The following is a 144179-nucleotide window of genomic DNA, read 5'->3' as shown; positions in this document are numbered from 1 at the left end:
TCCAACCTTTGACCAAATAGCACCATGACCACTAAACCAATAGCACTAAGTCTACCTGTTTTTTAATTATTTCTAGAGATAGTGACTCTACCACTTCCCTGGGGAGCCTGTTCCAATGCTTAAACCCTTTCAGTGAAGAAATTTTTTCTAATACCCAACCAAACATCTCGTGGCAAAACTTGAGGCTATTTCCTCTTTTCCTGTCACTGGTTGCCTGAGAGAAAAGATCAACCCCCACCTCTCTACAGCCTCCTTTCAAGCAGTTGTAGAGACTGATATTTCCCCTTAAGTCTCCTTTTCTCCAGGCTAAACACCCTCACCTCCCCCAGCTGCTCCTCACAGGACCTGCGCTCCAGACCCTTTATCAACCTCATTTCCCTTCTCTGGACACGCTCCAGCCCCTCAATGTCCTCCCTGCAGTGAGGGGCCCAGAACTGAACACAGGATTTGAGGTGCGGCCTCACCAGCGATGAGCACAGAGGGACAATCCCTGCCCTGGTCCTGCTGGCCACACTATTGCTGACACAGACCAGGATGTCACTGAACTTCTTAGCCACCTGGGAACACATCCAACCAGGGACCAACATCTCCAGGTCATTCACCATCAGGCAGCTTTCCAGCCACTCTGCCCATAACCTGTAGCACTGCCTCAGCTTGCTGTGACTGAAGAGCAGACTCAGCAGTTTGCACAACTGAAACTCATACAGATGGCCTTGACCCATTGAAATGAAAAGTAATAACCTCATCTGTGCCTCACTACTTTATCCAGGAAGGCAGGAAATTCAGATACATAATCACCAGCATTATAATCTAAAAGTTGAAACAATTCTGCAAGCTCCCGTAGAACAGACGGTTTCTAATTCCAGCAGAAAATTATATGAATTTCCATGTTTCTCTGCTAAGACCTGAATTGTATCTACTGACATAATTTTGGAAGAGTGAAAAATGTGTCTCATGGCCAGAGAGCACTGCAACTGAGAGGCACAGCATGGCTTCTAAGCTGTCTCATGGAAGACCTGTTTTTCAGCGCTGCAGGTTCTGCCTTTAACATCCATTAGTGACTTCAACCACATCTGGAAAAGCCATTATATCTAGCAAGAGCCTCTTCAACACAGTACATGCAATGTCCTGTTTGAAGTGGTCTATCCTGCCTTTATTATTAAATAAAATGGTTTTGTTTGCTACAGTTACAGCAGGACATAGTAAGACACAGCAGGTGAAACTGAGCTGCTGCTATACACAGGGAAATGTGGACCTGTACAAGGGAAGTCAGAGTTGTCCACTGTCCCCATCCTCCCTGCATTTACTTTATCACCATAACCAGCATTCACAACTTCTCCACTTAACCCTTTCAGACCAGGGAGCCCAAAAAAGAACAAGAAATAGTTACCTTTAGGTCTCCTGCTTCATCAACTCAGCATGGAGACAGCTTGTCACTTGCTCTGACACCATTTGTGCCCTAGAAGTTCTGAACTGAAATGGATGTCACCAGACTCCAGGGACACCCAGAGGGAACTCCTACAGCACTGCTTATTTGCAATATCTTTATAATTGTTAAATACAAGGAAACAAAACACACAACACAAAACTATCTACCAAGACAATTATATTCCAATGCAAATGACACATCCAGCTAGTTACACTTTTTTTATGGCTTTACTTCCAATTTAGAATGAGTTGAGCAACTTTCTGGGCACGTAGGGGTTCCAAGGGTAATGGAATTTATAAAAGCACTCATTCAAAACACTCATCAGCAATCTTTTCCAGTAGTCCAGTCCAAATCAGTTATTTCAGTGGATTACTTATAATTTAGGAACCACACACTATGTCATGCCTAAAAAATAAATTCCTAGAGATAACTAGAATGCTTCAGAAACCACTGAATTAAGACAAAAATTGCTGCAAGAGGGAGGAAAGAGCTGCAAGATGTATGTTAGCAGTATCTTTTATCTCTTTCAGGCTTTGCAGAAGTCATCCTCCATGCACCTTGATTTCTAGGGGCAAATGGGCTCTAGCTTGGTGGGAATGAACCAAAAATGTCAGTCTGCTTCTACAATAATTTCCTAGAGATAATACAGAGAATTGAGATAATTATTTAGACACATCTCAGATAACCCCAGTGCCTGAAACTAAAATTTCAATTCTTAAAAGTCACAAACTTCCTCCTGTTCCCAGGTTGAGCCTGAAATCAGGGAACAGAAAGTAAATCCTTGGTTTTGCAGCATAATGCTCTCATATCCACTCCAGAGATAGGATTCTGCCTCATCTGCAAGCTTTTTTTTTTTTTTTTTTTGCAATAGGTCTCATTGTATTCTTCAATCTGAAGCCAGAGAATTGAAAAGTACCAGTACTTGTTTTGCCTTCTCCAAATACAGTCCTACTGCAGTGGATGACATCCATAAGGGAGTCCTTGGTAGAAAAATGTGCTAATGTGTGGCTTTCAACTGTACCTTGGTTCCTAAAAGCAAGAAAATTTTGACAAGCTCCTGTACTCACTGTTTTCTTTTGGCTTCTTCTATGTTGAGCCTGAAGGCACTTCACTGACCCCATACAGTGCCTGATACTGGTGCCTGAACTTAACTTGTTAGGACCAAGCACAATTTTTACAGGCTTTGGCAGAACTGGAATTCCTGAAACAGATATTACACAACTAAAAGCAGAGCACTTGTATTGATACTTGAGCACTTGTCTCAAATTATTAGTCTTACCTCTAAGCAGATTCACAGCAGCATTTCAGTGTATACAGAAACGCTGTATATTTATATCCTTACTCAAGGATATAAATTTTCCATGTACAATCTTTGCACATGCCACATGCAGACATGTTTCTGCTTTCTCAGCTCAGATGTAGCACCATATGCATCTAAATATCTGTATCCTAGGAATATTAGATCCTTACTGATCCTACTTTGCTGAAGAACATCGTGTATCCTCTGTGTAAAATTAGTTTCCCTGATTCTACTACAATCAGCAGTCTGCCCAAGCAAACAACTGCTCTAACAGGATTCATTACAGACAAAATGAGATTGAAATTCCATTGTTGATTAGTGGAAAAAAACAAACTCCATTTTATTCAGCATGAGCATCTTATTTGCTTTGTATTCCTAGAAAATTAAATGTGCTGGGAAGAATACACATTTGTCAGGTAACAGCCCATCTTAAATCTCTGTTTTGAGCAGTTAGCGGCAACTTCTCTCCTTTTTAAATTAAGGAAACTCTAGTTCTATTTTCCAGAGAAGCATCATTTTCTTGCTATGAACTATCTGCACCTCAGCATAAAATACTTTGAGATTTACACTGAACTAATCAATAGTTAGGTCTAATTAAACTTTCTGCTTTAATTACATAAATTGTTGCTTTTAGAGACTATGAAAACATCAGAGATGATAAGGACACTTTCATTTCATGCTCTCTCAACCCTCTAAGCCTTTCAATAATCCCTTCCGTACAGATGTCCATTCTGGCACCAGGAGGGGCTTGATGGCTGTACTAGAGTCAATTAAACCTGGCCATCTTGGCCACATTCAGGATTACTGACTGCCAGAGAAAGTCATGGTCGTAACCAATGCCTGACAAACAACTGGCTGCTAGGATCTCATCTACAGAGCCCCACCTTTCTTTTCTTGCCCTATCTCTTCTTATAAGTGCAAACAATGCATACATAGCTATTACTCTGTATTGCTGGGCTGCTTGGAACAGAAATTGTACCACCATCTTTTGACTGTAAGGAGAACTACACCTTTAGGAAACCTCTCTTCTGTATTAAGTCCCTGCAGGAAGTAATCTTTAATCCAGTGAATGAAACATCAAGATCCATTTAAACGTGAAGACAAAAAATGAACAGTGTAGTGTGTGAGCAAAGTCCTTCACAAAAAGCAATCTGGTTTGAATACATTCTTAAGAAGGCCCCTAATTTTGGGCAATCTATGTATACCCAAGAAAAAATACGTTAACAGTCTTAAATGTGTCGGCTCTGGTCCATCTATGTCTATGTCACATGTCCTAGCAAACTGCTTGGAAGCAGCCCATTATGACAACTCCATGTTTCCTTTGGCACTTCCAGCCTGTGACTACAATGTGCTCACTTCTTGGGCAGATGAGTACAGACTGAAGTTGGTATTAAATACAGACTCGATGATCATTGAGCGGTTTATATCTACAGCCATTCAGAAGTGACAGACAGTACCACTTATGGAAATGTACAGTGATCTATGCAAGATTATTACAGTTCCTAGGGAGGTTTCGTACCAAAACAGTTAACTGTCCTTACTGAAAGTCTTAGAACCAAGGATTCTTACATTTCTATGCCTAGACAAAGTTCTTCTGGAACAAATCAAAAACACTTTGGAGATGCTCATAAGAGGTATTCAGAGGTTGGTTATCCTACTCAGTGCTCGTACACAAAATTGGGATATTTTGAAGCAAAGTTAAAAGACAATACTGATATTTATGTGCAATTGCAGATGCATTTCATGTATTTATAAAAGGTAAATTCCAAAGCACTGCAAATAAGCAAACATATTTAAAATCCAAAGCAATAAGTTAAAAGGTACACCTTCCTTTTGACATTAAGAACAGTTTGGGGAGTGGAGTGTTTAATAACATTCCTCTGCATAGCAACAACGGTTCTGCTGGATATCTGACAACAGAAACACTGGTTTAATACCCTGTGATCTAACAACAGCATTTTTGCCAGTCTCTGAAAAGAAACCACTGGCATTTTGGGTGTGCATTATGGCATGTGTGGCTTAGTAGTGCTTAACCACTTTATAAATTCAGGAAAAATTTTGGTTTCAGAGAAGCCAATGGGATATTTGCTAAAGGGCTCCACGGATTTGGGCTTTCATACCTAATATTTAAGAAGAGGGGCTGTGGTCTGAGGAAGAGGAAAGGAGAAAGTAGAAAAGTTTGGGGTTTTTTTCCATTGCAAACAAAAAGGTCACAATTAACACTAATGGGTAAAATCCAAGGTTTTGGTAAGATTTTTTCCCCCCTATCAATTATGCCATACTATACACAGTTTTTAAGCAACTCTCAATCAATTTATCTATGTACATATGCAAAGAAATTGGAAAACAGTACATACATGTACATAGGCTAAAAAAGCCAAGAGAGGTGCTGTTTTTCATTCCCTTCTCTCACTAGCATAGATCCACTAATACTCATTCCCATGTGGGTTGCTAGAATTACATAGGGTAATAAAGAACAGAGTAGAGGTACTAATTCAAAGACCTCTTTTTGTTCTCACATGTAATATTATTGAACTTAGAAAATAGTGGTGAGGGGTCTCACAGTGACTTTTCATTCTGATCTTTGATCTGGACCCTCTGTAGGAGATCATATACCACAGTCCTGAAGTACCCAGCTCCCTCACACTGGAAAACCAGGGCACAGACTCAGCATTTATTCCTGCTGGATGGAGGGAATGCATCACTGCTAAATAATTCAACAACATCACCTTTTATCCAAAAGCATCTTGTATATTCCACACTCCTCAGTAGCAATGAAAGCATTCCTTCCCTCCCCCATGATTCCCTTAAATTACACAGAATCTACTTTTATCCTGTGTATTTATAAATAGAGCATGAAAAATAGTTTTTCTGTAAGTAGAAACAATGTTTCTTTAGTTGTACACAGCACCTAAAAAGTTGATCAATGTAGTAAATCCTTTCCATCTGCTGGTCCAGAAAATAACTTGTCACTGGATCTCTCAAGGTCTGGGAACCCTTGATCTTAAATCTACTGTTTTACCAAAGATGCTGGTTATTGACATGATGAGCCTCAAGAATAGGAAATGCACCTAACTTTTGATCTCTCTTACATTCCTGTACCTGGCAGTACTGCTGGTGTAAGGATATGGCTTTGTGAAAAGCCACGTACTGACGTTTGTGCATCATCAGTCAGATGAAAGAATGCTTATCTTGTAATGGGATAATGATTTGTTAGAGCCCAGTGAAGGAACCAGCCTGAATGTCATCTGGAAAGGAGAACACTGTCTAGCTAACATCTGAAATACATCAACATTTCTACAATAAGGTGAATGGTTACATGTCCTGTATGAGAATATTTAAACTGACCCCAAAGAAAGTGATGAATTACCGGAAAACATTAAGGAAAAGAGACAGAATGCTTGAATCTGAACAGAATTCCAAGAAAAGTTTGGCCACTTACCACATGCCTGTAACCCATAAATATAGGGGCTTTTCAGTGACATTGAAATGCAAAGTAGTGGGCTTTATCCAAGAATTAGATCCCAGCCATAAAGCACCAAAGTATTCTGACTGCTTGCTAGCTGAAGATGAGCTTAAGTAAAGGTGGATATTAAGAATTGCTTTTATTTCTTCTGGTTTGCTGATGCACCTACTAAGTTTGCTGTCCATATTTGGCTTATGTAAATATATTATCCTTTGATTTATCTTATGAGGGATTTAGGTTAACTGGCAATAAATACAACATTCTGCTCTGATGGATGTGGATGATCTTTAAGACATGGGTATTGGAGCCATTTTCAAAGTGCCCAGTCCCCACCACTATTAATCATACTGAGTCAAGAAAAAGTTAGGAGGATTTCCTTTTTCTAAGCTGTCTGCCTGCTGGGAAGCTGGCAATCCAGTGTTAGTGTGGAGAAAATGTCATCCCCAAAGATTAGCACTGGCTGGAGATATCCCAGCATGCAAGAGACCTGTAGGGAGAATGCCAGGACCATGAATCAAACCTCATCAATGATTCATGACAAATTACTCTATCTGGGCCAGGCAGCACTAAGCAAGAACCTGATATGTACATGTACACTTCTAAACTGCATCAGAAATGTTTGGCACATCCCCTGAGACTGAATGTTCCTGTTCCTTGCTCACCAATGACAAGAGATACTTCTCTCTCTGAAAGAGTAGTTAGCAATCCTAACTCCAAAGTAGGACAAGACTGCAAAGCAGGCAACAATTTCCCATGCATCACTTCTTTAGGGGCATTATTAGCTTGCTTATCATCACTGTTCTTTCCTAAGATTTTTTTCAATACAATACAAGCATTCAGACAAAAATAAAGTTTTGTAAAGTTATATGTTGTAGGCTTCATGAGTTGCAGCTGTATACTCTGTCTGATGTTTGATTAGAGAAGTCTTTTCTAACAGTTTTGGACTTTCCATTTACATTGCTCAGCAGAAATATTTGTGGTGACATTTGAAAGTGCTCAAAATGAGTATTCCTTCCTATTTCAATAAGAACTCTACATTAGACCCCTGTTGAAAAGACCAATACAAGCAAAATAAAAATCATTTGCATAGAAAAGTGATCCACAAAATACCAGTGTTCACTGCATGGACAGCAATATTTCATGATTTTTCATTTTCACAGAAACACTTTTTGCATGCCCAATTACCAGCTACAAGTGAATTCTGAGATTTCTCTACATGCCACAGCATGAAAGATGATCTACATTTGATCCTAGATGCCCGGCAGGTCTGCGCTCTGATATGCCTTTGTCTCTCATCCCATTTTTCTTCAAAAACTCAAACTTCTTTTTGAAATGTGCCCACCTTATGCATATGTTTTCAAGCTCTTATTCTATACCAAAAATACCTGGAAAACAAGATGACAGCATAAGGGAAGAAAGCTACAGTTATTTTAAAACATCAGGGTTGGCACCATATTCTGGAAAATGCCAAAGGGTTTGTGGAATAAATTCCATTTGGCAAGTTTAGAGAGAAAATAATCCAGCTGCTTTCAAACACCAAATGCACCACTAAAAAGTGGTCTCTGAAATTCCCGAAACATCTTAAATAAACAAAACATACCATCCTCCTACACAAAACAAAAACAACAGCAACAAAGAACCTCAAAACACTCCTATTTACATAGACTTCAATACTAGCTGAAGTATGTCTGTTCCAGGCAGTCTGTCAAAGAATACACTTATATGTAACAAAGGGCATAGAGCTGAGGGATTTTCTGATGCTTCAGGCTATTGCAAAGCTAGGCAAAAAGATGAAAGCAGCCATACTGATGAGGGACCCAGGATAAGAAGTCAGGCTGAGCCATGAGATGATCGGTATCCACTTGATTACAGTCCTGCAGTGGCCGTATCGGTGAACAGGAGTTACTGGCTCAGTGTTCACTGAAGTTGGCCATGACCTTCTACTACATTTAAAAGGTCTTTGAATCAGATGCTAGAAGAACAAGCACCATCGATTTATGCATCCTCTTCCAAATTTAAGTACAACCTGTTCAACTCCTTCAGGACACACAGGGCACATGGAACACACTCTTAGTAAAACTGGAACTTAGTCCCTTTTTTATGTAATTTTATCTCCTTTAATATAATCAGAGAAAAAACACACAGAGGACCCTCTGCAGAAATGGCAAGAATACTATCCTTTTAATTCTAAAGAGAATCTGTATTTCCAGGCAGTTGCCCCTTGTCATTGCTCCTTTAACAGAATATCCACTGGCACAGGTTCCTAGCTCTGCCTCTCACAGCCACATCCACATGGCAGAGGTTTATACCCTGCACAATCCAGCAACTCATGAAACTGCACTCCAAAATGGATTTGCAAAAAGGGTTGGCCCTAGTGGAGCGTGAACATATTTTATTTCATTTTTAAATTCAATGTTTCCCAGAAGGTTTCAAGTCAGCCACACAAGTGAAGGTAAGGTAGCTTCCAGTAAATATAAGACAAGTAAGCCACTGGAAATTACTGACAGAATACTACTCAGGGACAACAGTCTGGATGTCCAAAATGCTAGCATAGTGTCCTATAGAAAGAGTCCTCCTTGTAGGTAACTAATAATCAAAGGTAAGAAGCAAAATGAATAAACACTTGATTGAAAGTTCCTTTCATCTCTCCTTATCTCCTGATAACTCTCCAGTTTGTGAGTACCTTTGAAACTCACATTTCAAGGTGGTAATTTCCAGCTAGTCTCTAAAAAGATAAGTATCAAATCTAAGCAAAAGCAGTTCAGTAACTCTGCAGTATGAAAAATAAACACAATCTTTTCCATTACTAAACATACACACAAAGAACATTAAAGAGATTTGTGCTGAAGTGGCTGGAGATAGAAGGCACATATTTGGCCAGCAATGACTAAATAAGAATAAATGGCTCTACATTTTCCAATTAAAATGGGATTTACTTTGACTGATCTGCTGCAAACTAGTCTTTTTGTCCTTTATCAAGTGTTTTCTCTCAGCTCGAAAGGAAGCAGCTAGGGAAGATCATGCTGTGCTTGTGTACAATTAACTTAGCCAAGCAATGAAACATTCAAAGAAGAAACAGAACAGCCCTGTCTGGGATATGCAAATTTTTGTTCCATGCTTACACTGTTGTGAACATCTCGTATGGTGAAAGCACTCTAGCTTCCAATATCTGTGTATTTGTTATATCCTATTAACATGTCACTTCCACAGTCTCTATTAAAAAAACCTGAGTGAATTACAAAAACCATAACATCATGGAAAGTTCTATTTGGTCGTGAATATTGGCACTGGGGTTTCAATACCCAAAGTGATACCTATGAGTGCCTATGGATAAAGTTGTTTATAATTTAAGAAACATCCCACTATAAAGGGTCTGTGTAATTTCTTACACATTATCTCAGCCCTATTATTTCACATGTCTGGAGTGCTCCAGCATGCTCTATTGGATATTTCACCTTACACCTTCTCCCTTAACATGTCTTTTTCCCATACTCTACTCGGCTTTTAATTTGCCAGCAGCTGCATTGTTAGGAATTGAGCAAACAAGCAGAAATCATCTTACTTTTATCACTTTTCATGTCCAGAGAAGGGCAATGGAGATGGAGAAGGGTCTAGAGAATAAGTCCTATGAGCAGCTGAGGAAGCTGGGGTTGCTTAGTCTGGAGAAAAGGAGGCTCAAAGATGACCTTACTTCCCACTACAACTGCCTGAAAGGAGGTCACTACCAGTTTGAATTGACAGGGTTTATTTTCTTGCATGAGGGTAAGATACTCTAAGAAAGTTACTTTAAAAATTTGACACACCACTTAACATCCTCATGAAGGACTAAACTGGAGTTTTGCCTTTTTTACTTAAAACAATATTGTTATATTGCAAGTCTTGTTCTGAAAAGGTCTTTTTATAACCATTTATGCTAAGACGTATGAGTAAAAGAAATCTTTTGGTCTCAATGAAAACTTAGCTGAAAAAGCAACTCGTCTTCTAAAGAAATTTCATTTTTCAGCTAGAAACAGAGGAAGCCATTTCCAAAACCATTCTTTCTATGGCCTTCACTGTGCTGAAGAATAGGATTATCATCTAACTGTAACCTTGTTCCTGCCAGCAAAAATTAGAGCACCCATTTAAACTGAGTGAAGGCTTTCAGTAGCCAGCCCTGCTAAAATGACGTGTTTGCCTCTGGCATGTAATTTCTTAGCAGTAATCAGGACTAGTGAGACAGAAAGCTGTGTCAGTGGGCAGAAAAGTAGAAGCCAGTACATAGAACATTGAATGTTTTTCATTACTAATTAATGCATTTCTGTAAGCGTTGACATTGTTCTGACATCTCTGAGGTCCAATCCTGACATATCTGCACCACAGTTGTGCACCTGACTGCCGTGATGTATGCATGAAAGAAGAGCAATGACAACAGCAGAGGTTTCAGCTCTGACATTACTCAGGCACATGCAGAACAGAGTCTTGTGTTGCTTCAACCACTATACAACACCTACATTCAGCCTGCCTCAGGTTGTCTGGGGCATCTTTCCTTTATGATGCAGGCATATCCATATTGAGGAAAATACAAATCCTTGGGTGTCAGGCTCTCTGGATCATTCACCATACCATCCAGTAGTGATAATGAAAACATCAGACCTTTGTAAAAAAAGCTATTAAAAAATTACAGCAAGCTTCTCCATGATTTTGCTTCCCAGGAGAATTAAATATAAGTATTTTAGTATAATATCTGATCAACCAACTTTCAATAGAATAACACTCGAAATTAACTCCAAATCTATGTCAGTTCTATTCTATTTGAAAATCTACTTTTTTCTTCTTCTAAAGAATTTCATTTCCCCCATTGCCAAAACTTGTGCTTTGCCTTAAGCTAGTGAAAATACCTAATTCTTTATAGTTTTGCATTCTTGTCCTCCAGGGACATTCTTCTGTCAGCTCAGCAAGGCCTTTTTCATTATATATTCTCTTTTTTTGCTTTCTTTTCCTCCCAAGCCCTCTTGCTTCTGTGCTTATATTTACTAGAGCAGTACAGATGTAAAATACAAGCGTATTTTACATCTCCTCACTATTACTTTCCTTGGGTTTCTTTAATCCCTTCTATCCCATTTCATAAGGAATATACTCATATTGCTTACTTCTCATCTCCATGCTGTCATCAACTTCCATCTCTTTCCATCACTCCATCTCTGTTTTTTTCCAGTCCTTTTCCTCCTCAGCCTTATATCACCTGCCTCTGTTCCTAACACTATCAAACTGAAAAATTGTTTGTTGTGTCCACAGGTTGTAGACAGTTGGGCAGTACTCACTTCTTCAAAGTTAGCATCCATTCAGGAAATGGGGTATTTGTAACTCAAAGCCAAGAATTGCTGTCTCACAGCTGTTTGATGCCATTGTGCCAACAAGATGCCATTATGGATACAACCTGCTCTTAGAAGACTTAAAAAATTAAGGATTACAACATTTCATCAATATTAGCGCTGTACTGATCTTTAGAACAACTGCAGTTAAAATTTTGCATTCTGATTGACATAACTTAAGTGACTATGAATTACATTTGTTTCAAAAGCCTAACCTCAGTCCTGTGAGGAGTCATTGGCTATAGCAGTATGATAGTAGTCGTATCCATACTCATTTCTAGACAGGTAAGGGAGCAGCAGGTGTAAAATCCAATGGGATTCACTTGGCACAACAAAATTGAGTGGTCAGTAATCATAGGGAGAAAAACTGTGAAATCATCATCTTCACCTAGAGCTTGCTTAAGTATTCATGGAACATAAGATATCCATTAGTCCCACAACATTTCAAGAATTAGAAGGAACCATAAATAAATTGTAACAAGTAACCCTAATGAGAAGCATACATATGTTTTCCTCTACCTATGTTTATCCAACCAAACCAGCACAAAAGCACACATTAGATGGGAAATTATCTCAAGAGCATGAAAGAAGGTTTACAAATTCTGACCTCCCAGACCAGGACAGGTGCAGAGGGCAGAGTCACCATTAGGTGAAAGCTACTGGTCTCAGCTTGGCTGGGCAGGAGAGAGAAAAAAGATGCTATCAAGAACAGGCAGAGCAGTTTCAGACAACAGTAACCTGTAGAAGAGGTGGTTTTGAAAAGACAGTTTAGAATCTGGCTGTGGTCTTAACGAGCTGGACTGAACTTGCTCCAGCAGAGTTGTGCTTAAAGCTGCTTTTCTGGACAGAGGGCTGCTATGCTGGTCTAATTGAAATAATTCCCTGGCCTCCTGTAATTAACTTGGGTTTGGGGTTTTGCTGTGAAGACCGCTATTAAAAAGCAAACTGCTTAGTGGTAGCAGTACTGTTTGTATTACACCAGCACCTCTAAAACCTAGTCATGGCTCATGATTCCAGTGTCCTGAGGCTGTACTGACAATGAAGAAAAATCAAGCACACCACAAGATGGAAGCACTGTGTCTTTCTCCAGCTTGGCAATATGGCTCAGCATTTCAAGTTTGTCTCTTTGTGGACACATGATTTCCTGTTGCCTACTGAATACTGGCCTGGGAACCAACCCACAATGTTGAAATATTATTCATCATCTATCCAAATATGAAGCCACTTTCCTCAAGGTAGGGTCTGCTGCAGGGAGAGCAGGTGACTACTGTAGGTACTTACATGGTTCCCATGAGAGCAGCACTGAGGCAGCTCACTGTCCCTCATGTATTCATCATTACAATGCCTCCTCTGTAAAGAGGTTGTCTAGACAGACCTTATTGACAAAGCACATTGCCCAAGATGATTTTAAAAACCCAAAAAAGTAGGAACTAAATAAATTTTCCTGGTGGCCAATGAGCTCAGAGTCTACTATTCTCTGAATGACCTTTCCTTGCATCATGCTAGGTTTGCATACCATATCAAGTTTAGACACAAATGTTTTTACACAGCACATCTAATTTCTTTCTTTTAAACAAAAAAAGTGTAAGGTAGTGGTATGCTACCAAAAGACCCTGAACACTACAGGGTTTCATAGCTTTAAAGGACTAAAAATTATCTTAAGACCTACTTTGTTAATCATGTTTCATTTATAACAGTCACATCATTTCACAAACAGCTGCTGTATAGTCGTATTTGCACTTGCACTGCATTTCCTCCACATATTTTATACAGCAAGCAAAAATTTATTACCCTATTTGAGGAGATGCTGAAACACAAAGAGAATAAAACAAACAAAACAAAAAATAAAACAAATAATAAAATTTCACATAGTAAGTTAGTAAGTCTCCTGAGTCTGCAAGAAAGCAACCCAGCATTAGCGAAATGTCATGTGAGTCCTCTGGCTCCTTCATGTTTTGTGTGTGGCATGACAACAGTGAGGACCACATGCATGGTCTGCTGGGCTGGAGCTCCAACAGTCATAGACAGGCAGCAAGTCTGTCACTGAACACACCATGAAGCAGAGCTTTAAGCAGCCAGAAAAACATTTCTTAAATAGCAGAAAGGTAAGAGGGGGTTTGAAAGCCAGCAAAATACTCCAAGCACAATGATGAGCCCATAACCTGAATTTTCAATGCAATCTTGTGAGCTGAGACTGTCCACAGAGGAATAAGTAGTAGGTGAGGGTGGAGGACTAAATGGTAGCAAGTTGGTCCATTTAGGTCTTAATTTAAGGAAGTTCTTGGTAAGAACCAAAATTTGTTTTTAGTCTGGGTGCCTCCCAGCTTTTGTTTTCCACATGACTGCTCTCCCTACACATAGAAAAAATATTTGAGCTGACTTGAAAAGCTTTCTCTTACTTTTCAATTCAATGCTCAAACACTTAACTGCTCTTTCTTGTCCAGTTGCATTGGTCTTTGCTTTCTCACATTAATCCTCACCCACACTTCCTTGTCCACCAGTTTTTGTTTGTAGTTTCTAGAAAAGGAACACTATGAGCTAAAATTGAGGTGAATTGAGGAAATAACAGTTCTGAATTAAACAGTCTAACACGTTAAGTGTGAGACACAGTGAGCCCTGATCTGAATGCTAGCCCATTCCTTTATCTAACAATTCACCCCAGAAGATAACTATGCTGATTACATCAGAAAGCAGTGCTGCAAACATACTGTGGCTAGGTATTTACTGGGAGGCACTTTTAGTTACTTGCACAATCATGCATCATTGGGTTCAAGGTAGACTTTAAGCGCTGCTTATACCTTTCTGTTCATATCCTGTTATCTTTGTCTGCATACTAAGAAGATTTTAAATCTCCAGACCTTCCTTCATGTCTAGTAACAGGTTAGCAAAAAAACCTACAAGGCTATGAGAAAAATATTTTACAGATACATTAACATCAATCTTCCATGCAGCAAAACATAACAAAACTGCAAGAATATTCATTACTATTCAAAATATTTTAGTACCTATATATTTCAGGTTTCAAACCCAAACATTTTAAAAATAACTGCACCTTAAAAATGAAGCACATGGTAACCTAAGTGTAATTTTACTTTTTGAAACTTTTTTGCATATAAAATACTCCAATGCTTCTGTAAATGAATCCCAGCAATAATGAAACAAATGCCACGAAAACAAACACAAAGTAACTTATGAGGCAAAATAAGGAGTCACTGTTGAGTTAAGCCATTTCATTGGTGAGCATCTCAAAACATGCAAAAAAAGTCTTGTACTATTTGATATGTCCAACATGCAATTTTAAGTAACTCTCCTATGAAACTGTAGACAAGGAGAACTCAAAGACCATGAATTAATTCTCTCATCAATTTATGACCTGTCTCCAGTGCTGTTTCTCTGCTTTCATACCAAGAGGAAGAGGCAGGTTTACAGACCACACTCAGCTGCAGACAAGAGGTAAATAAGCTTAATTAATCAGAAAGAATTTGTTAAGTACCTACCTCCTCATAATTTTCTTCAGCTCCTCTGCAGTCTTCAGCCTTGCAAAACTCTCCCATTCTGTATGACCCCACAACAGACTCTTGAGTGATTCATTGTGGCAAACTTCCTTCTGCTCTGCTTCAGATTAGCTGAGGTGGAAAAAAAAATTTAACAAAGGAAAAAAAATAAAAAATGAAGGCACTGACAAGAGAATCTAAATTCTTAAGAATCAGTGGATCTGGTTAAGGCAGTCTGTTCTTCCACCATGACAAAGAGCTAGCTTAGTGATTATTGACTTTGGCTGTAGGTCACTAGGGTGCTAATGCCAGGAAGGCAAAAGGAATCTTGTCCCTTGATAGGATTTAAAGGTAATCTTCAGGAGAAAGAGTGAGAGCAGCTAGTACCGTTTGGGAGTGTGATTGCTAATCCAGTAATAATGCATGACTGATTTATTAACTATTTCACTTGCAGAAACAAATGGAAAAAGATTCTGCCAACAATCTGCCATTCTTTGGTGGAGACCACATGGTCTGAATCCCTTTCTTAGAGCAAAGCTGTGGCAAATGCTGAGCCTGTGCACTTCAAAATGAGGGATTAATTTCATCTTAATGCATAATCCTATATGCTTACAGAGTGAGAGCTGCAGAGAATTTTTTAAAAGCATGCAGAAATATATCTAGTGTGTTATATATGTTTATAGACAAAGAGGAAGAAATATTTCTTCATGCATTTTTTTCTCTTGTTTATCACACCAGCAGTAGCTAAAGCAGGTCACACATACAAAGTTAGCCATTGTTTCCCCTACTTCCTCTCCACCACCAAATCCTAGTTCCATGTGTGACATTGCCACAAAAGCAGCCAAACTGCATGTTGTAGGTGACACATTGTAGGCTACTCTTCAACTGGACTATGGGGCCTTCAAGAACACTGGAGCCTCTTATACAAGAAAACATTATTTGTTTCAAAAGGCTTACAGTCCAACCAGATACCCCAGTGAAAGAGCTGCATTAGCTCTTTCATTCATTCATTCATTCACAGCATTCTGTAAATTCCCATCCTATAGGCACCTATTTGTATGTTGCAATGATACATGCGGGGAAGAGACTTGCTGAGTTCCACAGTGGCCCAAGTACAAGTGTTAGAGGCAGAAATGTTCACCCTGAAGGGCCAGGTGTGCAACGCTCAGCTGTCACATACCCATTGAGACTTTTAAATTGAATTCACGTCTCACTTTCAGGATTCTTCCCTAGTCAGGTATCCCAATCACATTTATTTCCTGTTATGGCTTTTTAAGAAAGCACTGCTTTCGAAAGAAAAGCTATTAACATTTGCATTATGTCTTCATGCCAGGAGAACTTCTCCGAGTTGTCAGTTTAATTGTCAATTACTTTATGTACCAGATACCTCATAAAATGAGTCAATATGCGGGTCTTGGTTCAAACAATCTGCATTCAGTATTACAAAGTAAGTGAGATTTGTAAATAAAAGAGACTAAAACAGAAAGAATGAGGTAGAACAGCCTATAAAAAAGCCAAAATTTCTCTAGGCCCTTACTCATACAGATCCATACAGCCAGAGCTCTTCGCCTGTATGAATTCTGCAGCAGCTCAAAAACATTGCTGGGCCTTCTGCCACATTTTTAGCTCTTCAACTTCTGCCTTCGTCACTCAATAAAACATGTTATTAACACTCAAATACAACCCACTGCTCTTCATAGAGCAAAACCCCCTCCATTCAGCAGTCCATTTCCTGGCTAATATGAACAAAGTTGGCTTGAAATTAGGTAGAGCAGCTGGCCTCAGGCCATCGGCTGCACAAGGTGTGCAGCCAGTGTGACACTATACGAGATGGTGCTTTCTCAGCAACTGCTCTCACTTGCACTGTGGGCAGTTTCACTGCTGATGTAAGAGCCCTGCCTAACTCTGCACCTTGCTGTGCTTTGGCTTGTATGGTGCAATATCATATTGTGCTTCATCTTCACAATCTCAATTACTTTTTCAGACATATTTGGACCCATCCTCTGGTAGTTTATGAATCCTGGAAGCTGATCTGGGTGTCAGAACATCTACTCAATTAATATAATTGCTTACCTTGGTTAAGTAGTGACCTTAAAAAGCAGTACAGAAATAACAAATTGTCTCAGGATGGCTGTGTGTCATTAAAAACTGGGACAATGGCATAACATCAGGAAGCTTTCCCTCCACTTCACAAGCCTGATTTTGTCTAAGGAAGGGAAAGGACTGCAAATAAATAGCCATGGGTTATCTTAGCAAAGGGAGGTACAAGAGCAGGGCACATTTCAGGTGGAACAAAGATTTCAAGTCAGTGAGACAGTCTGGTCTGTCACAGTCTAAAGACAGGAACCTCACATGGTAACAGGTTAAGTCAAGTTGAAAAATTATCCTAATAATCTGGTTTCCCACAAAGTATAGTGCCCCCAAACCCAATTACAATCCCACTATATTTTCTTTAATACAACATTATCTGTCAAGAATTGAAGTGATTTAGTAGGTATGTAACTATTTTGTAGAAATTGACTGAAGTCTAAATTTGATTAAATTTTAAATAAGGACTTGCTTACTTTTCTTCTCCAGTACAGATAATATCTTTTTCCTTACTTAGCTGGTACATATTCAGCATCAGATTAATTTAAAACACTGAGACTGTATCAACTGTGTCTCTGTCCAATATACTAAAAATACCACACTCTTCTTCCCTTTCACCCCCATGCTGATAGAAAGTAAAATAGCCTTTTATTGTACTACCTTTTACTTGCAGCCTCCACACAAATTGTTCCCTCAAGGCCTTTAATGTCTTCAGAGGAGCAAAGTCATAAATATCCCTTGGCTGTAGTGCCTGATATTTGACAGCTCATGCTGGCTATTCTAGGTCAGTACCAGAGTCCCTGGCAGTGCCACCAATCTCAAACACATAGACACAAAACATTAAATTAACCAACATAAACACTGTAATATCTCAACACCAAAATATTTAAATGTTCTATTCCAGGACTCTGTATATTATATTATATATATTCTATGTTTATAAAATATAGAATATATATTGTATTCTATTCCAGGACACTGTATATGTGTACATGGTAACTTGATCTTTCTGTATCAGTCCAGTCACAGACTTGGACATGTTATTTCTAACCAAAAAATCACACAGAAGAAAAAGCCTAGTCCATTGCAGTGAGTACTGTACCACCCAAGAACTGCAGGTGGGTAATTTGCAGTTCACTCTCACGTCTGAAGGATTACACTGGCAGGAAGAGAAACTGAAAAGGTTGTCTCTCATAGGCCTGTCAGTTTCTTCTTTACAGAAAACACTGCATCTTCAGGGTTGAACAGTCTTCACACATAAATCTTAACAGTTCTGTAAACATCTGCATGATGGCTCATCAATTACCCTGCCTTGCCTTCTGTCACCAGCAAAGTTTGGGAAGACCTTCTTTCTCTCACTGGAGAGTGACTTTTTCTGGAATAAAAGTCATGTAATCTCTTTGTTCCCCATCTAGAAAGAGAATGAAAGAAACATGGCTAATTGTTATTCTTATTAATTGCCTTACCAGAGACTTTTTAACCTCCTTTTTTGATGCACTTTGCTGAATTTCACTAGCTCCCTGAAGTCTTTCACATTTGTCATTGCTCAGTGCTTTGAAGCTGTAGCACAATGCAAGACAGGGCAGAGACACTGATGCCACCTCAGTTTGAACTGATTCCACAACCAGCCATCCCAGGATGGCTTTTTGAAGCAGCTGTGTATACATCATGCCCTAGGGACAAACCTTACTTTTTTTTCCAAAGGGCAGCTTTGAGTCTGATTGTCACCTTAAGACTGTCCATGTAAATGAGAAATTATTAGCACTGAAGAACAACTGGAGGCTGGGTTTAGTGAGATTCACACAAATCACTCATCACCCTTTTAGGCAGGACCTTTTTTATCCTTATTCTGTACAGCAGGTAAGCAGCTAGCTCACATCACCCTGACCTGCAGCAGGGGTTTCCAGGCATAAGAAAAGAGGTGGGGGAAGGAGGGAGAGAAACAGAATTATGCACAGAGAACCCTATCTGCTAGTCAGGAAGAAAAGACAAATCAAACTAAAAAGATCCATGACCCAGAGGAGGTTCTCACATTACCAATTACAAAATGCTACAGCTTTGATCTCTAATCCACATTCTCTTATTCCTCCTCCTCTTTTTACATCTCTGAGCAATTATTATGCCTTATCTTACTTGGAGCTAGAACTGTGAGTCTGGGGAGACCAGATCTTTTAAAAGTGCTTTATCCTTTTGTGGCAACATTAAAAAGACAGATTTCCATAGCTGCATTTTTCTCTGGGAGCAGGATTCCTTTCCTGATGCAGCAGGTAGTGCTAGCTCTCTAGCATAATGGAGCACTTGGAGATTCTGGACTGGAAACAAGTGCAGAGTATCAATACATATATTTTAAAACCCAAGAGAGCCTCTTCCCTTATTTTAATGTAACTGATAGAGTTTCCCAGGATCTTCAAGGATAATTCAAGAACCCAATCAGTCCTTTCTGCTTTAAACTCCCCAAAACTAAAAAAAAAAAAAAAAAAACCAAAACCTTAACCAATCAACCAACTAAACACAGTCCTCTCACATCTGCAACTGAAATGTCAACCAAAACTTAACCTCTTTTTCTTTAGGACTTACAGGGCCAAATTCTGCTCAACAAGGCAACCCAGGCAAACCCAAAGAATCAGTGAGTTTGACCCCTGGCATTTTATTCTCTGCAACAAACCAGCTAAAGGTCACACTTACAAAGATGTGCCTATTTAATCTGTGGTTGCACAAACAAGCATGGGAGAGAGAACAGGAAAATGTCAAGAGAAGAAAATTCTCTGAGAGTTGACAAAATTCAGGAAAAAAAATATAGTGAGGATAGAGGATAGATTTTATCTGAAGAGGAGCTAAACAGCCCTCATTTCAAATAAGAAGTTGTAAGATATTTGATTTTCCTGCTGATTCCTTAATGTTGTGACTTTGAAAGCAAGAGGAAGGGTGTACAATGGAAGGGGACAATGTTTCCTCTCCTATTACACAAGGAAGGAGAGAAAGTGAGCTCAAATCTATGCTTCACTGCTCACAGCATTTGCTGACTGGCAGAGCTGAAAAGGTTTAGGGGTATGACATCCATGGGCAAGGAGGCAGCTCATCATCTGCCTCCCTTGCAGCAGCTGATACTCAGCCAACACACTCCTGCTCTGATGTCAGTGGCCTAAATGAGGGCCATACTCTGATAGTTTAATCTCAGGAAATCTCTGCTGAATTATTAGCGAGGCTCTGGCTCCCACAGCAACTGCACACAGCTTCTCAAGCACAGAGGAGATTCACCAGCTTCTGATTCAGGCAGGGAAGAGTCTGCAGCTATTGAACACTGCTGCAAACTTATTTTCAAGACAGATCTGCTTACATCTGTTCTGCTTACCATGAACCCTCACTGAACAGAAGAATATTTTCCAGTCCCTCAAGAAATTTCAGCTGGGCTATGTCAGTAATAATTACTAAGTGAACAAAATGCCACACTGAATAAAAATACTCAGAATAAATGAAAATACTGTAACAGCATTTCATCTTCCCTTTTTCTGTCTGAAAAGCTTAAATCTCTTCAGCTTTCAGAGTCTCTTGTGCATATAATAATTTTATATATAACTGGAAGACTTGTTCATGACTCATTTGCCTGTATTACCAAGTGGATTTTTTAGTCCAAAAGCCAGACATCCATTATGTGGGCTGCTAAATGATTTACACTGATTGAGCATGCATGGTATGCAGCTCTTGCAAATTTTATATGCTGGCTGTATGGAGAATTAATGCTTGCTGATTATGCTCCAAATAGCAATGAACCCAATTACCTAAGCCACTAACTCCCAGCAAGGAAGCCAGAAATGCAGCTATTGCTTCAGTACCTTAAAGTGATATTTATTGTTTGGATCTTAACTACTGTAATTTGAAGTAAATGGGAGATTCACATTAGTGAAGAACATATCCGTTAGTTCAAAATCACCTCTTTTAATGACCATCGTTAATTCCTTATGCTCTAGAGTTTGTATTCCAGCCTAAGGCTTTAACCCACACCTGGGAAAGTAGACAAGAATCCAGCTACTCTGGGAATCTGTGCAACTTCCCAGGTGTAGCCACCAAGATAAGAAGCCTGAATAAAAGAGCAATTTTCAGAGAGAAATGTAAGGACACTTAATCATCTTGTGGTGAAAAAATTACTTCTATCATCCAGAGAGCCAGAATGAACTTTGGCATGAGGAACAGGTACTAATGACTGCAGAAGAATCACCCAAAAAGATAAAATCGTGGCTGAAAATAGCATGCAGAGGTTACCTAGACAAAATGTTTTTCACATAGAGCCAAGTCCATGGTAGATATTGAGATTCTGGGCCTTGTCCACTTGAGGGTCAATGGGGATTGAGCGATCACATCTCTGGCTCTGCCTCCCCCATGGGAATTACTTTTTTTCCCATGTCATAATGGAACTTTCGTCGTGGCAACATTTCAGTGTTGTCCATTATCCCCTCATTGTGCACAGCTGGGCGCAGCAGCTGTGTTACCCTGTGACAGAGCAGAGCCATCACCACAGGCACCCCATGCAGAGCAGTGACAGCAGTGGGCCTGGGGTATGGGTGCAGGACCAAAGGGACATCACCACCAGAGGAAGCAGCTGCAGTTCCACAGATCAGGAGCAGCTGCAGATTTAGCCAGGAGCTTCACTTAATAGCTCATATTGCATTTCAGAGCTCTGACGCACACGCAATTGACTGACGTCACCACACAGCCCTGCATCCAGCATGCTGCTGAGCTTCAGGGAAGGACTTACAGCTAGGACTGGAATAACAGGAAAATCAGGGGAGGATGCAGAACAAGCTTATCCTTTTAAGTTCATAAAGCACCTGTCACACAAAACACTTCTCTTTTTCATGAGCACAGAGGTCACACATTGTATCACAGAATTACATGAAAAAGCCAAAAATTACCAATGTGACTGAAATCACACCCTCCTCCTCTTGTTCAACAACCACATTATGAAGACCAATGGCTAAGTGACCTTCCATTTCAATCAATAATGAAATGCTGTCTACAGTCAGTAAGGTTTTGGCTCCTGTTCCAAACTTCTAGGTACACCCACAACTACAGTCACTACTGCAAACCATCCTGGTGCACACCTCAGGGGACTAAGCACCAATGTAACCTCCTAAATTTACCACTATAATTCCAAAATTTAAAAAAATAAAATTTAAAAAAAAGATTTTTTATAATTTAGATTAAAAAAAAAACTAATTAGAAACCAAACAACCCCAAACCCCCCTCTCTAATTAACACTCTATTCTGCATGTGTGAATCTTTGACCTTCCAAAACTCTCCAAATATTTTTATAGATATTAATGGATAGGGCTAAGCCATACTGTGAAATCTAAGATGGCTGCCTGCATCTATCTGTAGGGTTTGGTAATGGCAAACAGTGTTCACCACTGAAACAGAAATTTCCCAGTTAGCAAAAGGTACAGCTCCAATTGCAGAGATTCAGGCAAAGCAGAAAGAAATTAATTATCAAACTCCTCTTTACAAATGTGATTTGAGGATTCATTTCATATCCCTTTCTCCTGGAAAGAAAGATAAGATTCTTTGGAGGATCATTCTGGAGACCAGTTTATCTGCCCATTCTCTTTCCTGCCCTACATCTTTCAGAGTACTTTGTGCAGTGGCTAAAAGGGAGGATATGAACAGATGGCTGTTTGCTCTGATAACTGTGTCTGTTCCTAGTCAGATTAATTGGTTGCAACCCAGTTAAAGATTAGAGTCTGGTAAAATGATACAGACAGTCCCTCAGTTACTCTTTATGTCCATATGAAGAAGATAAAATACACCCATAAGAATGAAAATGGAGTTTCAATACCTGCTAGGGATTATGCAAAACACATTGCCATAGAAAAAGTACACTATTTACCCTTCCAGACTACAGTTTCAAAGAGTATAAAATTTACAGGAACGTGAAGGTCAAATAGAGGTTTGAAGGCACAAGATGTTCTTGTAGATCAACAAATCAGAGCAGTATCAGTGTCATGATTACTTTTCATTTATCCAGGCCTTTGGCATCAAGCTGCTCATGAGACTTAGGGGCTGCAGCAGTATCTAATTTCATACCTCTTCTGATTACATTGAGAAGAGATTTCCCTTCAAACAACTGGGAACACGCCAGGAGACAGAAGCATTGCACTGATACTCACTGAAGAGGAGATTGGGTTGACATCGGTAATTATAACCCTCAGTGCATGGCAAGATAATGGCAAAACCCATGCAAGGCAATCAATAAAGAATGAAAGGATGAGAACATAAGTAGGGCTGGCCTGTCCGATTATAGAGGAAATAGAGACCAGCTCACAAACTTGATTGCACGCTCTGAGACTGTGGGATTGATTACCAATGGTTATCAGGGAAGTGCAACCACTTCCACAGAACACTCGACACAGAGCTGCAGGGCACTGCACTGTAAAAGGCAGCACTCACCCTGCAACAATGCAAGCACAACACATGCACTCAGAAATGGTTAACTTGGCAAGCTCACAAAGATGCTGGGGAAACATTTTCAGCTGAGCCGGTTTCTAGTGGGGGTTCTGCATGGTTTCATTCTGGGTACACAGCCCGTAAAACAATGTATTTTCTTCCCTGTTCTATGAAATAAAACCATACCTAGCATACACATGTATGTTTAACATCCTGAGACTGATAAAGAGTAAAATAACTTGATAATAAGTAAGTTCAGTTCAGTAATACATAGCACACAAGCAAATGCAATACAATAAATGTTAGAATAGCATGCATAAGCCTTGCAGGACAATGGTGTACTCTAGAAAGCACAGAACTTGAAAAGAATTTTAAAGACAAAATTAGGACACTACAGACATAGCTGAAGAAGCAAGATGAGTGTGCAGCACAGTCTTTCTTTTTGCACTGTGCTGCAGGGGAAGGCAGCTGTGGAAGAAGAGCTTGTTTCTCAGATCTTTGATTAAGAATTTGGGAGGAGTTATAAAGCACCACAAAGAAAAAATGAGAGCTCAAGAAAATACTTTGCAGGAGAGGCCTATTCGGCTCCAGCTGTTTGGGCTATCAAAAGGAAGACTAAAGAGATTAATCAGTTACAGTATATAAATCCTTCAAAAGGAGAAAACTAAATTAGAGAGATCTTTAACACAGTAAAGAAAGACACACACACACCAGAAAAATTCTGTAGTTCAAGCCAAGAAAACTAATTTGTGAAATCAGACAAAGGTGTAATCTACAAGGTGATTAACCAAAGAAGCAATGTACCCAGGGAGTTTTTTCATCTTTGCTTGGTGCTGCCAAATCAAGACTGGATCTCTTCGTGGAGAATAGAAGCTTGAGTCTGACTCTTCAGAATAAGGGGGGAAAAAAATCAAAATTCTGCCAAAAGCACCAGTTCTCAGCCTGTGGTGCTCACCTCTAGTTTACTTCAGAAGTTGCAGTCTTGGTCTCGCTCCCAGTGCTGAGATCCAGCTCTGGTATCACTCACCAAGAGGCCGCTAAGATTTATCCTCTCCCACCAGCAAGTCTCAGGTTTCTTTACTTTCCTCACTCCACGTACCTTTAAGCAAATTGGTGAGCAGGCATGACCATTTTTTAATGCACGTCACGAAAGCCAAAATTTCCTTTCCAAGCCGATACCCAAACCCAGAGGGAAAGGCTCATCACCCACGCGATGAATAGCCCTAACACAGACTTTAAACGTCTCTCAACCCCAGCCTCATCTCTTACTCTGCTACACTGCCTGTGCCATGCCCTACGTGTGCCTCGCACTCCCTTCCTGCCATGTAAAATTCGGGGATTTGCGGGAATTCACAGAGCACGGCCGCCGGCCAGCAGGGAACGGCCCTGGGCCGCGCTCCCGCCGCGAGGCCTCTGGCGCCACCCAGCGGCGGCCGGGGCGGGGCGGCCGGGCCGTGAGGGGCGGGCTCGGGGCCGCCAGCCTGCTGCCCCCATAAAACAACATTTCCCTAGGAGCACCTCCTCATAGATCCGGCAACATCCCTTTGGGGGCGTTTATACCCCAGGAGCAAATCCCCAGAGCCGCGCAGGGCCAGCTGGAACGGAGCTCGACTGCCACACCCCCTCCGCTAATTAACTCTTGGCCAGGCTCTCCTCTCTCCTTAATGAGCAGGAGGGAAAAAACTCCCAAGTGTTCCCTAAAGAGCTCCGTCACCGCCATCTGCTAGCGGGGCGGCCGCCTCTGCTGCCTTTTCGTCACCTTTCTCGTCGCCGAGGCTGCAGGCGCCCATCGGGGCTGGCCAGGGCAGGGCGCAAGCTGCAGAGTTTACATGTTGCTGAGCTTAAAGCAGCCAAAACGAGATTTCTCAGCTTTCCCCTCTGTCAGAAATCCATTGGGGGAAATTTCATCTGTTCATTCTGAACAAAAATTCATTGGGGAAAAATGTTTTCTTTTAGTCAACCCAAATCTGACCAGAAAAGTCTAAGGCAGCCCCTCCTCTGCCTCCAACTGTGAGAGCTAGGCCTGCAAATTTGATCTATAATTTTTAAAAATTAGATTTTTTTTTTTCCCTAAGAATGGCTGCCAAAGCTTAGTGGTAGGACCACACTGAAGAGAGTGCAACAAAAAGATGTAATAATATCTTCAGATGTCCTTGGATGCATTGCCTCTTTAAACCACTTAAGTGATATAATGAGTTAAATAAAAGCATGTATGGGTTTTTTTGTATTACAGAGCTGCAGTAGGTGAACTACCTCAGTGTTTAATGTAATGTGTCAACCCCTTGACTCTCAACATCTGAAAGAACTAAGCTATAAGTTCTAATAATGACTAACCTGCAGACTTCAAACTTGGTCTGAATTGGCTCCTCTTCTCTGTCATCTCCACCCAAAAAGCACAGCCCTTGCTCCATCTCTTCCTGGAGTATACTAAGTCCCTGTGTCGCTTCCCCACCCGCAGCACCTGTAAGCCAAACCATTCCTTCCTCCCCTTATCTCCCTCTACCTCTATATACTTCCATCATCTTATGCTACAATATCACTTTGGCATAGTTTTGTTTATGTCTTGTTTTGATAGCAATGAACTGATCATTATTCTCAGGAAAGACAGCATCTCAGCGTTTCACAGTTGCTGTGTTTTCTACATCCTGTAATTTTTATCACAGGGATTTTTTGGTTACTTGCAAAGTGATCTGATAATCTGATTGCATCGTTTTCCTCAGGCCTTCACAAAGCCTTTGGATTTTTAGAATCCTCTCTCTAAATCCTGAAAATAACACTTTTTTCTTGGCATTTCTGTTCAATACTTGCCTTTTGAACTCTACAAGTATCTTCCTTCTGAAGAGGGAAACGCAATTACCTGCTCCGGAGCAGCCTGCCCTCATCCATCTGAAGGGACGACACCTGCCGTGGTATCTAAGGAACATTTTTTGAAAAGCTATTTTTCTATTGGCTTACGGTGTCAATGACCCAACAACAACTGGCAAAGGAGCTGTTTATCAGGTCTCTCCCTTGCAAATTGCTGTTAATGGGCACACATACCTTGTACCCACATGAAACCTAGCTTGGTGGGCTGTGTGGGTGGACCTGAACCTGCATTCCTGCAAATACTTGAGGGCACAACCTGGTCACATCCTAACAGTTAAATGTTGTCTTGAGATACATTTGAGAAAAGTGTAGATTTCAGCTAATTTTTTGTCTCAGTTTTACACCCCTTAAATGTATTGCCCACCTTGTCATCTCGTTTATTCGGTTGCCACTTCAGTGTTGCAGTCTGATGGAAGATCTGCTGGATACTCTTTCAATACGCATTAAGCAAGAGTAAGTCATGAATTGAGTCATGGAAACCTCATTGGTAGGATGTCTCTGGAGGTAGGACAAAATATCCTATGTCCTACATCCATAAGAGAAGGGCTCAAAAAGGTGTTTTTTAATTATGATTACTTTAGGGAAAACAAAGATGGGTTTGGGTTTATACATGTCTGACTGTCAGAGTTGCTAAGCATGTAATAATACCCCCACCATGCAGAGGAAGCTGAGATACCCTACATATCTGCAAACCCATGTGCAAGAGTAGTAGCACTGCATTCCAGCACTGAACTTGTTATTCCTGGTGCTGGTTTAGAGATGGAGATTGGGACCTTGATTTCACTTAATACATGACTGACAATGCCATTCTAACATCAAAATCCTCCATCCACATGCTTTTAAGGAATGAGGAGCCAGAGCCTGTCAGGTGGATTAGCCGTATGTCAACTCCCCAGTGCACTAACACAGAGCCATCGTTGATCTGAAAACTTGATCTCAAGCCAAAGAGAACAATTATATAACCTAGATATCTGAAAGGCGAATAGTACAAAAACAAACAAGAAGGAACAATTATCCTTACTTACACATGTGTACATTTTACTACAACTATTAGGCAATCAAGACTGTCATATAATTGGGGTTTTTTAAATTACAAAAATGATGGAAGGGTTGCAGTAATTAAAAAGTGCAGGCAATATGTTGAAAGGTGATAAATTACATAAAGGCAAAGTGAAGATGAAGCAAAACCTTTACAAGTATTTATTTATTTGCTGTTCCACAATTTAGATAATTTGTGTGTTTGCTGTTTGTCCGTTCCTGACTGCCATTATCAAACCAGTGTGAAATTGGTCAGAAGGGCAGAGAGCTGTCACAAGGCAGAGAGCTATCACAAGAACTTGAGTTACCAGTGTGGAATATTACTTTAAAAATTGGTGTCAAGTCCCAGAAAAGCCACAGGAATGAAGCTCCTCACCAAGATAGATTGCATGGGCAAGTTCTATGGCACATGCCTGAATTGTCATGAACATCCAAAGCAAACTTTGGAAAACTGACAACAGAAGATAAAGGTCCACTAACATTATTCCTCCCACATGGTTAAAGGAGACAAACGTGCAATTAATTCAGCTTATTTATTAGGACAGTGCCTAGGGCCCCTCAAGGTGGGGCCTTATTATGTTAGGCACATTAAAGCAGAACCAGCCTCTGCCCCAGAAAGGCATATACAAGTATATCTCCTTGTGCAGGGCAGGAGAGAGGAGGATGAAACATAAGCTGAATGAAATAGCTGTCAAAGGGATGTTAAGATGATACTCTAAAGCACACTGGAAATTATTCTAGAAGGAAAGTGTCTACCTAGGTAGTTTGAAAGGCCAGCCTTTCCACACTGCCCTCAAACCATCTTCCAGAGATCTGCTACAGAGCTTGTAGCCACTGTCAAATCCCACAGGAAGGTCTTCAGTCCATAGTAAATTCTTAGGACCCACCTGATCCTCAGGGCTGATTTCCCACATAATTATTCTTGGGAAGCTGAGTTTCAAGGGTCCTGGCATCAAGTCTGCAAACCTACATGCAGTTAAATACTCAACATCTGGACACACACTCTTGTACCTATTGACTCCTGAGGCATTATTTGCAACATATTGCTTGCAACCATTTATTTGTATTTGCAGCTTCCTTGGATTTTCTTTTCTTTTTTTTCCTTTTTTCTTTCCCCCAGAGATGCCCCAGGTTGCACAGCCTTCTAGCACTTTACGTGCACATTTCTGAATTTACTTTGGATTCGTGGGACAGCTCCTCACTGGCATGGGCAAATTCTTTATGATAAGTACTGTTATTAATGATATTTACTATTTTTCTCTTCTTTCATAGTTTCAAAGTATTGAACAAATTAACGATCTGAGCTGCTAGAAAAGCTCTTCTAGCAGCATTTCAGATTTCACAAACCTATACATTTGTTCTGTGGCCAAACTATCAATACACTGCAGTGCAGGCACAATAGTAACCTCTAGCTGAGAAATGTCAGACTTGACATTGTCTCCACTTCAGCACGCATGTATGCATACACAACCCTGTAAGTTAGACGTGTTAGTTATCCAGCTGAGGTCACAAACAGTGGACACTCTCACTGGGGCAGGGGGCAGTTATATATGGTGTGTAAAGAGTGATTTCAGAAAGAATAAGGCTTGTTTTGGGTTAAGGGATAAGGAGGAAAGGACCCAAGCAAAAGACTAGTTGAGAGGGTGTCGTACACAATTTTGGCTGTAAAAGCCTGTTCAGATCTGGAGGTAAAATGGCTGTCAGGCCTTCTTGCCAACTTTGGCATTAACAGGAAGCATGGAAGCCAACGGATTGCGTGCTGGTCTCAAACTCGTAAAGTTCGTGGCCTGCGAGCTGCTGGCTGAGCGACACAAGGAGTACTTCACTTCCCAGTGCTTCTCTCTCCTTTCCCATCCATTGCTACTCTTTTAGATCGTGAGCTCATACACAGAGAAGCTGTTTTCTTATTCTGTCTATAAAGAGCAGAGCCCTGAGCTCAGTTGGGCCTCTAGGCACCAGGTTAATATATATAATAATAGCGTGGTACAAAAAAACAAAGGCATAACAGTTTCATGACAGAACGCATCTCAGATGAGTTAATGTGCGCAAAGCACTTTGAAGTCGAAAGGTTCTGCAGCGTGTAAAAGCTGAGCATTGCTTTCATATGGATTTGTTGATCTTGAGGACTCAGGAAGCCACTCCAAACGCACCTCTAGTCAGCAGAGTGTGAATCCCTGCTATTCACTCCAATGATCTCCAAATGGAGTAGTATGTCCAAGAAATTCCTATTTAAGGATGTCATTAAGAAAACCCATGTCATTATAAGCAAATACCTTAAGTTTTAGCACCTCTCTATATTAAAAACAAGCATCCCTGGGGGAAAATGCAAATAGTCTTTTCACAATCCTGCTGATTTTGGCATTACCCCTTCTCCACTGCATTGAGTCACTCTCACTTTCTTGTTCTCTTACATTAAGTTGCCATGGGAAATACAAAAAGAAAAAGTGTTACAACCTGCCAACAGATTGACATGAATCCTGTTCATTCTGGCTCCTGAAGCTGGATTGACTTTCCAAGGTTCCCTGAAGCCTAGTTGATCCCTTGCCAGTAATAAATGGCATTTTGTGACTCCATCCAGTCTTGCTTGGCCAAGCTTTTTCTGGGGCTGAAGCTGAGACCCAGCCCAAACATTCCCCAACAGATTTGAGATCCACACTGCTACTTTGGATCATGCTTGCCGTAGTTGCTGTCATACCTCACCACTCCTTTTAGAATATTATATACTGCATTTTAAGGGAGCAGTTTAGCTCAGGACTCAGGACCTGTCTCATGAAGTGACACGCAGGCACACCCAGCAGTGGTCCCAGAGCTCATCTTCTGACTGGATGCAGTAACTGAGCAAAATATCCCCTAAAGAAAGCAGAAGAGTGACAGGAAAACAAGGGACTACACAGAGCAGCTTTGACCCTAATTTTGGTGGTTCTGCATAATTTCAACTCTTCCACCCCTTTGGTGTACGTATTATGGTAGAGATTCACGGTGATATGCACGCTTATGCATGCATCGACCCAAAGGGAGAAGAGCTCTGATTAAACACACCTGACGGACACCCGCCGTCCCCACGGCCGTGTCCCCTCCCGGCCACCGCCGTCCTTCCGAAGCCGGTGCCACTAGATGGAGCTGAGAAACAAAATTCCTCCCAGGCCATGTGCGCGGCTGCATTGCCTAAGTCTCAAGTTGCGACTTGTTTCTTGCTTACTGGGCGCTAATGTTGTTTCCCTGGACAGTTGATACAGGGACAAGCTGTGGCGAATTGTCATTAAGAGATTGCAAAACCATACTCCCCAACCACGCTGATTCACCCTTAGTGGAGGATGATGTCAGTCTGGGTAGATTTAGCAGCCAAAAATGAGTTTGAGAAGTGAAAGGAGGGGCTTCTGCATGGCCCACAGTTTATGGGGTGGAAAAGCAGTCTCTGTCATAACTTATTCTGGTTAACTAGGGAGCAGGGAGGTTGGCAGCCTCTACCCATTTAGTGAAAACCCTTCTGCTCATCAACAGTCTACTGAGAGCCTGGGAGACTGGAGGAAAGCATCTTTGCTTTCCCTATGCTTGCCTTTCCAGACTTCCATATGATCTGGCGGCAACAAACAGGGCACAAAACTGCCTGTTGTCCTTGGAGGGATTCCCTAGGAAAAGCAATTGTAAAATAAAACCCTATCCTCATGGTCTGGATGGAGCAAAAATTTCGGGGGAGCAATCAAAATGCAAGCACACCAGATAGCAAAGCACCTGTCACACCCATCCTGCATGGGGAGTGGTGCTGAGAGGCTGAAAACTGGCTCAGTGGAAATACGCCGCCCTGGGACAGCCTACTTGAAAGATGTGGCACTGCCAGCTCTTGTTTACACAGGGCATTGGCTGCTGTACTCTGTCTCCATCTCTTTGGAGGCAGGCAGGCTGAAGTCTGCCCTGCTCTCCACAGTGGAAGGGTTATCCCACTGTAAAGACGTTAAAACCATCCCATTTATTTTGCAAACTACTTTACTCATCAATGCTACCATAACTAAACAATTGTGGTGGTGGAAAATCTGCTTTGTAATTTTTTTAGGATGTTATAAACAGAGGAGATAAAGGAATGTGGAAACAAAAGGAGGAAAAGGTGAAAAAAAATATAAAAAAATATTAGCAAATTGGGTAATTGCAACATCTAAAAAAATTTAGGATGCAGATTGCCAGGCTAAATTTTAATTTTATCTGTTGACAAATATAATGGACTGTAGTGAGCTAGGAGCAGAATGCAAACACAACTACAGCTTGTAACATTAAACTTCATTTAGGTTGTGTGTTAAAATGGGAATAGGGATAAGCTAAATCTGCATTGTAGTGAGCCCAATATAAACCAGAGAAACCAATATGAAAACAGAACTAAATCTTAGAACTTTGAAATACACTTATGAAAATTACATGGCCACGTGAGAAAAAAAAAATTATAGTAAACCACGGGATGAATCAGCAAGTGTAGTGTTTCTGTCCAAGCCTAACTGTATTATCCAAAATAAGCCTATTTTTGCCTTTACTTAATCAACTGCATCTAACTGCAAAGATAGAGTGTGTCATCTCTTATTTTCATTATTCCACATGTGTGCCATAAGTTCAGTTTAAGATTACTCTAAAATGAATGCTCTCTGCATCCCAGCTCTTTAGATGGCAAATGTCTGCAGGCAGACACCACTGAGATGTTTTAACCTTACATTATGCAGAGTGGGTCGTACAGCAGTAGATTTCTACAATGGTAGCCAAGCAGCTAAGCGTTGGAAGACCACATGCTAAGGTGCTTTGCAGTCAAGGTGTGTTAAAACCTGCAGGAAAGGGTGTGGTACGCTCACAAAAGTGTGTCCCTGGCCAAGGTGTTCCCAGGAACGTGGGGTGAGTCACCAATGTCACATTGCTTAGCTGCCTGTGACAGGTGACATTTGGTAGCTGCGTTATTACTAAACAGAGGTATGAGTGAGCCTTGCTACATGCAGGCACTGAAGTGTGATGTGAGCACCTGATGCTTTACAGAAAAACTCAAAGAGCGCACAGGACTAAAGCTGTAGTGTCATAGCCTGACAGAAAAAAATGGGCCCTCTGTGCCTGGTGAGCAGCTGTGATGAGATTAATAAATTTGAAGAGTGTAGCTATATATTACCCCACTGTAAGGAACAGAAATAGCTTTTAAATAATTTTGAAGCTAATTTGATATTTAATTTCAGAAAGCAAATCAGTGTCTGCTATAATTGCAATTTGATGTTGGGAAGCTGTAAAAATAAAACTTTTTTTTTCTTACCTTATTGGGCTTTAGACAAACTTAGATGTTATCCTTAGTGAAGGGTAATTCATCCTTTGACTTCAGCTGTGCTTTGCTGACACACCAATGGGAGCTGTGGTGTTTCACTGTCACATTAAAGCCTCTTTGGCTGTACAGAGGTGCTCCCTTTCCCAGGTCCCTGGGACATTGCACCATTCCCTGTGCCACCAAGGAGGCTTCCCTCCAGACCTGCCAAGGCTCGTCAGCCACCCAGCACGCCCGCACACCGGCCTCCGATCAGGACTTCCAGTTCTGCTGCAGCACCTTTTGGAGAGGGAAAACTCAGGGACCTGTGCAAGCCCAGCCCATCACACCTGTGGTGCTGGGGGAGCTGGACACAGCTCAGGAGCTGGTTCTGAGCCCCTGCACCCTGGCTGGACAGTGATTCTGCAAGAGCAGGTGGGTGACAGGGCTAAGCATGCCAACGCCCGCCCCAAGCACTGCTGTGGCCTGAGAGAGTTTGCAAGATTTGCCTCTGCCCTGTAAGAAACATGTGGTCACCTTGCACTTTTGGGGGTCCTCTCTGGCTCCTGAACTCCCCAGTTTTATGGGGCCTTGGAGCAGCTAACACATGGAAGCTCACTGCCCAAAAGCCCAGTCCAACCGTGGCTTATGGTGCATATGGAGAAGACACCCCTTCATCCTCACAGGCACAAGGGGATGGTGGCAGCATGGCACTCACCCAGAGGTAGAGGCATGTGAGTGTCTCATCTGAGCATCCCCAGCTCCTATCCCTCCTATCCTGCACATCCTGGCTGCAGAGGTGACAACAAGCACTTTCAGCCACTGCTGGCCTGCTTGCTTTCCAGTACCATGGACCCCGTGTGACTGACATAAATCCAAGCTGAACACAGCCTCAGGCTTCAAGTCACATTAATCCTACTACAAGTTCATACAGTGTGGTGCAGCCAAGGAGCTCCATGCAAGAAATGGAAGAAAGTGGAGAGAGAAATAAAAAGGAAGTGTGGGAGGTTGGCATCTGTGCTAGCAACATGGCAGAGACCAGTTGGAGGGTTCCTGACTGCAAGTTTCAAATCACCTTTAGTTTCTAATGCAATCCTCTCCATGAGCTGCAGCACCTTACCCTGAGATGTTGCATAAAAAAAATCATTAATTAGTTTTGCTGTTCAGGGATCTTGCATCCCTGATGGAGAATGAAAGAGGAGACATGGTGAGCCACAGCATGCAGGGAGAGGTGCAAGAGAACCTAGTGTGTGTTTCCACCCAGAGCCCCTCACAGCACAGCACAGCTGAGTACAAACCTTACTGATAGAGTAAGCTGAATGGAAGGTGCTTTTTTCTCTGAAAGGCAGTGGTTTTTGCTAGGAGCAGAAGGAAGAGGGCCTCTTTCAGCTGGGGAAAAACTTAACACCACCAAATCCCTGTCATATGGCCATAGTTCACAGCACCTTCCAGTTAGTTATGGAATTGGGAAATGAACAGGCTGAACTTGCCCACTAGCTGATGTGAGGAGAAAAAAAACTAACAAAATCCCTTGTCCTCTGACAGGTTTGCACTGGTCCAAACTGATGCCTGGGCTCAGGTAGCACCTCTTGAGTCCACCCACTGATGGGGATAACTGGGGCACAGTGACCCTATAAGCACTGCCTATGCACAGGCAGCTGGGACAGGGAGATGGAAAAGCAGTCTCTGCCCCATGGTAGACACTGGCCGAAACTGTGAGCCCAGCCAGGCACAGGGCTAGCTGTGTGCCAGTGTGCTGCCATGCCAGTCCTCTTGGATACCAGAGTTCAGCTGGGAAAAGCACTGCTCCCTGGCTGGGAGACAGGAAAATTTGGCAGAAAACTGCTGGCACATGAGAAGGCTCAGCAGGATGAAATGGCAAAGCTTTGCTTTGACTCTGCTGCTGAGCTTACAGGTGACACTGAGGAGAGTTGAACAATCTGGAGACAGAATGACTTTTTAGGTCTGTCAGAAACAACAGTTTTTGTCTCAGTTTTCCTCTTTTTCTGCCAAACTCCAAAATCAATTCTTTGGCCAGGAAACATCCAGCCAGGAAAGATGTGAGGTGAGGTGTTTTTTCTCTGCCTGTATATCGCCATTGATACTGTTCACCACAGGTTTAGCACTAAACATGGTGGGTTGTTTCATCCCTGTCTCTTCTACTCTGCTTTATAATCCCCACAACCAGTTCCTGCACTTACCAAGGAGGTGTGTGTCCTCCTAGGACAGACAAGAGATTGGTTTTAAGTACAGCATCTGTTAGTTATTGTTTACAGTGAAAGCTTCAGCTTTGACCTCAGACCAATGCAATGGCTCTGAGTGCTGGAGAACGATGAATTAACATAAATCTCTCAGTCATTTCCTTGTGTTCATCTGCTGTACATGCAGGCTCCAGGCCACAAGCTCCAGTAAAGCCTTCAGAGACAGACAGCAAAGGGAGACACGAATGACACACACACCCAGTTATGCCAAGCTGCTAAAATTAAAGCTGGTAAGAGCAGTGTGAGATGCCCTGCAGGTAGCAGGATGGTGTCTTTTTCCAAGGACCCTTTCACTGGGTAACAATGAAAGGACAACAACTGTCAGGGAGGCCTCTTGCTGCCCTGCTTTTACATGTGAAAGCCTCATTTGCTTTGCCAAAACAAAGCTGGTGCCTCTCAACAGCAGAAATCCTCATGTCTACAAGAGGCCTGCCTGTCCCAGCACAAGGTATCTGTTGTGTTCAAATCCAAAGACCCCACATCAAGATTGGAGTGGGGCTGTGGTATATGCTGCAAAGCAAAACACTGGTGCAGGAAGCCCCACGCCCTGCCACAATTTCCAGGCTGGTGTGGAACAGGACAGGGATACCAATAACTGGCTGCATGTATGGTCACCACTAATGGCAACTCAATTAACCTGGAAAGCACGTTCTAGGAACAATTCAAAATCACTCATAAAGGAAACCAAACAAACCCTTGTACAACAAATGAAGCCAGTAAGCTTTAAAGCTATCCCAGTCAGCTCTCACTGTCCCTCATGGGCTGACACAGACTGTCACAGCCTTTGTGGCCCCACTCTGTGTAGTCAGAGTGGCACAGACTGCTCTGAGCAGCCAGGAGGGCTGTGAGAGCAGGGCAGGTGACACTGCAGAGCTGCCCCATCCTCTGCCACAGAGCACATGCCTGCTGGTACCTCACACAGGGCTCCTTATGCCTTCAGTAACTCTGCCCCCGCCAAAAATCGGGTGGAGGGAGCCTAACCCCTCACAGCTGCAAGGCACTTACAATGGGAATGCAAATTAAAGCCACCCATTTATGTAAACTACCTCAAAGTACTGAATACAAAAGCAGATGCATGGAAACAGAATTGCAATACCAGTTTCAGGCAGGATCCACTGGAGCACAAGATGAATTATATACATATAGGATTTCAAAGGAGAGCATTAGGACAGACTGAGTTCTGCCCACGTCTTAATGACCTGAATAGATTAGCCTCTCCCTCCTCACTACCTTATGCTATCCAGCTGAGGATTGACACTGCAGAGGTTTTCGCCTTCACTTCAGGCCTTAAAGCAGAGCTTTGGGGAGAGGGCAGGGGACAATGATGTCTTGCTGCATCCCAACGAGCTCCCACCGTCTTGATGTGTGGCTTGTTTGCAGAGACAAACCCTGGGGACAGTCTCAAAGTAGGAAACAGGCAAAGTGAAAGGAGGGAGAGCCTAGCTGAGTGCACTTGGGGTGGGCAAGCAAGGACAAGGGTGAATAGTGTCTAAAATAAACCTTTCTCTGGTATTTCTCAGGCATCAGTAGAGAAAAGTGAGAGAAAAGAGAACGAACAAAGGAAAGAAACAATAAAGGAAGAAGTTAAATGTTAAATGGATGGAGAGTTCAAACCAAAAGAACACCAAACCATCCAAGGGATTAATGAAGAGCATAGAAGCTGCCTCTGCACCTTGCAGTTTCTTCCTTACAAGCTTCTCCCAGTCCTGTGAAAGAAGTGCCTGCTGTCAGGTGGGGGAAAGGCTGAGCAGGGCTCCCCACAGCCTGTGCAGGGTTTCCCTGCAGGCACACTGCCCATCCCTGTGCCGAGCAACTCTGCCCTTCCGGAGCGCAGGTAAATAATCCCACGCGCGCACGCCTTGGGGCCAGTACATTTCTCCTGGGTGAATACAGTTTTTCCAAGTGATTAAGATAGGATAACCAGGAGTAAGGGACCAGATTATACAGTAGAGCTCACAAATTTTCATGGAAGGCCAGGAATGTTGTGCCACAGGTAGCCACTGCTGTCACCTCTGTTGTTTTTCAAGACCGGTTTCCAAAGGCAACTTTTGGTTTGCGATAAACAGCCTTGGAGTCACTCCAGATTTGTTCTTGGCAGATCACATCCATTGACTGTCCCCTTGTCAGGGTGGTAGGTGTCCTTATTGCCCCAAGCCTGTAGCCCCTGAGGGAGCCCTCCTGCAGCTACAGCAAACACCCCATCAGGTCTCCTATGTCCTGCAAGCAGCACAGAGGGTCTGGATGGCTGCATACAAGGGCCCACACCAAACCTCCTTGCAAAGCAGCAGAGACTTTTGGGTAGGGCAGACCTAGGGCAATGTTAGCATCACTTAACACAAGCAGGCAGGTTCAGATGAGGCAACCTGACACAATCTGTGTTTTACTTCTCTCTATGCCAAGAAAAAAGTGCAGCTGTTTGGGTTCCCATGGCATTTATTTTATACCCTTTTATCCTAAGCTCTGTGTTCTTTCATGTAATAAAAAAATCACAAGTCTTGTTTTACATATCTTCGCACATGAAATCTCTTTCTAATTCTTCATATGCTTGTCTGAAAAGTGCCTGGCAAACAGCTGCATTAAACAAAAATTAAGTCAAGGTTGGAGCTCCTGTACCTAGAGCCCTGAGGTTTTATAGAGCTTTCTTTGTGCAGCTTCTATTTCTGTCTGATTAAGCTAATTCTCAGAGGTTAAGCTATCTAAACTGACTGGGTACTGAAGCATTTAAAGTGCAAATGCACTGATCTTTAATCACAGTCTGCAGACTACACCTCTTTCTCCATCTGTATGTATTTGGGAGCTGTTTCCCTGCAATATCTTCATGTTACACCTGCATCTAGTAGCATCTCACATGCCACAATTAACCAGAGTGTGCTGGAGTGAAGGACAATGTGTCCAGGTGTATGGAAGTGAAGCTCAATGTGCAGCTACAGCAGCTAAGTTGACCCCGTCTTCTCTCTGTGTCCTGCTCCCCTCACAGCATCTTCTGTGTTGGTACCTACACTGCTGGCTTGGTAAGGAAACACTGCTGCCAGCATGAGAGTCAGGGAGGGGGACAAAGGCAAAGACACAGCTCCCACAGTAATGCATTTCAGACAAGTGAGAGCTGCCAAGCTCTCCTCCCTCCCTCCCAGTATCCCACTGTGATATTCAGAAGTCCTTTGATTTTTACATTTGAGAAAAATCCTTACAGAGGGAGTATTTCCAGTCTGGCATGGTGTGCCTGGGAAAAGAAGACACACTAGAGCTGTTCTGCAGCTCTGGCCCATAGGGGTTGTCAGGGAAGAGTGCAGTGAGCCTGATGCAACTCTCCAAATCCCAGCACTAGGCAGTCCCGGGACTTCCCAGGCCACAGGCAGCATCTGCAGCAGCAGCAGCAGCCGCTCTAACAGGCCTCCATAGCCTGCTTTCCCATTAATTTGCCTAATTGCTTTTTGAACCAATGTATAGTTTCAGCACCTGAAGCATCCTATGGCAACGAGTTCCACCAATTAATTATGGTTGAGTGAAAAAAGACTTCCTTCACCATGCCTTAAAAAAATATTTTATGCTTGATGATTTCATTTAGCATCCCTTGGTTCTTGCCTTACAAGCGACTGCAGCCATTCCTCCTGCTGTTCGTCACATTGCAGACCTGTCACAGCCCTGAGTCCTCCCTTTTCTAGGCTAAATCTGACATTCAGTCTCTTTTCATACAGATAGCATTGTGCATCTCTGATCATCCCTGTCAGACATCTCTCTGCCTTTTCCCATTCAAGTACAGCCTGATTTTCAAGAGTGCCACACGCCCACAATCCCAAGGTTGCTCAATAGGAACTAAAGGCACTGCGCCCTGCATCCTTTAAAAAAATCATATTTGCTGCTGTGGGTTGTGCTTCAAATCTGACTGCAGCCCTCTCAGCAGATGTCCTGGAGGCATTAATCACTGACCCTGTGTTTGGTGAAAAGGTGGTAGCACCATGCCTGGCTTCCAGGGCTTCTGCAGAGATCAGCTCCAAAGTACCAGCCACGGCCAGCTCTGGCATTTGCTTCTTGGTGCCTCTGTCACTAAGTCTGCAAACAAGAGGTGACTGCCACAACATTTGTATTTGTGATCACAGGGACAATAGAGGTAATATGTCCATTGAGCAATTGTGTCACCTCAATGAAATGTTTATGGGCGCTTACAATAGAAATATTGCAGATAGGATGAAGAAATTACCTCAGACAGGATCAAATATGCAAAGCTAACTGTAGCTGTGGACTTCTCCCACAAGATAAACAAGTGGCTAAGGCCTCAAGGAAAATAGCAGGAAGGGGAATCCCAGCAAGCTATTCTTGTGCCAGGTATTTTTTTGCAGGGCTTTAGTAGGAACTGTGTCTGGGAGTCTCAGGATGGCCTTGCCCCTGCCTGCCTGCAGGAGCTCTTCCTGAGGACGATGCTGCTGGATCCCCACTTCCCCAGAGCCCCTCTCCCCAAGCCCTGCACGCCACAGGCAGAACAGGCTTGCACTTTGTGTCAGCAGTTGTTGGAAACTGGACAGGACACAAATATAGGCACGGGTTTTGAAAGGAGAGGGGGAATGTTTGCAAGAGCCTGACACTTAAGATGACTTCCTCTTGCTCCTGAGATGCAGAGGTGATTCCAGTGTTCCATCCCCTCCAAGACATCCATGAGGAAGAAAGACAAAATGTGGGGCAGAGAAAAAGCTATGATTCAAAGCACTCTGCACACTTCTTTGCATCTCTTGGGATAACAACCCACCAACCACTTCTCCAGGCACTACAACTCCCAGGGGGCTGCAGTGGGCCAGCTCAGAGATTATCTTTGCCATCTCTTGGCATTTTACTAGGTCAGTGTATAATCCATTTTTCTTTTCTTTAAGTACTCTGTTTTTCTTAAACAGCGTTGCTATTCCCTTCAAAACATAACTCTGTTTATCCAAAACAAACAAGGGCTGGTATCACACCCTGCCAATGGCAACCGTGTTGCTGCTGGGTGGCACTTGACAGCGCTGAGCTACAGGTGACAACTCCTTTTTCCACTCACTGAAACAGGCAAGGATATGCCCATAATAAACCACCACTTATCTGTTGAGGCAGAGATTTTTTCCCTCTGGTTGCCAACATTGATTACAGTCCGAATCTTCCTTTCCTTTATCAAAAAGCATTTACAGACATTTCCACCATTCCTTCTCTGAAGTTATTCTGCAAAAGATGAGTGAAACAATTAAATCGTTGGCTTAACAGGAGTAAGACAGCTCTTTTAAACAGGGGATTTTGATTGCACCCTGTTACTTCATCTCTTTAGAATATTCACTAGACAGAGTAATTTTCCTGTCTCTGAACAGTGCTAAGCTGTCAGACTCCTTTTCTCTGAGCAAAAGATAGTGCAGCATCTTCTCCCCACATGAGTGCTTTTTTTGGAGAATAGAAAAGAAAAAGAGAAAGAAAAGCACCCCTACTTCCCCAGTGGTCACTTTGAGGCAAGAAAAAAACTCTGTCTGATCATGCAAAGCCCCAGCATCCAGGAATCCCTCCTAGTGGGATCACCAGCCCCACCTGTGAGAATAGTATCAGGAGGTTCATTTAGCAACTAAAATAACTCACCCTGCAAATGTTCTTCCATTTAGTCTTAGACAGCAGTGGAGGCTGAAATTCAGCCTCAAACAGGATGGGGGCATGTGGAGGGTGAGGGATTGGGGCAGGGCAAAAAGAGATTACCCAGAGCCCTCCCTTGCAACCAGCACAGACACTGGCCATGTTGTTTGGTCAATTGGGGAAACAATGTCCTCTTTCAGGGGCTGCAGGTGGCTCGGGGCATTGCAGAAAAGGGACATTATAGCTTTCTATGATAGCGTGGTTGAAAGGTTTGGAGCCTATGCACAAAAAAGCCTTTGCTGAGGGTATTGCTGCTGCATCAACTATCAATGAAAGCTGCATCTCTGCTGCTATGAATCCAATCACCACAGCAAATGAATGGGAAGCATTACAAGTAGCAAAATAGTATTTCAAGCTGCAGTGAACAGCACCCAATTCATCAGTGAATAGCAGGCTTGGGTCAGTGAAAGAATAGCTCTGATTGAAAGAAATATGGAAGAGCCTTGAGCAGTCTGCAGGAGCAGATGTGTGAAAGAAGTACTAAACTACAGGCACTTGTGAGGTTTCATGTACAGCCAGCTCCGAGCCAGGCTGGGCTGCAACTCCCCACATGAACCAGTTTACAGGGCCTTTAGCATCACCACTCCCTTGTCTTTGGAAATAAGCTTCTCTAGAGAAGAAAAACAACCTGTATGGGCAACAGCATTTTATCCCTGCAGTTTACATCCAAATGTCATGGTCAATCTTTCAGAAGCCAAACTGGCAAGAAAAACATGAAGGCATTATGAACATTTTCACAGTTAGGCAAAAGTAAGGGCATGTAGTAAAGCCAGAAGCAGAACTTGGATGTCTCGATTTCCCATCCCTAATCCTGACCATGCTGCTCCACCAGCCCTTGCTCATTTCTAGGATGTTGCAGTGATGAGGGCTGCAAAACCCAAAAGCAAGCCCTGCTTTTTCCCCACCACTGCAGCAAGACAGCCTGGCCTCAGGCTGTTATTGGTGGGTGCCAGGGACACCCTGTAGGACTGAACACCTGCTCGCCAGCAGCCTCAGCCCGACTTTCCCCCTTGCCAGGGCTCAGTAGGCCCTGTGCAGTCTTTTCCTAGGTGAGTGGCATGAACCTGATGCTGGTGAGACCCTGCTGATGGCATCCTGCCCACACCTACTGCAAACTAAAAGGATGCCTGAAAGGCCATGTTCTTGGCAGGGTTTTAACAGGAACTTGGGCTCCTGGCCCAATGGCTGCTAGTCCCTGACCTGCTGCCATGCCGTGGGGCTGAACTAATGCCAGGACATGTGCCTCCAGTTTTGTACTGCTTTGGTGTGCACACTGGACTTTTACACAGAGATTGCTCTGGCTGACCTCTCTGTGGCAGATGCTGTCTTCAAAGAGCAGTGACACAGGCAGAGCAAGACAGCTGATAAGGTTTGATGGCTCTTTATTTAGGGGAAATCCTCCTAATGATTGCCCAGGGCAAGTAAGGCTCAGAGGCTTGAATTCCCAGAGGAGGCATTGATGCACCAGATCAAAGCCTGCTTCCCAGCTGTCACCACAGAGGCATCACCTCCAGCCATAACAGGAGGTTATAAAAACAAGGTCTCTCCCTGACACATCCCAGGCTGCTCAAAGAAACCACCTCCAAAGAGAGGAAGGTGAGAGACACCCATCTGCAAGTGCTCTGTGGACTTTGAGAGCAAGGGGCAGGCTCCCAGAAACGCTGTGATGGGGGTTCCAGCCCCAGGGAAGCACCAGGGCCATGCAGGAGCTGGGGCAGGGCAGTGTGTGTTGCTGGGCTCTGCCTGTTTCTTGCCTTACCTCCTGTAGGCAGGGATGGATCTGTTTGCTTTCATTGGTGCACTCTTACATAAGGGAACTTAAATCCAAAGCACTGGGAGGGTTTTTTTGAGTTTTTAGACGTGCCGGGAGATAGTTTTTAAACCCATGGGGGCATGGATTATTTCTCTCAGGTGGAGGCTTTCCAAAAAGCCTTGTCACTGCTGATACCTCATAAGGAGCCTGACTCCAAGTGGGCACAGGCTACATCAGCCCACTTGTTGTAACAGACTTCAGGGCACTGCGTGTTTTCAGGATGGTGGCTTCCTCTTGGGGATGGGCTGCCGGTGCTGCTGGCACAAATCATGCCAGCCTGGTGTCAGGAACAGCTGGCAGCCCTGTGGAAAAGTTGCCTAGTGCAGAAAAGGCCAAAGAGTTGTGTTAGTTGACATTGCTTTAACAATTTATATCACATTTTATAGCTGTTGAAGTTACAGCTCCTTCAAGGTACTTCAACATGAAAGACAGCAAGGTCCCTGCCTGGGAGACCTTACAGTCTAGTACAGACAGGTAAACATAACAAGTAGAAACATTAAACTTTAGGTAGGGAGTGGGGACAGGTTGAGGGAGTATGTACAGAAATTATCTTTGGCACATCAAAGAGCTGGAAGAAGTCCATCAGAGGAACCTTTAGGCTATTTATGTATTTCAGGTAGCAAGATAAAATCATGAATAATTAGTTCCTGCAACCTCTTTGCAGAACCAGGACTGAAGCAAGGCTTACAGAGACACTTCCCTGCAAATGTATGGCTTATGGAAGGGGAACACTGAATCCTCCCCAGATTTGTTTTACATTGCTCTCTTTTAACCAGTAACAAGAAAAGAAGTAACAGGCAGCACAAGCACACCAGCAACCTTCCAGGTGTTAGTCTGTCTGTGGCTATATGATCACAATGGTTATTAGCCCAGCAACATTCTTACCATCTTTCTTTTTTCCTTTCTTGTCACCACCAGCTGCATTTTCTGTACTTCCAAGCTACCTACCTCCCCAAAACACCGTTTTTCAATGCCAAAGTTTCCACTCTTTAATCCTGCCCTCCCTCACCATACCCAACCCAAGTTGTCTTCACTGAATCATTGCTGAAAGAAGGAAGTTACACATCAAAGAGTGCAACAACAGACCCAGCTTCAGCAGAGCTCACTGTCACTTCAGCTCCTGACAGTCAACACAGGGGCTGTGCCACCAGTGCCTCCCTGCTCAGCTTCTCTGGACAGGGCAAAGGACTCAGATCCTTCCCTTACAGGCTTTCAAAATTCAAAAATATTGCAGAAACCAGGTTTTTCTGTCTGGAACACAAAGGCAAATAACCCACTCATGCTACACTGTTGGACAATGGGAGACTCAGGCTTCCAAACACCAGAGACAGCTTGGGCACAGATCAGGAGCTGTTTCTAGATTTATTCTCACTTGTGTGGGCTCCCTTGAGCAGATACAGGACATGAACTCTTTCCATTTCAATGCAAAAACCCAAAACCCTACAAACACATGTAGCAGCACTGTAACTGTTCCACTGCCAAACAGTTATAGCCAAGACATTTGATCAAATCTGTGGGTCCAGAGCTCACCAGGCTGATGCAGGTCTGCCAGCCAAAGCCCCATAGCCGTGGTGTGGAGTGCAGCAACAGAAAAAAAGCAGCTCTTGCCCACCCTGCAGCTCCCAACTCCTGTGCTGTCTCTGTCTCCCTGCCAGCCCCAGCACTAGAGCAAAGAGCTGAGTGAAAAAAGTGTTCACTATTTTTTTTAGAAGTGTTTTTTTAAAAAGTGTTTAAAAAAGTGTTAATGAACTGAAAAGCACTGTTTCTCAGACAGATAAATCCAGTTCATCTCACAGCAACTCCCTTGAGCAACTTGTTGGGTTCCATTCTTAATCAGCCCCTGGGCAGCTAAGTTATGACTCTTCTATTTGGTGAAAATAGAAGAGTCCTAACTTTTGCGAATTTTCAATTTGCAAAAAATTGCAAGTGATTACCACTGTTTGGGGTTTTTTCTCTTCTTGTTGGTTTTCTCTTGCCCACTTTATTGGTAGCCATCTCAGTTGTGGTCGCCATGAGGCAAGGAGCTTGGTGGCATTATGGTGTTTTTGGCTGGAGAAGGCTCTTCCCAGATAACTCTGCTTCCCTGACCTCAGGGCCCACAGCAGGCAGAGTCACACAACCCAACAGAATCCAGCCACGACAGGGCTGGGCTGGTGAAGGGCCAGACAGGGCATTTGCCTTTGCATGGCTGGGGGCACACTGGGCTATTGGAAGCTGCCTCTGCCTTAGCTGCCTGATAAGCTCTGAGATAACTGTCAAATGTCTTTTCCCCTCCTTTCTCCACTTGTGCTCCCTCCAGTCAGGACTGCCAGAGACCTGCTCTCCTGAACCAGCTGGGCAGCACCTCCCTGTCCCTGCAGCTGTCCTGACACCTCTCCCCACCATGGTACCCCCCCTGGTTACACAAGCCAGGACACCTCTCCCCACCATTCCTTCCCCTCACCTACAGCAAACACCCCCTGTTTCCCTTCTGTTTTGACGACTTATCAGCTGCTGTGGCAAAGCAGAGGCAGATCTCCAACACCTCCTCCTCAAGCATGTGGATAACAGCAACAGCAGCAGGGATAGGGCACAGCCTCCTCAGCCCCTGGAGCAGATGCTGCTGTCTACAGGGTTATACAGATTGCCAGACACAAAGTACTCCACAGTATATCTCACAAGGAGTTACAAAAGGCTTTTAAGTTACCAAATGTTCTCTTTCCCACTTATTTGGCAGTGGACACTATAAATCCATGGTATACTGTAGACTGCAGCTCTCTGAAGATGGGGTCATCTGCTTGCCCTGCTGGGCACAGAGCCCAGTGGTTTATGCACAGCCATCCCCATCCCTTCCAGGCTCCTCTGATAATTAAAAAAAGAATTAAAAATCACCATATAAGTGAGGGGAATCACCAGCCTCTTAAAGGCAAAGTAAACAATCAGAGAGAGAAAAAAGTTTGTAAGCGGGTTGGCCAAGAGAAAAGGATGTTTGTTGCTCAAATAAAGTGAGTGGGAGCAAGACTTTCCAGCCTGACTGGTGAAAAGATCTGTAAATCAAGACTGGAGCTCCTAGCCATGTGTATGAATCAATTAAAGCACTCAATGAATCATTTCTTTTTGACATAGGCAATCAGAAACAATGGTTTGATGTTCAATTGATTTCTCATTTGTCTCGCTCCCCTGAGTAATGATGAACGACTCACCACTTAGATGGTGCATGCCTCAACCCGACTGCTCCTGGAGCAGCTTCTTCTTCAAGGAATCACACTGGGCACCTGCTCCTACCTGCTGACATTTCACACCTCTTGGTCACTACCTGTTGATGCCTTTGGCTTCACCTCATCCGCTATGCTCTTCCCACCATGTTCCTCCTTCTTTCTCTCTTTAAAATATCGTTAAATAGCAAAACTTTGTTTCCAACATGTGGCAGTAGAGCCAGATTCTTCACTATGAAGCATCAGGATTCTACTCCTCAAAAACTGCCAGAAAAGCAGCATAGGTCTGTGATGTAAAACAGTCTAAAGAAAGGAGGGAGTCTTGATTGTATTTTCTATAACATACCATATCCACACACATTTCCTCCGTCCAAAGTGCCTTTAGATAAAGTAGTTTGTGTATTCCTCTGCCTCGTACTGTGGACACCTCATGGTGCATTTCACTAATTAGATCCAGGTGCATCCCAAAAGGAAACCCTCAGTTCCCAACCTGGGCTATGCTGCAATCTCAAGCAATTAAGACATCATCTGGCAGCGAGGAGTCCTGCAGTGACACAGCTAACTGCAGGGTGTGCCATTCACACAGCCCCAGCTGGCCATCCTGAAACAAGACAGCTTGGCTGGGGCTGCTGACTGTTCCTAGCGGAACAAGGCACCTCTGGGACCCAGCCAAGAGGAACACAAGCATAATCCTATTATGATGAATAAACTGATAAAAGACAGGGGAGAAAAGAAATATTTGGGGCACACTGAGCTTTCTCATCCATGAAAACAAGGTGCCTGCATCCAGCTTGCAGAGCTCAGCACGAGGATTGATTTGGGGGCAGTTTCCTGGAGGTCCAAGGCCCCCACTGTGCTCAGCCATGTGCTCCTCTGTGGGGAGGCTGGAAGGCAGACGTGGGAGCTACACTGCCTCCTACACCTGGCAGGACTGTGGCCTTGGCTTGGTCACTGCTGAATATCAGGGCACTGTGCTTCACCTCTGTCTGCCTACACTCACCCTGGAGCATCCTCTTCCCAAGGGATTTGCTCCCTGGCATGAGGCTCTGGGGCTCCTTTTCCCCTCCAGCAATCCAGGCAACCAACCAAGAGATCTTGGTTCTTGGTCTTTCCCCAGCCCTGTGTAGCTCTTCAAAAATCATTTTTGGCCATATTTGTGCATACAGCAGGTCTGAGAGAGCTGCGGAATCATAAACAATTTGTTTCCTCTGTGCTCAGAACATTTCCAAACACTTTGGCTTTTCAGCCACTTCAGTGGAGAACATCTCAAACCATCCCCCCTTCTATTTATAGCCACAGTTCAAAAATTTTAGCTCCTTTGCCAACCTTCTCACCTCTAAATCTTCCAGAGAGCAGGGACCACCTCGGGGAACCAGCTGCCAGTGTCACCCTTCCCGTCCCCATAGGAGTGAGATGTGGAAAGCAGCAACTACCCCCCACCCCTTCTCATGCACACACACTCTGACATTTTAAAGAAAAATATCAGCATTTTCAAGATTACCCAAGATGCTGCAGGGAAAGCTGTTGAGACACCTCTTCCAAAGTGTGAGCCTCGTGTCATTTGCTGCACTTGGGCAGCACCACACACACTGCGGTTATGACTCAAAAGAGAGAGCACAGCAGCTAAGGAAATTCCTTTCAAAAGGCTCCACATGCACCTCCATGGAGCAGGCACGTTCAGAGCTCACCAAGCCTGAATTTGATGTTAGCTGCCTGATGTCATCACAATTGCAGCTCACTTCCTTAAACCCTGCAAGCCAGAACAGAGAGCTGGTATTCACAGGTGCCGTGCAAATCGTGCCCTTGGTGCTCCAGCTTTGGCTTGGGCCATGCTCAGTTGCACCCTTCCCCAGCAAAGTAGTTCTCCTGGGAAAGGTAAAGACCCTTTTACCTGACAGCTTTCATCTTGCCTACAAAATCATTAGAGAGCTTCCCAGGTCATGCAGTGCATCCCCCAGGCTTCTTTGTTCTTGTGTAGCAGCTCATCCCTTTCACCAGCTAAGCAATCAGGCTGCTCTGAGGTAAACAAATGTTGATACCAGAAGCTGATCAGAAGAGGAAAACACAGCAGGCCAATTTTCACAAGTATTTCAGCTGTGGTGCTTGATACCATTGCACCCACCTGCTGCTGAGAACCACCACATTTACCCTCAGCTGAGATTTTCACAAGGCTTTTCTGTGACACAAGACAACATCAGGCCTGGGGAAGGGAAAATTATTGGAAGTGAGCTGGGTGGTACTGTTTGATGGTCTACACTGAGGAAGTCCCTTCTGGGAGCATTTTCTTCAGTGCTATCTGTGCTTACCCCAATGATTTCATTATCTAACCCGTGCTGTTACCTGTGGTTAGCCACCAACATACACCTAACAGAGTCAAGAAATGGAAAGCAGCTGCCAAAATATTACTTTGGGGATTGTCAGCACTATCCAATTAGCACCAACACGTGGGCATGCCTTGCCCAGGAAGAGGGATGAGGGCCAACACTCACAGTTCAAGGAGCAAATATGTGCAGGAGTTGCGCCCTGCTGACTGCTCCTTGCTGCAGCCCACTGGCTGCCCACGCATGCTTTGGAGCCAGCAGATGTGGCACCTTGAAACCCCTGGGATCTCTGGGAATAAATTTCCTCTGCTTTCTCCTGAAATCTGAATTCCAGCTGACAGGAATAGAGGCAAGAAGCAGCTTTGAGCTGCCTCATTGTCATAGATGCAAATTCCATCTTCATCAAATCTACCCCCCAGCCTTTCTTAAAGAGTTGATTTTAAATGTTTGTAAAATTATCAGCCTTTTTACAATTTCAAGATGATTTTTAAAAGCTTACCAATTTTCTGCATTGGTTTTGATTTTAGAAGTCCATGCATTTAAAATAGCTAGCACTTTTCATAGCATTTAAAGACTTGCAAATCCCCTCCCTTTGCAAGGAGGAGCAAAGGGTTATTATCTTTTATATTTGAAATCAGAAAAGACCACTTGATTCCTTCTCAGAAATCAGAAATTTCTAAGAAATAACAATAAATCCAACTGGAATGGAAAGCTGCCACAAATTAATTTTTTTAGAAGAGGCAAAAGCACTTTATTTCAGCTAGAGAAAAGCTTGACTAAATCCTTCAGCTGGGTTTGGCAAGCGAGTTTGAACCAGTATCACAGTAACTCAGCTCCATGGGCTGGACACAGTGTGCAAAGATTACATCATCAGACTTCACGTTGTGATCACTTGGAATAGGCAATACACTTGGAGAATCAAAAAAGGAGACAAAACCAGTCAATGCAAAGAGAACTGCTTAAAGCCAAGTCCTTTGTAGACCCTGTGCCATATCATTCCTTCCTGCCTTACAAGTTTCGTTATGAAAGTCACCTTAAATGAATTCTTTGTATATTGCAGTACCTTCCTTCCTTCCTTCCTTCCTTCCCTGTGAGAAGGATCTTTGCCCTGTTTGGTCCTGTAACGCTGAATCACATGCCCGATTAGGTCACCTGAATGCTCTTTGCTGGGATGCCATGTTCCTGGCTCCGAGAGCAGAGTTCCACGTGACTTTGTCCTTATTCCACTCAGCAGGCGATGAGATCATCCTTCTGGTGGCCCAGGAATTGCTGCAAGTCCTCTCAGGCTGCCGTGATTCATGGGGAGGCTGCTGGAGGTGGCTTTGGTGGAGCATGGCCCCCGTGAGTCACGGCCGTGCTGGATAAACACCCGCGCTGGCAGGGCGGCGGTGCAGCAGGGCTGGTCCCTCCATCCCTCCGCCCCATCCAGCTCCAGAGGGTGCAGCTCCTGTGGTTGCCATAGCACGGGACTCTGCAATAACATCAATAAAGGAGAGCGACCCGAGAGGAGGCCACCTGTTTTATAGACACCTCGAGGCACTGCAGCAAACGGGTTGTGCTCAACTGAGAGACGTTTCATTTCCCTAGCACAGGGAACAGGAGCGAGCGATCAGGGAGCAGCACAGCTCAGGTCTGCTCAAAAGAAAAGTAAGAAGACTGGGGAGAAAAGGAAAAGAAAGGGGAAAAAGAGACCTCTCTTCTTAAATGCACCCTTAAAATAAAGAAAATATTCAACAGTCAAAAAATGGTGGGCTGAGAAGGAAGTGGCAATGCTGCCGTTTAATCTGTAGGATAGCTCAGGGTTTCTCATCGGATTTAGCGGAAGGGAAGGAGGGAAAGAAACCCAGGAGAAGAGGGGACAGAGTTCCCTTTTTAAAGGATGTCAGTAAATGAGTCATTAGACGTTATCACTGTCACCTTAATTATGGAATGCTCAACACAGTCCCAAGGGGAAGGGAGAGAGGTTTACTGAAAAATACATATTCCTCACGTAGGGACAGGAGGATCAGGCCAAAGAGCTGAAGGCCAGCTGCAGAAGACAACAGAGGGGAAAGTCATAGGGTTTAGCAGCATCCACATTGTCCCCATCAGGGAGAAAGGAACAGCAAGTACAACAAGGATAGCCAAAGACAGCCCTGGTGATTTCCAGAAGTGTGAGGACTCTAACTGGCCACATAGTGGATGCCTGGTTAAAAAACCTTTTAAACACAACTATCATGTATTTCTCAAACAAGTCCCTTTTGTTAGGCACATTTGTAGTGTAACAGAGACTGAGCTTGGGTTACCTAGAGTGGTTTTGGGAAACCACTTCAGGAAACACAGATCCAACCTCCCAGAGCTTCCACTTAACTTTGCTGTCAAACTTAACTCTGCTAAACAGGTTCCTGAATTGCTCCTGTGGGTGTCCCTGAGGCCAGCAGGCAGGCAGCACCCGGCCAGCCAGAGCCACTATCCCATGGCAGCCTCTGACTCCACGGAGCTCAGGGGGACCAGCCCAAGGCCAAGAGCCAGCACCAATGCCCCCAGTGCCAAAAGCCACCACAGCCTGCTGAGAACAAGCTTCCCCCACCCCAGCTTGGCAGCAGAAGCACATTGGGACTCCATCTCCCAAGTGTTTCCACACCCACACTGTCCCTGGAGCACGGGCTTGCCCCAGAGCCGCTGTGGACCCTCAGCGGGGAAAATCACAACTCCTTTCCTGCAAAGGCTTAATCAAGCAGAAATATGATAATAAAAGCTTGCCAGTTTGGCACACAACATTGTAACAGATCCAGTTACCAGCAATTAGACACTCCACCCCGATTAATTTGTGCTAGAAATCCTATGACAGTTTTAAACAGAGAGCGTGATTATGTGTTCAAACTATTTACCAAAGGTTGGGGTGATTTCTCTGTCATTTAAAATGTTGTATATTAAGGCTGGACATTTTATTCAGAGATATTTACTGTACTTTCAATGAGACTTATTCAGAGAAGTACTTTCATTAAACAAGAGTTTAAACTCCATCATACAATGGACCTCTGTGATTAGTCATGGACCCCACTGCCAATTCATGCTGAATTTTTAAGCTACACATTCTTGCAAATCTCTGCTTTATGGTCTTTTTAAATATTGTTGGTTGCCTCTATGATTAGAAAATGTCTCCTGCTGTATTTCCATATGCCCTTCTCCCATGGGCTGCTTATGCCACATTTCCCATTATTTCAGACATTGTGCAGGGCTGGGGACACCACAACCTCTGGGACCCCACGGCCACAGGGCTGTGCCCAGGGGCCTTGCTCCTGTGCTTGTTGCACAGACGAGGAACAGACCAAGATTTCCTGGATATTCCTCACAACTGTTTAAAGAGCTCCCCTTGCTAACCCCCCACTCACAACCTTTGTGCCATACCCTCAGCTGGCAACTCATCTGTAAATTGTCTTGCAGGGTCTGTTTTGGTGGTTATGTTGTTTAGTAGATTCAAGTAGTCAGTGAAAATTTGTTACATTCCTACTGCAAGGTACACAGAGAGAGAGCAGGGGTTAAGATTTGGCTTGTGCAATTCATATTCTCCCTACTGCCATCTCATTTGCTGCCTTACCCAATATGAAGTCCTTCAGAGTGTGAATTCGGACCTGGGACCATCTCCACTGGGGTATGAACCTGTCTCATGTTTTGCAGAGGCCACTAAAAGCAGGAGCTGCTAGATGATCCAGCCCATGCTCCATCCAGTTGAGTTTCAAGTCTCTGGCAACAGATTGCATCAAATCCCTCACAGTAACTCAGGCAGTATTTTGCAGCAATGCAAAAATACTTCCTAGATTTCTAGGCTTTCTGGTTAGCTGCTATTTTGCACACTCCAAATGAGTATTTGTACTGCTTGGGATGACCACAGCAGCTCTACTATAAGTGTGAGGGTGCTGGTTTCCTTCATAAAGCCACACTGCAAGAAAAAAACAAGCATCAGAAGCATCACGTTTGTCAGGAGACTTGCTGTTAACAGTGCAGGAATAAAGAGGCATCCTGTCCTGCAGGACACAAGGTAGTCATTGGGAACACTTGCTGTAACTTACTATTTTGTTTGGTCCTTAATTCCTTTAAGAAGAGGGTAAGCAAACCTCTGCCAGGAAAGGTTGAGCTGTTGAGCTCACAAGGATCATTCCTCAGTTTCCCACAGACTGATTTTGGAGCTGCCAGCACCTGTCCACATTCATCTGTGCTCAGGTTAACATGGCTGGACCAATCCTCAGCCTGACTCGTGAGCATCTCTCACCTCTCCTGTTGTAAATGTCCGCTGTTCCCACAGGCCTTTGCAATTTCCGGTGTTCTTTTTTTACCTCTGGTGTCCCTTAAGCCACAAACTTCTTTCTTTCTTGCATTTAGATTGTCTGCTGCTTTTGAGTTTTCTCTCGCATCTCTTGCCAAGCTCCTGTCTTTTGCTTGTTTCACTGACTTCACATCACCATCAGCCACCTCAGACTGGCTAACATTAATAATTGCAACATATTCCCAGCTTTCAAGCCATAGCCTACAGAAGACCAGCATTTTCCTTAGGGTTTTCCCATCTTCAGAACCCTTATTTCAGTAGCAAAATCCTATTCCTTCCTCTTATAACCACTTTGTGCTAAGAACAATGCCCTGTGGCCCTCAGCAAAGTGACCTATGTGTGAAGTTAGCTCTTCTTGGAGCAGGAGGCTGGGCTGGGTGACCTCTGCAGATGCCTTCTCAGCTCAATTATTCAATTGCTTAAGCTATAACCTCCTGGGAGGAAAGACTGTCTTAAACAGGATTCTGTTCTTTTTAGAAAGAACACATGTGAGCACCAAGTACTTGCAGCAATAAGCAGTGCTTACGGTATGAATATACTGTGTATGAGTTCCAAGTGCTCTCCCTTTCCTGGAGTGATTACTTACTTTCAGCAGAAGTAAAATTGAGTGATGCTCTTCAAGAGCTATCTTTGGGCTTTCATGTGATCTTAAGAAAAGGTTGTTGTCCTTACCCCAGCAGAGAAACCCAAAATATCCTGAAGCCTCAGTCCATACCATGAAAAGCTACGTGCAAACTTAAGAAACAGTAATACAATTATTTTGCTCTGGTGCACAGGGAAGCAGCACCAAACTGACAGCACAACTGTATTTGCTTTTGGTACCAAGACTATGGGTGGGGTTGGAAATCACTTCACCAAATGGCTTTTGAAGCTGTCGTCGACAGTCTTTCATTAGGGCTTTTCAGACACCGCAGAGCTAAATTAGTCACACCTTTATTTGAACAGCCTTTCCTCACCCACCTCTGCAAAATCAGCCCATGTGCTCAGATTCTCAGCTCCCTCACAAGCTGCTCGGCGTAGGGGGTGAGCGACGTTCACACGGAACAGAGGCAAAGATGCTCCTCTCAGTAATGGCCTCCCCCAGCCACTCGCTTGCAGTGACAAGGCACAGCTGCAAAATACAGACATGCAAGCCCTAAAAGCCTGAGTTCATTTTGCTCCTCTATTCCCACACCTTACTGGAAGCTGGCAGCAAAAGGTCTCAGTTTGCAGATTTTGCAGACAGACGTTTGAGAAGGACTCACATTGGCAGAAAGAAGAAAGGGATGGAGCAAAACAGCCACTGGAATCAAGAAACAGAGAAAGCAGGATGAAGCAAATGGAAGAGTACAGAAAGCCTGCCACGTGAAAATAAGATTAAGAGAGATGAGTTATTAACGATGATGGAAAATTTAAGAGGAAGATGGAAGATTATAACAGAGGAAACAGAAGTGGGAGGAAGCAGTCATGGGACATATAGGGGTAAATACAGCTGTAAAAGGGTGGGGAAAAAATCAAAACCACATTTACACCCATTTTTCTCCCTAACAACAGGGATTAAAGATTTGCATAGGGAATACGTCTGAATCAGTTTAAAATGCTGCGTGAGAAACACCAGAAACCAAAACATGAAGTGAGCAACGTGTCCTATTTTCAGCCCCAGAACTCAAGTGACTCCAGCAGCTTCTCAGGCAATTGCTTTCTGCAGCAATTCAGTGGAGTCAGGCACAGGGAAGTCCTGGTTTCTCCTGGAGACTGTGGCTTAAACCTAGAGTTGCCAGAAACAGCAGACAGAAAGGGATCTGTAAGGGTTCTGAACATGGTCTCCACTTGTGCCTATTTATTGCTGTCACTTTCTTCCTTGTGCACTTTTTCCTACAAAGCACACCAGTTACTGGGCTTCAGAAATTCCTAACACCAACTGAGTACATATCCACCTCAGATATATATTTAGTTCCTTCCCACAACTTGTGCTAGCCCGCCTGAAAGATGTAAAATCTTACTCTTTTGAAGAAACTACCAAAAGTGCACATAGAGAGTCAAGGCATCTGTTTCCCCAAACTTACTGAAAAGGACCATGAGGAGCAAGCACCAGAGGAGTGAAGGTGATAGTAGCTTTGTATCCCTCAGCCCTGCTTTACTGCTCTCTCTTGAAGGTCACCTTTTTACTTCTAATGACAAAGAAATTGAAAAATAAAGGGAAATAAAATGAATTGTAAACAATTATTTAGAAGTGGAATCAAGTATTTCCTAGCCAGCTCCTCTTGGGTACCCAAATGAACATTGTCTGGGTTCAGTTGCTAGTGTTTGTTTTCAGGGAAGAGGAAACAATCACTGGGATGTACTCTGGAGATAAACAGAGTTCTTGCTTTTATGCTCATTTTGCCACTGGATCACTGCAGCTACTGAAAGTATCTGCCCCTGTGCAGCAGAGTTATTTGAAGCCAACAGCTCTCTTTATGACTCAAAGTCCTATTGTCTAAAAAAGGACAAAAACCAAAGTAGGTAGAGTTTGTATTTTTGCTCCAGTTGACCCAGGAGGAGGCATCAGAGTTTCTGGCTTTTTTTCCACTCCTCTTCGCAACAAGTAAGGATAGAATAGGACAAACAAGGAGCTATTGTTCAGACCTGATCAAAAGCAGAAGAGGCACATCTCTGTTCAAAGGGAGTCTGTCTGCTTCAGATGGTGTGAACGGTCTCAGAAACTCGTGTAACTCTCTCCCCTCCATGCACACAAGGCCACCCCTGCTGAGCATTTGCTCAGCCACTGCCAACCTCACCCTGAACAACTGCACTAAAGTCAACCTGCTCGTATCTCCAGTGCTTCCATGCTGAAAGTCAGGACATCAGCAGCTGCAGATTGAGAATTTTTGTTTTCTTTTTTTTAAATCAGAGCAAGTTGCCAGCTGAGGCAACCAATGCCTATCCTGCAACCTCAGCCTTCAGGCTGAAAAGGCATGGAAACCAATTATATGGCAAGGAACAACCACTGGCTTGAAACAATTTTCTCTGAGTGGAAGTATTTGATGCTGATAGTGCCAATCACACACCTTGCAGCAAGTCCCTTCACATGTCCTTTGCCTCGGTGTCACTTTCTTTTAGGCTTGCACAGATACTTCTTCAGCTGCCAGCTGTAACAGCACACAAGATTTCCAGGATGCATCTTTCAACCAGGGGAACACAACAGAGTTTTTAATATCAGCTTGCAAGTAATAAAAAAGTAACGTATTTTTGGCTATTTAGATAGTGACGTGGCTAGAACAAACTCCTTTGTTTCCAGCAGCTGTTAACAATACCTGTAGGGAGCTGTTCCCAAGGCAGTTATCTCTGGCACTAGCAGCAGGAGGATGTAAACAGCATGTATCAAGTTAATGGAAAACATTGTGCAGCCAAATCTGAAAGGAGCAGTGTTTAGCTGGGCCTCTCTCACAGGGATTACGTTCTCACAGGCAGCAGCAGGCAGGCCTTGCCGGGGCTGGGCAGCCGGGGCTCTGGGCAGGGCTGGCCGAGCCGGAGGCACCGAGCTGGGAGGCACCGAGCTGGGAGGATGTGCAGGGACAGTTCAGAGCTGGGAGGATGTGCAGTGACAGCCCCGGGCTGGGGGATGTGCAGTGACAGCCCCGGGCTGGGGGATATGCACTGACAGCTCAGAGCTGGATGTGCAGTGACATCCCAGAGATGGGGGATGTGCAGTGACAGTTCAGAGCTGGGAGGATATGCAGTGACAGCTCAGAGATGAGGGATGTGCAGTGACAGCCCTGGGCCGGGAGGATGTGCAGTGACAGCCCCGGGCTGGGAGCTCGGGGTCAGTGCCCAGGGAACACTCCCAGCACAGAGCTGCCTCGGGAAGGGTTAGGCAGGAGGCAGCGTGTGGCTGTCTGCATCCATCCACACAGACGGACCCTAAGATTAGAAAGATACTGACAGGTTATTTTGAATGACATAGTCCAGGCTTGTGCACTGTGGGAGGTGTGATGGGAACCCTTTCTGTCTTTCTTGATAATTTAATGAGCTGTTGTAATGAGGGATTCACCGAGCCCCTCATCTGTATGCAGTTCCCACATGAGATGTGAATATTAAATTCCTCCAAGTATGAATCAGCACCTCTTACTCCCACAGCTTCCCTCTATCTCTCAATCTTCACCAGCTCCACAGCTCCAGATTACCCTCATGGTCCCTTGGGCTCACCCACTTCACTGCCACCTCAATAGTGACCAGAGGAGATTGATGGACCCAGGTCACAGCCAGAAGCATCAGCCACTCAGCAGAACCAAGCAGGACACAAGGTCTGAGTTCTTTTGTGAAAGCCAACTGCAACCAGGCGAGTCCGTGCCCTGCTAGCCTTTGGGAAAATTGTATGGCATGGGAAATTTAACCTATAGGGGCATCGCTGTCTCTCACACCTGGTAGTTTAAATAATGAATTGGTAATTATAAACCCTTTTGACATAAAAATGAAGTTTAAAAAACAAACTTTTGAGACACACCTTTTGATGGTGAAGGGCTTTCCCACGTAGATTCCACCAGCAGCCGTCACTCAGCACTGGCAGACAGCAGGTGCTTGCCACTCCAAAAGGGGAGAGACACTCACCAAACTAGAAAAGTCAGAGGCTAAACAAGTTTGCAAAAAGCAGCAATTCCAGTCCAGAAATTATTTCCATAGCAGAGAAGAGGAAATGTTCCCTGAGGACAAGGAGGCTGGCTGGATTTCACTTTTTTTCTGCTGAATAGATGTTCTTTAGTATGCAATAAAGAAGGAAAAACAATGGGAGAGTGGGACAAAACTGAAAAATTCACAATTGCAGTGCAAAAGTCACCACATGCTCCTGAAAAACAGGCTGTTCTGTATTTCCACAGTCCTGGGAGTTGTAGACCAGAATTTCTCAATAAAGTGTGCTAAGCTCAAAGGCATGAAGATAGCGACAGATCCAGACTTGTCAGTGCCATGAACATTTGTCTTGGCCACAACATACAGTGTGCACATGAAGTGCTGCATCTACCTCTAATGCCTTCTATGTTATACCCAAACCTGTGCAGAAAGTCCCAGCCCAAAAATGTTCAGAAACTGCAGTTCAACTGCATGTCCCAATATAAAAAAAAACCCAGGATTTCAAGCACCATGATTTCTGCTGTAGAGTCCTTCCCACAGTCACCCACCCAGACTCAGCTGCTTGAGATCTCCAGGACCAAAGCCAAGACTGTAATAGGAAGGAGAAAGTAAAAACATCATACCCAGTAAATGGGAACTTTATTAAACTACCGAGTTACTCAGAAATGTATAAATGTTCCATTAAATACAGTTGGTTTTCTTTTACACAGATTTATAGAAATTTATTTACATGTTCCAAACACATTTAAATTATTTTTCAAGATTGCTACCAATAAAATTTGTTGCTTTCTTTAAAAAAAATGAAAAAGGTCAATCATCTGCTCTTGCAGATGTGCATACATCCATACAGATACAAATATAAAGGGAGATGCTTTTGTATCTAACCCACAATGGAGGCAGTAACCAAAAAGCTTATCCAAAAAGCAAAATATTTGCCCTTGCAGAAAAGTGGGCTCTATAAATTCTCCCTGTGGGACAGACACAAACAAGAGGCCCTGTGCAATACTTTATGGTGTTTGGGTATGATGTCTGCATCAAGATTGGCTGGTACGTGGGAGGAGCCAAAGGCCCCTTGCCAGATTCAAACCTCAAAGCCAGCTGTCCCTGATACCAGCCCGTGAGAAGCATGTGAGCTCATTCTCACTGAATTACACTCTCCCAGCACAGAGGGACAGAGCAGACAAACAGATCTAGCACTAGCATGTCAGTGCCACTTGTCCAAAGAGATTTCCCTTTTGTTTTTTATTTTATTCTTAAATGAGGCTTCATTCATAAGTGAATAAAAGGCAATTCTTTAAATAAAATGCTTAGGAGAACAGCACTTTCCCCACCTAAATACATTTCTATTGGGAAGATGCACAGCATGCTGAATGAGTTTCCCCGCATTCTCTGTATCTTAAGTCTTACAGAAGTTAAAATTTGTATCTGCAAGTAAAAAGGGGTGTTTTTACTTTGCAAGAAGCTTATCAAATGCTAGTTTAATTCCTTTAGACTCTTTAAACATAAAAAAACCACATTTGAAGCAACCAAAGAACTCTACAAAAACATTGTCATGCGTAAGCTCTGTGTTTCATGCTAAATATTCTTGTTGACAAGGAGCAGGAGTGGAGGAGGAGGAGGAGGCAGGGAAACGAATGGCTCAACCAGAGCCATTGCAACATTCAAGTAGTTTGGTAGTATACAAACCAGTGGAAACATGGAATGGTAAGAAAGTGCTCAGTACTACATTGCAGCCTTCAAGAGCTGAGCTGCAAACATCCTGATATGTATCATAAATATATGGCACTTCTGTATGACCAAAAGCTGGCAAGTTTGCTTGTGATCAAAACAACTCAGGAGTAGTCGTCATGCCAATGGCCCTTCCACCAGGCACAGCCTCCAGCTGTGCTATCCAATGCAGCATCAGCCATATCCACTTGTGCATGCAAGACAATGCTGCCACATCCTTGGAGAACAAGCCTCCTGCCCAGCAGAAAGCCTTCCCCAGACACACATACGAATTCATAAAACATGCTATAAATTCTTCAGGGAGGTTAAAGACAGCCATAAACAGCAAAGGTCTTGTTTTACAATTTTTTGGCCAGCAGTTCCCAGTCTGTCCAATTGCCAGCAATGGACTTTGCAACAGGCAAAAAGAGCTCCCGAATCCAAGGAATTGATAGCAATGGAAAGTACAATCACCTAAGTTCATTTCAGTACTGTTCCACAGGATTCATTTTGACATCAAATAAGAAACCAACAAGCACAAAGGCTTGAATCCTAGGAAGAATCTTATATACACACAAAAAAACTGGCCTTAATCCACGTTTTCTGTCACAAAGTGTTTCATCTCGTAGCTAAAACTTCTTAAAACTTTTTGGCTTTTGGTAACTTTTTTTATCACAAATGCGAAGATTTGCTGTTCTGCTCACATTCCATCACAGTAGCTTTAAATACATTCAAATTCATAAAAAAGGATTTAGACCAGAACACAGCTACTTGCCCTTTTCCAACAGTGTGCCGTACTTCAATAAGCACATGATGCCATGTATTGGCAAGGTTAGTGTTTTAAGGAATTTCACTACACAGACATCCAGTGCTTGGACAAGTGTTCACATTCCAAGATTAAAAAAACCCCTCTCCCTTATTTCAATAATGGCTTCAGGATTTTACCAATTGTGGTTCGGTTTGCATCCTTCAGTTTAAGTGATGCCTTTTCCACTGTTCCCTGTTCCTTTGGTGCAGGCTCTGCTTTGGTGCTGACAGCTTCTCCCTGCAGGACGCTTCTTCCAACCACTCTGGCACTGTTTGCTCTCTTTAAAGTACTCACGCTGTTCTCCTTTGGATTTGGATCATCAGAAGTTGCTGCTGGCTTCACTTTAGGCAGCCTCTGGGACACAGACCTTGTGATGGGGGGAGGTCTGGATGAGGTGGATAGATCCACTTTTGCACGCTTTGAAGAAGAGGCCACTGTATTCCTTGCAAAGTTTGGGACAGCAGGTGGTGCTTTGGGAATACTGACTGTGGCAACCTTGGTGTCATCTGCAGGGGTCTGAGGTTTTACACTGGAGCGACACATCTTTGTTTCATCTGTCTTTGATTTGACACTACTCCTAATGGGTTTAGAGATTGGCTTCTTGAGAGCGACTCTGTCCCTCTCGAAATGAGCACTGCTTGAGGTGACAGTGCCCCTTCGTAACTTTGGCTCTTCTACTGACATGCTGTGCCTGTAGGGACTTCTTGGCAGCGTGTCTGTCGTGCCTCGGACAGAGCTGCGGTGAGACAGCCGACTCTCCACAGCGCTGCTTTCACGAAGGGCTGGCTTGGCTTCTGGCTTTTTCACGGTGCTGGGTGCCCTGTTCGACCGAGAAATAGGCACCACTTTCCTCATACTTTCATTCTCGGAGGCATTCAAAGTTCTGACAGGTCTGGAAGGAGCTGTGTGGCTAGGGCGAGTGCCACTGGGTTTTGTGGAGCTTGGAGATCGATCTTTTAGAGAGTTTGTCTTTGGTCCTACTAGATCTTTATTTTTTATGGGTTTTTCTTTAGGAAGGGTGTGTTTGCTATCAGCATCATCCTTATCCTTGGCAGAAGTGTGAAGAGACAAGTCCTTGTCAGAGGTGGAATTCAGGTTTGAGAAGAAAGATCTAGCCTTGTGTGGAGCATCATTGCCAGAAGAGCAGGCTTTGCCAGCCTCACTTCTTATTTCGTTGTCTGCCAATTTAAAATCGTTTCCCTCTTCAGAGTCCAATGTCAAAGAACAATCAGTTGTGGTATCTGACATGTAGCATGCTGGCCCATCTTCCCTACTTCCTGAAACACTTGTATCCATAGACATAGGGCTGCTGCTGCTGGGCTCTAAAGCTTCAGTCTTGCAACCCACTGCCCTGGTTTGATGGTCACGGGCCTCTCTGGAACTCCTGCTAGCTGGAGGCAGCTCATCATCGGCAGTGCTCACGGAACGGAAGCTCAGATCATCCAGAGTCTCCAGGTCTGTCCCACCAGCATCCTCTAAATATATTAAAGGTGCATCTTCTGCAGGCTTTGCTCCTTGGATATCAAACTTTCGTAGCCCTTTAACAAGTTCACGCTCCTCAATTGCAAGGGCCAGAGCACTGATGTCTGTGGACTCCTCACAGGACGCGTTGCAAGTGTGCAAGTTGTAGTCGGTGCTCCTCTGTGAGTAATGGGCACCAGGGCTGGCTGAGCCGCTGAGGTGGCTGGGCTGAGCTGGAGGCACCTGCACGGGGCCACCACTTTTCACTTCCATTTCAGACTGCTGGTGCAAGTGCAAGGTATTTAAGTTGAGATCTCTTGTCTCCTTGGATTCCGTCCAGGCTACGTTAGGTTTTGCTTGCCGGGTGTTTGCACGGGGAAGGCTGTTAAACTTGTTTGGATCCTCATCTTTGGAGATTTCCAGGAAACTCTGCAACTCCCTGTCTGCAGTCATCCCCAAAGAAAGTCGAGAGCGTCTGGAATTTGTGTTTCTGTACAAAGGGCTTTGAGGCCTCTGCTGCAAGAAGGGAAGAAATTCTCCAAGTCCATTTTTAGCCAACATCTCTACATCATTTTCACTGCTGCTCCGCCCAAAGCTCCCAAGCTCTCCAGCTGCCCAGGATCGACGCTTCTCCTCCAGCTCCTTTTGCCTTTGCAGACTATGGAGCTCCTGGATCTCTCGTTCCCTATTCTCCTGAAGGAGGAAAATCACAAATATGTGTCTCAGAGGACAGTGTCCTATGCATAAGAACAAGGCACACTCCTTCCTCTCTCCCTTTATTTCTTCCCATCGAAGTTAGCTCGTACTGCTGTCACCCACTCCCAACCTCCAATACATACACACACATGAAATCACCGTGGCAACCACAGCCTGCAACCATTAACCCTATGGAGAGCAGCTCCCTGCATAATTAATGGGATGACACATCCATCTGGTCAGCATACGCAAAAAAAACCACCAGACCTTGCAAAGACCAACAAATTGACCCATTAAACCTAAGCAGATTTCACATCTTAGAATTGCAGAACATGCTGAGTTGGAAGGGACCCACAGGGATCACTGAATTCAACCCCTGGCCCTGGACAGGACCACTCTAAGGAGTCACACCATGTGCCTGAGAGCATTGTCCGAACACTTGAATTCTGTCAGGCTTGGTGCTGTGACCTCTTCCCTGGGCAGCCTGTTCCAGTGCCCAACCACTCTTTGGTCGAGCCAAAGCGTTCCAGATGTAAGATGGAGAGCACCAAGTCCTCACTAAGGTTAAAGGTGGCAGTCTTACCAGGTGAGTAAACCTCTATCTAATCTTTACATCCATATTTTAGACAAACTTGTCTGACCAGCATACAGCCAACGTGGTTTTTCCAGCCCACCTTACTACCACTGCAATTGTTCCTCAGCAAGTCCAATTTCTGCACAGTGATATTTTCCTCTACCATTACAGACTGAAAATTTTGTGAAAAGGCATTGCTTAATTGCATATGAAAGCGAATAGATAAGTTAACACAATGCCTCACGATAGTTAGACATAACTGACACCACTCAAGGACCATCAGTCAATGTCTCGCTTCAATTTTGGATCTCATAATCACTGTTGGTTTCAAAAACTGCCAACTGCAGTACAGAGATTGCCCACGGTAGGAAGGAGATTTTTGGCAGCTAAACTGAGGGATTTTGGTTCAGGAAGCTATAGAACAGGTAGTTTGAATTTGAAAGACAACACAGTAAACACTTTTTTACTAAAATAATTAGCAGTGATTTACTGTGAATATCAGCATTTTAACTGTTACCTCTAGGCTTCAGATTTAATCTAACTGCACCTTTGGTTGAGCTTTCTGGGTTACTTCTGAAATGAAGAACTTGGCTTGCTGCAGCCAGTACAGCTGTAGCAAAAGAAAGAAGGAACAGGCTAGTCTTGACAAAGGATTCAAAAATTACATGATTTTCCAGCATGTTGTTAAATCTGGTCTAATCAATGACACGCTGTTTAAAAAAATCACACCTTTATTTGTCTAACGCTTTGTGTAGTTTAATCTTCCCATTGTTGTGACAACAGAAGAACTGCACCACTAGGAAAAGTCACCTGAAAGCTTTCAGTAAACAAAAGCCTAATGCTTTGGGATGAATGGATTAATCTACACCTCTTAAAGTGGATTTGAGACTATGCTGGGCTCTGAAAGATAGGATGCATTAGAGACCTAAGAAACCTGAACATCTAAGAAAGGAAAAGAAAAAACTTGCATTTCAGGAAAAATGTTTGGCAGGAAGCTTTCGTTTACAGGTATGGAATTACAGAATGAATTCTTGCCAAATGCTAAAGTTCAACTTTAAAAACATCATTGTCAAGAGAAAGGGTTCAAAATAGTTGCAGATACTAATACTAATATTCCATATTAGAAAAAGAATATTTTAACCTCACCCAGAACATGTTTTAGGAGATTTTATTCAGATGAAAAAATCTATTTTAAGCACATAGTTAGACATGCCAAAAAACTGCAAAAAATGTTTAAGCTTTTGAAATATGTGCACATGGCCATGGTGGTACAAGCCATCTTTTTAGACTGTTGGATGTGCTGTCAACACATCACATTTTTTTGTCGCAACTGCCATTTTAATTCAAATTGTTCTGGTAATGTTGTAGGAACAATGGTCAATCCACAGTTAGCAGGCAAATCTTCTCAAATTTGCAAGCAAGAGTCTAATTTGTCATTTTTTAGAGTGTACGTGCGTATTACAAAGAGGGGACCTCAAAAGTCATAGCTATCCATCCACCACTTGTAATATGTGACTATGAATGAAATCCTCAATCTCCAATATTTGAACATATCTGGATTAAGTCCTCTCTTGGCAAACTGGCTGCAACAGCTATCACCATTTGGTTTTAGACATTTGTGCAATGTGCACCCTCCTGTAACTATGCGCTGTCTTGGGTGGTAAAGGTTAGGCAAACTAATGGTACCACAGGCACACTAGCTGAACATCCTGTCAGCTTGCTCCGAATCAACACTGTTCTCTTCTTTCTGAACCAAAGCTTTTATCCAAAGTGCTGCCAAAGGCAGATTGTAAAAGGGCACCGATCCAGCTCATTAATTATATTTATAAAGACCTAAGAAATATCTGTAACAATACACAGCCTTTGCTGAACCAAAACTAACCAACACTAATACAAATACTGCTCCTCGCTCCTCCATCTTGGTACATTTCCTGAATTTTTTAGGACCAATTCAGGGTATCAGCAAATGAATGCTCACACTGGGGATAAGGTATCTTGCTGCCATAGGCCTGTTTCAAGTTTTCACCCACAAAAATCCTTTGAAAGGACAAAGTAAAATACACAGCCCTTACTTTACTTGGTGAAGTGCCTCTAGCCATGTAGAGGAAGGCAGTGGAGAGCCTGAGCTAGCATGGATTCAGGCAGGTACATTCAAGGAATGGCAGGGCACACCTCAAGGCCCTTCCAACTATCCAATACTACCAGGCCAACACCTGAACAGCGACCCATGGTCAGGAAATCTGTGCAATCTGTCTCACAGCTCAGCTTAGCAGTCACCAGCCTCCTCACCAAAACAGAAGGGAGGTGCCCACTTACAAACAGGCCAATGAACAACCCTGATCTATCATCCCAGTGGTCTCTCCCACCAGAAATAGAAGATGCAGAGCAGCAGGGCTGCTCACAATGGCCATTCCTGCCTGGCTTCTGGCAAGGAATGCTTCCAGGAGTGCAGTTTTCTGTAGCCATTTGAGCAAATAAATCAAATACTACAAGATACAAAATGCCCCTTAAGCAGAAAAACCAACTTAATTCATGTGAGCCAATATCCATTTCAGAAGTGTGAGAATCCCATTCAGCACTCTTACCTTAACAGATGTGTTGAATCTTATGCAGAAGTCCCTAAATATCTGGAAACACTCATCCAACTTCATAGTTTCTTTGTCTTCACAGAAAAAGTCAATGAGAGCATTTCCCTCCTTTTGCAGTTCTCGTTTCTGGTGTTCAAGCTCCTTCAGATGCCTTACAGCAAACTGCAGCAAAAACCATACACACATGAACCAGATAGAAAAATTAAAGTCACAACAGGTCATGCATATATCAGGAACTTATGAAATTCATGTTCCAAGCTAGAAGCTACAGAGCCTAGGAAATTAAAATTTTGATGGAGATCTCGTACTAACAAAAGGACACATGCCATTTCAGCAAACTGAGTAAAGGTCAGGAAAAATGGATCAATCAAAATGTACATTCTTGTGACTAGGATGGAAACCAGGAAAAAGCTCAAAAGCCCTTGAACAAACTTACTGCTTTAAGTTTTAGATGAGTAAAATCAAAGACTGTACTAGGGCACTGACAGACCTCCTGGGAGCTCCTTAAAAGCTCCTCATTCCTTATTTTCCCATTTCCCTTCCAACCTTCAGCTAAGCATGAAGGATTAATTCCTCCTCCCCACTTTTCCAAAAACACACATGAACTGATTCATGGATATACACCACAAAATCAATTCCTTCCTAAGGTGACCATAGACTACAACAAAAAAGGTTTTCATACTTGAAAGGTAAGGAACCACTGAAAATACATATATTTTAACACATCCAGAAAATGTTCCCCTAAAGTAGCACTTTGAACCATAAGTACAGAGCAATACAGACAGGATGAGACTAGTTTAGTGGAAGAAGATTCAGGAGGAAGAGAATAAGGCTGTGATTAGACTTTGAGCAGCAGAACTCCTGAAAACACTTTGATTAGGTGCCCTGTCTCCTCTGTCTGCATCACCAGCTATCCACTTCTATTCTTGCACAATCACCCATCTGACACCACCTGTAGCTCAAAGTAACCTGAGAAGAAAAGTTATTTTTTCAGACAAATCTCTAACTCATAGTCACCTAAATATTTTTCATTTTTCATAATGTAGCACTGGGGTGGGAAAATGCAGCTGGAGGCACTGGTGACCACTTAATCCAAACCTCCTTTCAGGAATTACTTAGAAAATTTTACCACTAGGATAGGAACAAATATGACTTGGTAGTCTTAAGAAAAAAAAGAAAAAAGAGGGGACAAAAATGTCCACAATAAAACCTGAAGATAAACTGGACAACTGATAAAAGCATACATCAAAAAATAGTTCCTCCCACATATTTCAGGAGTTTATTCACAAGGGTGAAATAATCAAAGCTGACTTTTAGATCAGCTTGGTTATCACCTGTAATTTAGAAACAAAATCCGGAAGTGTTTATGCAAGGTATGCATTTGTAAAATTATTTTTTCTCCAACATTTCTTTTGGAATGTGGCCTAAACAAGGTTGTAGCATTACATAAAACCACCTATTAAATTTTTTAAAATCCCAAACATGTTAAAACATAACATTAAAGAGTCTGGGTGCAATGGATAAAAGCCAACAATTCAGAGTGAATGAGGACAGGTATTTCAATCTTAACCTGCCCCTTTCTTCATCAGCTTTTCATCTCCTGAAAAACTACAGGGACTATTAACTACATTTGCAAGTTGAAAATCAGGGTGGGTTAAGTTCCAGATCAACACCTGCCTTCTTACTTTTAATAATTACCTGTAGTGTGAAACAGAAAAAAAATCATTTAATTGAAGTATAATATGTATTTCTTAAGGCATCACCACATACTCAGAAAATACCAAGAACTCTGCTTCCAAGGTAAGTGCTATACACATCCAGGCCTGTAAAGCCATTGCAGAACTCAATGAAATAAAAAAAAGGAGAACCCACACGGCCTAATGGTATGGCTCTGAGTAAGAGAGACTCTGTGTTAAGGGTAAATTAGTAGAGAAAAGAGTCCCTTAACCTTCCAGCTTCCAGCAATATCTCTTCAGCCACCCAGCCATCAAGATTCATCCCTCAGCACACCCTCAGCTAAAACTGATGTGCTCCAGAATAACCTAACATGCAGACATTATATTTTGGGCAGCTGCAAAGTACAAAAGCAGAGACCACTCCAAATTGTCTTATATTTTAACTACTGATCTTCATCAGTGCCTTCGCACGCACTAAACATGCTTGCCTAACAAGCCTTGGGCAATGTACACTCAGTATCCCTCCCTGTAAAAACACAGCCCTTCCAACAATCTTACTTGACAAACAGCAGGAGGCTGGAACACCTTTGTACAAACTGACAGGCTAGGCATATTAAAACAGTGCTTCTGTTTATTGACAGGTCCACACAAATTGCATTCAGCTGAGGAATGCTGCTGTACTCAGGCAACAGTAACACATTAACACAGATATCCTACAAACCTGGAGAAAGTTTTCCATCTGGTGAAAGAGTTTTGGGTCTCGTCGGATGCTGTCTTTAACAGATCTGGTCTTGACAGACAGCGAGTGCAGCTCTGCTTCTACACTATCAATGGATAACCTAAAAATAGCATGTACAGAGAACGTTTATCAAGAGAGAAGGAGTGGCCCACAGGTTAGCCACAACTGCAAAAGTGGATGCTTTACATGAGGTGCAAACAGGCTATCAAACAAGACCTGCCTGTTCAGGAAATCTTTCCAGAGTAGACACTGAAAATTAGGAGAGAGATAAGCACATTTCTTCTTATTTGCAACCTGAAAAGATTCCCATGGGGTGTGGTTTCATGATTAACTCCAGCCAGTCCTACCCACCTAACCTTAAAAAGGTTACTGCTGCCCTGCCTCTGTCCAGGTGTTCCTTTTCTCTCCTGGTGCCTAGCACTCATTTTCAAGATGGCCAGCCACCTCTGTGAACTGAAAATTAACCTAGGAAAAGGAAAAAGCCAGTTTGTTCCAGATGGATCCTTTGCTTGGTCCAACTGACTACATGACTGTTTGAGTGCAGGAGCTACCACAAAAAGGGGGCCACAAGAGACCATCAGCAGGACTACTGATTTTGGCAGTAGCATCTGGCATCATGAAATTGCACATCACACTCTTCTAAGCAGCCACAGCAATGCAACCCACACAGTCTCAACCCTGCAGTTACAATATTTCATCCTTCTGCTAAACACCAGCAGAGAAGCTGCTGCTGTGAAAAGGCAACTCAGAAACTGAAGCTCACAGGAATCTGATCGGGTCTAATCTAAGTGTTGTCCTGGGAGACCCACATTCCATACAACAGGAGCTCCCACCTAAGCCTTCCAGTCACTTGGAGGGTAAATGCTTCTAAACTTATGGCATTTCCTTCACCAGAGAACTAAACTTTGCCTAGGAATTGAAGCAGTACAGGCAGCCAAGTGCTAAGAACTAACAACTGTACACATGCTCCTCCTCAGGTTGTCTCACCAGCTGCATGACTTCCAAACACTAAAGCTGAAGAACTTGTGGCAGCCTGACTGAAATGCACATGGCAGCAGAAGGTGACACATCTGTAAGTTTGTCAGTACACACACAAATTAATATCATATTATAGTTATATATGTAATAGTTATATATATATAATAGCAATACATATAATAGTTCCCTGTTTTGGGAAAACATGGTGGTTTTGCAACTAAGAAAAGCAGTAGAAAATACAGGATACATTTTTCTGCCTGTGAAGGAGGAAGAGGATGGCCTACAAGTAAAGAAGGAAAGACAACAAAAAATAAAGAACGTAATGGTAGTTGTTTTAACATGCTCTAACTGGGTGGATTTATGAGCAACTTGTACATGACAATTCTCTCTAAAGACCTTCCTCGTGCCCAGTGGTGAGGAACATATTTAATTTTGTTTCATTTTCATGTACAAAGTGCACTCCCTGAATAGACTTCAGCATGAGTTACAACAGAAGATCTTCAGTGTTAACAAATGTGATCAAAGAACAAAGTGGTTAGAAAATAAATATCACCAAATCTGGGACTCTGCCTGTTTCTCTCCTGTTTGCCAGGGGGCTTGGATGCTGAGGAAAGCTGCATTCCCCAGCAGGCCACATGGCCAACTGCCAGAAAGGTGTGTGGGTTGGATGGCAGAGAGCCACACAGGTGGTCCCTCAAAAATTTTCTGATTAACTCTATGGCCACTCCTTTCCTCAGAAGATTTCAGTCTTTTGCAGACATTACTTAACCCTCCATCAGATCTAAGAAACTGGATTTTGCAGCTGGGAAAAGAATGTAAATAGATTGCCCTAAGCTCAAGAGTAAGGAAGTAGCAAAACTGGGAACAGAACTTCAGCATTGCTAGCTTCCAGGCTTCAGATTTAGATCACACTGTCTCACTGAAGTAAGCACAGTTACTGAGGTACAAATCAGCTTCAGTTTACAATTATGCAGCCTCAGACTTTAAACTGAAAAAATGCAGAGCCACAAATCCTTCAGATTTTCCAACCAAGACAGTAAATGAAACCTCAAAAAGCATCTAACTGAAGCCAGGGCCAGCACCTGCCCCTGGTACCAGATTTGGAAAAGAATTGTAGCCTGCTCAGAAACTGATGGAAATTGGTTTAAGGAAAAAGAGTATCGTGCTTTACTTCATTCCCTTGAAAATAATGAACAGGCACATGTATTTGACAGAGACAGAATTACCAAAAACCTATGGAGATCATGTAATAAAAAAAACCTCATACCTGAAGGCACATTGCAGGCATACTTCTGCTAGTAAATGGAAATGAAGACCTCAAAGCTACAGTAAACATTTGTAAAGATCTGTTTTTGTGCCAAGACTTTCCTGAATAAGCCTCATTGCTTCACAAATGAGAAAATTCCAATTTCACTCTAACCATAAGTTTTCAGTTTTCTTTTAACTCACCTGGCGGCATCATGAACACTCCTAATTTTTTCGGAAAAGTTGAGAAGAGCAGCATCTTTCTTTTGGGCTTCCTGAAACAAACAGAACAAAACCAAAACACACACAATCCATTAACATTCCAGCACCATGCCAAAATCCCTAAGTCTGGCAGTTCTAAAGCTTCTGGGAGGGCACTTAAAGGTTTCCCTCCTGCACTGTTTTTCTTCCCATTCAATCCTAACACAACTGAGTGGAGGACATCCCTTAAAGAAAGGCAGGGATCAGAACTGGAGATTTTAAACAACAGCTTCCATTTTGCAGCATAAAATAAGAGCTGCTTCTGCCAGTGAACACAAGCCAGATGTATTAATAAGGAATGTCAGGGAAAGAACAATTTACTGATGCCATTGTTTGAGCAGATATGATGCTTCCTGCACAAACATCAATTGATACCCTATTAAATCTCTTAAGCCAGTTTGTACACAGATAACCAAAGTCAAATAGATGCATTTAAATTCTCTCCCTTTTAAAATCAGAAAGTTTGAAAGGAAGGAAAAATAGCTTGAAAATGTCTGCAGCAGCTTTAAAAAACACACATCAGTCATTAAGGGAGGAAGAAAAAACTATCCAGAAGGCTGTTCAAAAGATTCAACGGGAAGATTGAGAGAATTTTTATCAAAATAAACCACTTCCACAGTGTAAGAGAAAATCTACAATGAAGAAGTTTGATGAAAGCAAGTTCCTACATTATATAAAAATTTAACCTTTCCATGGGGTTCTCAATAGGATGACCAAGTAGAGGTAATTTTTGGTGAATTTCATGGCAGGAGAAGAAAGGTGAAGATTAAATCAAAGCTGTGAGACAGTTGCTTTTTGGAGTCACATAGCCCCTTATATTGTGTATCAATCAATGAACCTATATTTGTAGAAGTTGCTTATACCAGCAAAATAGATTTTCTATACCAGAGCCACAAAATGCAGCAGACTCATCCCAGGTTTGTTTGCTTTCGTGTCTGCCAGCTTGAGCAGTGACGACAGTTTGAATCCAACAGCATTGCCAGCATAACCTCCCTGAAAAGAAACAATTTGCAGAAGAGCAGATGAGAAGCTGAGGCGTGACATCAGAGCACTGCAGCACTAACAAGGAGGTACAGCCCACCAGCCATCTCCCTTTGGGATGTCACTTACCGCATTCATAATATTCCCAGCCTGAAGGACCAAGTGCAATATGGAATGCAGCTCCTCACAAGTCATTAACTCTGCAAGGAACAAGGAAGTTGCTGTCTAACAATTGTTTGTTTAGAAATATAGTCAGTTAGCAAGCTCCTCTTCATCTCCAGCTTTTTTTTTTTTAAATTTGACAAGAAACTCCAATAAACTGAAGAGGTCATGGGAAAGATAATGGCACTATTTAATTCCAATTCACAAGCACAACTGACAAACCTCAAGTGTATTTTCAGACTTTAAATTAGCAAGTGTAGTATTTCCAAGGCAACCTCCAGCAGCTAAGGAAACATTTGGGGCCTAATCCTGCAATGTGCAAAGTGTCTTATGCAAGTGGTTAAGTATCCTCACCACCTACTAATTATTCCAGTGTGAGGTAAGTGTTCTGCACCCTGCAGGATCCATTTGCCATCTGCCAGGATTGGGCTTTTGAACAACTACTCTTTTTTTAGGAGACTTGGCCATAAGGCCTGAAAAGATAACAGACAATGTTTAAATTTTCCTTGCTTATCCCACTCCCATTATGAATCATCATTTTATTTCTGTATGATCACCAACTCAGAGCAGCATTTGTTTTACTTGTCATATCAAAGATGATTTAGCACAAAGTTATACTCAGTGTGACGTGGAGTCACATGGAATAAAACGGCCTTTTAAAGTTTTCCCATCACACAAGCTTGGTTTATATGTATGCATGTATATTTCTTTGCAAAATGCACAGTAGTGTTCTGTCTGAATTCATACACCCTTTCACCCAGCCACATACCAGCAAAAAACAGTGTATGTGCAAAAAACAATATATGTGCACCAGAGGGACTGCCTTAGAAATAAGATGTGGAAATTCAAAACTGTAAAGAGTTAATAAATGTGGCACAGCAAACCAAGCAACTCCAAATTTGCAATTATCCATATGGCAAGAAAATCAATATGAGCTGGTTGTAATGTGAGGTACTATATGTTATACTAATGAAGAAAATAAAAGGTGGAATCCTTTTGATTGTAGTGTAAATACTTTGAAAAACTAGTTTGGTTCCAAGTCCACATTCTGTAATTTATCCTGCATTCAGCTGCACAACACAATACAGCAATGAATCATTTTGGAAGCCCATAGCCCTTACACATTTGTATTTCAATACTGGCAACCTATAACCATAGAAATAGTTAAATAACATTTGATCTAACAAGATAGACCCAAGGTGAGGACACAAGGATGAAGAGAGAGGAGAGAATAAATAAGAAAAGAGCAAATTTCACAAGGCCAAGAGGAGAAGGCAACTCCTAAAGCCCTCACACAGTAGGAGCCCGCCCCGCGTCCCTGTGACACCCATCCATCTGCAGGCCAGGTGAGAATCCACCAGGCTGTTCAGACCATCCTGACCCTTAGTGATTATCAGCATTAAAATTGAAGTAAATATTCTCCCCATTTAATTACAGGACAGAAACCTAGGAGACAGCAATGGAAAAGGAGACATAGTTCCTAAACAACTTCAGGCTATCAGCAAACCCTGGAGTGAAAAGACCAAAAGGAGAAGAGCACATGACCAAGTGGACTGAACACAGGGAAGGCCCAGTCAGTGATTTGTTTGACTGGCCTGATGCAGGAGCTGGAGACCAAAGTGGCTCCTCTCTGGAGGGCATTAATTCACCAGTTTACATGTCTTGGGTGAAGGACACGAAGGACACTAAGGTGTGGCTACTTTTATACATAACATATTCCCTCACATACATCTGTTGCTCAAAACACAAAGAACAATGATTTAAAAGAGATTCTAATAAAAGGCCAAACTCAGACCTAATCCTAAGTACTGCACACTTTCCTGAGTCAATAAGAAGTTCAATCCCCACTGGTGGGAAAATGCTTTTTTTCCCTTTGCTTTCACTTGAAAGGACTATTCTAATCACCAGTGCTCATAACTGAATATTTTAATTAGTGCACTACTTTATACCCACTACAAGCAGTCTAAGCAGTGATCTAGTAGCCTGTCAAAAAATTTCCAACATGAAATATGAATTTCATATTGAGGAACAGGACAAAGAGGAACTCAAGATACTGTAAAGGATTGGCATAAATGTTTAACTGGAACCAGGAAATCAACTATTTTCCTGCAGAGTAGAAGACACTACATTACCCAACAAACAGCCATCTGCAGCAGTTCAAAACTTGAGAAATGTAAAGAGTAGAACGGGTATGTAGAGAAACAGAGAATAAAAACAGAAAATCAAGGAATAGCAAAGGTATTCTTTACAATAAAGATTTTAACCTATCAATATTGCCATCTCAAAATGAAGTACCCTACAGAGAAATTTAGAAAACGGTAATTTTTTTTTCTATGGATCTCTGAAAGAATAAGCAGAGAGGTGTAACAACCACATTCCATCACAGGGAGAGCAGTGCAGGAATGAGCAAACTACTCAAAAGATGACATCCTAATTTGGTCATAGACACTTTTGCTTCTATTACTCTTAGGCTTTGAACATGAATTTCTGCTAGTGTACCCAAAGTCCCTAGATTTTTGGTTTTGGAAGCAAAGATCCACCAGGCACACCCCGATGGCATTTGTCAGAGGGGAGTTAGCCTCCTTTTAATAGCTAAGGTACCTGAAATTCAAGCTCTGGTCTTCGTAATGCAGACTAATTAACATGCTAACAAAAACAAGAGTATTAGGCATGTCCCAACATATTTAATTACCTTTTGTTGCCCGTCTTATAATTTTCATGTCATCCTGTAGAGAAGCACAGGAGGGTGAGAACTCCCTCTCCAACACCATGGCTTCAATCCTAAGAGCATAGCTGGAGTACACGAACAGGTTTAGAACTGACAGCCAAAAAAGAACACTTATCACAAACAGAACAAACCAACCATCTCCTTACTTTGGCACCTGGATTAGTAAGTACATGAAGGAATCAGCTTGAGACAGTTTTGATACATCTCCATCAAAGGCTTTTAATTTCTTTACCTAGAAAAGAGAAAAAAAAACACTAGCAAAGAATTTCATGAAAGATTAAGATTAACCTGACTTTGGAAGGCAACACCTTGAAAAGCAGTAACTTTAAATGAAGGCATTGGAAAGTCCACCCAGTGAGTGAATGGCTTCACTGTCCCAAGATCCTGTAATTTGCACACACCCCAACTACAAAAAAAAAAATTAAAAAATAGCCTCACTCTTCTCCCAGAAAACTAGCTCAACAGTCCAGCAGCAGAAACCATACTGATGGTTCTGATTGCTGATTTTGATTTCTGATCAATGATTGCTTTCATCACTATGTTTAGGACACTGATGATGATCTGAAAAATGACCCTCAACTCTTCAACAACTGTGATGTACACTTGGGCATAGCATAACTGTGTTCAGAATATTCAGCACAGGACTGCCTAGATCTTTTTGGCACAACACAACTCAACTTTCAGTTACAGGGATTTTTCAAGATACTAGCTTTAACCATTTCCCCTAAAATGCTCTTAAAGGCGTAAACTTCATGATCTTGAGTTTGTATTTTTTTCATTAATATGAAATATTTTAAAGATAAATGCAATCTTGCATTTTAAGTAATTTGTTGTCAGTACTCTCAGTACTCTGAGGACACCATTTACATGCAAAGGAAATATCACTGCATTAATTTTGTCAATCTTCCTTCCCAGCTCCACCAAAATCCACATATTTGCATGATCTGGAAGCCACTGATCCACCCACATACTCACTATTTGTTTATATAGAAGAACTGAAAAATACATGCACATATGTTTAAGCGTAACTGGAATTTCTTCCACATCTTCCAACACAGCAACCACGTTCAAAAGCAGAGCTCACTCTCAGTTACACTATTTCTTTATTCAAGCAACAAGTTCTCACCCAGCAGCAGCAGCTGCATGTTTCCACTGATTTATACACCAGCCCATCATCCTTCCTTTGTGTAACACCACACTTAAAGCCCATTCACAACCACACTTACACAGATGGTCTTTAGTTTTAGAGAGCATATTAAGCTATTGGAGAGAAGAACACTACATCAGGGCATCAACAGTTACCCCACTGCTGTGATGTAGCAAGATATCCACAGGTTTTGTTAAAGAATCAGCCTACAAATTATTCACTTCAGTTACTTTTCTGCTTTTACAGTAAAAAAGTAGCTGATCTGTAGTGGAAGACAAATATGCTATGCTAAATCAGGGTTCTGAACTAACTGAAGGAAATGATTCTTTGAGCAGCTGTCTTCTGCTTTGTTTCCATTTTTTTCCACACCAGAAAAAATAAGAAATGTTGAGAACACATTAAGAAAGATAAAAATACAAGTTAAACACAGAATGGAAAATAATTTCTTTTCAAATTGAAAACCACATCAACAAACAAATGAACAAGGAAAAAACCTAACAAAAACTTATGACCAAGGACAAGACCTCTAATCAGAGAGCAGTTTTTATTCAGGATATCTAGCTTCATTTCCTAACACCACCCCCCACCCCCCATTTAACTCAAGACACTCAGACAACAGCTCCCCTTCTAAAGATAAACAGCATACTCATTTTTTTAGGCCTGAGAAAACTCCTAATTTACTGAGTAATTCAAGAAGTCTGCCAACAAAAAAACAGGAAAGACCAGACTTGACATTCCTGATAATTCTAAGGTGTTAAATGATCAAGAAACAAACCCAAAATAAACACTTTTTCTCCATCATTAAGTGGCGAGTGAGAGATAGTGTACTATCTCTGTCTTTAAAGGTGTTCTTTAACCTAGCTTCCCAAAACTAGTGGCCTGCAACCTTAAAAATCTGCAAATTCTCCAACCTCATTTTAGTATCTTGCAGATATCAGTGTTTCCTGAAAAGGATACAGACATTCAGATATGGGAGAGAGGGAGGAAAGACAGAAAAGCAGCCCTCCAAAAAAACCCACGCCACCTCACCAAAATCAGATCATATAAGCCACAGGTTAATTCTAGGAAGATGCAATTTGAAGACTTAAATGCACAAAAAGTGAGCAACAAGAGATCCTGAGACAGGAATATTAATTTATTCATGCTTCCAGTACTATATTTAAATATACTTTAAACAGTAAGTCAATGTTTTCTATGTGGAATTTTAGTTTTACATGCACCAGATGAAATCCTCTTCTATCCTACCAGGAAAAACGCCTGGAGTCATATGAGTGAGTACTAAATCCCAGAATTAATTCAGAGGAGGAACATTCCTAAACATGCACAACAGAAGACATTGACAAGGCTGCCTTCTGATGGGTAGGATGGGGTGTGAATGTCACCATGCAAAAAGCTTCGGGCAATGCTCAGCCCAGAAGAAAGTCTGTGAAATCAGACTTGAAACAAAGGTGTGCTCATCACCCCACTTCTCCCAGCCCACATCAACCACCTCGACCCCCACTGTCTTCTCCTTAGATATCCCAAGCTACCTTTGTAAGAAGCATCAAGGCAGCTCACCCAAGAAGCCCAAAACCCAAGGATGGTGGAGAACAGTGACCCATTCCACAAGCAGTCAAAACAGGAACACAACAGAGTTGTAAGGTCCTTTTCACCCTGGATCTCAGCAAACACAGCCTGGTTCTCCATACACGTCTGAAGTTTTTCACATAGAAGACTAAATCATCTGTTAACTTGGCCTTAAAATAGTAAATAGTCTGGGAAATAGCTAAGGTAAAGATAGGACAGCAATTATTCTGTCTTCCCTTTTTTATTAATAATTTCGTAATTTAAAAATAATTCTCACCATGAAGGAAAATAAAAAGTTATTTGACTTTATCAACACTACTAATGAACTAAAAAAACAACTTCTGAACACCAAAGCTAAAAAATTAATGGAACACATTTTGGATGTCTGTCATTACACATTCCATGGGTGACTATTCAAAATCCCATGAAACTGCCTCTACTCTCTGCTGCCATGTTGTCCAAGTATTCTGGAAGAAAACTGAGATTCTGTGATGGTTCCCAGAAGTGGGGGTCAAATTCAAATACCAACTGCAGCCAGGAGCTGCAAAGAAACCATGGGGATTGACAACCATGTTCACTGTTAATCATGTTAGCAGATATAGTAGATGGCTTCAGAACACAAGAGAGATAAAAATGTAGCTTACTATAAAATCATAATCAATAACCCTATCAGTTCTGGCCTTGACCTCCTTTCTTGAAGCACAAAAAAACTTTTCCACAAGAGTAGACAGACATGTACTGAGATATGTCAGTGTAATGTGTATATGCAAGAGAGCATAATTACACTGTATGCTCAGTTCTGTATTACTCAAATTGGGTGCTGAGCTACTAATTTAATTTTTCATTATATTTGTATATGGAATATGCATTTGCACTGTCCATGCATGCCCATGCACACTCAATCTGATTTTAGATACACAAGGTTCTCACATATATAATTTACTTAATTTTAAGAACAGTTATGAAACATAGAAAGCCTGATCTTTGATTTGATTTGTGAACAATTGCAGCAGAGATGCCCATTGCAAGTATGCCATTGCACCTGGCAGACATGAAAGCTACTGTATTCAAGTTCTTGGTAATTTTTAAGCTACCAGCAGCACTTCTAGTGATATTTTATTTTATGGCATAAAACCTTGCAGGATCTTGTAGTTATGCAGGACCTTTGAAGAAGAGGAATAAACATTTTCTTGTGCAATGAGGCACGATGTGGCACTAGCCGGGGCAGTGGCAAACCACTACCAGCAAATGATAAAAAGAAAGGGAGAAAAACCTGCAGGTAACCATAAAGGGCAAAAAAAGAAAAGGAGATGTATGCTCTGAAGGATTGTCAACCCTATAAAGGACTGGCTGAGGAAAGGAGGGGGCATTTAACTACAGGCATGGTTTGAAAAGGGTAGAGCTGACAGAAACAGTCCCAATAAAGCAGGTGATGGATGGCCAGGGTTTGAAATCAGAGTGCATGAGCAAAGGACAGGCTTGAGACATTGTGAAGGAAGTTGAGCCACTGTGTTGATAACCTGGGAGTGCATGTGTGTGGGTGAGCTGATTACCTGTGTGATATGCTCTCTTCAGTATGTATTTAAAGTACAAATTCTGGCTATTCTAGCTCGTTAAACACTGGACTCTCAATGTTTGCCAGTCTGGGCCTGTTGATGAGTGCAATAACATGCACATAAAAGCAGCTAAAAGCTTCTTCTCAGCTCCAGCCAGGATGCCAGTAAATAAAACCTGTCAGCCATTTCAACAGGGTATCATTCAGAAACAACTAGGAAACTTTTCAGAAGAGATACAGCAGAGAAGACCACTGCTTCAAGGCTCCCTGGAAAAACAACAAACTGAAAAAAGGGATGAAGCAAAGGAGATTCCAAATAGGTGTTTCTTTCTCCTTACAAAACTGCTTAGCACAGTATGGTACAAACAGCAGGACTTCTAAGAAGGCTTAAACAAAATCAGTGATCTCATCAAAGTTGTTAATGTACTGAGAATTTTTATAAATTTGCTTGGCCTTTTCTCTCACCACTATATAGTGGCCAGGCCACACACCCAGACAGCCCTGGACAAAACATTGAGTGGAGCCTTGCAGCAAGCTCCATCATGGCCAGCTTCGAGTATTTGTCAAATTTTTCAAATTAAACATTTGAAAATACCCAAACATTTTAAGTTGTAGGAAAGACTTCACAGCAGTGCCAATATTTCAATAATAGTCTTATTAGTTAATAGTCTTGATAGTTTGAGAAAAATATTCAGTAAGGAGCCTGTATTTGCCATTTACATGTGAAAATCTCCACAACTTTGATAGCTGTTGGGATTTTTCATAGAAAACAGCTAGAAAGTTAGTAGTACTGACACCTATTTCTGCATGCAAATAGAGCTGCCACATTACAACAGTGCAAATAGTATAATTTTAAAGACAACTGACGTTAAATGTATTTGCTAGCCCAAGGACCTAGCCTCCATTGCCAAAGAGCTGGAATATCATCAAGTGCTTGAGATACAATGAACTGAAACGATCTGAAATCTCTCACAAAAGTCAAACAAGAGACATGGAGCCTATTTAGGTAATGTGACTGGATATCACAACACTTCTAGATAAGATACAAATGGAGTATAAAGCTGGTGCTTATTCACACCAGGTAAACTGTAAACTTAAACTTCTTGGTAAAAAAGAAGAAATAAAATAGTCCAGAGTTTCCCTTTCTACAGCTATGAGGAGGAAAGGCACTCCCCCCCGCTCCTTTCACTTTTACAGACTAAGGATTTATGGTAAAATAGAACAGAAAAAGCAGAAGGCATCTCAAAGCACAGTTACTGATGCAGAGCCTACAGAAGGCACTTGGTGCTCACTGCAGCTTGCAAGAAACCTGTGCACAGAGGGAAATGTGTCTGCAAATACCTGAGCTGCTGGAACAGCACACACAGAGGAACTGCAGACGCCCACCCATGGCTGCAGCAAGACAGTCTGCCCTGGTAACTGAATAGCTGCTAACCTTGCAGGACCTGAGGGCTCAAGGACCTGCTCAGAGCAATCCTCAACTCTTACAACAACAAAGCAGGTCCTCAGGAGAACAGGAAGTATGGAAAGGGCAATCCCAGGGAATCCTTGCTGAGGATGGCTGCAACATTGTGCAAGGACAGGCCAATGTGATGACAGCTTGCTAAAGCTATCTCATGTGATATAACAAATAAGGAATTAGGGAGTATTAAACAGAAGAGGGAACACAGAACAAATAACACCACTACACCTGGTATCTATAGTGGTTCTGGATTATTTGTATGTGGAACTGTAAGCTTCTGATGCCTTTCCCTTAGCAAATGGTGAATCACTATTCTAGGAGACAGGTATTCAGTCTAGGAGGCAGACAATAAACTAAGAAAAAGTAAGAGGATATAGCAGAAGAACAATGAACATACATTTAGAGAAAAAATGGTGAAAAACCCCCCAAAAGCTCTGAGGCTCCTAAAAAGAACAAAATTTTAAACTGTCTACACTAAAATTTTAGTGTAGGAAATGAGTTACTGGACCCATTTATTCTTAGACCACACATGCATGATGACATGAAAGCATGGAAACATTTTTCCATACCAGCAGAAGCATCAGGCCCTTACATCCCTGTCTTGCCTGCTACCACCCATCCAGCTCTCAAAGGGAAAAATCCAAAACAGTTCAACGATTGTGAGAAGAGTAATAAAGAGAGTCTTTCCCATTTCTGATTCATGCAATTAATTAAATATATACAAACACCTACACACTGGAAAGAAGCCCCTTTCTAGCCTTCCCTTGGGAATAGCAACAAATCTCATGTCTAACGCCCCTTTATTTCTAATACCCTCCTGTATCATAGAATATCTTCTATTAATTTCTCAGGTGATTCCTTAAAAGCACTTCTTAAATCCTCTGGCCCCACTATCTTGAGTGACAGGCCTGTGTCAAATCTGTTGTCAAATAAATAAATATATTTTTTCACTCTTAGCAGTACTTATTGGATAGCTAATGCATCTAGTTGAGCATTGCAGACAAAACTGATAAACAACTTACAATTCTAGCTGAATGACAACATTTACATCACATACACTACACTAGCTGAAAGATTTTCTACTTGTCATAAAATAACAACCAATATCTAAGCCAGAAAGAGGAAAAGAAGAAAAAGTACTCTTTTTTCAGTCTAATTTTCTGACTGTACACAAAGTTAACTAGGAGTCACTCTCTTTCAAGTTAGTACTCCGCTGTTCTCCTCTGTCTGACTTTCAGAGGAAGGAGATAAATTCTGTTTATATAATGGAATATGTACTAAAATGCAAACAAAGAGGGAAGAGGGAATGGTTTTGAGGTCCCAGAACTACTGTCACCTTTTTTTTTTTGATTGATTACATTTCAACTTGTTCATATCCTCCCAAATCTAAGAGATATATTAATCAAGTATACTAACATAACACAACTTTTACAAGATTGTGTGCAAAAGCAGCTCAATTTAGGGTCATAAATTTGAGAGCAAAAGACTGTAACACATTCTTCTCAAGACTGGATCCGAGATTTGCTGCTGCACAGAGGAAACAAAGTGCTTTGGCAGAATGACCTTGAAGTGGTAAAGCATGTGAGCTGAGGTTGATCTGTACATGGACCTTAACTTAGCAATTTCCCAAGTTTCAGCCACTCACTTTGATGTGAAGCACCCAAGCAATTCTAATGCTAATTTTGTCAGGTTTGTGGTTTACATTTCCCTCAAGTACACACAAATGGGTCAGTGCCAACAGTGAGCAGGCAAGGAACTGTACATCATTAAGCAGGGCTCCCAGGTCAGTTGATGAAGCTTCACCTCTTTAATCATGTGAACAGACCTGAAGTTTGGGATAGGAGGGGAGAAGGCTGTGCTTGGATGTTGGCCATATGGTGATCACAGGAACACTGAGAAGGTACTGCTGGCAACTCTGTGACTTCTAACACGGCTCCTTTGAGCACTAAGCCACGGTAGCAAATCCCATGGGTGCTGAATGTTGGAGCTGCCTTTCTGCCCTACTGAAACCCAGTGACCAGGCCAGGGACCAGGCCCAGATGAACCAAGCAGGCAGTGAACCAGAAGGCAAAAAGGCACTAAGTAACACAGGGCTACCAATATTCAACTCACAGGCACTGCAATTGGAAGGCATGAGGCAGGTGCCAAAGGAGTGAAATTTGTTTGCTTAGAATACACTTCAATTCTGAATTTTCTAACTCCCTAGAGCAGTTATCCGCACACAGGAAGGCTCCAGGTCTTGCTGTTTATGGGACAAAAGGGACATCATAAAAACAAAATATGTCTTATCAACTCCTTAAAAGCAGGTGAAATTACTTGAAGGGAATGACTATACTGTGACCTCAATACCACAAGTCAAACCAATATTAAACATTTGCACTCAGTGGTTCCCTGTTCCCTCTTCCCCAGCCTCAGGAAGGTGTTGAGATTCCTCTTTTACAGAACTTCATGTTGGAATCCCAGTCAGCAGAACTCTACAAAAAGTAAGCTCCACATAAAACCGTGATTTACCTCCTCTGCTTCTGGTAATAATTTAAGAAATTCATGTAGCAGTTCAGAACCATAGGGCTGACTTCTTCCATGATAAATATCTTCAATGATGGATTCGGCAGACCTTGAAAAAACAATTGAGCACACATATTTCTAACACTTGCAGGGTGAACAATTACACAGATTGAAAAAACCATGCCTGGGCTACCCAACAGAGTTATAAAGAGGCTGTGGATGCATCAGTGTCCACAGCAGCACTGCTCTGACACCATTTTCAGTGATGCCTTTACAGAAGGGCAACATTATCAGTGAATACAGGCAGCAATAAAACAGCTTGAAAACGTTGCTCCCATTGCCCCTTTCTAATTGTTTACAAAGAGAGGAAGCCAGCAAAAGGCAGCTCACAGGCACTGCTACATGAGGTAAAAGGGCTTCCCTTAACCATATCTGAAAACTCACCTCAACTGCTTAACATCAGCAAACTCTGTCTGATGCTAAGTCATAAACTCACAACTGAACATATCAGAAAACAAATTATGCCAAACTATTTTTGAGAAAACTGAATAAAACTGCAAACTCCACAGAGCACAATGTATATATTTTATGAGAACTACAAAGAATTCTTACTTTTTGAATTGTTTGAGAAATATGCCAATGTTCATACTTCGTTTTGCATCCAAAATGGAAACCTGAGAGAGAAAGCAAGAGATTAATCTAACAATACCTAAGAAAATAGCATATAATGCAGATATAATTTCTTAAATTGCTACAGATAACTGTTTGCACCAAATCCCAGACCAAATAAATACAGAGTCACTTCTTATCAACAAAGCTCATATACTACAAAACTAGTTTTTACCAGGGAAATATATAGCACACTCGCATCACCTTTCTCCAAGTGAAGCAAAAAATTCCATAGCAACATATAATGAAAGAAAGAATCAATATTTTTATTTCATTACAAAGTAAAAACGTTCTTCTTGATTATTTCATAACCCTGCATCTGCAAAATGTTGCTTATCAGGTAATACACTGTATTGCATTTGAAGGCCCCAAGGGTAGTGAACACCACACTTCAAAACCCATGTAAACTCAGAGGTTTTGTGACAAATGTGAGGATGGGATTTCTAAGCAGAAAAGTAGAAATGGGATTTCTAAGCAGAGGTCAGGTGCATTACTGATTTAATTCATGCCAACTAACAGCCACACTGACTCAGGGGAAAATAAGTAAGTCAATCTTGAATCAAACCCTGAAACACAAAATGCTCAAACCTGTTTGCTTACTTACAAGCAAACAGAAATCCATAATAAAATAAGCTCTCTCAGCTTTGTACCTCAAAGTTGCTTTGCTGTATCATCTTACATATATAATTCTGAAGATTAGGCAGACAGGAAAAAACCCAAACCCACCCCACAATATTTCCCCTTAATTTTGTAAAAAATTTTAAAATCAAAGTGCCTCTTTTATTTTTCTTCCTGTAACAGCACACAAGTTTAAACCTGAGAGGTTTGGCCTGTTTTAGCAAATTGTGTCCTTAAGGTTAAAATTTTACCACAGCTATTTCGGTGATAGCAGCTACAGAAGTCATGAGATTTACAAGGACAAGAGAATTGTTTCACCTGAACAGTTCTACCTGATGGCTACAATAAAAGAGCTCAGTACACATAGATGTTCAAGACTACTGTTGGACTCGCAAGTGTTTGTGGTTTTGACAACTGGAAAGGCATTTTGACCTTTGTGACAGTGCTCAGATTAGAAGTAGATATATAAATGCAACATTGGCATTATCACGGAATTGAATTAGCCTGCAGTCAGCTGGTGACAGTGAAAATATAGGGATGATTAATGGGCTATCCTCAACATACACCCAGGAGACAGCCTCTTCGTCTGCTGAAAATAGTGAGTCATATTGAAAAGTTTTCTGAAATTCTGGAATTTCCTCCCTTCTGAAAACAGTGAAGACTAGAAAACACAGGAAATATCAGCATATTAGTTTTAATTAGATGACTGGTAGCCTGAAGCCCTTCAGTTTTAGCATACGCAGAGATAAGGGGACAGATCGTGGTTTATTCTCCTGTTATCTTAAGAGTTGAGAGGCCCCCAACAGATCATTAAGGAAAAGCCCCTTAACACAGGACAGGTTCAAATATCTCTCCCCCTGCAGTATCTAATCTTTTTCAAATGTTTTACTGCAGGGACCCCTCACTGACCTCTCTAACTGCAGCTCCAGTCTCCAATTGCTCCGGTCACCCCCAGTTCTCTGGTTTCTCTGTACTAGTTTAAGCCTATAAGCTTTACCATCATTTGGCTTTTGGTTTGTTTGGGGTTTTTAAGCATATTCAGAGTTAATCTTGTGTACATTTTTTAAATCACAGTCAGTAACTGTTACAAGGAGACTGATCATCAGATGAGTAAACCTTTGTTTTCCATGGCACAACTCAGATTTACAGTACAACCTCAAACAAATTACATAATTTTTTTTAATATCTTCCCTCGAAGAAAAACAACAAAGGGGAACATATACAGCTGCATTTGTCTTATCAGTACAACAAAAAAGGTCACAGCTGTTGTTAAGTACCAGGATTTTACATACACTTCTTGCTCTGTGGCTATACTCTATGGCTATACTCTATTTTTTCTCTGATTTCTTGTTTAACCACACAATCAGAACAAGTCTCACTTTTTGGCCACTCTTTGCTTGGTGTCTACTCCAAGCTTATCAGAAGCGTTTGAAACTGCTGTCATTACATAACTACCTTCAAGGAGTTTCCAGATGAGAGCACAAGGAGGAGAAAAGGGAACCTGGCAGATACTCCATAAATACAAGTTCCTACTCCTTGCACACAAATACACTACCTTCCATCCCACATTCAGTTGCATATTAGATTAATAACCTCAGCCTGAACATCTGTTCACAATGTCTACTCTTCTCCACTGAGATTTCATTTAAATTTGTTCATGCAGAGCACTGTCTGCTGTTGCTTTTTACCCTTTGAACATTACTACAGCTTTTTCTGAATTCTGCTCAGTCTGCTCCTGTCTTCTGCTCATACACACCATCAACGCTGCTGCTGGCACAGCACATTTCAGGTCTTGCCACCCAAAGAGGTTCTGAAGCGCTGTCCATCAGCAATACCCCTGGGCTTCTTGACTCAAAAAGTTATACTGGACTATAATTGAGAATTGGGAACAGGCATTCCTAGTCTCACTGGGATTCTCCATAGCAAAAAAATAACTCTCATATGGTTTCTTATTATTTACTTTAGATAAATTCAGGAGAGCTTTCTCCATTCTCATCCTCTACTCTCTGAAACTGGAAATACTACAATTCTCTCAGATACTTTCAGAGTACTCAACCCAGCACATTTCCAAAATCTGCAGCAGGTACAGATCACACAGGCCTCAATTTGACAAATGTTAATCCACCACAGTTATCAAGGTGCTATGAGAAGGGGAAAATTAGCCTGAGTACCATGGTGAAGTTGTGTTAATGGTAAGAGGAATCCCAATACAAATTTGCAATCAATACGAAAGATTCAGAGGAGTGTACGAAAGATTCTGGGAGACACAAAAAGACCCACATCAAAACTGACTTTGTAGTGACTGGAGAGATGCAACAGGAGTTTCTTGCCATGAAATCATCAATGAGGAAGAGAAACACAACAAAGTGGATTTATAACAGATCAGTAAAACAAAACATTGTAGGTTTTCTTTGCCCAAGAATAATGGGATTTCCCATGGTGGGACAGAGTTTACAAATTACAGCAAGCATGGAACAGCCTGGTGGCTCAGGCTGGGTGCTGAAGGTTAGGAAGGATATAAATAACTTCCTGCTTCAGCCTCCACTTCACATTACAACACAGCAACCATCACTCCATGCCTGCAGTCACAGTGCAGCAGAATGAACCTAGCAGCTTCCTAAAGGGCTGTCCTCACTCTGTGTCATCCTCCCATGTCACGCTCCTAGCCTGCTTTTTCCCTCAGGCAGGCACTGGTACTCATCTCATTTGGTTCTTGCTGATAGCTCTTCTCTGGATTAACAGGTTGAATCAGCTCTCAAGAAGATGGAACAGGTATCAGAGCTAGCACAGGGAAAACACAGAAGGCGCGTCTAGGAGAGGGAGCAAGAGACATCCTGTTCACTCCTCCATATTCCTTCTCTCTCCTCCTCCCACTGTCCCTTTGCACAGGTTCTGGAATGCACTGCATCCTTCCTCAAAGTCATCAAACCTCTCTCAAAGAGCAGAAACTGCTCCAGTAGAAAACAAACTAAGAGCCCCACCGCACTCTGTCAAGCTGTTTACTTAAACATGTTTACAGAGGGTGCAATATGTGTATTACATGATACAAAATATGTCCAGAGGCAGTGGACAGGTGGGGTGAGGTGAGAGACAGGAGCAGAGGCACGGTTTGAAGGAGAAAGCAAGAGCAGTTCCTCTGGCTGACAAGAAGCTGCTCTGCCCACTCTGCTGCCAGGCTAACTAGAGCCTGGCTGAGTGCCTGCTGTGCCACACTGGGACACCACTGAAGGATGGGGAAAGTAAATTGGTGTGTAAACTTAACCTTGCACCCCCTATTTTTCAGAGCCTCAAATTACATGGAACCATAGGGCAAATTAAGCCCTTGGTCAAGGAAACATTTTAATTAATCTCCTAAGGGTTTGGTGAGGGCTTGTTTACAAAAAGGAAAGCATTTGCTGTAGGAGTTTGACTCAAGCCTCAGAAGGGACTTCTGTTATAATGATGATGTTACATATGAATTCCCTGTGGAGTGAGGAATTCAAAGGACATGCAGTGCTGTAAGCTCCTACATGCGTAGAACTTTTACCAAAATTGCTCATCATTTCATAATCAACAGTGATCTCTGGCAAAGGTATGAAATTCCAAATCTCCTCCATAGTCTGTAGGGCAGTGCCCTCAACACTGGCTGAAGAGTAACTCTTCACCCCTTCCACCAACAGGGAGGCTGTAGGGACAACAGAGCACTCCCTGGCCCTGCCCTTCTGTACAGCACTTCGGACACATGCTGCTTTTTTCAGATTTGGATCTAAGCAAAAGTTGAGTTTATGCACTTGAAGTTGTCTTGAAAATTCATTGCTGATATATGATGCCAACTAGGCTAATTCCACTATGAAAACTTCTAAGAACATTTTTCTTCGCTGGACCATAAAGCACTACAATCAACTGTGTCATACACAAAAGGAACAGAGGTACTGAAACTCAAAATGTCTGATCCACCTGGCCCTGCTGGTTTATGAAAGAGCCACAAGCAGAACTAGAGCTCCCTCAGCCCCACACCAGCACACAGGTCACACAGATTCCTCACACCCCAGCTCCTGTGAGCCTCTGTAGGTTTTACCAGAGTGAGCTGAGGATAGCCATCCACACTGAAGCGATCGATGGCAGCTGACAATGTACGGAGTCACAAAACAGGCCCGTGCTCCCATCCCAGCCCCTGCCGAGCCAGGCCTGCAGCGGGTGAGGCACGTGAGCTGCTGCCCATCTGCACTTCCAGTACCACTCGGATCCTCAGGATTATCTCCTTCCCCCCTTGCTAAGCAGATAGGACTGCAAAGTCCATTAGCACATGAGAAATTGCTCACCACTGACACACTCCTGCAGCATGCCTGACACAGCTTAGCGAGCCAGTGGGACGCTTTGTCACTTAAGTGGCATCACTCAGAGCCAGTCCTGCTGCCTCACCACCTGCCACGTGCAGAGTCACCATGGGAGCCCTGAGCCAGGGTGCACAGGCATCAAGCAGTGCAAATGCACTGCACCACCACATCAGCCCCAGACAGATGCACGAAAACCATAACTTTCGGCAAGGCAGGGTTTTGTTTCCAAGGCACTGTATCTTGGAGAATCCCTGGTTTTGCAGGCCTCTGATTTTAATCTCTACCACTGTATGAGTTCTAGAGCTCACTGGGGTTTTCTCTGACCTACCTATTGCACACTATGGGCCACATTCAGTTTATGAAACTCATTGTAATATTTACCAGAACTAGATCTTTATCACACAGCAGTCCTGAAAGGGGGAGCCTCTGAGGAAAAGCAGGAGGCCAGAGCTCTGTACGTCTGTTCTCAGCACAGGAAGTGCACTCACTACACTCCTGATTCAAAGATGAACATAGCCTGAAAACAGCACACAGGTTAATGACTACCTCTGATGATGGCCCCAATTACTACCTCCCAACATCAGGTTTCAGAGCCTACAATACACATGCCCTCTTAAACCTTAAATTTCAATATGCACAACATGCATACTATCAGTGCATTGGTTTCTCATCTTGTCCCTTCTGATCTTATTTTGACATCTCCTGAATCCTGCAAGATATCAGCAACTTCATGTCCCTATTTTCTCACTAAAAATTGATGCATTATTACATCTCTTAACCCCATGCCCTCTGTATTTTGTTTACAAGCCAACATGTATGTAGACACACACTAGTGATTAAATCTGCATTTCAGCCCTCCAATTACTTCAGAGAAAGATCACTTGAGACAATTCAATTCAGGCTTCACAAAGAAGCTGTCTATAAATGAGGATTTAAGAACTAGAAAAGCTACTTATCACTTCCCTGGAGAGTGTCTGAACCTGAGAGTACTTGGTTTAGAGTACTCCTCGCCACCAGAACAGAAATCAGCAGCAATCTTGGGACTTTCCTGGAAGGTTATCTTCATGTCCAGAAAAAGTAGGGAAGATGAAGTAAAGTTTTTCTTAGCAGGAAAGTCATGCTTATGAAAGTGGAAACTTTAAATTTATTAAATAACAAATACCCTTAATCACTATATTATGTTCTATATCCCTGCTGCCATACTGGCACTTCCCTTCCTGATGTCCCTAGGATACTGTGGGCAAATACAGCATTAACCCTTGCAAACAGGACCCTCTTCTCCCCTGCACGGTACATGTTTGCATGTGCAACATCTTGCCTACATCACAGACACAGAGTAGGAGTTGAAGAGACAATACAACTGTGTTCTACACTGGAAACTCAAGGGCTATCCAACATGAGTAAATACAGATGCTTTCAGCTCCCTCCGCTTATTCATATTTATTTTAACAGGTGATCAAATCACAGCACTTAGCAAGTAAAAATAATAAAACACAGTTAGCTCTTTGAAAAACAAATATGTGCCACTAAGAACAAAGAGTTTATGTTTCCCATCATTCCCCTCTCCTTTGAATCAAGACAAATTTGCCGTAAGGATGAAACATGACAGAGAAAAAGGCGAGGCAGAATTCACATCCACTCCTACAGCATTATGTAAAAAAAGAGGTTTTACTTTAATTCTTACCTCCTCTTTAGTCTCTTTAAATGAAGACTTTAAAGATCGTCTTCGGGAGTCCTGGGGTTTGGCTTCTTCCTGCTGCCCAAAAAGTTCCTCAATTGTCTTCGTATCAATTTGATACTGTGGTCGTGCAGCAATTGTCCAGATATTGTTTTTACCACGGACTTGTTCCTCGGGGATAGTTTTCCAGAAAAAGCTCCGCATTCGTTTTTTTTTGCCGTGGCTGTCGTGCCCATTTAGCAGCTGTGGAGGCAGAGGTACGCTGGGGCCGGGCAGTGGAGGAGGGGGTGGTGGAGGGGGTGGCATGCCCGGGGGGAGCGGAGGGGCTGGGGGAGCCCCAGTGAGGGGACATGGCGCGGGGGGTGGCGATGCTGCAGGCTGAGAAAGTTGAGGCACTGTTGTCGTATCCTCGCTCATTAATCCCGTCGCAACTGGAATTGCCCCATTTTCTTTATCATTGACCAAGGAGAGACAATTCATAACATGCATTTTACAGCCTCCCTGAAGGGGAGAGTGTTACTTCCTTGGATGGGTTTGGAACATGGAACAGTCGGCGCGGCAGGCGCTGGGATCACGCCCTCTCAAAGCCTATCTGCCAGCAGCGGCAGTGCAAGAGGGGACTGCACCATCTCCGCAACCTGCGACAAAGGACAACAGGGACACTCAGATCACACACACTGGACACTGTCCCTCACACTGAAAAGACACCAAAGGCACAACACCTATCCAGTTTTCAATCCAGAAGGGAAATTTAGTGAATCAAAAGCCTTTCACGGGGCAGCAGTTTAACATTTATCCACACCAAGATTTCAAACAGCTACAGGTGCCTAGATTTCAAGAACATATATAAACACAAGAATACCTTTATATCACCCACAGTGGGTATCAAAACTACCTATCAATCTCCATTCAGTGCAATTTTGTAAAAGAATATAGTTATCTCAAATTATTAAAAATTATTATTTCACTGCTAATTTCAGGTATGTTTTTAAAGCTGACTGCACACAGTACTAACTATGGTACTGACTAACTGCATCAAACAGACCCTGTTTGAATCTTCTAAACCATGGTTCAAACCCAAACTGCATAAAAATAGCTAAAAATTTGCTGATGATTTAACAGTCTAGCCTAGTGTACTACTTTTTTTGCCTTTGTATTTTTCACATAAATGTAAATAAGGGCAAAAATAGTGTACAGTCCCTTAAGTCTCTGTGTTCGCTGAGCATGAACTTAAAAGTATTATTGGTGTGGCTGCACTATCTCCCAAAATACACTCAGAGAAGACAGACCACAGTTTGATCAAGCTGTCCTTGATAATTTACTTTAGCATCCAGGTTAACAGTGCCTGTTCAATAACAGAGAGAGAGAAAGGACAGACAAGCTGGTAGGTGGAACAGGACCCCACATATCCTAAGCACTGCACATATGCAAAGCTTTAAATACTTTGGGAAGTTTTAACCTCTGGATTATCTCATAAAACAACAGGAATCACAGTGGGTTTTAGCACTTTTTTACTACTGTTACCTTCTAAATAAAAATGCTGCTATTAGCAGCAAACCTTCAGGTAAGAGCATGAGTTCCACAAACCCCACATTTTTAAGGAACAAAATCTATTGAACAGATTTAATTCTCAGGGAAATAAGTCTCAGGGAAAAACTAAAGTGTTTCAAATACATACCAATGAGGAATCTCATGATTTTATGGAAATTTGGAAGCTATCTCAAAAAAAAATTTGGGAATTTACAAGAAAAAAAAATGAAATTTCAAAGATGGCACACAATGCAAACTCAGACAGGAGACAAACAGGCCCCTGAGGAAAACTCAGTCTCAGGAAACCTCACCAGAAAAAGCTCAAGTAATGCCCTGGCACAAGAACAACATCAAATCAGAAATTTGGCACTGACTTAGTGGTATGCCTCCTCAGCAGGGTTCACACGGAGCTAATAGCAACCCAGATCAATTTGACATTGTATAATAGTGATGAAAAAACTTTGCTATTTTTGCCAGAGATCAATCACTAGACTGTACATGAAAAAACAGACCCAAGTCACAGAAAAAAGCCTTAGGGTAAATTCTCTCTTGGTCTGCAAGGGCTCAGCCACTCACAGCTTCACTGAAATCAATGGAAAACAACACAAAATCATCCACTGTACCTTTTCTTCTCAAAACCTTGCTCAGGTAGCAATGAGCTCCTCTCTCCTGCTTCAGATTTTCCGATCTCATACCTTACGTTATCCGTGCGTTTACAAGAGCAGAAAACATATATAAAAAGCCTGTATGAGGTTTAAATCACAGGCATGATGGAAAATATTTTAATGGCACGGTAAAAAGGAGAGAAGCTACAAAGAAAGTGGATCAGGATAGAGTGTTTCAAATTTAAGTCAGCATTAGTACAGAGCTGCTATTACAGGGCTCTGCATGTTCACGCCTCTCCTCCCAAATTCATGATCATAGAAGCAGAGAGGCATAAAAAAGCAGGTGCAAGGTGGTGGAAGGAGATTAACCACTCAAAGCAATTAAGTGTTGCATTAATTTAAAGAAATACTCAACTAGGAAAAACACTTTTCCTCCCTACTACTTATTTAAAAATGAAAAATGTATTAGCTAGTTTTCCACCATCATACAAAGCAGTATTTAACAATAGTATTTTCTAACTTGGGTTCCCACACATTCACGAAAAAAAGTTTAAAAAAAGACACAGACAGACTGACCGACCATGCCCCAGGCAACAGTCAAGAACCTCATTTTGAGACTTTCAATAAGTCCATCTGCTTTAGAAAAAACAGGATCAAATCCTAATGGAACAGGGTTGTAGGAGATGAATCATCAGAGTCGCAGCACTAACACACAGGAGTGGAAAACGACTGATCTCAGACCTGAGCGCTCCTGCGCTAGACAAGGGACACTCCTAGTGAAAGGAGTGGAGAAGGCACGGGGAAGAAAACATCCCAGCCTAGATGCAAAGATAGATAGAACAGGAAAAACTGTTTTCAATCCAACGAGCCCCGTACTGCTTTAGATGAGGTAACACCCAGAACCAGGAAAGGGGAGGAATCAGCATTTGGAAGGAAGGCACAAAAGGAAAGGCACAGCATAAAGGCTGGCATTCAGCTTTGTTTTCTGACAGATAAGCACGATCCAGGTGACAGAGGTCACCTGCTTGTGAGAGGATGGCAGTCTCGAGTTACCAGACACCAGGAGACTGGTCAAAATTCCCTTCTCATGCTGCCTCTCCGGAGGAGCCGCTCAAAGCTCTTCCCAGCGGAGGCTCCCACCATCACCGTGGGTGGGAGAGGAGAGAAGCTGGCAGCCAGGACAGGTTCTGGGCTGCTCGCTGGTATCAGCAGGTGCCTCTGAGCAGGAAGTACAGCAAGAGGAGGTGGGGAACAAGGCAGCCGTTCCAACTGTGAGCTACAGATTACCAAGACATGCTGGGATCAGGATGCATAATAGAAGCCAAGCAAAATTTTAACTCCTAAGGAGCCTCTCCACACTTTCCAAAGGATTAAAGGGAAAAAAAAATGAACCAAAGAACAAACGTTTAAGACATTGCAATTATACCTCACTGTTGCATGTCTGTTATCCAAAACAGCTGGAGAAGCACCAAAGCTCTAAAGTAACAACTTTACTGCACGTTTTAATTGTGTCCATATTTGGCATAAAAGAAATATTTTATTTCTTTGTCTCATTCATTGTTTTAGCCAAGCTAATCTAACTTGGAAATGTAATTTAAAAGTTAGAGGGTGGGGACAACTTTCTCCCCAGGTAAGAGAAGCACTCTAAAGTAATTTGTTTCTTGCAAAAAAGGCAGTTGCCACTAAGAGGGACACAGATTGTGTTTGCATACACAAATTAACAGGTGAAGTGCACGACGCACTGAAGGGCATTTCATAATTCATACTGCAAGATATGACTGACTCCCTTTAACTCACACCTTACGCTCTCCCCTGCCCACGGTTCTGTATCAGGCGCCCTCCAAGTTCTCATGAGAACAACGCCGAGCCCAACCACAGCATTTGGGTGTCTGTGTCTCAAGAACAACCCTACAAAAGGCAAAGGGAGCAACTAGTTGCTGACTGCAGACAGAGGAGCTGCAAACGCCAATAACCATCCCCTGATCCTGCCAAAATCTGCGGGTTACAAGGAACACGCAGCTCACGCTATTCAGCGACTCCGCACTTGCCGGCTCAGTGCATCCCACAGAAGCGCTGTGCGGCACCGCGTCCCTGCCAGCCGCCCGGCCCGGGCCGGGACCTGACGGGGCTGGCCCGGGGGGCTCGACCCCGGCTATTTCTGTTCGGGCTTCCAGGTGCCGCAGGGAAAGGGCTCCCACGGGTGGAGCCCCAGCCGCACCGCTGTGCTCTCCGCCCGGACCAGGTGCCAGGCTGCGGTGCCTGTGGGGGCCCTGCCGCCGGGACCACCCGAGGGGCGGCGACAGATCCTTACTCCCTAATTCCCTTCCACCGACGCCGCAGGCCACGGGGCACCGCGGAGGGCGCTGGCGGCTCGGCTGCACCCGGGGTAACACCGCGCCCGCCGCCCCCCGGCTCCGCCGGACCCCGCCACCCGGGGTAACACCGCGCCCTGACCCGGTGGGAGCGTCCCGACCCCGCTGTCCCCGCAGGACGTGGCGGGGGCAGCGCTCGGCCCGCCGGAAAAAGCCGGGACAGCGCCCGGGACGGCGCCCAGGACAGCGCCGTGCGAGCGGAGCGGCGGCAGCGGCTCTCCCGCCGTGCCAGGGGCCGGCCGGGCCCGGGGTCCCGCGGGAAGGGGAGTCCGTCTTCTCCCCGGGAGCGCTCCCCCCTCCTACGCCTCGGGAAGGCGGCGAAGGACCGGCGCAGGAGGGCGGCGACACCCCCGCACTGCCCGGCCCGGCTGCGCCCCCCGGCACCGCGGAGCCCCCGCCCGGCCCGGGGGTCCCCGCGCCCCGCTCACCTCGGTGCCCGCGGGAGCACGCGGCGCAGCCCGGTCCGGTGCCGCCGCCGCCGCTTCCTCCCATCGCGCCCGGCCCGGCCGCGCCGCCGGAGCGCGGGGCGGGGCAGCGCAGGCGCGCCCGGGCGGGGCCGCGGCAGGTGACGGTGGCGGCGGCGGCGGCCCCGGGAGCGGCCCGGCCGCGGGGCAGCGGGGCCTCGATCCCCCTGCCCGGCCCGTGCCACCGCAAAGCCCGTGCGGGAGGAGAGCGACCCGCGGCCCAGCGCCGGTGCCGCCGCCGCGGCGAACGGAGATGCGCAGTGGCGCCTCCGGGGGCGCTGGGTCTAAGCCAGCTCCGGCTGAGCTGCTCTGTCGACGCATCCAGCCATCCCTGCCCGCACGCTGTCACCGCACTCACAGCAACTATTTCTATAGGAGCAGGACAGCGGAGCTACCGGCAGCGGCCACGCTGGAAGGAACGGGCTCCTCTCCACGGCTGAAGCCTTTCGCCCTCTGCCCACGCTCCCGAGCAAGCGCATCCCTCGGTTCGTCCCGCATCCCTCACCCCGGCGCTCCCCGCCGGCTCAGCCCTGCAAGCTCGGGGGAAGAGGCAAGACGGGCCCCTTGTGACTCCAAAGCGGACGGTGGGAGAGAAGTGCAGACGAATTTAAGATCTGATCACAGCCCTGGGTTACAGCGCTCCAGGCAGTGGCGCATGTGAGTTGTGGATGCCCGAAAGCCAAAGTACCATTGACTGGTAAGACAGCAAACAAATACAAACGGTTCTAAAATATTCTATCAAGAGATTCAATCCTATGTCTAAAATAAAAACATTTTCCCAGGAGGAGTAAAGGTGAAGAACCTCACTCAAGTCAATTAATAGTCAACCCACACACCCCAACACTACTTTATACAGAAGGCAAATTCCAAAGATGGAAACAGGAACTCTTCCTTTCCTGAGAAAGGAGGGAGGGAGGAATAAGAAACCTCACTTCTAGTCCTGCTTAATAAGCCACCAAAGCTTCTGAGCTGAGCACGGGAGAGAGAAAACACCTTGATACAACCAGGGGTGGGAAAGCAAGAGCAGCAGGACAAAATCTTATCTTACCTGTGTAGTGCCTCACCTGTGCTATTTAGTCTGCTCAGGTGTTGGGAGGCAGGAACCAGAGGAAGAGTGGGGAACCAGGTGGCCTCCTCTGGCCCACGTCCATGGTTGCAGGGGTTACACTATTCCTGCTCACAGTTCTGCAGCCAGAAATCTGTCTGACCTACTGGTCTGGCAGGACAGCCTGCTTTAGTCACTTCAATTTAAAAAAGTAATATTAGAACAAAAGGAAAATTTAAGGAACGTAATGCCAGAACCCAGTCATTTAAGCTGAAAATTCACTGAATGGAAAGAGTTGAAGTGCAGTAAAAGGCAATTCCCATCAGAGCACACATCTCTGCTTGGCAGGGTTAGCACAGCTAACCCTGGAGAGGACGCGCTCAGCTCGGAGCCAGCGTGGACATTCCTCGAGAGTGTCAGGGCAGCCCTGAGGTCATCCCGAGGAAGCGCTTTGCACCCAGACTGTAACCGCTGCTGCTGGAGCCAAAGGCACTTGTTTTCATTGCTGCCAGTCATGAGCACAAATGTGCTCTGGAAAAGACGGAAAGAGCAAGCCAAACAAGAGACTTGCATAATGGCATTGTATGTGAAAAGTCAGAACCCAAACAGGACAGCAGAGGACCTGGGAGCCAGTCCGGATGTGAAGTTAAACTCTTCACTTTTCCTCACCCTGTGGGTTTGTTCTCCCTGAATTTTTCCAAAACATGTTAGCAAATTCATTTTAAATTTTTGGCTTTAGATTTTTTCACCTAAACATGTAACACTCAACAGGCAAATATTTTGCCCACACGGCTAAAATGACTCTGAGTTATAAACAACTGAAAACTGGTCTTTACAGTAGGAAGTATTAGGCAACTTTAATAACAGGCAGGTCAAGCAGCCCCGCCTATAATAAACAACAAATGCACTTCCCTAGAACAGATAGCATTTAGATGAGTTGGTACACTACAAAACCAAATCATACTGTTAATTTTTAAAGATTTCCAATTAATGAAATGCTCAAGACAGTTTTCAGGATTACTACTTTTTTTAAAGCATTTTTTTTTCTTATGAGAAGTAAAAAAACACCTTGTCTTTTGTAAACTCTGCTTTTCTTCAGAGCACAGAGCATCTAATTCTTTAGGCTGAACACAAATCTAATGACTGAACAGATCTAATGGAAATAAAGCAATTTACACTACCTGAAAAAAGGTGTCATCTTCATTACAATCCCTCAATTTTACAGAGCTTGGATAAAAGGAGGAGAAAAAGTTAATTGTGACACTCCTGTCACAATAACCAAGTTATATTTGGGCTCAAAATTAAGCACTCTGTTAGTTAAGCTCTCAAAACAAAATCCTGCAATTAATTACCACCATCACATAAAACTAGCATGATGCATATGTAAGAAAGGCAAATCAAAACTGAACAGGCAACACTAGTTTTTAACATTATTTATCACTTAAGTGCTTGAATTTACAGCCCTTAGTATTTTTTAAAAGGCAGCAAGATGTACAATTATTTAATTAGCACAGTAAGACACACCATTCATTAAGTAATAGGAACACACTGCTGATAGCTGGACTGCTCCTGACTGAACCAATGGATTTTGTTGCTGCTGTGAACAGCAACAACAGAGAAAACCAGAACTAAAAAGTTGTTTCAGGTTTATTCTGTTCTAGATCTGATCTCTGCACTTAATTAAGAAATTAATTAAGACAGCCACACTGGGACCCATCTCAGTCCTGCCAACCAGTGTTACACGGGAACTCTGCAAAGATTCTCCTGATCTCTCTTTCTGCTCCTCCTGGAATATCAAATACTCTCTCTCCTCCAGTAGCTATTCTCTTTAAAACAGATTCTCATCAAGGGATGAGACTGAGTGTATTTGCTCAGAAAACAAAGTTCTGTTCACCTACACCCATTATAAAAACTTGAATGCCCACTTTATGCTGGGAACAAGTACTTTACAGAAATACACCACCAACAGCAGACAGCACAGAATTGTTGCTGCTCCTGCTCCCTTCTTACACTTTTTTTTTTCAGAAAGGCAGCTGAAGTGTAAAAGGCAATGCTTCTGTGCCAGCAGTCTCAGCCACAGGAAAGAAAAGACTGGCAAACCACAGACTGAGCTTTTCTGTCCAAGGCCACTGCAGTGCAAGCTTCATACACGGCTGCTCTGTGCCTCAGAGCAGGGACCTGCTGGAAACAGCAGCACATCCCTTTCCCTTTCCACTGCTTCTCCACCAATTTATGCCCTTCTTCCCCAAGGCAGGCACAAACCATCCTACCTGCTACTCCTACACTACAGGGTAAGCTGCTTCCTTCACTCCCTTCAATCTATTACCACGATGACAAAAACATGTGAACACCCTCCTTGTCCCTGGCCATTTGGTTTCCACAGAAGACTCATGGAAATGAAGAGGAGGGATGTTGGTAAAACACGTGTAGAGGTGAACAAGAGCACTGTCACAGACAGAGAACTCTGTTTTCTGTGTATCCCTGTCTTTAACACCAGAGCAACCAGAAAGAACGCAAAGATGTCAAAGAGCAACAAATAGTAAGAAACGAGAGAAATATAAACCAAGCAGTCAAATCCTCTGTCTAATAAAGATCCTCTAATAAAAAAACCCTTTCATCTTGACACAGCTTAGCAACAAGTAGTTTGGTTAATTTTAGGGTGGGAGCTACCATAAAATATGGTAACATTCACAACCAATATAAAAAAATTTTTGACTAGCACAACCCTTACACCAAGCACGCAACATGGAAAAGATAACCAGACTAAAAAAAACCCCAAACCTGAAGGCAATTTCAGATGAGGAATGCTACATAATTACAATAGCTTTCACTTTTTGTAACACCGCAGCAAGGAACAAGAGCAGATAAGCAAAGCATAAAAAGTGAATATGCCCCCCATTCAGTTCAAAACAGAGTTGAAGGAAACATTTAGCTTTCTTTTTACATTACTTTGATCGTTTTTGAAAGGACAGACAGACTAGAGATAAGGTTTCTGGGAAAACCAGCTGACTGAAGATCGAAAAAAAAGCTGTTACTTTAATGATGTTATGATGTTAATGGTGTATTAGTATACTCTTGCCTGTGTAGAGCTCTTTCCAAATAAAAATACAGAGACATTTTGTAACCAGAAATGTTCTTTGTAAGAGGCTTGTAAAAGCATGAAGTAGGCCAAGGAGCATTTTTAGAGTACAAAAGCTGTTTGTAGAATTCAGATTAACAAAATAACATGAGCAACAAGTTTCAAACAAGCCAGGAGTACAGATAACTTATAGTATGGTCACTGAGAATCAAAACAGCTCGCCATGTCTGGTACAGCAGCTACAACAGCATATCTGAAAATGTTACTAATTGCTTTGAGTTCTTCATCCTAAGAAACCTCACACAACACTGTAAGCATTATTGTAACAATTTGTTAACAGAGATGAAATCTGTCACAGACAAGTCTCTACAAGGTGGGTATGCCTTCCTCTACAAACAACAAAAACATCCCATCCTGACAACTGTCCACCTAGATAAAGGCCACATTACAACCTTAAAATATTTATAATGCTTTTTTATGAGGATCAGAAAGCCTCACAACCATAACTACTTCCCATTGGAAATGCTTAAGTGTCCTTTCTCTTACAATCTCTTGATACAAGTTTCTAAATTTGGTTAGCTCTAAAAAGCTAATTTTAAATATAAGATATGAGCTTGAATTATTTCCTAAGCACATGTATTTGAGCAGTGAACAAAGAAAGCTACAGTACTACAGCAGGCTACTATCAGTTTAATAACTTATTGAACAGAGAACCCTCCTCACTGAGGCTTCCCATTAGAACAACTGCTTTGCTGAGCAAAATGGAAGTAATTCTTCCTTTCCCCAGTATTAAACAATACAGACAGGTTTTAGCAAGTAATCTCTTTGGTCCCACCTTTTCTTCCAGGTGAAGAGACTCCAGCAGTTTCAAGCCATTGCAAAAGTTTGAGGATTACACAATGCCACATTGGTCAGTCTTTCTTAAGGCAACTGCAGGTTCAAGTTCACTCTTACCATTTCTGACAGAGAGTTCCTTCTGAGCAGCAGCAATCCTAGGCAGGGGACACATGAATCTCAGGGAGAAACCAAGAGCAAGAGTTCCTCATGTACCCTTTTCCTGCAGTGTTCTGAAAGCCCAATACTTCAGTTATGGCCAGTGGGCTTGCATTCTTCACCCCTGCAATAATGCATTTCCCAGTTCAAGCCTACAGTCACTCACTCGCTTACCTTGCACCATCATACCACACGTGTGCCAAGATTCAGTGGAAGTCAATGGCTTCATAAGAATTGTAAATAAAATTTAATTTCCTTTAGAAGTTCAAGTCAAAACCCACATATATTAAAAGATTTGTTTCAATATGGATTTACTTTCCAGTTGAACTTGCCCACATTTAAAACAGCATCACTACCCTAGCTCTGCTTAATGCGATATTCTTGGGCAGGGGTGACAACTCACAAAAGTAGGACTAAGCTTTCACTGCAGAAGCTCCCTTCTACTTTTAACATCACAACTCAAGAAAGTTTGACTGCAAACATGTTTAATATGAATACAAAATTCACATAGGATATACATTCTAGGGAACGTAATTGAGCTATTACAAGAGACTCTGACAGAACAAAAACAAAGAAGGCTCTGTCAGGCCAAGAATTTAATGAGGAATGATTAAAAAGTTTGATTTACAGTTACATTACAGTTGTGTTAAACACTGAAAACTTTAGAATGTCAGCTGAAAGGCATTTGAACATACAGTACATAAATCATACAATCCACACCATTGTAAATAACATATTTGAAATATTTCATTTTACTTAACATAACATAAGCAACATAACATGTGCAAATGAGGACTCCAATATATTGAATTTATAATGTCTATGATAAAATTGACATATAATTTTACATTTAAGGACTACAGAAATGATGAAGAAATTAAAAATGTGTCCTCCATTTTACTCCCATTACCGAAGTATGCTTTTCAATTAAACAGAAAAAACACACTGGCCCGATTTCCTCTCAAAATCATACCTGCCCATGAAATTTAACTAAAGCTTTAACTTGCTCTAAGTGTACAATGACACAGCATTTACACAGTCATCTTCCCCTTGTTGGGAACTGACAAACTATTACATGAATGGGTTCTTAGGTTATGTACACTGGTGGAAAATATTATCTTATAAAAAGGCACATACCTGTGATTTAAGGCTAGTACGGTATTTGTTTCATAGAGAAAAACATTTTAAATGAAATTAGTACATTTAATGGTTGGCCTCACTCAGCAAACCACTTGGTGCAAAGCAAAAACGTGTGCTCAGAAGCCTCAGACTGACAGTGATTCTTGCTTTAGTGTTTTTTGTTGGTTTTTTTTTTAACCCTTTGATGGAAAGGTACCTTTGTAAAAAAGGCATTTGCTGCAATTCCACTTGTCAATGAGCCATCTGCTACTATTGCCTTATATGCAGATATCACATATAGGCCTCATAGTATTCATCTGCAAAATAGTCTTTTAACTTTCTCATTTTTTTAAAAGTCATATGAAAATTACTAAAGATGTTTTCTATATTCATCTATAAAATACCAGATGTTGGTATAAATCATGTAAACCTCCATTTGCAAATATTTTGACTAGCCACCAAAATATCAGAAATCACAAGCATCATTTGTCAGTGCAAATCTATAATAGTTTTGTTTCCCCTCCCTCTCTCCCTCCCCTATCCCAATTACAGAAATATTTGCCAACCTTTACATACAAAAGGAGTGCTCTATATTTGAAATTACAGAAATTATGTTTGGTTACCTTAAAGTCACCCACTTTCCTATCAAATTCAGTTTTACAGTATTATAAAAGGGGAAAAATTTAAAGCTGTCAATTCAAGAATCACTACAACAGTCCTTCAACCCCAACCCTTAATTATTCTCAGATTTAAAGAATTTTAGGTTAACATTGGGTCCTCTTCTATGACCTGATTACTGTTCTTCAAGCCAGGATGGGGCATCTGCTCCAGGAGTTTTCAATTTGATGTGGAACTGTTTAAGTGTCTGTTCAAGCTGCTTTTGATTGCCAGCAAAGTACGCCGCAATGGCATTGTGGAACAGAACAAGCTGATTGTGCAATACCTTCACCTGCAGGCAAGGAGAGAGACATTGAGAGGAGGCTGATGTTAACATCATCACAGGTCAGCTACAAAGAAATAGGTGTATTTGAAATACTCAGACTTCCCATAGATTTATTTAACAAAAGCTTAAAAATACAGATATGAAACGCAAATATGAATTTCTTTAACATTAAAGTGATTCAGAGTTTTCATAAAGTGTGTTTAACAGTCAAAACCCACTCAGCATGCACAGAGCAAACAATTCACTAAACAGCATAATGCTATCAAATATCAAACACTTGATTACAAGTACTTGAAGCCTTGAAATTAGATGCCAAACCTCTAAGATACGTGCCTGCAGGCCAAATGGACCTACCTCCCTGAAACAATACATGGCAAGGGCATTACCTGAGTATACAGCTCATGTGTTGCCCCTCCTGCAGAAAGTTGCTGCTTTCCAGCTCATGGACACCTAAATCAAATTAAACCGATGCCCTTCTCCCAGCAATATTTCTTGCCCATCTCTTGTAACACAGATTATTTTCAGCACTTTGACTCTAACATTTGTGAAAAGTAGTCATGAAATACACCTGTCACAACAGCAATCAAAACCTGGGGAGAAGAGCACAAGGGAAGCTGGAGGGCACCACTGTTTTTCCTCTATGATAACAAGCTACAGCCCCACTGATGAAGTCAAAGTTAAGCAAATGTTACATTTCCATCCTAGCACACCAGGAAACCTGAAGCTGTGAATGGACAGCAGTATGCCCAAAGGCATCCATCAATTTCCTCCTGCAGCCAAACCCTTTTCTTTCCTGAGTGTACTCTCAGTCCAGCACACCCCACTCTTGTGTCAGACCCCAAATCCCCACGGTGGTGGCCCTGTACCTGTTTCCAGCCTACAAGGCTGAGCCCAGCAGCAGGCAGCCAACAGAGAGAGAACAGAGCAATGAGGTGGCTGAGTGAGCCTCAAGGGAAGATGTGGGAGGTAACAGATTAAGCTTTCTCTACTCAAATTTTAGATCACTGTCTCATTTTTCAGCACAGTCCACAATGGACAGTCTACTTCTGTCCTGCTGGGAATCAAAACTCTCCTTAGGGCAGGTGTGGCCTGTGCCTACCAGTGGGCCATGCCTGTTTTAACAGGTTATTTGTTATTGGCTACTGGGCTTCTCTGAAATGCACGTAACTCAATACGGAAACACCTCATCTTCTTCATTTAATGAAAGATCTCTAATTAAATCCCCCACCATTATATTTGACATGCTATGACACCTGAAGAGTGCAACATTTACTCAGAAATGTAATAAATATATTATATAAATTCCTTGAGAATAAAGGGTTGACCATGTGTGTGTGTATCCCTGCAGGAATATATAAAAATTCTTCAAAAAGTTAAAATTTCTGATTATATCCCTTTTTTTTAAACTGAGTAGCAGACTCAATTCAAAAATTAAGTAATAACCTCTTCTTTGCTGGCCCAAATTTTCATCTAAGTTGCTTTGACAATCTGAAAACTGGAACCCCTATGTTTTTCCCTATGTTTCCTCTAATAATTCAGGTTAATTTATGCAAATACATGCCAAAGAATAGGTTTTTTGTCTCATTAACAGCATAAAATGATACTTTATACCACCAAAAGGCTCTCCAAGAAAATACATGAGAGATGTAAATGGTTAGAAAGGAATTCCCCATCACACCTTTAGATGACATTTTTTCATTTACAAAAGAATTTACAGAATTTAACATCTAGGAGACACAGGATTTAGCTAACTACACTTGTTCAAACAGAGTTCAAACTATTTTTTAAGTCATAAAAGATGGCCTCTTCTTCAGTTTGTGTGGGTAGACAGGTATATAAACATACAGATTTTTCATCTATAAAAATGTTAATTACCAAAATATTACAATTTATAAGTGGAAAATGTCACAACAACATGAAGGGTTTGCTTTCAAAAGTTTAGACAGAAAGCACAGTGCTTTTCTTAAGCAGCTTCTTTCCTCACTGACATGCAAGACTTCATGCAATCCCAGCCAAGAATTCTACAGAGAAGTACACTCACTGTTATAGCTATTATTAAAATGCTACAAGAGTTTTACTCATACAGTTTATAGGAACGCATATAAAATGGGGGTAACGAACCTCCCCTCCCAGCCCAAGTTCATCAGTCTGAGACTGTATTTGTTACTTTGTTAGGGTAGCTTTTAACATAAACCTTCTGTGAACTGCCCCAAAAATCTTCTGATAATTTCAAAAATTCAGTCAGGCCTAAGCTTAAGGATGTACACACACACACACACACACACACACACACAGAGGCTGGAATTGACAGTGTAGAAGCAGATAATCTGGACTGAAAAAATACTGTTTGTTTTGGAGGTATTTTTTTAACTACTAAAGCTACTTCACTGTATGAGGTTCTATCCCCTAGATCATTGTGGTATAAATTTCATGATTGTTATCAAACTGTTTGCAGAGGTTCAAAGTATTACAACTTCTACTCTTCTCCTTCAGAAGCTGATTGCTAAGTGAATCCCAAAATGATGGTGGGATCTTTTCCATATCTTAATTCAAGTAACTTCAAAATAAAATTTTTCTACAAAAAGACCACTTAAACTGTCTGACAGAATACAAAGAAGGTCTACTATGAAGCAGCAACCAGCAAAGAGGAAAAAAACTGCAACACCTCAGAACACCCAATGTCCACAGCAAAAACACTTGCAACCACAGCTAAGGACTGGATCCCAACTATTCATTTAAAACCAAGTTCAAATTTACCCACTTTTCCCATGAAAGAATCTTTCTCCACCTTGGGGAATGGGTAAATATCTTACCCACTCCCATATCCAGTCCCTGATTGCAATTTCCACACTGTATTTCACCTTAGCCCTCTGTTGGCAAAACATTCATGCAGATATGCAGTCAGCTGGATCAGAGAACAGATCTAGATTAAAATTAAGCAGACAAAAATGTATCTGCTTTAACCTGGATCAGTTCCCCAATCTGATTCTCTGCACAGCTGCACAAACACTTTCACAAACACTAGAGAGAAGGCAATGGGGGAAAAGGGGGGGGTGAAGGGATCACATTTTTTTTGCATCAAAGCCTAGAAACAATTGTCAGATTGCAGCAGTGAAGGCCAACTCTTGATCGCCAAGCTATAGCACCGATCCCAAGAAAGGAGTGTTTGAAGATTTGCCTCAATCAAAGAATGCTAATGGTATGCTGCTAAAATACAGCTAAAATACAGGTTCCAATGTATGACTAACATAGCTCTCAAAAAGCCATCGTGCTTTACAGTTGAACAACAGTTAAAATCTTTGTTCCTTGTTAATTAACTACATATACCTATTTGTTCCTAATTATAAGCAGCGTAAGCACTCTGTAATACAAGTGGCACACATCTCAAAACAAAAAAGAAACATTGTGGATAAGCATAAAAACCTGCAGGTAGACACATCCTACACAGGAGACTTACTTACGTGTCACAGAAGATACTATAGGTTGGACTTGATTTTTCACATGGATGCTCTTAACATTTCAGTTCTTTCTAAATATTGTTCTCTTTGCACACCTCCCTCTGAACACTGTATTTTCTGTGGCACAGTAAGTGCGTATTTCTTTACACCCTCCTCATTCAGCCTCTTTCAGCCATCTCAACGATCAAAAAGACAACACCCCTTTGAATCTATCCATGCATCTGTACTTCCTCACAACCATCACAATACCTTCTCCCAGCTATCTTAATTTGAAGTCATTTAGTCTAAACAGTTTCATCCTCTGGGTCTCCACTGGACTGCAGGTTCATTTGTAGAAGCAAGCATTTAAGAATCAGACTCCTGAAGTACAAATCACAGAAGTGCAGTCATTTTCTTTCTCTGCATAAAATGGTACTTGACATTTCTCAAGTGTGTCCAAGAGTAAGAGGTTTTTTTTACTCAAAATGACAAAACCTTCTAAAACTGTTTTCAGAAATGACAGAAATCTTTGAGCTAAGAACAGGCCATCATCCTTATTTAAAAAAAATAACTATTTTTAAGATGCAGATTTTGAATGCAACTATTATTATAGTCATCAGCAAATGCTACAAACTTCTACAGAACTCTGCCAGCTGGGGATAGCACCAATAAAACTTGTATCAGCATTAAGAAAAATGAGTTCTAACTTCAAGATCAAATGCTGTAATAAAAGTCAATAGAAATCTTGTGTATCTTGGTTTTACAGAAAGAAACTTGCAATTCCAGCTTTACTGTAAATGCAGCTCTCTAAGCCTTTGAGGGCTTTTAATTGAAATATTAGCATATGAACTGAGGAGAACAGGCACAAAGAGACTGCAACCATGTGATGCCTTTTCCCCATACAGGGAAAACCTAGATAGGGCCTTCTAGATAATGGGTTCTTTGGTGACATTTGCAGCACCACAGACCAACTGGAGCCCACCAGCCAGTTAAACTGGCTTCAGAGGTTCTTTGCAACACCATTTACTAGGAACACACTGCTGATAGCTGAACTGCTCCTGACTGAACCAATGGATTTATGCTGCCATAAACAGCAACAACAGGGAAAACCTGAACTAAAAAGTTGTTTCAGGATTATTCTGTTCTAGATCTGATCTCTGCACTTAATTAAGAAATATTATCAGACAGTCACACTGGAACCCATCTCAGTCCTGCCAACCAGTGTTACACGGGAACTCTGCAAAGATTCTCCTGATCTCTCTTTCTGCTCCTCCTGGAATATCAAATACTCTCTCTCCTCCAGTAGCTATTCTCTTTAAAACAGATTCTCATCAAGGGATGAGACTGAGTGTATTTGCTCAGAAAACAAAGTTCTGTTCACCTACACCCATTATAAAAACTTGAATGCCCACTTTATGCTGGGAACAAGTACTTTACAGAAATACACCACCAACAGCAGACAGCACAGAATTGTTGCTGCTCCTGCTCCCTTCTTACACTTTTTTTTTTCAGAAAGGCAGCTGAAGTGTAAAAGGCAATGCTTCTGTGCCAGCAGTCTCAGCCACAGGAAAGAAAAGACTGGCAAACCACAGACTGAGCTTTTCTGTCCAAGGCCACTGCAGTGCAAGCTTCATACACGGCTGCTCTGTGCCTCAGAGCAGGGACCTGCTGGAAACAGCAGCACATCCCTTTCCCTTTCCACTGCTTCTCCACCAATTTATGCCCTTCTTCCCCAAGGCAGGCACAAACCATCCTACCTGCTACTCCTACACTACAGGGTAAGCTGCTTCCTTCACTCCCTTCAAACTACTGCCATGATGACATAATGTCATCTTACACAATAAATAAAAATATAAAAAAAATAAAGTAAAGCTCACCTCAGAAAAGCTCTCAGCAGATAATTATATTTAAGCCAATATTAAAGTGTAAAGGAAGTCCTTTCTATAGCTCATTTGGGAACAAAATTACACACACCCTTTAGTAAATATTTTTACATCTCCAGTGTCAAAACTGAGAAATGTCAACCACTGATAAAAAGGCTTAAGCATGTGAGATTCCCTACTGTATTAATATAAAAGGCAGGAAGGAAAAAACAATCTCTTTCAGAAACAATTTGTAGGCTGTGACTGCTAACAGGATGCTTGGTCTAATTCAAGACTGTCACTAGGAAGACAACTTCTTCAGTGTTCCCTAAGCTATCTAATTTAGTTTAAAAAAATTATGGAAATATCTTTTGTACAAGATGGAAATAAAATGCCTTCGCTCTGAAGCCTTCCTATGCATTTAAACATAAATTGGTGTGTTATATAGATAATGGAAACCATGAGGAAGTAGGGTAACTCCTATTTTAAACTAATTTGAGCTTAAGCATCATAATTCTTGTACAGATATAAGCTGGAAGGATTAAACCATTTTAACAGAGGTACATTGTAGTGGTAGCAAGTAACTTACTAAAAGAAGAAAACAAAGGTGGGGAGAGTAGGAAGACACCTTCAGCATACCTGTTTTCAATCTAGCACAGTTTTAAAACCCAGCTCTCAGGAACATTTTCTAATTTAAGGCTCAGTATCAGCATTTAGATTAGATTCAGCTTCTTCAAGAAAATAAATTTCAATATGATTTTTTTCAATCCTTTTATTTTCCAATTTTTTCAGCAAGAGCTAGAAATACAGTCAGGCCAATGCCAGTTCAGTCACCTGATGATCTGGTTCATCACAAAGCCAGCTTTTGCTGGCTATGTGGCTCCAGATCAGGGAGATCTAAGGCAGATGCCTTAGATGTATGAAGGAACAGTGCTCAGGAGCTGTTTTAAGCGTATATTGTTTTGGAAACCAAAAAGTAGTTTGCTTATTTTCTCAACCGTTGTCTTATCATCTGTTCATGGTTCATGTTTCTTCCCTGAGCCCCACATTTATTCTAAGAAGATGATGCAACTGAATATGTGATAATATATTCAAGAATACAAAATAATAATCCATTTTAATTGGTTTAGCCTGTCCCTATGATTTTTCCTTTAAATTTTCCTCCTTCCAGGCAAGGAGCATAGTTTGCTATTGTAATCTGGGGCCAGTCATGTATTCTTTGACAGGCTGTTGTTACCTGTGTTTCAATTTTTAAAATACGTTAATCAACCCATACTGAAAATGTTAACCCACTGATAATGTTAACCCTGGATAGAGTGACAACTACCTCCTATGTAAGTTTTAATCACCTTTTCTTTCCTCTGAAAACATGGGAAATATAAACACACATGATTATAACCATCTCATTTACCACGAGTAAGAAAAAATCAGATCTTGAAAGACCATAATTTTCACATCTAATTAGAGACAATTTCAAAGGACTTATTTATCAGAGAAAAAATAAAGTTTTATATAGCAGTTTTATCTTTGCCTGGTAGAATAAGAAGGGTAAGAATCCCATCATTAAGAGGGTATAGATGAAATGCAGGGTTGAAATAAACATGAAAAAACCCCACCCTTCAAGCCAACAGTTCAAGAGTCCTGTTTTAAATTAAGAAACTATAAAGGCATTAATTATAGAAAGTAGTACTTCTCAGTTCAAATTCTTAAAAAAAAGCTTAATATTGAAGAAGCCTCCTCAGGGTTCTGTCTCCTTCTTTGTGCATAACCTCTGTGACAATGTTGCCAAATGTACATGTTACTTTGAATATTAAATCAGTAATTTTGTGACTCATTTGACCATAAACATGGTAAACTGGAAAAAGTAATATTTCTGCAAACTTGAAACCTCTTGTATCAACAAGAAACTTACTGTCACAATGTTTGTTATTTGTAGCTGGAGTAGCTGGATTAGGGACTTCTAAAGCTGCTTGCTCTAAAAGTGTGTCCTACAGTGATACAGCAAGAACTCCAAAAATTCAACTTATTTTCCTTGTTCATTCTACTTCTAAATGAATACATATTTCAAGATGTAACAACTTGTAGAACAAAACTCCTAATCATAACATGAGAAGTAGCAGCTTACCTTATTTTCTTCCAAAAATTTCAATTTGATAGATACGTCGTTACGCATTTTGTCGTATTTCTCTTTGTGCACTTGAAACAGTTGCTGTGATTGTTCAATCTTTGGCAGAGTGTTTGCATCACGAGGGCCCAGGTTCAGCTCTTCCAGGTCTGTTCGATAAGCATCGTATTCAATCCTGGCAAGAAAGAGGAGAAGGGAAAAAAGAACCATCTAAGGGCAGTGCCTTAAAAGTGACCTCAGATATAAGTCTAAGTACAACAGAAGATGAACAAAAGAGTTAAGTACAGGGAAAAAAAACCCCAAAATAATAATAAAAAAAAAACCTGGGCAAGTTTTTTCCTCTCTCCTCCTATTCATCAAGCACATTGTATAAAACTGCCTAAACAAGCATCCTCCCTTTTCTCTTCCTGTCTCAGCCACATGCCCTCAGCCCCTCTGTTTTGTACAGGCTTCAGTAGTCAGAGCTTCTCCTGAGACATCTCAACCTACTGACCCAGAAAAAGCTAGCAAATATTTTTCAGGTCATTCTTCTGCTGTTGAATCAGTTCACTGGAGAGTTTGTGTTGAGAGTAAGAGGCAGACCCAGAGCATGACACCCCCTTTAAGCAGATGTTTGAGGAACAGGTCACTTACACCAAACTCTGACCTAAAGCGTTTTCAGCATGCTCCAGGCTGCTCCATATGTATTAATTGGACAGTTTCATAGTTCGTCCACAAATACTTTTCTGAGAACTTTGAAAAAGTCCTATGGAAAAACAGACTGCAAAAAGATGGTGCAGCCCCACCCAAAGCATCACTCTTCCGTCCATACTTTTCTGTAGTTGTCAAATAATGGAACCTAGCATATCCGCCTATTTTAATGGGACAAACCACAATATTTTTGGCCTTTTAAACATGCTTTCTTTACAGACATTTCTTTAAGTGGAAACAAATCAGGATTAAAAACTGGTTATGAAACACAATTTTCAGTTGATGTAACTGCTCAAAAGAAAAATACAACCTTTTCAGAGGTAAAAGCAATAATATTCACAGGGCTCTTCCTCCTGATTCTCACTGCCACTATCATTGAGGATTTATAAGTAATTTATGGCTTAATTCCAAAAAGGAAACCATTAAACTTATCGAGAACTGACAAAGGAGGGGAACAGATGAATGCTAAAGTGCAACAGGGAACAGGAAAGAAGAGGCACAGAAATAAATGTGACTTATTTTCACAGTGCAAAATAATGAACTGGCCATGTCGGTGAAGAACCTTTATAATTTATTTGACTTATTAAAATGGCAAAATATTTGATTTCTTTAGTGAACAGAAAGGGAAAGCAATGAAGGTATTTCAGGAGGGAAGAACCATATATTGAAAATGACTGACAAGAACAACTGCAGCAGATGTATTTTGCATAAATTTTCCAGGGGATACCTGGATATATGAACCAATTTTTTTTTTTTTCAAAACACATGTCAAAAATAAAGCAATACCTTATCTACACATTAATTCTACCTTTCGTGCCTTTGAAAGTTTACCTAAATACCAAAACAATAACCTACTATTTTGTTCAAAAATAAGCATTAGAACAGAACAATTAAAAAAAGGAGGAAATTCCAAATTTAGGCAGTTTGCAATTTTGGAGCTAAAAAAACCCCAAATATCACAAAAAATTATATGTATAAACTGCATCTTTTGTCAAATTAAAAAAAAATGCACTTTATTCTGGTAAGTGAAAGAAAGTAAGAATGGAACCACTCATCAGAAAGAGCTACAAGTCCTTGACAGAAAAAAGGAACCCAGCTTTAGAATACTACGCCACATCTAAAAGTAGCCTTCTCCAGGATAAGAAAGCCATTATTCACTCACTGAAAAATTTCTAGTTTATTTTCCCCTTTCTGACCAAGCCTGAAATGTCTGCATAAAAAACCAAGTGTGAATTGCAGGCATTGTTCATCAACAGAGGCACAAGATGAAGTGTTTTTCAGTCAGAGATTATTTTACCTATTGCAATGCAGGTGGATAAAAGTGTTAATCTTCCACTGTCACGCTACTTAGAAAGCCACCTTAATCTAGCACGTGGGAAAAACCAGCTATAATTACTCCTACAGCTAACAAGTAAAATTCAGTCTACAAGGAAACGTACAAAACATTGGAAGATCTGTGCAATCATCTACAGTTAAACAGAAACCCTCGTTGGATGAGAGCTCTGTTATGAGGTTTTTATCTGACAGGTCAGTCACTCAAATACAAGACCTAAGCTGACAGAGACTCTGCTTCCCAAGGATTAATTCTTAGGGAAAGGAGCTGGACACAGGATAGCTACCTGGCACTTTCGTACTGCTTCACAGTCAACAATGTATCCTCAATTGTTTTATTCACCAATGTGTTCACACTGGCAATAAAAAAGTTAATAGCTCCGAGAAGTGTTTCTCCATTTTTAGCTAGAAGTTTCTGCGTATCTGCATTGTAGCCAAACTCCTCCTATAAACAAAGAACAGAGAAAACAAAGCTGTAGATCAATTGAAATCATAGCATTCATTAGCAACTATATAAAAAAATGCAAACACAGATGTGGCAGGTCTTTCACTTCTGTTTGGGTATGATTATGATTAAACCAATGTTATTTCAATACAATATTTTGTTCACAGTTCTTATGAAATCTCTCCAACATCAGTCAAACATAGTTTATGAATTTTTTTACCACACATGGTGTTAAATCCTAATTTATGTGATTTTTCTGCACTCTGATATCTTGAATGTTACTTAAAATCAAGTGCTAATGCAATCTTCACAGTCATTCAGCAGAGTTTTAATCCATCATTTCTCATGGTTGTCTAGGCAATACTTTAAGAAGAACAGAGACACTGCTACATTAAATACATTAAATGTAACTAAATTCACAAGGGCACACAGCATTAATTAGCTATTAAGTTTTATTCTTACATTCTGGAAAGGAGCACTGCAAAAAACCCCAACATCTATCATGGTTTAATAGGCTGTAAATAATTGAAGAGCAGAGCATTATAATGAATAGCAAATAAAAATTTTAATGTAGCTCATCCATAAATTTCAAAGAGATGAGGGCAAAATTATTTCCAAGGCATTTTATTCACATTTAGACATATGTTTGTCCATGTCTCTTTGTTAACAGCAGAGTAAGCTGAGCAAGGCTGCAAAGATTTTCCCAATGCATGGATGCCAAATGAATCCAATTATTATATCTATGTCATCCATATAGCATCTCCATATTCTACAGATGGGAGTTCTCAGAAAAGAGTACAATCCCTGGTTGTAATGACTATAAAACACACTAGGTTCCTATTTGGAACTTTGGTCTTTTTAGGCCTGCACACTGCCAACAACTGACTCAGAAGTGCTCTGTTCTCCCAGCTTCTTTTCATCTGTCTAGAAAATGAGCACCAGAGCCAAATGATATTTCATGTTAACAAGTTCACAACAGTAAGGGTAATAGGTAATTGGCAATGGTAAGGGAAGAATCCTCTAGAAAAGAAGGTGCAGTGGAAGTGAGAAATTGAAGGAGAAGAAAAAAGGAAGAGAAATCAGGGCAAGTTTTTACGAGCTAAGCCCTGTAAACACTGCTAAAGATCTGTCATCTTTGCTTTGTACAGCTGCCTGGGCAGCAAAAGCACTTGACTAAATTGCTACAGATTTTGCTGGGAAAAAACCAAAGCAAGTATTTTCCAGCTGGCTTTGCTCTTACATTGCCAGCTACACAGCTAACACGAGTGCTAGCACAGAGAAGAAATAGCAGCATGCTGGCAGAGACAACAGCAGTAGAAGTGCCCCTTGCAGCAGCTTAGTCCCATCTATTCTTCCTCCTGCAGGCAAGACTGCAATTAGTTTTCCAGCTGGTCTCTCACACAGATCATGCCAGACCCAAATGAAAACACCATCAGTTCAAAGGGGGAGGTAAGAAGGATGGGCCAGCAGTGGCCTGCAGTACTAAGGAATATGCTGACCAACAATCATGTTCCCTTCAATGGCTCATAGTTTCATACAAACTTTTCAGTTTTGTCCATGACCTCTGTGGATACCTCTTACGAAACACACAGGAAATCCTTTCTACACCCAGAGTTTACATTCAGTTCATACTCTATGCTCAGATCAATTAAAATTGGGATTCATCTGCCTATATAATTAGAGGCATATGAGCCTGGAACCAGCAGTTATCTTTGGATCCAAAAGAGAAACAGCAACCCATTCACATGAAGTAATACCTCACCAGATACCACATAAAAAATTTCTTGTGTTATCATGTTTAAAAGAAAAAGTATTACCTTGATACTCGGGGGGGGGTTTGATTTTACTTAAGCTTATATACTGTTATCACACTAAACATGAAAGACTAACTGTTCAGAAATGTTACTTTTAGTCCTGCACAAGTTTTAGAGGGAAAAACCCAAATATCCAAAAGTAGGCCTGGCTACAGATGATAATACATTACAGATTAAACAGAGGGAAAACACAAAAGGGAAAGAGAAACACCAGGCAAATCTCCAGGAAGCAAAGGTTAGATAACTCTCATTACAGCAGCAGAAACCTTTATTTGGTTTTCATCAACAACCCCATTCAAGAATCCACACAAGAGATGAATGACAGAAGCAAAGTCCAAGACCAATACAAGATGCTGAAAGAAACTGGAAGATCAGTATTCCCATTAGAAGTTACAAGCTAATCATGGGAAAAACCCCAAGATTCATTAAATGAGCATGATGCCAGATTCCATCCAAGTTTTGGAAGAAACATCCAGTTTCAGCACATACTTCACAACAATCACTAAGATCTGCCACAAACCACATGCCCATATTTTTGTCAAGAATAAACTGATTATCAAAAGCTTCTTTTAGCAGATAATTTAATTTCTTAGCTGCTAGAAATGCTCTACATTCACAGATTTTCATCTGTCAGACTAACATTAAAAATTCCTCCACATTAGTGTAGGAGTTTCACATTTTTTCAGCTAGCTATCACTTAAGGTTCCTCTGTGCAAGCATGAACTCCACCTACTCCCTTAAAACTCAATGGGAAAAGTCAATTATGAAAAGACAGATGTTTTTAAAATCACAAAGATAATCTGAGCTGTTTCAGCAGCTATGTTTCAGGGAATTATTAAACCATTTAATATTGGTTTTCCAAAGGATCAAATTGTTTTAACTTTGCAAATGCAGAAAAAGCAATGTAGAAGCAAGCCAGATACTATACTCTGTAAGCAACATGCATCTTGTCTCTCTTGACAGCAAACAGCTTTACCACTGGCAAAGGAAAGTGCCAGTGTTACATAAACTTCTAAACCATGGAATCATAACAACCCAGATATCTCAAGATTGCCTCTCTTGCTCAGCAACTCCAGACAACATAAGAATACAGATTAGTCTTATTAGTAGGAAAATTCTGATTAAAAAAGGACTTAGAGATCAAATCTCAATGCTTAAATATGCTACAGAAAAATAATTTACTCACATTAAATGTGCCCAAGTGAAGTAATGTGCCCTAATCTACTTATTCCCAGGCACATTCCCCAAAGACATCTTGTAATTGAAATGACGTAACACTCTGGAACACTTTGATGACATTTCATTAGGTGCAAAATTAATACTAAAGTGCATTTTCTCTACAAAGCAAAATTGTCAGTTCTTGAGTTCAACCATCAACTAGAGGCTAACATTTAAGAAACAATAAAGAACTACAGTAATTTCAATAATTTCATACAGTTTTAAGTGTTTTCAACACAAAGAGTATCTAATATATTGTTAACTGCAATGTTTATAAAAGTAGCTGCTAGGTAGCAGACACCCTGCACGTGTCAATTAGGCTTATCTTCATCTCTGCTGCTGTATTTTTTTAACACTGTAAAAGTCTTACATGAAGTTCCAATGATTTCAAACTCAGGTCAGCAAATGCATCTCCAAGTTGCCTTTGGGTATGTACCATCTGGAAGAGCTGTGTGGACAGTGTCTGTGCCAGTCTCAAGATATTTTCATATTTTTTTTTGTTGTCTCTCAATATATCTATCTGAGCTTCTAGTTCCAGGTCTACTGTTCTTGAGCCACGACCCAGTTTTTCAGAGATGATCTGACGTGTACACTGCAGAAAAAAAATTAAATTATAAAGATTCAAGTATATTCAAGACAACACAGCATACACCCATTTTCAGCTTCAAGGGACATATAATTACACACAATTCTTTCACAACCACCCCTCCCAATATAAGTTTGCACAACAAACTGAAAAAACAACACAGTCTTTAGAAGTTTATCAGGACTCAGCAAGAACAGCTGGACAAGTCTCAACTCCTACTAAGATGAATATTCAAGTTAGCAAATCAAGAGCATAACTAATTGTTTCTCAAGTAAAAGAACACTTATCTTTGTATAGGTTTGGTGAATCTCATTAAGTTAAAAGAAGCATTTTAGCCCCTTGCATTTAAGTCAGTTTATAGTACCATATACTATACAAAAATGTCTAGTTAGTAATCTTTTGGACTTTGTCTACCAAGTATCTGATCAGAGCATCCATGTTAAATTTTCCAAAAATGTTCATTTTGAGTTTTTTTTTAGGGGGCAAGTAAGAAGGTGATGGTTTTCAGCATGGTTTTTTTGAAGCTGAATAGGAAACTGGGAGCTCCTACTGAGAAATACACAAGAGTATTAAAATGCACTTATTATTTACACATCTATAAAATGGAGATGATTTACTCAGAAAGGCTATTTCTTTTCTGTCATGTCAAACTCTTAGTAGGCTTGCAGTTCATTAACACACTGAGCAGGAAATGTGCTCTTATGCAGCTGTAGACACTCTCACCCAGCCTATGGCTGTGACAGAGCAGGCTGCTACCACATTCCATGGATCTGTGACACCTTCTCTGCCAGAGATTCGAGCCCAGCTTGGCAGTGAGCCTCCCAAGATGCACACTGGGGATTTCCCTTGACTGAGACACAGGAGAAGCCATTTGCAAAGCAGATATGTAGCAAAGCTATACAGTTTCTCTATGGAAAGCAGAATTATTTACTGCTCTACTAAGTTACTTGAAGTTAGTCTGTGGTCACAAGGTGTGAAGGAATAACCAACTTACCAACTTAGACATATGAAAAATTACTGCTAGAAACAAAAGGTACAAAGAAATTAAGTTAGTAGTCAAGGCCCCAACTACTCTGAAAGGACTTAACCTAAGCACAAAGCTGCTATTTTAAATTTTATTTTTGTGAAATAATGCCCAAACTTATAATATAACATACTCCCCAAATACTCTAGAGCACTGGATTTTCCAGGGTTTCCCAATTCAAGGACTTTAGATTAATACCATCTTTACTTGTGCCCAAAGGAGACGCATATTCTACCTGCTAGAATTTCCATGTCCCTTCTTAACGTGATAGAGGAACACAGGAGAGACTCAGGAATGACCAAGGAGATCAAGTTGGTCATGACCCATGAGGTTTAGGTCAGAAGATACAGACTATTTGGGCTACTTTGTTAGAGTCCAGTAATTGACAAGAAAAAGCACAGCTAATCTAGGTGACATTTGTCTGCTAAGCATCAGAAATTCAGGAGAGCATAACAAATCATAACAGAGAATACAACTTTGCTACCAAAGACTCCATGAGAAATTGCAAAATACAGCTCAGCTCTAAGTGTGCTCAGAGCATAAATAAGCCTTTCAATAGGAACTGTGGAAGTGATGGTCAAATTTTGGCTATTTTCCAAAAGAGCTGACGCACACACACACACAAACCCCCACGGAAATGCAAGAGAAAAATCTGAATCATGGAAAGCAAAATTTTTGAAAGCAAGGATAAATTACAAGTGAAGGAATTATTTTCAGCCAAGGGGTATTTGCTTCATAAGTCACAGAAAAATATCTTTAAAGGCCCAGCAGTGACAAGTGAAGAAACACCAGTAATTGGAAAGACTTACACTGGATACTTTGTTAACTCAGATGTAGCAAAAGACAAAGAAAATGCCCCAATCTATTTTGATTTACTCCAGCTCTAAGGGGACTAGTACAAGCACACAAGTTGCTCTATATTCTCACTAGCAAAGAAAATTCCATGCATTAATTCCATTGTGCTTTGTCCTAAGAGTATTTATAAAGGAAGCTATCATAGAAAAGACCATGCAACTCAAAAAAGTCATCCAATGCAAAGCTTAAGAAAAATTCAGAGAAGAACTCAGAGAAAAAAAGGTTACCAAAATACATTGTATATGCCAAAGATGAACGGAGGCATTACTGGACATGTCTCAGAAATAAACGTTCTACTAACCCAGTGTTAGAGAGGTTTGTAAAACAGGTTTGCCTTTTTTTCCCCCTCAAAATTTAAGTTGTATGAAAAACAAAAAGACAAGCTTGTTGGAATTGCTGAAAGTCAAGAAGAATCTTGACTTTCTTGGGCCTAAATGTTTTTGCTAAACTGCAAACCACTTTCTCATCCAAAGGGGAAGGCATGGGCAGAAGAAAGAACAGAACAAGATCCTGTCACTAGACTATGAAGGGCAATTTCTCTTCACACTGATTCATGATTATTAGGGAGCACTTGACCAGAGAATGTGAATGGCAATGGTAGTTACAAAGGCATTTATAGATGGGAATGACTTCTAACATACCAATAATTTGGATTTCTCAACCCCTGATACAGACACCATGGTATAGGACCTACTCATGTCAGATTCCTAAAGAACTTCCTAACAGCAAATTTCATCACTAACTCCCCTTGTAGATTACTGTCTGGTACATTGATACCAGGGATTTTAAATTCAGAGGGATTCAAGTGCTGACACTTACTCCTGTCCTTTATTTCTGCATCTTCAAACCTATGAACAGTTAACTATTATGAGATAAGGAGGACACTTCTTCCCATGATCTCCCTGATGGGAACCAAAGCAAGCCAATATGTCCAAAACTTTAAATATTAAATACTCATATTAAATAGTTTTTTGTACAAAGCCTACGAGACAAATGTATGGCATCTCCAAGTACAGTTGCACAATACTCTATCAACTCAAAATGAATTTGTAAGTTCTATGAATGGTCTTATACCACAAAAAAAGAGTGAGCAGCAAGTCAATATGGGAAAGATCATAACTGACACATCTCCTTAGGCATGTTCAGGAATAGGTTCAAGTAAACATGTTGTTTTCTGAAACTGCTAGTCTTTGTTTGCTAGGTCATTTCTGGTGTGATTCTGGATCTCAACAAGGGGAAGGCTTAAGCCATAAAAAGAAAACTAAAAACCTTAACTTTGCAGATGCTACAGCCAAAGAAATAGTGTTCTAAACAAAGAACATCCAAGACCCTTTTTCGCAACTTTTTCACTAGTCCTCTGGCTGATGGTTCATGTCAGTGAGTTTGAGACGTGAGTTTTTGTGGGTTTGTTTTCTAAATCAAGGTACCAAAAATACAGAATAAGGTCAAGTCCTGTCCTATTTAGTCACAGTATAGGAGATTTGATCCCAAGAGTCAATGTTTTAAAGAGACAAGAGAATTTTAAAGAACAGCTTCAGCTGAATAGCACATATTCTGATTGCACCACAGCACACTCCAAAGTAGCTGACAGACAAAATCACACAGTGGGTCAGGTTGGAAAGGACCACAGTGGGTCCCCTGGTTCAACATCTCTGCTCAAGCAAGTTCATCCCAGAACACATTGCACAGCATTGTATCCAGAGGGTTTTTGAGTATCTTAAAAATACTGAGTGAGGGAGACTCCATAACCTCTCTGGGCAAACTGTTCCAGTGCTCAGTCACTGCACAGTAAAGAAGTTCTTCTTCATGTTCAGGTGGAACTTCCTGTGCATCAGGTTCTGCCCACTGCCTCTTGTCCTCTTGCTTGGCACTGCTGGGAAGAACCTGGACGCATCCTCTTGGCCCTCTCCCCTCAGATACTCTATAGGTATTCATGAGGTCCCCTCTCAGTCATCTCCTCTGCAGGCTGAACAGGCCCAGCTTCCTCAGCCTTTCCTCATTGAACGCTGCTCCAGTACCCTCACCATCTTTGCTGCTCTCCACTGGACCAGCTCCAGGAGCTCCATGTCCCTCTTGGGCTGAGGAGCCCAGGTCTGGACACATCACTCCAGATGTGCCTCACCAGGGCTGAATAGAGGGACAGGATCATCTCCCTCAACCTGCTGGCAATGTTCCTCCTAAGGCACCCCAGGATACCATTGGACTGCAACTCCTTTGCTTGCTACAATGTTTAGATGACAAGAAAAGTAGCAAATCTAAAAGCCAATTCATTAGACATAAAAAAGAAATTTCTGATTCTAACAGAAAGACAGCATAAGCATCCGCTAGGGATGCTCCATCCTTGCTTCTCATCCCCACTGAGAAGGATGTTCTTATTGGGACATAAAGAACACTGGAGGGATTCAGACTTTCCTTGCCACAGAGTGTGAATTTCTTCATGGTTTGATGTAGACCTCACCGATGCACCTGCTCACAACTCTATTATTTAAGATGTGGGCATAACAAGAAGCTATTTTTCAAAACTGGTCTTTCTTTAAACTTTTGACAGGAATGCATTCCCTGACAATTGTTCCTTACCTTATAGCTTTTTAATGAGTGTCACTTCTAGCAAACTGGTGTGATTTAAGCACCTTTTCATTATTTTTACATTACTCTTTTAATTTCATCAAACTCAACTGATCATGAAGTAGCAGCATATAAAACACACACAAATTGAAGCAACTGTTACCACACTAAGAAAAAGCAATCAGCCAAGATGAAACAAAACCATCAGAGTAGCAATTAACAAGTTTTGAACTTCTAGATACCCCTGATTTTTTCACATCAACTAAAATCTTACTGCATCCACAGTCAACTCAAAAAGAGCAAAAAATATTTAATTCCAAGCTTTAGTGCTGAAATCTCTACATTCGGAATGACGAAGGGAACATTAGAAATGGAACATTCTTTACCTTGCTAAATCAGTAATACCTATTAAAGATTTCCACATTGCACCAGGGATTTAACAAAGAATGTTACACTTAAATTAAGCCTTTCTTATACATTCTTGCTTATGCTCACTGCCACAACAGCTTACTTTCATACAGATCTATTCCTATCTAGTAGCAAACTCACTTATAGAATACATACACACACATAGCTGCATACCTTGTAAGTGTTCAGGCTCCACTTTCTCACCAATTCCAGTTTCTCCATCGCTGGATTCTTCACTTCATCTGCTAACACAACAGGTCCACTCTTCTGCTGGGCTCTGCCCCCTGTGTCAGACACAAAGCAAATCTTCAAGGCCTTGGGTCTGGGCTTTTTGTTTGTTTGTTTTAAGGAATAAGTAGCAGGTATGGAAGATTTGTGCAATTGTACATCCAAAAGCAGAGCAACGTGACAGTATGAACTTAAGATGAATAAGAGATTTTTAAAATCATTTCCAGAAAGAAAGACTTATACTAAAACTGATATAAAATGTATATGTATATATATATATATATATATATATATATATATATATATATATAATCACTATTTCATGAATAGGCTGAATTAAGCATACTGAAAACTTAAAACAGCTTTTGAGACATGCTTATTCTTATTATTTTTGAGACATTTATATCTATGTTTAAAAATTCCACCACTCTTTGAACACTCTTTTGCATTTAATCAATCTAAAAGTCTGTTTACAACCTTAAGGCCATTAAACAACAATTACTGGCATACTGTTGTCATGAAGTACAGAGTTTTTAATCTTTTCCAATGAAAGTCATTCTTTCCAGAAGATGTGTTCAGCCAATATTTAATTTATTTATTTCAGCTTTATTAGCTCATTCTATTACGAACAATTAATTCTACAAACCAGCAAAGAAGAGATTTAAAGCAACTAACTAAAATACCTAGGGCAAATCACCACACACAAACTGCCATTATTCAGCATTTTCAAGCTAGTATGGGATATCATGTGGATTCCATGTTTCAATTTTGCAAAATTTCTAGTGTCCTAAATATTAAAAACTGCTAAGTATCGTCACTTTTTAAGCAACATTTTTATTTATCATGTCCATATTCATTTTAACTACCCCTGACTCTGATCCCTACTGCTACTTACAGTCACCTTAGTCTTGCCAAGTTATTTATGCAAGCAAGAGTTTGGAAAAAAGTCTATACAGATGCCTCAAGATATTCCTTTAGCATCAAGTTCTACTGTGTTCTTACATCTTCAACATGCTGTGCAAACATTAAGTAATTAACCCTCTCAACACCCTTATGAGGTAACTGAGTTAAGTTTTCTCCTTTTATGTAGGAGGAAGCAGGACTAAGATGTTAAGTAATTTGCCCATAGGCACAAAATGAGTCAAGTGGCAAAGCTGAGTTGGGGTGTTGTGAATTCCTAATGGCTGCCCCCATAGTCTATTGGAATATATGATCATTTAGGAAAAAATACTGAAAGTTTCAGCTTTAACCTAAAGAAAAGATTTTGGCCACTCCTATTTTACCTACTGTTACTTATCATTAATAGTAATTATAATTTTAATTTTACGGAGTAAAAGCAGCTCAGAGAGAGGAAAGCAGAAGTTAATTTGTCAACTGTTGAAGTCAGAAGTAAAAGCCACCAAAATCCCACAGAAATTTTATCTCCAACTAACAGTACATCAAATAATTAGAAACATGGAAGGGTTAGTACAGTCTCAGCAGAGACAAGGGCGTTATCCATTCAGAGCTTTAATACCTGTGGGAATAATTAAATCACAACCTTGTCCAGCCAGTCTGCTAGCTGCTGCACTGCTAGGAGATATAACAGATGATTTGGGTGATGCTGAGGAACCTGAAAACGGGACATTTAACAATGAAAATACATCATCTTCTCTTCAAAGTGAATGTGCACTCTTACAGAGACACATTTTCAAAACAAAGAAACATTTGCTTCAGCAGCTTTAGAAGTATTCACAGAAAAGCTGCTGGAATTTCTGATGATAATGTTTTTTAAGAGGTGCATCTCTCCATGTGAACTACTCCAAGTTTTCTTGATTTAATCTTTTTCTCTAGGTCATGATGACCATTCTTTTTTTCTGTAAGAACAATCAAAGTATAACTGAAGGGCTCATCAGTGAAGCACAGACCATAAACAGAAAATTCCATGGAAGATTGTTATATAACAATCCACAGCTAAAACACTCTTTTGCAAGTCTAGGTAGAATTCACTCTGCACTGTCACTGAATGGTACTTAAAGCATTAAAGGGTGAAGTAAGCCCTGAAATCTCTGCCAATTTCAGATACACTTTATTGACATCGGCTCTTAAGTCTGTGTAAGCATGCAGCAATAAGTTATCCTGAAGGTCATACAAGTTATTAGCCATGAAAGTATGTAAACTCATTCCCAAATGAAAGATTTTACAGCACTTGTTTTTTCTCTTAAAAAAACAAACAAACAACAAACCAAACAAAAAACCCCAAACCAAAACGCAATCAACTTTAAATGACCTGCACTGTGTGTGTTCTCTAAGCTGTTTTAGGATTATGCTCATTATGCTTTTCAGAGCTCTGCCACTCTTTCATAACAGATAAATCTTAAGCAGCAACCTTATTGAATTTTCAGGATTTAAAAAAGAAGTAAGCTTTTCCTCTGTAGTGATGAATGACCACCATACTGGGGAGGAACTTTATTTACTTTTGCTGAGAAATTCCAATATACTTCAGGGCTAACAGTGTGCTGAGGGGAAAGAAAATTAAACCTAAACTTTGCAGTTTTGACAAAATTTAGTCATCAGTAACACCAAAAACATCACTCAAAGTAATCGGATCAACAATCAGCTTTAAAACATTCCACAGAGCACTGCTAACATGGGGAAAATAAATCCAATGATTTGGATCCAACTGCAGAGAAAAGATGAGACAAAGACAGCTCACTTGCTGTGTCCCTCTGTAGATATACATTGCATAAGAGCTGCAACTGAATTCATCCAGGCATAGAAGTTTGACTGCAAGATCTTGCCTGAATCATTTCAGCAAGCGAGCCAAGACAAGCAGTTAAAAAAATCCTTATCATTTGACAGAGTATTAACACAGCCTTATGCATGCTTCATCATTCAACATCCCACAAATCCTAAAAGCCCTTCCCCTCCAGTACTGTCTACTTTGCATTCAAAAGTGAAGCCCTAATAAGGACATTCAAACACAAGACAGAATTTGAAATAGGGCAATCATTCAACTTTTGTCCATGGTTTCAAAGGAAGCCCTAGCTTTTACCACTTGTCTCTCTGATTTTGTTAGAACATCAGGAAAAATCCCAAGAAAACACCCTTGGAGAAAATCTGTGATACCCAAAGTGTCCAAAGCTCAAAATTTGTGTACAGAAATTTCCACAGAACATTTGCATTTCAAACACATTAGTGTAGCTTGAAACATCTTCAGACACTTTTCCCTTACAGGCTAATACACTTAACAGCTGCAACAGTTATCCTGGTAATAGAATACAAAAAAGCAGGAATGGTGAGCAGTTTGCCATCTGCTCCAGTTTTTAGCTAGATATTTTGCTATTTTCAAAGGCATAAAGAAACACAGCATTCACTTTGTAATATATGTAAAGTACAACATGTAAATCAACTGTTTTCATAAGCAAAGAATTTTACCAAACAGGAAATGAAGCAAAATGTAAATTAAATTTATGACTACAAAGAGCTTATTTTCATAGCTGCACAACTGAGATAATTTCAAATTTTCTACCTTTAACAGCTTCAAATCAGAAGCTGTTAAAGGTACATAATTCATTGAATACCATTTGCCCATACAATATCATGGTATTCTATTGCTCTTAGATAGGAAATAGTGACATTATTGGCTCGTCTATCACTTTGTATTTCTCATTGTTTAATATCACTTAGATTCTCTAAGGCATACATTAATACTCCCAAGAAGAATCCCACTTTTTGATCTGCTCTCAGTAGGTGAAGTGTGTATAACAAATAAATAACTCTCCAGTTATGTTTCAAATCAGAACAGTAACCTGCAAAATGTGAAGAAAACTTAAACACAATGCAATAGTAAAATTCTTCAGCCTGACACCAGTTCAAGGTGCCCAAGGCCTTCCCTTCCCATAAGTGCAGACCAACTTAACACCAAGTAGTTTCCTCCAGTCCCTTGACAGATACTGCAAGTGTAGCATGTATTCTCTTATTTTAACAACCCAGCTAACAGGAGACGATAAACTGGTTGTCACTAATGCAGATCTCAAATGTGTACATTCATCCAAATTGCTCAAAGCAGTTACAGAACATTGTATTCTGACCATGTAAGAATATGACTAAAGATTTTAAATTGAGAAATATAAAAAAAAGCACTTACCTTTATTTGGAAACTGCCCTGCCTCAACAACTCCCTCTTTGGCACCATCAAAGCCATGAGATGTTATTTTGGTTTCAGAAAGTCCAAGTCCAACTGGTAATGAACATTTCAAGTCCTGGAAAATATATGCATAAAAATGGAAAGTTAAAGATTAAAAAAAAGCAATTAAAGTGACTCTAAAGTATTATATTACAGTTTCAACAGCTCTCAGACAAGCAATTCTGCCTTTAGCCTAGAAAGTCCTTGCTGGTATCACTGCTTTCTACTAGTATGCACAAATAAAAGACAAATGAATGAGAAACAGTGTAAGTATAGCCTGAATATTTATTCTAGATATTTTTGTTATATTGATGGCCAAGTAGAATGCCATGTCTTAGAGAAGCAGTTACCAAAAATGTGGCCAGAAGCATCATGTTATGTGGTCCGAAGCTGGTCCAAGCAGCTATGTCAGTTTAATAAAGTGTCCAGTTAAAAACTGTCAGGGGTGCAGAATCATGCAAGATTATCAAGCAGAAAACACTTTACAAACCAAAAATATGGAAGCAACTATCATAATGTTGAAGATTTTAAAAAAACACTAAGCACGGAATAGCCCTAAAGTTCATAGCATCCTCATTTCTTATGACTAGCACATTAAATCTTTTCAATATTTTACACAGAAGTGACATCCAGAAAGGCATCATTTAAACAGCTTCTTTCTGAGCACCTAGTCTGCATCAAAAGTGCTCAGAGCACAAAGCTGCCACTTACTTTTGTTTGCTTTTGAAATCCCTTCATTTAAAATTGCCTGAGATCACCTTGTTTAACTTTTGAGGGCTGGATCAAGTATTTCAACCAGCTCCCAGGTAACCAAAGTCTTCACTGAAACCCAGCACAGGCCTAAGAAAGACCCCACACACCACAGCTCACGTATCATCCTACTGGCCATTTTTGCTGTCTTATCTACCTCTACAAAAAAACTCCCCACAGGTTTCCTGGACTATATTTCCAGTGATCTAATTGAAGTTTAAGCCTCTGGTGTTATGCAATTAGACATAGTACTTTAAAAAAGTTCAGGTTTTAAAGCGATTTAAAACCATTTATTGATGAAAGTAAAAAGTGAGTGAAAAAGTACTATGAAAGTGAAAGCAAAAAGGTAAAATGTAGCAGCATGTGGCTACAATGACAATACAAAAAAATAAAAGCATCAAGAAATCAGAAAACTGTCAATGTCTGGAGTCCGGTACTATTTTGCATCCCCTCTGCTTCCATACAGAGGTAAAAAAGGGGGAAAGTATCAAGAACCACCAGAGAAAAGCCATACATAACTCAAAGATGTCTATGTCCAGACACAGATAGTAACTGTGTGTGATCCATGTAATGCTTCTAATTACAAAGAAATCACAACCTTTAAAATCAAATCCATGTTTGACCTATAACTGCAGTCACTCAATCCGCAAACCAGAAGCAAGTTAGTGCATAAGAATGATGCTGATACTGCCTAGAGGCTCAGATTGTCAAGAAGTAGTTTTGGATCACATCTCCCCATATTTATTTTGATGTCTTCAGTTTAGGACAAACCCCTGGGAAGAGCAAAAAGGAAGAACTACAAATATATGAATTCCAGCAAAATAATTTTTCCATGTGAATTCCAGAAATTTCACCAACATCAAAAACCCAGCATGTTACTGCAAAGAGTAACCAGTTCCTACAGCCAAACTTTCACTGACATGAACAGGCTATGTGATAATAGATCATGCCACATCTGTGTACCTGAAGCACCATACCAAAAAAAAAAAAAAAAAGAAAAAGAAACAGCATGAAAAACAAATAGTAGTCACATGCAGAACCTGATCTCCCAAGTTATGCATGTCAGAACTTCAGATTCATACTGTTTTCAGTCTTCACAACTGACTTAACACCGGTGCTTCCATTTAAGTACTTGCAGTAGGTGGTATGCTGGAAAGCCTTTGCTTCAACTTAGTTTAGCTAAAAAAGACCATTTAACTCAAAATGTAGCAAGTCACTAGAAGCTGAAAAAGCAGAGAGACTTGAAAAAGGATAACCAGATCGCAGAGAAGATGCACTGATTTCAAAAAAAGGATATACGGCATGAATTATTTTTTTCCTGAAGGCACCCTGGCGTGACGTGCAGTTTTCAGAAATATCCAAACCTGAAGCCAAACAACTGTAGACAGCCAACCTGCTTAAGCACGTTCGCAATAGGAATCTAAGCAACCATCTGTATTTAGGGTTAAAATGCAGAACAGCTGCTTTGTAAAGACAAAAGTTTGTATCTAAACCTAAGCAACTGCACTACTTCCGTACACTTAATGTAATTCTAACCTGAAGTTAAACACAAGATGAACAAACTACAGAATTAAATAAATCAAAATACTACAATGCATCCATCTCTTAAATAAAAACTTGGTATTTGGAATATGAAAATTTTAAAGATCTACAACTGTGCATACATATACCAGAATTTTTACATGAATCTATATACATATATATGTATACAAACACATATTCGTTTGAAGAGATCTACTTTTTTCCCATTGTCAAAAAGGCAAAGTTCAATTTAAAGAAAGGCAAAGTTCAATTCAAACCCCTTTTTCTATACCTCAGTTCAAATGCATCTTTGTGAAGAATGATATTCTTACATACGAATTTAAAAGAAAATTTTACCACTTGTTGATTAACACATGACCAGAATTGACAAAAAGTCAGTCATTATCAAAACAAGACCTTTTCGTTGTTTACAAACATGCAAGTTACTGTTCAAGGGAGACACACTGCTGCATGTAAACCAAAAGTTTTAATGTCATTCTTGCAACTGATCGTGCTTGCTTTTCTTTTCTTTACACAAGTGTAGATAAACAAAAAAGCTACCAAAAATCTGTATTCAAACTGACAAAACAGTTTATTCCTTCAATAACTTACAAAGAGGGATAATTTAGAAACACTATAAAATGTCACACTTAAGGGAAGGTATGAGTGTACTTAATGTTTGAATGGTAAGAAGGCAACATAAATAGCTTTGTTTTTTGTTCCCACTAAATGTAAGTTAGGTTCTTACAAGATAGGAAGCGAGGACAGATTCCCCTACTACCATAGAATGATTATATTTTGGTAATGTATTGTTCTTCCAGCTAAGTTTAAGACTTTCCCCCTTCTTTGTAAAAGGTAAATTCAAGTCTTTAGAATTGATCAAGATTTATTGATACACAGCAAGCCTACAAATCTATTATAGGATCACCATCACCAAAAAACAAATAGAAAAATGCTTCATTAATAATTTTTATTTGTATGAGGCTGAAACCATGTTTATGCATTTATCACCTAGCAAAAGCATTTTAATTTTCTAAGGTCACTGAGACCCAGAGCTAGAGGTATAAAAAAACCACAACTCAGAAGATTCCCAAGTTAAAAGACTGCATTACCTACTCCATTCTCATTTAGCAAGAAGCAAAAGCATGAAATATGGCTGAAAAGAATAAGTGCACTACCCTAATTAGCTCTAGTCAAGACTATTCAAACCTGTATGTCATAGAATATTTAAGCCATTTTAACCATTTGTTAAAATCCCATTTTAATGACTTCAAATCACTGTATTAAACTAAATATATTTTAGTCAGGTTAGGCTTATTTACACAACTCTATTATACACATAATAGACTTGTTTGATGAACCAGTATGAATTTTTGACATAGCAGTCCTGTTGAGACAGTAGACACAGCAAAGAAGTCATTCAGAATGCATGTTCATGAAGGAATGTTGGCTGAATTACCAGACTATTTCCAAAATGATACTTCCCAATCATGCTATCCATAATAATCTAAAATGAAGAGGGGAAAGACAAGAACTGTACTGTTTCTCCAACAGCAGAAACCAACCCAGCCAAAACTTAACTTATAGAAAGTTACTTAACTAAGGAGCAACTAAGGAAACAACACTGGATTAATTTCTTAGTTATACTACTCCATTAGTGATGCATCACTAAACATTAACTTCTGCTTAATACCAACAGGAGGTTTGACAGATAGTTTTAATTGCCTTTAATACCTTGAATTAAGGTATTCTTAAAACCTCACACCAATGGCTAGTTCAACAGTGGAACAACTAGTATCAAACCAATCACATGCTTGCTTGTTTTTAATGGTGGATAACATTTTAAATAAAACTACTCAAGTTGACTTCAGGAAAAATTTACAACATATCTATCTGATTGTAAAGTGTGATTACAAGCCCTATGGAACAAAAGGTTATGCAGATAGACATAATGTCTATCCAGTAAGATACAAGGGCTCTGAACTTTTAACTTCTTGTCAAAATCACGTGCAAGTAGAGTTACTCATATACATTCAGCAGTTTCTTTTCCTCTTTGCCCCATTACATCACTCAGTTCCTGTTTTCCATTAATTGAGACACTAGATGCTCACATCAGTATAAATTCAACATAAATAAATGGGAGAAGACCTGAAGGCTTTAATCTTGAAGTGGCAAATAACAGACTAACACATTTCTTCTATTCCCCAATACACTGCTCTTCAACGAGAAGACCTTTTCTACTACATCCTTTTGATTTACCTAATGCCATACTACAATCCTGTTTTAATTTCCTTCCCATTCTCATCATTAACAGACATATTTTTGGTTTTTCAGACTGTATGAAGAACATGTGACTTTTTTATCTCCTCAAACCAGTTTTCTAGAACAGATACAGCTCTAGAAATATATTTTAAATCAATCCTACATTAATTAAAGTAAAATTACCCTGAGTAAAAATCTAACTATGTCAGTCAACATAGCAAAACCTAAGAGATTAACTCAGACATTGCAGGCAGAATGTGAGTGACAAGGCTAGCATTTTTTTCAGAAGGCAAAAAACAAGAGAATTGACCTTATCTATTTGTGCAGTCTAGCAATAAAATTACAGAACAAGACCGTGAACACATGCACTCAGATTCATCAGATCCCAGATCTTATTTCGTAATTCTAGTAAGACAAATTGAAGACACACAACGAAGTTCATTATCTTTTTTCATCCTGTAGTTTATTACTGGTTTTATATGCATGCTTAACTATGATTTTGTTCCCATGAAAGTACAATAAGAACCATGAGGAGAGCCAGTTACAAAAATTAGATTAAACAAATTCAGGCTCAAACTGATAATAATACCATGTAGATTTTGTGCAATACTTTAAACATAATGAATTGCTTACAGATGCTTGAATATCTTTACAGGCAGATCAAATGTTTTTTGAAAAATTTAGTTTATTCCTATGCAGCTCTCACACTATATGGCATACTTTTGTATATAGGAATAATATACTTGAATATAGCAATAATATAATATATATTATAGATATAGTATATTATAATATATATACTTGAATATAGCAATAATATACTTCCCTCACTCCTTCCTACTGTCCTCAGCTCCCAACACCCCCAGTCACACTAAAACACCACTATGCTAATCACATCATTCCAACAGTCCAAAACTGGGCTCTGGAAGTCAGGGATAATTGAAGTAAAATAAGTGAATAATATAAACTAGCCAGACTTTTTGTACATTGGGCTTTCTTATACAAAGTAATAAGAAAAACTTTCGATTAGGAAATGCTGGAGCGTTCTGTCTCACAAATACCCAAACATTAGCAAACAGTTGCATACATCAAGTTCTTAAAGCTCAAGTGAGATCTAACAGAGCTTGGGGAGTTAAAAACCACTATGTGAAGCTTTTCTGTACTGAAAGAACGTTAGATATTCAATCCAGTGACGACTGAAGCTACAGCTTTTTTCAGTAAAAGAGTTTCCATCCTTCATATGGGCAGGACAAAACTTGTCTGAATTCCACAGGCATGTCCTATTAGAGAATTAGAATGTAGCAGCATATTTCTGACTGAGATTTTACAGTTAGGAAAACACTTAAGTTAACTTTTAAATATGTATTATACCAAGAAGATGCACCAATTAATGCTATGTCACGTTCCCACAAAAATGGAACTAACAAACTTGCTTCTGAAGTGACATTATGACAATCTATGCTGTCTGAAGTTCTGCAAAACTAATGGCATCCTTCTTTAAAGAAGGAGCAACCCTACTTGTCATTTTCAGGTAAATACATTTGCTCTGCACTGCCTCACAAAATTAAATACTTCTCATGCTTGAATGCATATTAATACTGCATTTGGTGAAACACAAATGTGCATTCTCATGCCTGAGCAGCTTATGGACGAGGTCTCATGGAAGTGCCAAACAGAACACAATTTTAGAGGAAAGTACAATTTTTAAATCAAAGAATTCTAAAGAAAAGGTTCTACAAATACCTCTTCACTTAAAAATATGCAAAAAGCTGCTCAAGTCTTGGTGGCAAAATAGCTGCAGAAGACTAAAAAGTACAGAACAAGAAGTATTTTGTTCTTTACATCTGAATTGTACAGCATCTAGATGACTATTTCTCTGATCATACAAATAAGGAAGCAGAAAATTAAAGTAACTTTGTTCCCCAACTTCCCAAGAAGGTGCAATCAAAATCAGCATACTGGAGTGCTCTAAACTCTACTGTGATCGCATGCTCTTACTGACCACTGTGGTAACAGTACAAATTAGAGTGGTCAGGATTTCTTGTCCCTTTCTCAATTGACTTCATAAAAATCAGTACTTGGCTTATCATTTCCATAAATTGTAGGAAAAAAGACCCCAAAATTCTTGTGGTGCAATGCATATTGCTTTAGGTTAAAGCAAAAAATTACCTGGCAAGGAAAAAAAGAGAAAGCATGGCATTAAGCATTAGAAATAACAAACATGAAGCAAGATGAATAGAAGCTAAATATTAGAATTTGAGACTAACAGATCAGTAAACAGACCTAGATGTTAATTCCAAGAAGTTTATTTTCTTTGTTTTGTTTATAAGAAGCCTTGATTATCACATATTCTGACTTCAGGTCACACATGCAGGTGTGAACTTGTACAAGACGGTTCAAAAAAATAATTGAAGTGCACTCCTTCATTGATCTCAGAATAAGCACTGCGAAAATAATTACAGTGAGTTCAAATATGCTTGCAGAGTACAGGTTTTTCTGCAATTTGACCAAAGATTTGGCCCATTTTTGTCAAAGTAAAAGTTTCAAAATATGGTTGACTCCAAGCCAGCAAAACGATTAGCATGCAGGAAAAATCTACTCCAACTTTCACATATGGCCATAGACAAAAACCACCTTAAATTTCCAGCTTTACATTTTGCCTGAGCACAGGCCCTAATGCAGTCACCAAGAGTGCAAGTTCCATTTGCTGTACACAAGTGTTGCATGCACTACAATGCAGAAGAATCACTATGTAAGGAAAAGGTAACTTAGACAGCAGTCAAGTCACAGCAGCAGCAAGATCATCAAGCTTCAAATTACTAAGTTTGTTTCCCTGCTTTGAGGTGAACCCAAATTCCTTACCACTTCAAGATGCATTTCTCAAGCTGGTCTCCCTAAACATACATCTTCACAGAAATGTAGTTTTAGCTTTATTTCATTAAACACTGTACTAATTTTTACATTATGTCACTGGTAGATCTTAGTTGAACAACAAACCTTATGAAGGTTCCCCCCTCTAATCAGCATTTTAGTAAAACAGAATAAAATGCTGAAGTTCTGCTTAGTATTTCTTTTAAGAATAATTCTGCACTGCAAGTCAGTATGGAACTGTTAAGACTTAAGAGCTTTTTTTAAAACCTAAGTCTCAGCAGATATCAAGTAAACGTGGACAATTCCAAAGGAAAATCCAAATAAAAGGAGCCCGACCCCAAATTCCACGGGCTGTGTCCCAGCGCCCTCTGCTGGACGCCCGGGCACGAGCAGAACGGATCGTCCACCGGCACCGAGCGGAGGGGGAAGAACTCAGCCCCTGCCACCACGAACGTGCCTTTTACACAAAAATAGGTCGCTGCTATATGCAACCACACTGTGTTAGCTCAACTCTTACAATTATCTCTGAGCTTCAAAGGCGTTTTTGCACTAAACCTCCAGTAAACTACGTCAAGTGAAGACTGCTATGCACCGAATTGTAACTTCAGCATTTCTGATAATGGTACCACAATAGACAGCAAAGAAAATTCTGACCCTGTTAAAGCTGTGTTCATGAGAATCTTCCAGCTGTCCATTGCTAGTCACAGGAATTTCTGCCGCTGAATTTTTGGGAGATTCTTGAGCCATTGCACTTCCCTGTAAAAAGAAACAGGTTAGCATTTGTCTTACATTTCCAATAAGTAATCCATATGAAAATATTTGATGTATGGGTTACATAACAGTTGATTTTATTTCAAACTCCAACTGGAAATACTCTGATATACTCAGTCTGTATATGTTTATTTAATCACATCATTGAATCACAGTCATACTCTAGCATAGCTCAGTCAGAAGTTATGTAAAGTTTCCAGAGCTAAGAGCAAAGGAAAATGAAAATTTAACCCATTGGCATAGGGGGAGTAAGACACAAATGAGGTATGGGCTCAGACAAATGTTTTACACACACACTTGAGCCTGAGATCTCCAATTATAATGAGCTTGGCTAAAAAAATTGCACTAGCAATTAATAAACAATAAATACTAGAGAAGAGCAATACGTTTAATTATGTGTTACAAGAAAAGCAATGATTCCAAACTTTAAAATAATTTCAGCTGCTTCTTATTTTACCATAACATAGTGCCACCTTCTGACTAAACTGTTGGTATGCAACTCTCATGAAAAAGGGCCCAAAAGTACCAAGAGAATTCAGGACTCAAAGTTAGTTTCAAATGCAGCTGCATCACGAACAGTAGCAGCAGCTGTGTTTCAATTACACTGCTTTCAAGTACAACCTAAGGTATAGCCTTGAAGAGACATTCCCAGAAGAACTGCACATCATTTACAAGCACCTGAAGAGAGAATGGCAGCTTAACACTCCAAAATTAAGAGGAAGTGAAAATTTCGTCCCTTTGAAAAAGCTGCTTCTAACTCTGCAAGGCAGCTTCACCAGTCATCTAAAGTGTAAACAGAAGAAAAATCAACATACAACCAAGGCAGTGTTTGTTCACTTACATAAAAGTTGTCTGAAGCCCTCAAACCAGCCCGTACACCTGTGCTGGACTGGCAAGACAAGGTGTACCATCAACAGGTACTTGAGAATAGGTACCCTTATACCCTTAAAGCTCTTAAATCATCAAACTGAACCAGCTCTTTTCAGCCCAAGGTCAGGAAGAGGCACAGCCTGAGATCAGGATCTGAAGTACCATCAGCTTCTCCAACCACACGTGAAGCTTTACAGAGTATGAATATAACACAAAGATTTTACTGGTACTTACTGAGCATCACCTGCATCATTCTTAACTGGAACATCTTCTGTCATACCCCATTACAAATATTTCTTCCACTTTCACATGTCACCACTTCAATTACATTTGTGAGCCTGATTTCCTTTATTAGTCTTGAGGCTTCTCAAGACTTTTTCTAACTAGTCACTGTTTGTAGGCTCCATTAAATGTACTTCTACTGAAGCACACCAAAAAGTCTATGCTTATTTTATGAGCATTTTTTTTAAAGAATAATTTGTTTCATTTAATAGAATATAGACTATCTCAAGTTGTAAGGGACCAACAAGGATCACCAAGCCCAACTCCCTGCTCCTCACAGAGAGTTGCTATACAACATCATCAGACTAGATGCACTAGTTACCTGCCACATCACATTTTGATTTGGGAAATCTGTCCAATAGCTCAAGTTTCTTAAGCTTGCTCTACATCTCATATGTGCTTCATTAAGCTCTAAGGCTGCTAGGAACTACACTTCTACTTGATATGGTCAAGTGAGGTATTTTTCAAAATGCTTGGCCTGTCACAGCTACTAGCATAATACAGAAGCATTAACATATGCCATGTTCAGTTCAGAGCTACTTTTGTTCCTCTTTCCACAAATTATCAGATAACACAGTTCAAAGGGAAAGTCCTCTTCTGTCAAGGGGCACTTTGCTAGGGATCATAAACAAAACTACATCTCTAATAAAAGGAAAAACACCTTGACTTAGGTGCTTCTCTACAAGAATCTAAAATAATTTTGCAAATATTGACACTGATATATTTTTATGCTTTTATTCAGAGATATGCTCAAAGCACATGCATACATCTCTAATAAATACATATATTAGGAAACAAAAATTCATCAGCTTCTCTGGACAACTAGAAGCAATTCACCTTTTTTTTTGCATTCCTACTTGAGTCAGATTCTTTGTATCTAGTTCAGAGAAAGCAAAAAATTACTTGCTAATGTCAGTTCCATGCTACTTTTGAACTACAACAACTTCCCATTGCTGAAAAGGGGACATTTCACCACTCTACTTTCCACTCTCTACTGTGAACCACACAGTGCCTCACCTCCCCAGCACTCACTTGACTACAGACGCCACACACAACTCACTAGCCTGGCAATAGACCTTTTCACCAGGTTAATTTTCCAGCTTCAGTGAGCTGAATCAGTTTGCAATGAGGTCAGACAAGCACCAAAGCCTTGAAATGAGCAGGTGAAAATGGGAAGTGAGATAAACTGCTAATTTAACTCAGACATAACAAGAAACCATCATCTCCATTTTAGTTAACAGTTTAAGCTTGCACTGCTGTCAAGAACCACTCCTTGCCCTTTTCCCCCAACAGCTTTCACCATCCCTTCACCTCCTTCCTGAGCCAGAGCAATGTATTTGCACAGCAAACAAGATTCGGGAAACACTGCAGATCAAAAGAAAGTGACCTGCGGTCAGAAAGAGGATGGGTCATTTTTCCACTCCCATCAAGTCTCCCAAGCAGGCACACCTCCAACACTTGCACCTCTGAAACGGAGCAGGCAGTAATGCAGTGAAGAAGCCACTGAGAATGGAGGACTGCCCACAGCACCAGAGTGCAGCACTGCAAAATACTTACTCTGACCGTAGGCTACTGCCAAATCCAGCAGCCACTTCTCTTTACCTCTGGATGTGCGTTCCTGTAACTCCACACAACCAGGGTAAGGTTATTGATCTGACAGAAAATTAAACCACCACACCACAGCAGCATTTCTGCTGAAATAAGGAGTATGATTGCTGAATCAAGTGTCTCTTTGGCAAGTGTAGCCCACAACTGACTTAAACTAAGCATACAAAGAAATTGATTCCTCAGAAGAAAATTTATCGTACGTATAAACAACATTAAATAAATCTAACTAAGTTCCTAAATTTGTATTGATGTATTAGACATGAATGACATAAGCACTAGAGGAAAACCTTGCATTTCAGATGCATGTTTTATTTTGAAAAAATAGAATTGTCCTTCGGTAACAATCTATGTTTTCTTTGTACATCTATGTTTACAAATATCAGATCTGGAAATACACTAAAGAGAATCATTATTCTGTTTTTACTGAAAGTTTAAAAACAATTCACTGTCACTGAAACTCCAATAGTGATAAAGTCAGCATTACTTGTTTTCATTTTTACTCTAGAACAGTCAGGAAAATATTGACCCTATCTTTCTGAAAGGGCATCCCAAACACACCTGATTAGCTAAATAATATTGGGAACCTTAGGAATCTGTTCATTATTCAAATCTGTCACAGACTTCTCCATAGAGAAGGTGAAAACTGTATCTGCTCTCAGAGAAAAAAAGATTCAGTCCTTCTGCAGTAGACAAAACACCTTGTTATAATGAGGTTACACAAAGATTGATGCCTTTAAATACCAACCCTTTCTTCCTGCAATACTCACACATTTCAGATTCTACCATGCCTAAATCTATTCCATTTACAAAACAAATACTGCAGCACAGCAACAGGCTACTGGCTGAAGTAATCCTTTGATATGAATTAATTGGACTGTTATTAATGGTGTCTCAAAACCAACCCCACCCATTCAAGATGAACTCATATCCCCATACTAACAACACTGTGCTATGTAAAGCAGAATTTTTGGGAATCTGAAACTTGTTAGGATTGGTTGATTTTACACTAATATAACTATCACTCAATCACCTCACAGCCAGACTGGATCTCTTCTGCAGATGGATGAGACTCATCAAGTGTTGTGGATTCACTGCTGTGTTCTGACATACCTGAAAACCAAACAGGTTTGGCATGCATTAATTGAAGTGAAAGGAGCTGGATGCTGCACCTCACAGAAACCAAAGCAGGCTTTCAGAAAACATTTATTTTACAAGTTCTGCTAAAGCAAACTGAACCCTCCTTCTTTTGATAGTGACCAGGCCTTCAGCTCTCCAAAAATCTAAGAGGGATTAGGAATACAGTCTAGTGTAAGCTTCCACTGCCAAAGCAACCTTTCCCCACAGACAACTAAGCTTGCAACATAAAACCCTGGAAGTCAAACAAGGTTCTTCAGGTGACATATATCCTGCCACTTGCAACAGTACACTGACTGTATCCTACCATTGCAAAGATCACCATTTGGTTAAGGCGTAAGATTTATCCAAACATTGCGAGATTACACTAATGCTAAACCACTGAAACTTACTAAGCTGTTAAATCTGTTGTGTTTACTAGAACAGAATCCCTTTCATTTTAGCCTCTAAAAGATCTCAGCTGCAGAAGCAAAGAAAGTTGTTAACACTAAGCACATGAGAAAGAAATCAACTCTGAATATAGTGATCATAAAAGATGAATTACATACACAATTTTATCTTAAGTAAAGAAATTATCTCAGTTTGATTCCAAATAGCTGGTAACTACAGGTGACACCACAATTCACTTAGCTGTTTGAGAGGAGGAGACAACCAATCATTAAAAATTAATTCATCTGCCAGTATTGCATACAATCACACATGACTTCAGTTCATTAAGTCTTGCACTATTTCATACATGTTCAGACACATACCAGATTAAGAAAATTTATAAAGAGATTGCTATTTGTGTTTATATTGTATTTCAAATTCCTGACCTATAAAACATTCTAACTAAAGCAAATAATTAATAAGGTAAGCAGCTCACATAGCAAGGGAAATAAAATAAGGACACAAAGGATGAGAAACTGAATCACCTAGATCATCTAGATCATATTGCACTGGATAACCTATTACTTTATTTTGGAAAGCCAAATACGTAAAATAAGAGATTTTCTCCAGAAAAACAGTTCATTCAGGGCTACCACTGAATGAAGTTGGATTTTTCTATGATCAGTATAAAACTCCCTTTGAGGTAATTAAGAAATAAGTTTAACATCCTTATATAGCTTCCTTAATTTTTCAAATTTCTTTTGAATATGCAAGACCGTACAGCAGAGATGCTGTTTGCCCGCATGGTCCTGTTCAAACTCTGCTTGTGGCTGAAAACCTCTGTGCTTAACAGCTTATTTCTGAGTAGCTAAAACAATTGCATGATAGAATAGGACAATAAGTGTTATTTCCTTGCTCTACTTGTTAAACAAAAAATTAAATTCATCTTGTGGTAGGGCCCTCTTTAAGACAATCTGTTCTTCAGTTCTACCACATCAGTGTTCCTGGAGTCATATTTGTTCATCACATACAAGCCTATGTACCACAGTAACACTGTTCTAAACTATTAAATGCTACAGGCAAAAACATTTTTGATCAATTTAAGAACTTTTGATAGATTTAAGAACCTAGGGGCAAGAGCCATCTCACAAATCCATGTAGAAGACACTGCATAAAGGCAAATAATTAATTTTTAAAACCCAAATGAATTCACCGTTTATGTTAGAACACCTCTCCATGATCAATATTTTGTAGAGTTCTTTTCCTACAGGTAGTACTAACAGTTTCAATGCAGCTCTGCAGGATCACAGTGATCAATTTTAAAACATGAGAAGGTGAAAAAATGTAGATTAAAGGTGGCTTTCATAAAAAGTTCAACTGCACATTCAAATTTAACTACAGAATTTCCTGATTACTGCTTTTACAGAAAAAAAATGGGGATGTAAGCATCAAACACTGGATGCAAGGATGAAAACTTTCTACATCTTCACCAAGATTCAGAAGTGAAGACACTTGTGAAATTGTGGTAATCACAACATCTACACACATCTGTCATTTGAAGTTCCACTACAGAAATGCACACAGACTTTAGCATCTCTGTAGTTCTTGCAGGTGCCAGACAAGGGGCTGTTCTTTGTAAGAAGCTGCTAATCCCCAGAACAGCATGGATTGTGTTACCCAGGGCTTGGTTTGTTTCCTAAAGCAGCCACAACTTTAGAACACATTAGGTGACTGCTGTACCAGGACATTTGCTACCATCTGCTGCAATAGAACAACTCAAAGAGATTCTCCTTGGAAAAAACATGCTTGATCCATATTCGGTTCCACAAGAACCAAACCCTGTCCACATCACTCCTGCCCTTCTGGGTTCTCTTTTACCCCCCATCCCCATTGTGCACATCCACACAAATACTGCACCACAGCAGAACAGAAGACACAGATCAGACTGAGAGTCATTCCCCTCATAGTGCAGCTACCTTAAATGCATATTGGATTACAGCCTCGGTAATTTCAAGGTTTGTTCACCATAAATAAAACCACATGATTTTTGAGTCCTGGGGATTTAAGTATCACATTTTCAACTGGCAAAATAAAAAGCAAAACAAAGCAAGAACTTATAAACAACATAGTAAGCTTCCTCTAGGATGGAGACATAAAGAGACATTTAACCATTTATAATTCATGGTTAAAAGAGCTTACTTATGTACTTTTCATTAAAAAGGCAAATTCATATTTGCTTATTCATGAAAATATGAAGTAAATGTCATCAACAGTAAATTAATTTTGAATACGAAGTATATTTCTCACATACTTACATCACTTAGGTAAATGATTGATGGTCTCAGAAATGAGAACTGTGGGATTCTCAACAATCAGATCAGCTTTTCTAAGCAAGATTCACTGGTTCCTTCACTTACTTTTCTCCTAAATCAATTACTAATAAGACAACAGCAAGATATCTTATGTCTAAAATGAAGTTTATTACACACTTTTATTGTTGTCTTACTACTTAACTGCATAAAGAATGTAAATTTTTGTAACACTGAAGAAAATCTGTGGTAGAAAAATGACCATTTTAATGACTATTTCAATTTCTAACTAAGACACTTTCACTAATTCTTGTCAAGATAGAGATCAACCACTTTTTTTTTAAAAAAAAAGTACTATACTATGAAAGTAATACTTTAAAAAAAAAAAAAGGTACTATAAAGAACTGTATTAAACACTTCCTGCTGCAATCACACCATAGTTTCTTCTTAATGCTCTTGAATTTCCTGGTTGCTCCACTTGCAAGATCTAATTATGCTTGGGAGTTAGAAGACATGATGGAGAAGAAGACTGGAGAACAGGGCTGCTGCTGACTTTCACACTCTCCATGCTACACCAGCTCGGCCCTAAACAATTTAATGCTCTGCTCATCTCCAGATTAGCTGAGCCATGGGCTGAGCCATTATGGTTTCAACTTCTACCAAATCAAAAAAAACCAGCTGATCAAGCTACTGCCTCAGCTTCCAGTTCTGCCAATCTAACACTCTTCTACATTTCTTATTCCTGACATTTTAACTGTGTGAGTACACATGCACATACATACATAAACACGATTGAGAAAGTTTTGGAGTTGCACTGATCAAATGACATCCTTCTCCAGCCCTGCAAAAAGAACCCTTCTGTTATCTTCTCTAGAGAATCAACTCTTAAGTAACAGAGCCACCGACTGCAAAGTGATAACTCCTTGCTACCTTTTCCACCAAGCATAAAAAGCACACGTGAGAAACAGAAACTACATCCTGGGCTGGATGTTCAGAATGATCCCCTCCAAAGACTTTCATGCAATTAAAGGCTATTAGTGGCTTTTAGTTAAAAATAACCCATTAGAGCGGTACTATAAGAAATTCTGGAAGAACTGCCACTCCTTTGGAGACAATTACACATGCAACACCTGCTTGTCGCACAACACCAAAGCGCTTCCATGCTTTAAGAACAGTAAGCAAAACACAAATTGGCACACTTAAAACAGTAATTGCCAGGGTGTGGAATAACTCCCAGGGGCACAAAATTTACACAGCATCTACAGCTTTCTTCCTCCACCAACACACAGCTTCTCTCTCTCTCTCTCTCGTGGAACCCGCCTGCTCCCGAGCAGGGCGCTGCTCTGCCTGTGCTGCCGCCCAGCACGCCCGCACCGGGCCGTATGAGCCGGGCCGACCCTGACCCGCCTGGCGCTGCCGGTGCCCGGGGAAGGGCGGCCCGGAGCCCGGCGAAGCGCGGCCGCCCCCGCGGGGTGACACGTCGGACGGGACGGAGCGGGAGGCGCGGCCCGGCCCTCCCCGAACCCGGGCCCAGCGGCTGCCCCGGCCCGGCCCGGCCCGGCCCGTCCCTCACCTGCCGGCGGCGCCGCTGCGGCCCCGGGGGCGTCGTGCTGCGGGGGACGGCAGGGCAGGACGGAAGGAGGGAAGGGGGGACGGAGCAGGCCGGGCGGGGCGGCGCCGGCGGCCCCTCTCAAGCTTTATTTTCTTCCTTCTCCGGCGGCAGCAGGAGCCGGAAGCGCCGGGCCGGAAAGGGATGACGGCGGCGGCCTCTCTAGGCCGTCATGTCTATGGTCGCAGCCATGGCAACCACCGCCGGCACCGCCCGGCAGCCCCGCCGAGCCGAGCCCCTGCGGTCGGGGCCGGAGCGGCAGGGAAGGAGCGTGGCCGGCTGTGGGCGCGGATGAGCGCGCCCGGGAGACGCTGCTCGGTGCCATGGCAGAGGCTCTGCCCGAAGCCACAGTGAGGAGGAAGAAAAGCATAACTATCGAGGAGAAAATCGACATCATAAGCGCTGTGGAGAGCGGCAAGAAAAAGGCGGAGATTGCAGCCAAGTATGGCATCAAGAGGAACTCCCTGTCTTCGATTATGAAGAATAAGGAAAAAGTTTTGGAAGCCTTTGAAACTTTGCGGTTTGATCCTAAAAGGAAAAGACTGAGGACTGCTTTTTATGCCGACCTGGAAGAAGCGTTGATGAAGTGGTACAGAATTGCACAGTGCCTGAATGTGCCGGTCAATGGCCCCATGTTGCGCCTCAAGGCGAATGATTTTGCCCAGAAGCTTGGACACAGTGATTTTAAATGCAGCAATGGCTGGCTCGATCGATTCAAGTCGAGGTACGGTTTAGTTTTCAGAGCTCAGCCTGTAGAAGCAGCTGCTACTCCTGCAGTGGGTGCTCCAACTCTTTGGTACCAAAATGTGCTTCCTTGTTATTTAAATGATTATCAGCCAAAAAATGTGTTTTACATACAGGAGACCGGGTTGTTGTATCAGATGTTACCACATAACGCGTTTACATTTAAAGGCAAAGAAAGCAAAGAGAGCATCACTGTAGTGGTGGGTACAAATATGGATGGCTCTGAGAAACTCCCACTGCTCATTATAGGAAAAAGCAAAAGTCCACACTCTTTCAAAGATGTGAAATCGCTGCCAGTGGATTATGAAGCAAATGACAGAGCATGCATGACTTCAGGAATCTTTGAACAGTGGATGCACAAACTCGATCGTGGTTTTCAAGCACAGCAGCGCCGAGTGGTTATTCTTGTTGATTCTCTCCCAGCTCACACAGAAGTAAAGAACCTGAAGTCTGTCAAATTAGTGTTCCTTCCTCCAGACTCTTCTTCATGTATAGCTATGAAAGAAAGGATTATCAGAAGTCTAAAGGTAAAATACAGGCACTGTCTTATCAAGAGATTTGTTGACTGTGTAGAAAGTAATAAAGAGTTTATGCTGACCCTTCTTGGTGCAATTGAGATGCTGTACCTGTGCTGGAGGGAAGTAACACCAGAGACTATTGCAAAAAGTTGCAATGGAGCAACTTTCAAATTAGAAACTGAGACAAATGAAAATGACAATGAAGTCAAAAGTGATTTGGATTTGATTGCACATGCACGGGCGGCTGGAGTAGAGTTTTCAGAAGGTTTGTCTCTGGAAGAATATGCAGCTATAGATGATGGCTTGGTCACTTATGAAGTGCCCACAAATAATGAAAGAATGTGTGCCAAAGAAAGTGCATCAGATAAAGCTGAGACATTTGTTTGTGATGAAGATAAGGATGAAGGTGACCAACTTCAGGGAGCTGAACAGCTTTTACCATCCAAAAATGAGGCTTTGAGTGCTTTAGATACCCTTCGAAAGTTTCTCAGAAGTCAGGACACAGATGATTCTCTTTATGATTCCCTAGCTGACTTGGAGAATTTTATTCAACATGTATCATGTGAATAAATATTTTAGTAAAGTGGAAAAACATGTAATTGGGAAAAAAAATTATATAACCAAAGATAGTTTAAAAACAAGCATTGCTGAACTGCTCTATGGTATGTTTTGCTCAGGTGCCTAGATGAACATAACAAAACTATGAAAAAAGGGCTATGAACTGAAATTTTCCACAAAATCAGGAGCAAATAACATATATTTGAGGTGAGGAGAGGGAGTAAGCTGAACCCTTAAAATGCTAACTTTAGTTTGTACAGTGGAGGCAAAAGAAATTCTTTGAGCAGTTTGGTGCACTCAGGATAAAATGTTGACCACTTGGAATTCTTTCTTCAAGAGACTAGCACTTCTACACATCAGTAATTTCACTGGTGTTTTTGGAGTTTTGACAGTGGAGTAGTAAATATTTATCCCTTTGGTGCTTTTGATACATAAACACAAAATTGAATAACACAGAAAATACATGTTTAAATTCGGAGAAGTAAGGCATTTTATAAAGAAATATTTTTTGCCCTTTATCAAGAATTCTGGCCATCTTTACTCATGCAGCAGATGATGAACAGCAGAAAGTTACCACAGCTTTGAATGTGCTGTTTTGTTTTCTTAAAACTGCTCATGTGTGAATACACTCAAATGGCATAATCATTTATCCAAGAGTCAAAAGACAAACACACCTTTACTTCAAAAAGGAAGGTCATTCTCTCCTTTTCAGCCTTTTTGGTGCATAGATTTGATGCAGGTTTTTTTGTGCAACTCCATGTATTTCTACAGAAATTAAACCCCAGTATCTGGAGTAAAAACCTCACTGAGCTCTTGTTTTATTTTCAATACTTGGAGGCTTTGCTGTAGGATTCAATGCACTAATGTGGTTTATCACTACAAGTCCCATTACCAAGGGTGCTGTTTGCATGACTGCAGTGTGAAGTTGTGTAAATCACAGTACATTTACATGTCTTTGAGTATGCATTTCAAACAAGGTAATCATATCAGAGCCAATACCCACAGTGTATATGACCTTCTGGCTTTTTTCAAAACCTGTTTTAAATATTTTCCATATCTATAAATTTAAACTTTTTTCAAAATTTGGAGATAATTTTTCTAATTTAGAGGAATAATTTCTCTAATTTAGAGGCCCTTTAGGAAGCCTGTGTAATAAAAAAAATCTGTTATGCTGCCTGAAATTAAACCATGAGGAAAAAATCTCATGCATATGTGAATCTTCAGTCTTAAATAAATAGTTTGGCTATAGCTTTGCTCACTGGTTTTTTGTTTTTTTTTTTTTTTTTTCTGGTGCAGGACAGTTTATCCATTTTCATTATCGTGAAATCATTTCAGAAAATGTATCAGATTGTTGCAAGACAGTGAAAATATTAGGGTTGGTGAGAAAAAGCTTTTGGCTGTAAGAACATTTTACTAGAACCCCTTCCAAAAACACCCCACAAACTTCTGGTATCTTGTTGTGAAATATATTATGTGAATTCCATCCAAAGAATATTCTGATTAATTAAGAAATTTCTGTTGAAATCCCAATAAATAAAGTCCTAGATGGAGATTTATAGAACTGGTGAAAAACATACTCCTCTGAATTATCTCTTCTAGGTATTTACTATTTTAAAACAGATGCAAAATCTTTTCAATTAACAATCTATGTCACGTTCTTCTTGCTTAAATACTTCAGAACAAGCTTATGAAAAGTACTTAAGCTTATTTGAAGTTCATCTAAATCCCACAGACATCTGTAGATAATTTTCCTATAGTAATCGTCCAATTTAAAATAGATTCTTTGCAACAGCTTTTCCTGCTAAAGACAAGTTTAGGAAAAAGTTTCTCTTATCCATATAGTAAATGTGTAATTTGTTATAATTTGACTCCATGTGGCCCTCACTGGCCTGGGTTCCAGATAAAGAACCTCTCTGTTTCCTTCTGAGAGAATTCAGTGTGTGAAGGTGTTGGATCTGAATGAGGAAGACTCATCTATGTTAGCAGCAAATCTTGGTTAAACAAGGGTGCACTCTACAAGAAGTGTAACTTTTGCAAGAAGAGGCTTGTAAAATCAGCAGATGGGAAGTAACATTGTTAGCTGGAAAGGAAGGAAGTGAATTACTGAGTGTTTTCATACTCCCTCATGAAA

The 144179-nt window shown here is 41.3% G+C and overlaps 3 protein-coding genes across 9 annotated transcripts; 1 reads left to right on the top strand and 2 right to left on the bottom strand.

The window, feature by feature from the left end:
* Positions 1 to 57467: 57467 nt before the first annotated feature.
* On the bottom strand, positions 57468 to 99175 carry FHDC1 (FH2 domain containing 1). Its single transcript, XM_059471169.1, has 12 exons — positions 98896 to 99175; positions 88972 to 89603; positions 82297 to 82358; positions 81691 to 81793; positions 73596 to 73681; positions 73414 to 73514; positions 70689 to 70759; positions 70464 to 70571; positions 69522 to 69592; positions 67077 to 67194; positions 64677 to 64841; positions 57468 to 61514 (listed from the first exon to the last, which is right to left on the bottom strand). Exons 2-12 carry the CDS (start codon positions 89452 to 89454, stop codon positions 59469 to 59471), a joined length of 3414 nt encoding a protein of 1137 aa, XP_059327152.1. The 5' UTR covers positions 89455 to 89603; positions 98896 to 99175; the 3' UTR covers positions 57468 to 59468.
* Positions 99176 to 99521: 346 nt separating this feature from the next.
* On the bottom strand, positions 99522 to 140348 carry ARFIP1 (ADP ribosylation factor interacting protein 1). 7 transcript variants are annotated; one of them, XM_059470836.1, is made up of 10 exons: positions 140193 to 140335; positions 135838 to 135917; positions 131931 to 132032; positions 123834 to 123948; positions 121221 to 121316; positions 119651 to 119760; positions 114409 to 114630; positions 110849 to 111006; positions 108540 to 108714; positions 99522 to 101121 (listed from the first exon to the last, which is right to left on the bottom strand). In XM_059470836.1, exons 2-10 carry the CDS (start codon positions 135913 to 135915, stop codon positions 100966 to 100968), a joined length of 1212 nt encoding a protein of 403 aa, XP_059326819.1. In that variant the 5' UTR covers positions 135916 to 135917; positions 140193 to 140335; the 3' UTR covers positions 99522 to 100965. The 7 variants fall into 7 exon arrangements, with proteins under 7 accessions (XP_059326819.1, XP_059326821.1, XP_059326820.1 ...); XM_059470838.1 differs by having other exon boundaries at positions 121245 to 121316; positions 140193 to 140334; XM_059470837.1 differs by lacking the exon at positions 140193 to 140335 and adding an exon at positions 138626 to 138641.
* Positions 140349 to 140551: 203 nt separating this feature from the next.
* TIGD4 (tigger transposable element derived 4) lies at positions 140552 to 143266 on the top strand. Its single transcript, XM_059471221.1, has one exon. It carries the CDS (start codon positions 140552 to 140554, stop codon positions 142058 to 142060), a length of 1509 nt encoding a protein of 502 aa, XP_059327204.1. The 3' UTR covers positions 142061 to 143266.
* Positions 143267 to 144179: the final 913 nt, after the last annotated feature.

This window comes from Ammospiza nelsoni, chromosome 4 (genome assembly GCF_027579445.1).
Source record: "Ammospiza nelsoni isolate bAmmNel1 chromosome 4, bAmmNel1.pri, whole genome shotgun sequence".
Classification (NCBI taxonomy): domain Eukaryota; kingdom Metazoa; phylum Chordata; class Aves; order Passeriformes; family Passerellidae; genus Ammospiza; species Ammospiza nelsoni.
This window is presented reverse-complemented; position numbering and strand designations above follow the sequence as displayed.

Bases quoted from the DNA above. Each gene is read 5' to 3' on its own strand.
- FHDC1 (XM_059471169.1), bottom strand. From the start codon at position 89,454: ATGCATGTTATGAATTGTCTCTCCTTGGTCAATGATAAAGAAAATGGG. The intron at 82,359-88,971 runs GTAAGAATTAAA...TTTCTCTCTCAG, and splicing joins TTAAAGAGACTAAAGAGGAG to GTTTCCATTTTGGATGCAAA. The intron at 73,515-73,595 runs GTAAGGAGATGG...CGTGTACTCCAG, and splicing joins TTACTAATCCAGGTGCCAAA to CTATGCTCTTAGGATTGAAG.
- ARFIP1 (XM_059470836.1), bottom strand. From the start codon at position 135,915: ATGTCAGAACACAGCAGTGAATCCACAACACTTGATGAGTCTCATCCA. The intron at 114,631-119,650 runs GTATGCAGCTAT...TTTTTTCTGCAG, and splicing joins GGAGCCTGAACACTTACAAG to TGTACACGTCAGATCATCTC. The intron at 108,715-110,848 runs GTAGCTATCCTG...CTTTCTTGCCAG, and splicing joins AAGCAGTACGAAAGTGCCAG to GATTGAATACGATGCTTATC.
- TIGD4 (XM_059471221.1), top strand. From the start codon at position 140,552: ATGGCAGAGGCTCTGCCCGAAGCCACAGTGAGGAGGAAGAAAAGCATA.